A 144,179-nucleotide genomic window follows, 5' to 3' on the forward strand; every position below is an offset into this window, starting at 1 on the left:
CATAATTATTGCCTGTTTACATCTTCCACAGTACATGACGACCTGAAAAATGACCTGCTGAATTGGGAGCAGTCAGTGGTGCTTGTGAGATTTTGTAGAATATAGAGAGGAAACCGTGAGTCTATAAAGTTTTCAGAAATCTAGATTAAGAAATCTTATTTAAGAGTTAATTTTCCAAATGAGAATTTAGAAATAATGTCTTAAAAAGAAGCAACTAGTTAGTGGACATGATCATTTTGAAGTACTGACTAGTGGAAAGTGGTATATAATTCCACGCCCGTCTGGATTCGATCTGTATCTATCTCCAGGAACAGGCGTGTTCCCAATCATGCTGAGGAAATCGTAGCAGCTTACCAGATTTTCATCTAGTTTATTCTAGGTGTCCTCATTGGTGTTCATCTCCTCCTGTAGGAGAAATTAAGATAGGAGATAACAGTCAAAATTTGAGACTGTTAGTAAGAGTCAGATACATAAAGCAGGGCTGGTCCAAATCTGGTCTGTAGAGCAGAAGACCAAGAACTGAGACTTCTGGTGGTGGCAGCACGGTGTGCTGTCTTGGGGACCAAAACATTTTGTGAGGAGCTGCTTGACATTGTGACAAGCCTTTTCATTGATGAAAGGTAAAGCCGCATTCTGGGGTGGTGGTGGTAGGAAAAGGGATTTGGGGGAAAGTGGGGAGCAAGTGGTCTGGAAACACAGCCGGGACCCCATCAGACCCACACTCAATCCACTGAGCTACACCAGCCAGGGCCAAGAAACATTGATAGTTTTGATAAATTCAAGATCCTTTCCTTCTCAAAATAAAACTTTAAAAAAATAATATTTTAAATTTACCTGAGTAGGTGTTTGGTATCGAAGGCCTTCTTCATACATTGTGTTTCTAGCTGGTTCAGGAAAGACTGTGTTAGTTCAAGTACTGAAACAAAGCACTGCTATAATTAGTCCAACTATCAGATTAAACCAGGTTCAAATCTCTCACAGTCAGGGCCTATGATCTGAAATTAGTGGCATGCTTGGTTGGTGGGAAGAAGAGTCACTTTTTAAAAAAAGGATTAGAAGTCTTTATTACAAGGATTATGTAAATGTGCAGAAAATTTGGAAAATAGAGAAACAAAATCATCCACTGTTCCACCATCCCCAAATACTTTTATATTAATCTGTATCAAAAGCACCCAGTCCATTGATAAGCAATGGGGATGCACAAGAAAGCAAATGTTATGATCCATGTTTTTTTGTAGTTTATATTATAATAAAGCAGACAGACCATCAAACATACAAACGAAACAATACAATATGAAGAAATGGGACTCTATGCATAATGGGCTACAGGAGTCCACAGGAGAATGCAGTTTTGTGAATTTGGGACCTATCAGTGATGACTATTTCAGAAGAAGCTAAGATTTAAAAGATGAGAAGAGGTGAGCTCCAGGGAATGGAGAGGTGTGAGGAGAGGGATATTTAGAGGGTTTCTGGCAGAAGGAATGTGCTGAGGTTCAGGAATGAGAGATCACCAGCTCTCCCATATTAGAGGAACCATTTTCACTTTGTTGTGGCTCAATTTAGAATGAAGAGCTTTAGAGTGATGGCTTGACAAATAAGCAGATGGTGGAGGTCCTAATACCACGTCCTGTTCATGCTTAATCGGAAGGTCAGTGGGACTCAGGTGATAACGGTACTGTGTGCCCTCATGGATTCAGTTATATAATTGTAACCTAATAAAGATATAACTTATTTAAAGATATAACTTAAAAATATAACTTATTTCCCACAGTTACTATGTGGGAAATTAATTGTTGATTGATATGTTAATTTCATTAACCATTCATTTATCATTGGACGTTTTGAATACTTCTAATTTTTGTTTTATAAATGATGCTCAATTACCACTTTTACATGTTTTGCTTTATTTTTTAGAATAACTGTCTAGAAATTATACTATTATTATTAATTTACCTTTTCATTGAAGTATAGTGACATAAATAGAAATTATGTTACTTAAAAGATATAAACATTTTTATAGTTTTTGGAATCTTGTATTAAATTACATTTATTAATTTATACTGATACCAACAAAGTAAGAATTTATGTCTGGTTCTCTAAATTTTTTTTTTGGTTAACAGACATTATAATTCTTTTAAAAAATCTCACTAAATAAATACTTTTTATTTCTTTAAATATTAGCAGTGTTGAACATTTTTTCCACATTTTGTTTTCAATTAAAGCTTTCTTCTCTGATTATCTCTTTCTGATCTGTTGATTAGCAATATTTTATTGAGACTCAGAATCTTAAAGTGAATTTCTATATTTCTAAATTTAGAACATTATTTTCCCTTCAGTGAAATGATAAAATTGCATTACTATCACTTTTTTTCACAATTTAATTCTTTATTATTCAATTTCTTAATGTACCTGAAACTTATTTTCCAACTTTTGATCAATGGCCTAATATCAGTTATTAAATAATTATTCCTGTTATGACTTAATTTTTATTATGAGAAATTTATATGACAGTTACACAAATTATAAATAAACATCCATTCAGTTCCAATGATTTATATCTCTGTAGTTAAGAGAGTACAACCCTATTTTCATTATTATTGGTATATAATGTATTTTAATTATGGGGAAGAGCTACAAATTTCCTCATTAATCATTAATCATTTTTTCATATTACTTTTGATAATTACATGTTTATTCTTATAGATGAAATATAAAATAATTTCTAGCTTTAACTGAGATATTCCCAGTCTGATTTCACTCACTAAAAATGAAATATAGCAGTTAAAAGAATTCCTCAATACCCTAGTAAGGATGCATACAATTTCATATATATATATAGTATTTTATAAATAGAAAGCAACCTCTCAATTGCTCAAAGAAATCTAACTCACATAATGATGTTGCTGGATTAGACACTTGACGTGAAGACCCATACTTTCTACTGCTCCATCTGAATTTTTTTATATCAACTGGAGTCTGAACAATCATTACCTTTGTGAAATCTTCAGTGCCTTGTATCTAAAAGTTGACAGAATATGTTAATTTCTGAGTAAATGCCAAACAATTAAATATTTCCCTAGTAAGCTACTATTCCAGGCCCTTTCTAAATATCCGTGCCTGAACACTGAGAACATCATGAGATACTAGAAGGTATCGTAGAATACCCGGACGTGTTGTTTTTGTGAAAGTCAACATTCCATACGTGTTCACTGATTTCTAAATATTTTGTTCATCTCCCTTACAAGTGAGAAAAATGATCAAGAGTTAATTATCGGAGAGGCTTTTTCTTTAATGTTATCAGAAAGTTTAACAAACAGTGGATTGTTTGCTTTTTTTTTCTTAATGGGCAAAGGTCCCCTTCTCCAAAGAGGACATACAGATGGTCCATGGACATATGAAAAAATGCTCAATGTCAGTAATAGTCAGAGAAATGCAAATTAAAACCACAATGAGATATCACCTCACACCTGTCAGAATGTCTATCACCAATAAATCAACAAACAAGAAGTGCTGGCAAGGATGTGGAAAAAGAGGAACCCTTCTGCACTGTTGGTGGGAATGCAGACTCGTGCAGCCACTGTGGAAAGCAGTATGTAGTTACCTCAAAAAAATTAAAAATGGATCTGCCTTATGACCCAGTGATTCCACTTCTGGAAATTTATCCAAAGAAATCTGAAACACTAATTAGAAAGGATATATGCACCCGTAAATTCGTTGCAGTGTTATTTACAATCGATAAGATATGTAAGCAGCCCAAGTGCCCATCAATAGATGAGTGGATAAAACAAGTATAGGACATTTACACAATGGAATACTACTTGGCCATACAAAAGAAGAAAATTATACCCTTTGCAACAGCATGGATGGACCTGGAGAACATTATGCTAAGTGAAATATGCCAGTCAGAGAAAGACAAATGCTGTATGATTTCACTCATATGTGGAATCTAATGAACGAATTGAACTAACAAGCAAAAGAGGTACAGACTCATAGACAGAGAGCAGGCTGAAAGCTGTGGAGGTGTTGAGCGGGTGGAGGGATCAAGCAAAAAAGAAAAAACTCATGGACATTGACAATGGTGTAGTGATAGGGGGGGCAGGGGGATCACTGGAGGTGGAAGAGGGTGTAAGGGGGATAAATGGTAATGAAAAATACAATAAAAACGAACTATTAAAAAAGAAGAAAAAGAAATAATGGTGTTCTGAGGTTGTAAAATTTAGCATAGGAAATATAGTCAATAATATTGTACTCACTATGAATGGTGCCAGGTATTTGAACTATCAAGAGGATCACTTGAAAATTATATAATTGTCTAAACACTATGCTGTACACCTGAAACTAATATAAAATAACATTGAATGTTAACTGTAATAGAAAAATTATAGGAATTTAATCCTTCAACTTTGTTGGGTCTTCAGTATGCTCCAAACCACATTGGTGCTCAAATCCCCAGTGAGCAGGGGATTTGCAGTCTAGGGGAGTGGACAGAGTCAGGCAGGTTTGTGGCTGCATGGAGATTTTCTTAGTAGGCCACCTAATTCCAAACTAGCACTTGCACCAAAGCTCTGTTGTGTGTTCAAGAATAGAGGACAGAAGCACCGTGGTTAAGAACAGTGCTTTGCTTCCTTTCCCCAGGCATCACGTTGGTGCTGGTAATGTTCCATGTAGAAAATTTTGTTGTGACCATTTTGCGGTTCAGGATTTCTCTTATTCCCATCTCATATTTTTTGTGTGTCCCAAATATACTCAGAAAGTACTTGTATCACATCTGTAAATGTTTTACTTAATATATTTACGTATGTATCTTTCCACTTGGTTGAGAGTCTCTTGAGGGCAAGTTGCAAATCTCATTTGTCTTGATCACTTCAACATCTAGCATTGTTTTTGTCATATATTAGTTGATTTAAAAATATATGCTTAATTTAATTGGCTTGAATTCCCTCTTTCCATTTATTTTCTTTTTCTATTATATTTTTATTGATAATGCTATTAGAGTTGTCCCAATTTTCCCCTTTTGTGCCCTCCACCAAGCACCCCCCCCGCTCTCTCAGGCAATCCCCACACCATTGTTCATGTCCATAGGTCATGCATACACGTTCTTTGGCCACTCCATTTCCTACACTGTACTTTACATCCCCATGGCTATTCTGTAACTACCTATTTGTACTTAATCCCCTCACCTCTTCAACCATTCTCTCACACCCCCTCCCATCTGGCAACCATCACAACACATATCCATAATATGGATATCCATCTATATCCATAATTCTGTCTCTATTCTTCTTGTTTGTTTAGTTCATTTTTTAGATTCATTAGTTCACATATATACATGTCAACACCATCACATACATGACACATATATGTCATGTATGTACATATATACCTATATATTGTTGACATTTGTTGAAATACATATATGTATTTATTGACATTTTATTGTTCATAGTTTTGATCTTTTTCTTAAGTAAGTCCCTTTAATATTTCATGTTATCATGGTTTGGTGATGAACTTCTTTAGGTTTTTTCTTGTCTGGGAAGCTCTTTTTCTGTCCTTTGATTCTAAATGACATTTTTGCTGGGTAGAGCAATCTTATTTTAAGGTAAGTCTTGCTCTTGCTCAGCACAGCCGGGCAACAGCACAGCTCTTGCTCACATGTCAGACAGTTCAGTTCCTCCCTGTTTGCCGCTGGTGCCTTTCAGTACCATTACCCTAGCACTGGAGCTCCGAGGGAAGGAGTCTGAGTCAAGTCCAAGTGTGCGTTCTTTAAGGGGAACTGCTTGGGACTCTAGAGGTTTCTTTTAACAACTCATTCTCTGCTGGTATTTTGAAGTCAGGAGTTAGGGACACCTTATTTTCCTGACACTGGAACCCTGGGCTGGGAGTTCTGGTGTGAGGCTGGGACTCCTTGCTCCCAAGATATCCCTCCCAAATTTTTATTCACTACATGTGGATGTGGGACCAGCCCATTCCACATCTCCCCACCTTCTACCAGTCTGAATGGATGTGGTTTCTTTCATTCTGTGGTTGTCAGACTTCCATTCAACTTGATTTCTGATAGTTCTGAGGATGGTTGCTCTATAGCTTAGTTGTTGTAATTTTGATGTGGTTGTATGAGGAGGCAAGCCATTGCTACCTATGCCACCATCTTGACCTGAAGTCTGTCCATTTAATTTCTGTAGCTGCATTTTATGCCTGCTGATTCCTCATGACATGTACATTCTTTATTATACTCCAACACATATACACACAAACACAGAGTCTTTTTTTTCTCCTTCTTCACATGGTATACCTTCTCACTTTGATTGAAAGAAAACTTGACAGCTTAAATGTGAGATGATCTTTACTTTTACATTTATTTTCAGCATAGCTGAAAATTTACTGGCACTCTATTAAATATGGGACTTGCAGAACTCTTCTAGAGTACTGTTGATACAGTTCAGAGAGTGCGAACCTTTTGCAATGTGTAAATGAACTTAATAGGCCCCCTTTTGCTATTTACGACTGCAACAAAATTTAATTGTGGTCAAAATGTATTGCTTGACCTGCATCACTGACAATGAACAGGAATAGCTTGTTATTAGGCTACCCACTGCCAAAGCGATCAGTGAGCTTGGGATGCACGGGTGTATGAATACATGTGTGTGTGCTTGTGGAGTGGTATGGGAAAGGGAGAGCATGGGAAGGCGGAAAAATGACAACTTTTTAAACATTAATACTTGTTGGACATTTGGCATGCTGACCTGAAGATATGAATCAGTATTTCTTTACCTGATGACATGTTATAGGAATTAAGAAAGGTGCCTTATAAGCTTTTCGTAAATGACAGTCTTCTACAGCTCCATGTATGAGGATGACATAAATTACAGTTTCATCATAGATATCACTCTTGGTGCTCTTTGGTATGTCTCTTATATAAAGATTACAGAGCTTTAATTGCATCTTGTAGTTCCAATCCTGTAAAAGGAACACAATTTCACAGTCCTCTGTTTGCTTATAAAGTTTAAATCCCTAAATAGTTAGCTTCTAACAATAATTCAGTGCAATCCCACTTAGAGAGAAGGACATATTTACATAAACACCTCTTACCTCATAAGATAAATGTTCTCTGATTTTTTTGGCAGTAATAGAACGTCCAAGTTTTAGCCACATTTTATACTCAATGGCAGGACAGCATTTTTCAAAAGCTTCATACAAGTGATTTTTGGAAATAAAACATATCTGGGAAAAGGAGGATATAAGTTTAATATTTTATTCTGTGCACCTGTAGTTTAAGGAAGTAAGATTTACTCATTCATATGTAACACTGAAGCTAAGAATTTAAATTATGTAAGATTTATATAATTGCCTAGAAACCCAATAAAATGTTTAAATAAGTGAATATTTGTGTGATTTGGTTAAATACTAAATATTAAAAGACTATATGATCCAATGAGAGGTTCTTTATTATTCTTTTTTTTTAAGATTTTACTTATTTATTTTCAAAGAGAAGGGAGGGAGAAAGAGAGGTAGAGAAACACCAATGTGTGAGGGAAACAAGAGTTGGTTGCCTCTCACATGCTCCCAACCAGGGATCTGGCTCACAACCCAGGCACGTGTCTGGCTGGGACTTGAAACAGTGACCTTTCAGTTCACAGGCTGGCACTCAATCCACACCACACCAGCCAGGGCGGTTCTTTCTTACAGACTGACAAAAATAGAAAACAAAGTATCAAAAATGATTTAACTTTTTAAACTAAAGATGTAAATATTTCTATAAATACATTGAGGGGAACAAACATTTTAGGAAACAATAAAATGCTGATGAAACAATAAAAATTATTGTTGGCTATTAAGAATAAGATGTTATGAATGGCATTGTGCCTCCTCCCACAACCAAAAGGGCAACAACAAATTTAAAAACAAAAAACAACCAGAACTGACAGAAAATCTAAACGTATGGAAGCCCAACAACCAAGAAATTAAAGAAGAAACATTCATACAGGTCGGTAGGAGGGGTGGAGAAGGGCAGTCGGGAGGAGAGGATATGTGGTAAGGCGGCAGGGGCTGGAGGACCAGGGTGTGCAAGGCTACAGCTAGCAGACCGTTTGAGGCGATGGCTGGTGGAGTGGCTGGCCCCTCATTCACGTGAAGATAAACCAGAAGAAACAATTGGGGAATAAGACAGACTGCACAACCCAGAGTTCCAGCATGGGGAAATAAAGCCTCAAAATCTCTGACTGAAAAAAACCTGTGGGGGTTGAGGCAGCAGGAGAAACTCCCAGCCTCACAGGAGAGTTCACTGGAGAGGCCCGCATGGCCCCAGAACATACACAAACCTACTCACCTGGGAATCAGCATCAGAAGGGCCCAATTTGCTTGTGGGTAGCTGGGGAAGTGACTGAAAACCAGCAGAGAGCAAGCTGCACTGTTCCCTCTCAGACCACTTCCCCACTTACAGGATCACAACAGAGCGATGTGGGTTGCCCGGCCCTGGTGAACACCTAAGGCTCCACCCCTTACTACATAACAGGTGCACCAAGACAAAATAAATGGCACAAATGAAAGAATAGATCAAAGCTGCAGAAAAAATACAACTAAGTGATGAAGAAATAGCCAACCTATCAGATGCACAGTTCAAAACACTGGTTATCAGGATGTTCCAGGAACTCTCTGGGTACTTACTTCAACAACATAAAAAAGACCCAGGCAGTAATAAAGGTTGCATTATGTGATATAAAGAAAAATCTACAGGGAACCAACAGTGATGGAAAGGAAAGCAGGACTCAAGTCAAGCATTTGGAGCAGAAGAAAGAAACATTCAATCAGAACAGAATGAAGAAATAAGAATAAAAAAATTTAGGAGAGGCCTAGGAACCTCCAGGACATCTTTAAACATTCCAACATCTGAATCATAGGGGTACCAGAAGGAGAAAAGGAAGACCAAGAAATTGGAAACTTATTTGAACAAATAATGAAGGAAAACTTCCTTAATCTGGCAAAGAAAATAGACTTCCAGGAAGTCCAGGAAGCTCAGAAAGTCCCCAAAAATTTGGACCCAAGGAGGAACACACCAAGGCACATCATCATTACCTTATCCAAGATTAAAAATAAGGAGAGAATTTTATAAGCAGCAAGAGAAAAGGAGACAATTACCCACAAAGAAGTTCCTATTAGACTATCGGCTGATTTCTCAAAAAAAACCTTGCAGGCAAGAAGGGGCTAGAAAGAAGTATTCAAAGTCACAAAAGGCAAGGACCTACAACCAAGATTACTCTATCCAGCAATGCTATCATTTAGACTAGAAGGGCAGATAAAGTGCTTCCCAGATAAGGTCAAGTTAAAGGAGTTCATCATCACCAACCTCTTATTATATGAAATGTTAAAGGAATTTATCTAAGAAAAAGAAGATTAAAAATACGAGCAATAAAATGGCAACAAACTCACAGCTATTAACAACCCAACCTAAAAAACAAAAACAAAAACAAGCTAAGCAAACAACTAGAACAGGAACAGAATCACAGAAATGGAGATCACATGGAGGGTTATCAACAGGGAAGTGGGACAGGGAGAGAGGGGGGAAAAGGTACAGAGAATAAGTAGCATCAATGATAGGTAGAAAATAGACAGGGGGAGATTAAGAATAGTACAGGAAAGTGTAGAAGCCAAAGAACTTATACGTATGACCCATGGACATGAACTAAAGGCAGGGAATGCAGGTGGGAGGGGGTATGCAGGGCAGAAGGGAACAAAAGGGGAAAGATGGGACAACCGTAATAGCATAATCAATAAAATATATTTTTTAAAAAGATGCTATGAATGGACAAGACATGGGGTATGTTGGTTTTTATTTATCTTTTGTAAGTATATACGAAGGGGATTGCTGGGTAAGATGGTGTGTGTTTAGCTTTATAAGAAACTAAAAAAACTGTTTTCAGAAGGGGTTGTAACATTTTACAATCTTATCATCCCTGTATGAGACTTTCAGTGGCTTCACCTCCTCTCCAATACTTGGTAATCAGGCTTTTAATTTTAAGTCAGTGCTGTAGGTATGTGGTGATAACCTCATCATACCTACAATTTTCATTTCTCTGAGAGCTAATGACATTGAGCATCTACATGTGTTTATCAGCCATTTGTACATGCCTTTGTGAAGTGTCTTTCAAATCCTTTGTCCAATTTTTAACGTGGTAACTTTTTTTCTTATTTCTGAATTGTAAAAATCCTTTAAAGGTTCTTTTGTCAAGTCCTTTTTTAGATAAAGATATTGTAAAAAGTTATCCCTCCACCCCCAGTCAATGGCCTCCATTTTTTATATTCTTCATGGTGTCTTTTTGAAGAACAGAAGATTTTAATTTTTGTGACATTCAGTTTAGTGTATTATTTCTTGCACAGTGGCATTTAGTGTTCTTAGTCTCATTTGTTAGAAATACCATTATTGTCAAAAATCAATTGACTATATGTATGTGGACTTACTTTTGAATTCTCTCCTGTATTTCATTGATCTATAATGTCTCTACTGTAAGCCAATACCACACAGTCTTGATTATCATAGATTTATAATAAATCTTTGAATCAGGTAGTATAGGACACCTAATGTTTTTCTTTATCAAATTTGTTTTATCTATTCTCTATGCTTTGCATTTCCATACAAATTTTACAAACAGCTTGTACATTTCTATAAAATTTCACTGAGATGGTATTAAATCTATAGATTGATTTGGGAAGAATGAACACCTTAATAAAAGTAGGGGTTGTCAACTTCGTGAAGATGTTCTACCTCTTCATTTATTTAGAGCTTCTATATGTTCTCTAGAATATATTTCAGAGTTTTCACTTAGAGGGCTTGCACATCTTTTGTTAACCTTATTCCTATCCACTTACCTAGTATGTGGATACTAGGGCTAGAAAAATAAACTGACATAAAAATTATAGAGAAAACACTAAAATTGTCTCTATGTAATATCTACATTCAAAAAATCCTAAAGATTCTATCAAAACTATTTAGAATATATAGTAAAATTAATAATATAGCAGGATACAACCTACGTATTTCAAAAGTTAATTGTATTTTCTTATACTAGCAGCAAATGGAAAAAAACTTTCTTAATATTTTTTTCCCAGAAGAACTGAAAGGGATAAAATGGCCCAGCAAACATCCATTTCCCAAACATCTGCTTTGCCATCTCCAGGTAAACCTTCTTCCTCCTCTTTCAATCCTCAAACTACTATCCTCCTTCTCCTCAGCTCAAGATGGCACATAAATCTCCATTGCCTGACTTGTCCTAGGAATCTATATTCTTATGAAACATTGTATGTATGTATATAATTAAACCTGGCTATCTTCTCCTGTGAATCTATCTTCTGCCATTTTAAACATTCAACAAGCCAGAAGACCCAGAGGGTAAAGGGGACATTTTTTTTAACATCCACATTGACAAAATGGAACTCTAAACATCTCTAATCCCTGGTACTGCTTGACCACTAATATTTCTGTTCCACTCTAAACAATCTGGTAAATTTAGTTTGTCTTGGCCTGTGCCTGTGTGGCCCACTCCTCAACCAATGACTGTGGAAAACCATCACATAGACTCCTCAGGCTTGCTCAGTGCAACTCTTTCTAGGCTTAGCTCTGCAGATTCTTGCCCATTTAGCTGCCACAACTTTTGAGCTTTCTCTTCTCAGCTTGGCAAGATCATTGCCAACAACAATCTGGGTAATGATCTTGCCAACAACAATCTGGATTATTGTTGCTTGTGGTTGGAAACTGTATTAGGCAGAGGGTCAAGGAGAATGTGGAACTTAACCTGTGAGTTTCTCTTCTCTCAAGGTTAACAGACGTGTACTGCCTGTTTTCCAGTGACTGAGGACATTTGCTTCATATGTTCTGTGTTGTTTGTGGATGTGCTAGCATGCTACCACAAACTTTAGTATAGCCAGAAGTAGCAGGACAGTGTATTTTTATGCAATCCCAGATGTACAATTGTACTCGTAAATATTCTAATATTCACTGCTGGATGATGGAGACATTTTAAAGTCTTTCTTCCATTGCCTTCTTCCTCCTCCCTAGTCCCTTTTCCATTGATTTGTTGGAGAAAATATAGGTCATTTGGCCTGAAGGGTCTCCCACACTTTAGATTTACCTAATTATTTTCTCCTGGTATCAATTAACTTGTTTCTCTCCTTCCTGTCTTTTCCATAAACTGGTTAGATCTAGAACAAGGATATCAAACTCATTTTCACTGTGGATATCAAACTCATTTTCACTCATGGTTGCCTTCAAAGGGCCTTATGTAATTTTAGGACTGTATAAATGTAACTATCCCTTAACAGTTAAGTGAGAGCTCGTCGGTGTTGCCTCTGGGTAGAAACAAGGTGCTGGCCAGATAAAACAAGGTAGAGGGCCGAATTTGGTGTGTTTGCCACCTGTGATCTACAGGTTTGGTGTTTTCTCTTTTTTTTTTTGTATAAGAAAGCTTTGTAGATGGTATGAGTACCTCTGCAGTATTGCATCATGAAGTATATGATATTAATTTGTCCCACTTTTACTGATGCTAAGATTGTCTTTAGGTGGTGTCAGCCTGGTCCTTTCATTATAGATGTGTCCATTAATACTCCACATCAATGGACGGTTGTAGCTTAGATCCATTATTTTATTAGGGATGGCAAAATGAAGATATTCTAATTCTCTCATTCTATGCTTGTTAGCTGGAATTCTTTATGAAAAATTTCTCCTCATCATTTTTTTTACCTTGGAAGAATTCATAGAGGAAAGGCAGGGTAAATGTTTAATTCTCTTAAGACAATTTATTTTCAGGGTACAAAGATGGTATCCCAGCAACCTTACTAAAAAAATTTTAAACCGTAATAAAATGGACTTATGGATTTTTATATATTTATGGGATTCCATTGTTCACTGTCACTGTTCTTTGAGTTCATATTAGGCCAGTGGAAGCCTATGTTGCTTTGAGGATTTTGTCCTCAATCTCATCTAGGGAAACTTCCGTTCATTTTGCTCAACTTTACTATCAACAGATCCTATTTCTCTGACTTTCCCCCTTTTTTCCCTCCAAATTATTTACAGTTAATGAATGCATCCTGCCTAATTTCCCCATGAGAGACCTTGCACGACCATTTTTTCTGATGAAAACCTTCTTTCAGTATGGTAGATTGACTTTCGTAAGGCATTTTGTCAGGACACCATACTGGGTAAGTAGAATTCTGTTAACAAGTTCTGTTCCCTTACCACTTCTATTTTTTAAAAATAACTTCTACTATATTGTAAGCATGTACTAAGTACAAAAATAACCTTGAATTTGATACTAGATGTTTAACAAGATACAATAGTAAGACATAAGGGGATGTTTTCTGACCTCCACAACAGTTTTGCAGGTGGCAGAATATTTCATGGGTTGATTAGTTAAACAGTTTAGCTCTCCTATTATTTCTCCACTGATCACATAGTCCGTGGAAGTTATCTGATGACCTTTTTCCTCTGACTCAGAGAGTATTTGATCAGTTACCAAGCCTGGTTTTGATTTTTGAAGCTGTTCAGAAACAAAGGAGAAAGAGAGAGAGAGAGAAATGTGTATGCTAGTTAATTTAGCAAAACAGTGTAATTTGTGGCCTCCTTTTTTTTTTTGGTTTTAACACATATACATATCATTATGGGAATACTTATTATTCATATTTTAAGCATATTTATTAAATTAGTAATGACTTAGAAACAAAGCACTTCAATACTTTGATGTTTCTGATTCCTCCAACTCAGCCCACATATACCTGCCTTAAGTGACCAAATTCCTCACTCAGACAAACACAAGACGAATGACAATTCATATTACAACTTTACATCTGAAAGAGGATTCTTTTACATTTTTTTTGTTATCTATTGGGAAGTAGGGCTTAAAAGTGATGGGTGGTATTACCCCTAGTGTTTGAAAAAGGAAATTGCTGTTCAGATGGTGGTTGCTGACTTAAAACAGGAACAATGCAGTTCTTAACATAGAAAACTATCAATTCTCAAATTTATAAAGTTTTTAACTAAGCTCACAAGTACATTTATAAATATCTCTGCCTTACCTTTATCATGCCTGAAATAATTACATAAATTCCTGCAGGATCATCACCTTCTTCAAATATATCATTTCCACAATCAAATGTTACAAATTTGGCTCTTTCCTAAAAAATAATCACCAAATATATGCTATAAACATTACTTTAGCAGTGGTTTGGGATGTTGAAATTTACATTTTACTAAAAATATTTTCATATTTTTTAAGTAAATATCACTCAGTAAGATCTGTGACAATGCATTAATAATAACTTCGTAAGAAAAAAATAGTAGAAATTATAAATAGCAAAAAGAATAAATTTAATATATAATATCTAATATGATATTAAATATGTATCATATGCATATGATACATAAATATATGTAATTCAGATGGGGTATTTATACATGGGTTAAGAAAGAAATAATCTAGAAATAAGAATGTCATGGAAATATGAACATATTTTGCCTAGATGAGAAATAATCAGAACAGATGCAGGCTAATGGCATATACTTGTCCCAGTCATACTTATGCTCTTAAACATCTGATGAAGTAAATACAAATGTATAGATTCACAATATTTTGATCAGGTAGACAATTATAATTGTTTTTTGGCACCAGGTAGATATAGAAAAAGAATCTCATTAGAGCAAGATAGGCTACTTATTTGTTCACCCCACAAACATTTATTGAGCACCCACTATTCAATATGCAAAGTGCCAGGGTCTGAGTATTCAAAAGATGGATGAGCTAAAATATATAGTTTAAAAGGGAGATATAGAGTTTTGGCTAAGATGGAGGTGTAGTCAGAAACCCTTCACTTCCTTGCACAACCAAAAGGAAGATAACAACCAATATAAAATCAGTAAACAACCAAAATCCCCAGAAAATCAAACTGCATGGAACTCCAACAATCAAGGAATTAAAGAAAAAATCAACCAGAACAACCAGACCAGTAAGGCAGACTGCCTGGGCCAACTCAACAGTAGCGAGGTGGCTGAGGGGTGGAGCTGTGTGGGGCAGACTGACTTAAGGGGAAAACTGAGACTCAGAGCTGACTGTGGGCTAGGGCTGGGGTTGCCATGGTAAGAGATACTTCCAGTCTGACACCAGAATCCATTGGAAAGTGGGCTAGAGACAAGAAGGCAAGTGCATTGTTCCCTTTCTGACCCTTCCTCCACAGGCAGCCAGTGCAGCAAAGAGGGTTGCCCTGACCTGAGTGAATACCTAAGGCCCCAGTCCTTACACCCTATCAGCTGTGTCAAGACAAAGAAATATGGCCCAAATGAAAGAACACAGTGAAACCTCAGAACTAAGTGTTGAAGAGACTGCCTACCTACCTATCTGATGGAGAATTTAAAGCCCTGTTAATTAAAATGCTCACAGAAATGATTGAGCTTGGTTGAAAAATGAAAGAACAAATGAAAGACACCCAAAATGAAACAAAGCAAAATATTCAGGGAACCAATAGTGACAAGAAGGAAACCAGGATTCAAAGCAACGATTTGGAACTAAAGGGAGAAATAAACACCCAACTGGATCAGAATGAAGAAGTAAGAATCAAAAAAAGTTAAGAGAGGCTGAGGATTCTCTGGGAATCCTCAACATTCCAGGAATTGGCAACATTCCAATATCCAAATTATAGGGGTACCAGAAGGAGAAGAGGAAGATCAAGAAACTGAAGACTTATTTGAGCAGATAATGAAGAAGAATTCCCCCAAAGGACATAGACTTCCATGAAGTCCAGGAAGCTCAGAGACCCAAAGAAGTTGGACCCAAAAAGGAACACACCAAGGCACATCATCATTAATTACCCAAGATTAAAGACAAAGAGAAAATTCTAAAAACAGAAAGAGAAAAGGAGGCAGTTGCCTAGGAAGGAGTTCTTATAAGACTGTCAACTGATCTTTCAAAAGAACCCTTGCAGGCAAGAAGGGTCTGGAAAGAAGTATTTGAAGTCATGAAAGGCAAGGACCTACATCCAAGATTACTCTATCCAGCAATGCTATCCTTTAGAATAGAAGGGCAGATAAAGTGCTTCCCAGATAAGGTCAAGTTAAAGGAGTTCATCATCACCAAGCCCTTATTAAATGAAATGTTAAAGGGACTTATCTATGAAAAAGAAGATAAAAAATATGGACAATAAAATGACAACAAACTTACAACTCTTACCAAATGAACCTAAAAGAAAAGAAAAACAATGAAAACAAAAACTGAGCAAATAACTACAACAGGAACAGAATCAGAGAAATGGACATCACATAGAGGGAGTTCAATAGAGAGGGGGAAGTGAGGAATAGTGGGGGGAAAGGTACAGGGAAGAAGCATAATTAGTAGGCATAAAATAGATGGGGAAAGATAAAATGGTATAGGAAATAGACGACTCAAAGAACTTATATGTACAACCCATGGACGTGAACTAAGGGGCAGGGGGATGCTGGAGTGTTGAAGGTAAGGGTGGAAGGGGGATAAAGGAAAAATTGGGAAAATTGTAATAGCATAATCAACAAAAATACTTTTAAGAAAGAAGGGAGATATAAAATGATTGTAACATAATGTACTCAATGTTGTAATAAAGATATATAATGGATAAAATGGCGACACATAGGTCCTCCAAACTCAGGATGGACCACAGGATGATCTACTGATAGGGTGTTGGACCCCAAAGCCTACTTTTCTGAGTACCTTCAGTGGAGATGTATCCAGAGAAGCAATAATCAGGGAAAGTTTTAAAAAAGTGAGAAAAAGGACATTTCAAGAAAAGTAAGTAACACCCACAGAGAAATAGAATTAGAAAACAGCATAAACTGCTTGGGGAACCATGAGTGGTTCAGCATAGAGTATAAGGTTCATGATGAATGGGTAACAGAGATGAAGATAAAAAAGCAGGCTGTAGACTTTGCACATCATTCAGAGATTTTGATTTTATCCTACAGACAATAAGACATTTAAAGAATTTTAACCTCGGGAATATCATGTTTAAGATTATTTGTTGGTACATTGAGGATGATATTTCATTAAAGATGATATTATTAGGAAATAAAAATATTACCTGAATAAAAGATATATGGTCTTTGTTTTTATCTAGCCATGGAATATGGTAAAGAGCTTGAGCAATAGTAAGTGGCTTGATGACAGGTTGAAAATCAAGTAAGTCTCTTTTTTTGGCCGTTATTAACTAAAATCACAAAATTTAAGAAAGGAAATGAACAAAACCAATGCTCACAGAATATTTAAAACAATTATAGCTTTCTCATTTTCCCCCTCCATTTCTGAGACTTTGGCTTCTCCAACCATTCCCCTTTTATAGCATTTTTCTGCTATTGTATTTCAAAGTCATACTTTAAACTTTTAAAAATAAACATTTTTACTGACATAGAGCAGATAGGCAAAAAGTTGCACAAATCATAAAAGTTCACTGAAACAAATTTTTTATTGTTTTATTACTGTTGTCCCAATTTTCCCCCATTGCTGTACCCTCCCCAGCTTTGTACAATTTGTTTTTCTTTTCTGAGACTTTGTATTTCCAACCTCTCCCCTTTTATAACACTTCTCTGCTATCATATTCTAAAGTCATAGATCAAACTTTTAAAAGTAAACATTTTTACTGACATATAGCAGGTAGGCAAAAAGTACACAAATCATAAAACTTCACTGAAATAAATTTTTAAACATTTTTTATTGTTGTGCAATTACAGTTTTTCTCCTGTTGCTCTCCCCTGCCCAACCCACATAGCCTCTGCCTCATTCAATCCTCCCCCCACCCTGTTGTCCTTGTTTGTGGGTCCTTTATACATGTTCCTTGACTTGACCCTTCCCTTTCGGTCCCCTCTTATCCCCCTCGCCCCTCCTCTCTGGTCACTGTCCAAATGTTCTTTATTTCCATGTCTCTGGCTTTATTTTGATCGCTTGTTTGTTTTGTTTAGTTCTAATTATAGGTGAGATCATATGGCATTTGTCGTTCACCCCCTGGCTTATTTCACTTAGCACAATACTCCCCAGTTCCATCCATGTTGTTGTGAAGGGTAAGAGTTCCTTCTTTCTTTCTCCTGCATAGAATTCCATTGTGTAAATGTACCAGTTTTTTGATCCGCTCATCTACCGATGGGCATTTAGACTGTTTCCAGCTTTGGCTGTTGTAAATAACATTGGGATGCATGGGTTCTTTTGAATTGGTTTCAGGATTCTTAGGGTATAATCCCAGCAGTGGAATCGCTGGGTCAAAAAGCAGTTCCATTTTTAGTTTTTTAAGGAAATTCCAAACTGTTTTTCACAGTGGCTGCACCACTCTGCATTCCTACCAACAGTGCACTAAGGTTCCCTTTCCTCCACAACCTTCCCAGCACTTGTTTGTTGCTTTGTTTATGATGGCCATTCTGACCGGTATGAAGTGGTATATCATTGTGGTTTCAATTTGCATCTCTCTGATGGCTAGTGATATTGAACATCTTTTCGTGGGCTCTCTGTATGTCCTCCTCAGTGAAGTGTGTTCAGGTCCTTTGCCCATTTTTTAATTGCACTGTTTGTCTTCCCGGTGTGGAGTCATGTGAATTCTTTATATATTTTGGAGCTCAAACCCTTGTCTGAGGTAGCATTGACAAACATGTTTTCCCATATGGTTGGTTCCCTTTGGGTTTTGCTGATGTGTTCCTTAGCTATGCAGAAGATTTTTAATTTGATGTAGTCCCATTTGTTTATTCTTTTCATTATTCCCCTTGTCTTAGGGTGCATATCGGTGAAAATATTGCTATGTGGCATATCTGAGATTTTACTGCCTATGTTTTCCTCCATGTCTTTTATGGTATCTTGACTTACATTTAAGTCTTTTACCCATTTTGAGTTTATTATGGTGTATGGTGTAAGTTAGTAGTCTAGTTTCATTATTTTTTTTGCATGTACCATTCTAACTCTCCCAGCACCATTTGTTAAAGAGGCTAATTTTACTCTATTTTATCCTCCTGCCCCCTTTGTCAAATATTAATTGACCATCAAGGCATGGTTTTATTTCTGGACTCTCTATTCTGTTCCATTGGTCTATATGTCTGTTCTTATGCCACTACCAGATTTTTTTGTTACAGTGGCCTTGTAATATCTTTTGATATTAGGTATGGTGATCCCTCCTACTTTGTTCATCTTTCTCAAAATTGCTGACACTATTTGGTCATTCATGATTCCATATAAATTTTTATAATATTTGTTCTAAATCTGTGAAATATGTCATTGGTATTTTGATAGATATTGCACTTGAGTAACATGGACATTTTAATGATGTTAATTCTTCCAATTCATGAATATGGTATAATCTTCCATTAATTTGTATTTTTCTTAATTCCTTTCTTCAGTGTTCTGTAGTTTTCTGAATATAGGTCTTTTACCTTCTTGGTTAAGTTTATTCCTAGGTACTTTATTTTTCCTGTTGTTATAGTAAATGAAATTTTCCCCCTAGTTTCTGTTTCTGATATTTCATTGTTGGTATAGAAAAATGCCTTCAATCTCTGATAATTGACTTTGTATCTATTATTTTGCCAAATTCACTCATTAGGTCAAATAGCTTTTTACTGAAGCCTATGTGGTTTTCTACGTACACAATCATGTCCTCTGCAACTAATGACAGCTTTACTTCCTCCTTTCTAATTTGGATGCCTTTTATTTCTTTTTCTTGTCTGATCACTGTGGCTAGACTTTCCATTAGTATGCTGAATAAAAGTGGTGAAAGCAGACACCTTGTCTTGTTTCTGCTCTTAGGGGGAAAGATGTTAGTGTTCACCTGTTGAGTATACTGTTGGTTGTAGGTTTCTCATATATGGCCCTTATTATGTGGAGGTATGCTCCCTCTACTCCCATTTTGCTGAGTGTTTGTATCATAAATGAGTGCTGTACCTTATCAAATTGCTTTTTCCACATCTATTGATATGATCATGTGAATTTTCTCTTTTTGTTTATGTGGTTCATTATGTTTATTGATTTGTGAATATTATACCATCCTTGCATTCCTGGGATGAATACTGCTTGATAATGGTGTATGAGCTTTTTAATGTATTTTGCTTTGCTATATTTTGTTGAGGATTTTAGCATCTATGTTCATCAGAGACGCTGGCCTGTAGTTTTCTTTCTTTGTTATGTCTTTACCTGGTTCTGGAATTATGATAATACTGGCCTCATAAGAAGAGTTTGGGAATCTTCCCTGCTCTTGATTTTTTTGGGGGGAATAGTTAGAGAAGGCTAGTAGTTAGCTATTCCTTAAATGTTTGGTAAAATTTGCCTGTGAAGCCATCCAGTCCTGAGCTTTTGTGTGCCAAGAGTTTTTTTTTTTTATTTCTGCTTCAATTTCATTAATTGTACATCTAATCTGGCTTTTTGCTTCTTTCTTGATTCAGTTTGGGAAGATTATATGTTTCTAGAAATGTGTCCACTTCACCTGAGTTGTCAAATTTCTTGGCATATAACTGTTTGTAGTAATTTCTTACAACCCTTTGTATTTCTGTGGTATTGGTTACAATTTTGCCTTTTTCACTTCTGATTTTATTTATTTGGGTCCTCTTTCTTGTTTTCTTGATGAGTATAGCTAAGGGCGTGTCAATTTTGTTTATCTTTTCAAAGAACCAGCTTCTGGTTTTATTGATCCTTTGAGTTGTTCTTTTAGTCACTATGCCATTTAATTCTTCTCTGATCTTGATTATGGCCCTTTTTCTACTTGCTATGGGCTTTGCTTGTTGCTTTCCCACTAGTTATTGTAGATGTAAGGTTAGGTTGTTTATTTGAGATTTTTCTATCTTTTTTAGGTAGGCCTTTATCGCTATGAACTTCCCTCTCAGGACTGCTTTCACAGTGTTTCATAGGTTTTGGGCTGCTGTATGTTAATTTTCATTTGTCTTCAGAAACTTTTAATTTCTTCCCTGATCTCATTTTTAACTCATTAATTATTTAATAGTTATTTAGTCCCCCACAAATTTGAATGTTTTTGAGTTTTTTCTCTGAGGTTGGTTTCTTTTTCCCAGTCATCATAACCTGAGAAGATGCTTGATATGATTTCAATTTTCTTGAGTTTATGAGACTTTTTTTGTGACCTATCATGTGGTCTAGCTCTGAAAATGTTCCATGTGCATTTGAATGGAATATATATTTTGCTTCTTTGGGGTGAAAGGTTCTGTATATATCAATTGGACCCATTTGATCTAGAATGTTGTTCAATGCCACAATATTCTTGTTGATTCTTTGCTTGGAAGATCTATCCATTTTTGACAGTGGGGTGTTAAAATCCCTTTCTATGAGTGTGTTACTGTTGATGTCTTTCTTAAAGCCTTCCAAGACTTTCCTTATATATTTTGGTGCTCCTATTTTGTGTGCATATATACTTACTAAGTTTATAGCCCAAAATAGGATGCATATATACTTACTAGGTTTATAGCTTTTTTGTGGGTCATTGCCCTATATAGTGTCCTCCTCTACCTCTTTGTATGGCTTTTGTTTTGAATTTTATTTTGTTTGCTATAAGCATTGCTACCAGCGCTTTTTAAAAGTGTTTCTTTGTTTGGAATATCTTTTCCTATTCCTTCACTTTCAGTCTCTGTAGATCTTTTGTTTTGAGGTGTGTCTCTTGTACACAGTATATATATGGGTCATGTTTCCTTATCCATTCAGCTACCCTATATCTTTTGATTGGAGAATTTAATCCATTTACCTTTAAGGATATTAATGATATGTACTTACTTATTGACATTTTCCCTTTTTATCCCTGTTTCTCTCTTTCTTTCTCTTCATCTTTTTAAAGCAGTTTTTTTTTTTAGCATCTCTTGAATGTTGGTTTGGTGGAGATGTGTTCATTTTACCTTTTTTATTTTTGTCTGGGAACCTCCTTATTTTGCCTACCATTTTAAATGAGAGCCTTGCTGGGTAGAGTAGTCTTGGTTGCTGGCCTTTGCTTTTTGTTACTTGGAATATTTCTTGCCATTTCTTTCTGGTGTGTAGTGTTTATGTTGAGCTATCAGCTTATAGCCTTATTGCAGCTCTCTGGTATGTTACTAGCCATTTCTCTTTTGATGGCTTTAGCATTCTCTGTTTTTCTTTAAATTTTGCCATTTTAATTATGATGTGTTTTGGCATGGTCTTATTTGGGTTCATCTTGATTAGGACTCTCTGTGGTTCCTGGACTTGTGTGACTTTTTCTCTCATCAAGTTAGGGAAGTTTTCCATCATTGCTTCTTCAAACAGGTTTCTATCCCTTGGTCCTCTTCTTCTCCTTCCAGTATGTCTATGATACAGACATTATTATGTTTCATGTTGTCCTGTGTCTCCCTTAAACCCACTTCCTTCTTTTTAAATCTTTTTCTGTTTTGTTGCTTTGTCTGGGAATTTTTTTCCTACCTACTCTTCTGGCTCAATGATTTGATCCTCTGTTTCATCTAGCCTAGTTTTAATTCCTTCTACTATGTTCTTCATTTCGGATATTGTATTCTTCATTTCCTCCTGGCTCTGATTGATAGTTTCTCTGTCTCTTTTCATGCTGGTGTAGTTTGAAGTAAGTTCCTTATATCTGCCCTGGAATTCTCTGTAGTTCTCACTGAGCTCATTATAACCATTATTTTGAAATCAATGTCTGATAATTTGCCTGCCTCTATTTCATTTAGCACTCTTTCTGGGGATTCCTCCTTTCCTTTCTATTGGAGGTTGTTTGTCTCCCCATTTTAGGTGACTCTTCTTATTTGTTTATGCTTCTTAGAGTGATCTGTTTTGACACCCTGTCTTCATGGTGTTACCTTCTATGTTAGTACACTTGTGGGATTCAGTAGTGCAGTCCTTGTTCCCCTGAATCTGATGCTTTTATAATGCCTTTTATGCCATTTATGTGAGCTCTCTGGGTGTAGTTGAGTTTTGGTTGTTGTTGGGTCATTATTTGGTGGATCATTTTCTCTGGCTGGCTTGCTGAGATTCACTCCACCCACCATGTATTGTATGCTGTTGTGCAGGTGTACTCTCTGCTCTTTCTAGATCTTCCACTGGTGATTTCAGATGGTGTCCTAGTCTGGTCCTAGGCAGCCTGTTTAAGATTACCAGTGATCCATAGTCTGTAACTGTCTCCTTTAGTTGTTAATCTAGTCAATCTGTAATCAGTAGTCAAACTTAAGTACCACAAGGTGGGGCAGAGTTATTTTGTGGGTGTAGCTATTGCTTCCCCTCAGGCTGATGCCACTTGGAGGGGCTGCACGGCCTGAGCAAGATGGCTCCTGCAATATGGAGAATGACTCAGCATAGGGATCATCACAGCTGTGCCCTCAGTTCTCTTCCCAAAGCCACTATCACCAGTTTCTTCTCAAGCATCTCTACTACACTCTGTCTGCCCTTTGCTAGATTCCAGAGTAAATAACTGCAAATGAAATTGTGTGTGTTGGCCCCTTAAAAGGTCTCTGTGTTTCCACCCATCTTTCTCTGGCAAACAAAAACCCTGCTGCTTTTCACAATTGGCCATTATCTGAGCTCTTTTCTGGCTCTGATGCTGTAGGCTGGGGAGCCTGACTTGGAGTTTAGGCCCCAAACTTCTCATGGGGAAACCCCTTGAGACCACTGAAATTTCCCTCAGGCGCTGATGCTGCCACTCATGGGAGCCCAGCCAGCCCTCTTGGGTCTCCTCCACACCCGGTACCAGTCATGTAGTCATGATCAAAGAAAATTTACAATGTGAAAACATCTGTATAGGCAGCACTCAGATTAAGAAATAAAACATGTACTGTCTCTAGAATCCTCCCTTATGTTTTCTCTTAGTCATTACTCCTATCTAAAGATAATCATTTGTCTATCACCAGAGTCTAGCTTTGTCTGGGTTTGAGCTTTATCTGCATAAAATCGAAGAATATATACCTGTTCATGTTTGGTTTGATTTGCTCAAATTATGTTTCTGAGATTCATCTACAATGTTGCAGGTAGGAAAATTCATTCATGTCATTTTCATTGTTTTATAGAATGATGCTGTATTATTATACCAAAATATTATCTACTGTTGATTAGCGTTTTGATTGCTCTGGTTTGGGGCTTTGTAATGCTGCTGTGAGTAGTTGTTTGCTGTACATATTTTTATGTATATATTTCTGTTGAATATATGATTATATAATCTAATATTTGTATCATAAGATATATGGGAAAATTTGGTAGATTTTGCTAAGTAATTTTCTCAAGTGATTGTATCAGGTTACATTCCCACTCTAAGGTTCCAGTTGTTCCATCATTTGCTTATACTTGGTATTGCCAGTATAAAAAAAAAGTAAAGAATGGTAGTTGTGTATTGGTATTTCATTTTAGTTTTAATTTGTATTAAGCTTATGAAATAATATCTGGCACATTTTTAAATGTTTATCAGCTTTTGAATACCCTCTGTTGTGAAGGGCCTATTCAAATCTTTTGCCTGTTTAAATTTTTTTTGTATTATTCTTATTGATTTATTTATAAGAGGTTTTTATGTATGGTGTTTAGGAGAGGCTCCAAGCACTGAAAGGAATGATTCTTCATTGTGAAAAGATGGGAAAGAAAAGTTGACCACTGGAGCTGTGGAAGGAAACTTTATGGTGTGTGCTTCGTTCTAGATAATTATTTTTTTAGATATTCATGCCTCAGGGATGGCCTATATTGGAAAGAGCCAAAAGAAGGCTTGAAGATTGTAAATGACTACATATCGAATAAGTATAATTGGTTTGAAGATATTTTATCTCACCTTGTTAATTTCAGAAGCTTCAATTTTATGAAGAATTCCTTTTAACCTGAAAACCCTAACAATTTCTCTAGCCAAACTGAGCATGACGTTAATCTCTTCCTTTGTTTTCAGAGTGACAGCAATTTCTGGGTGATCATACTCTAAGTAGCCTGAAAAGGAATAAGATATTTTCAGATGATATAATGACATTGTCTAAATACTTTATTTAGCAAAAAACTAATATTTCTGCACTAAATCCATGGAATACAACCCTCAATACAGGAAAAGTCTCTCCCTAACGAGGCCTCTGCAATCAGTAGTTGTAGAGTTCTGCTCGTCACTTTCCTGTCTTCAGGTCATACTTGTGCCATGAAGGACAGACATCCTCAGTCTTATGATTAGTCATTCTACCAATCTGCCCGCACTAGACATTTAAGAGGCTATTCTGGGCTCTAGGTCTGAAGTTTATGACCTGCTTTTCTATTCTGTTTGAATCAGGATTTCTGATTATAGACTATTGGTTTAGATATGATTTTGATTGTCTTTTCAGCCTGGGTCATTTTCCACTCACTCTGTCTGTGCATCTGTGTACATCATCTATTTGTGCTTTCTGCCTGCCTGGTCTAGATTCCTAGATGCAAAATGTGAATTTCATCCTCTTAAATTCCACATTTGGGTTTACCTTGATCATGACTTCTTGTATGGCTTGACAACTGTCCACCAAGGCTTGCTGTGTCCCTTTGTTTCCTATCATTTAGTATCAAAATTTCTTCTCTGCACACTGTGCTATTAGGAGTGTTTCTGTCCTACTCCTGGGATTTGTCCTGCACTGGGAGCATGACCTGGCATGATTCAGAGAATAGATTCTTGCCATGTTTGGGCACTGAGCCTTGCAGAAGCCATAACAATTCTTTCTAAAGACTAAATCTTCAGATGGCAGCTCTGTGGCAAGTGACAGGAAAAAATAACTTCTTTCCTTTTGTTGCTCAGAAAGGTATGCACACTTCTGCTTGGAAGAAACAGTTTATAAGGTGGTAATAACATGTGTCATCATGCCATGCAAATGTGTTTTCTTTAAACAGAAATGAAAAGACCTGCATTGTGGCATAAGGCAGAGAGAACAAATTCAGAGAGGTAATATTATACTTTTCAGTCCAGCCAAAAGTGATTGGTTGATTGTTGAAGCGATCTACTTTATTATAGGTTCCCTTTTAGATCAGTTTAGTTCTCAAAACCATTGGCCCTCTGAAGTGGTAGTAATAAGAGATGATCATGAATCTTTTAGGGTGAGAGGTACCTACCTAACTCTTTCATGGCATGTACTGTATTTCTTGTTATCCTTCTTAATAACATCTACAAAACAAAAGAAATGTTATCCTCATTGGAAAACAAACTGTTATGTCTTAACATTGGCAACTGATGGATTTACTAACCCAAATTGTCATCTAAAGAAAAATATGAAGAGCTTTTCAGGGATTAGAATTGAATTTTGTACAATGAATTGTATTTTGCTTCAGCAAGAGGGGTGGAGAGGATAAGAAGTGGCATCATCTAGGTTGATTTTGAGAAGCCTGAAAATGAGTTATGTCTCCCCTTAAAGTAACTTGCTTTAGCATACTATTGATTCTCAAAAATGTGGGTGTGGAAAATATTTTGCCATTCAACTTTATGGCAGCCTCCATATTTGGAACACACAGGTGGCTTTCAACCTTAGATGAGTTAGAAAATGTGGCCAAGCTCTGTGGAAACAAAAATGAGGGCTAAAAGTGAACATCTTTGAGATTTAAGACAGTTTGTATTTTCTACTGTGTATCTTCAAATTACAGAGTTAAATATGAGTGGTTAACAAAAGTAACAAAATTCAGGAAAATAGTTTTAAAGTTATAGCATACTCACAACTGCAACCCAACTTTTGCCCCACCCTGTATTAAATGTTCAATTTTCTGAAGAACAAAGCTTGGGCATGTAACATACATCATTTAAATGTTCTAAATTGCCCTGAAAGGTAAATATTTAATTTCTGACGCAGCTGAAAAACTTGTGTATCTAGATCAGTGTTAATCTGCTGCAATCCAGGAAACAAAATATAAAAGCTAGAATTTAGGACCTAGAATTCTCTTTGTCATTTACCAGGTATGTGTTTTGGGGCATAATCACTTAACCTCTCTTGGCTTAATTTTTCTCCTCTGCACATTGAGCAAATTAAAGGTTTCCCTCTAGATGAAACCTTTATTGTTCTTTATTGTTCTTTTTTCCATTTGCCAGGTTCCCGTCCTTTCCTTCTTTCACTATTTACTGTGGGAAATTCAGGGATAGAGAGGAATAGAAGGAATCTTTGTGGATTTTGAGGAAGGTCTATTAGCTCAGTACTGTCAGCACTTCTCATTCTCCAATATTTATTACTTAATGTATCTGTAGCCTGATATATCCTGGAACTTGTGCTGAGAGGGAACTAACCACTGCACATGGCTCTCATGATTGCCTCTCGAAGGATGAAAAGGTGTGTTCCAAGAGCCTTGTGCTTTGCTAACATGGCACAGACATTTTAGCAAGGATGCATTTCAGTAATTTAAATGTAGACTAGTTTAAGTTTTTACAAAAATTGCCTAGTAAACCTAGGATCAAAGACAACCTCTACATATATAGATGAGAACATGATGGGAGTGTGCAAGTGAGGGTTGGGGAAAATCAACCATTTTCTCAGTATTTAGTTTATCTCACCTGTTTAACCTGTTTAGTACTTGCAATCTGATCAATTATAGTCATTACATCTGCTTCACCTTGGACATAGCCTTTTAGTATAGCATACCTATAGGACAGCTGATGACTCATCCTTTTATCTAATAATTGCAGCAACTTTGGTGTTATGAGCTGAAAAAAGAGGACTACTATTTAATATTAATTGTATAAATATTAATTGATTATACATTAACTAAAATAGATAATACTTAAAACAACATGCTTTTAGCAGTAACTATAGTAATCTATAAAGGTTCTCGTTATTGTATTCATGGTATTGTTATAACTTCATGGTTACAGCTATTTTCCTACAGCTAATAATATCAGACACATATGTGATTTTATGGCCTTGTTATTTTATTTTATTTAATAGTTAATTTAAATTATATATTTTTTTCCATTACCATTTCTCCTCCACCCACACACACCCATAATGGCTTTACTCTTTACTTATTTTCTTTATAGAGAATTGGATGACATTTTCAACTGGTTGAAATTATTCGAAAACAATGCAATCAATCTTTTCTGGACTTAGGTATAAAACTACTGTCCATAAAGTTCTGCCACTTTTTCCTGCTAAATCTCCTACTAAACTTTTTACTAGATGATTCATCTGGGTTAGAATCTACCACAGCTATACTCTCTCTTTGACCCTACAGTTAGTTTTTCATTGTTTCTATGCTGAGGGTTTAATTTCCAGGTTACCTTGTTACCATAGTGCAGCCCACTAACTTCAACAGAGTTGGCTGTTCCTTGCTTTCCTGTCTATGCTCCACAACTTTTACACTCTGCCACCCAATCATCTGCCATTAATCCTCAAGGAGCTTATACTCATCCTTCAAAATTCTCTTCAAGTATCAACTAGTGAAGGAAGTCTTCTATATCCCACTAGTGTTCTGTGAATACTACTGTTTTGCACTTTCTCTACCACATAACATGGGAATGTCTAGACAGATTACTTGTTTCCCTTCAGTAAACTGGTAGGAGCAGAAACTATGTAATTTTTTTCATATTTCAAGGCTAATCATTTGAAGTAAGGGTTCAGAGGTTCCTGAATATATAAACAAATTTTTCTTAGTTGGTTTACCAATTTATTCATTAAAATATTTGGTTTGCTCTATGTCTCCCTATCAGAAAGAATTAACTAGTCATTGGAATACACTAGGCTTGCCTTCCTCACATCAATATACACACTAGCATCACTTACAGTCTCATTAAATACTAAAAAAGAAAAGGCAATTAGCTGCATACTTTTAGACCTGGCTGGTTTATACTTCTCAACAGCCAAAGTATTTTTAAAGATATGTAAGAAGTCTCTAAATGTAAAGATTCTAATCTATTAAATTTATATCCAAATGAAGTATATCCTTTTTAGCTTTGCATCTCCCACAGTGCGTATATGTGTATGTGTCTTGTTTTTGCATGAATAGAAAAAGAAAAGAAGGAGGGAGAGAAGGGAGAATATCTGTATCCATATATAAATAAACATATATTTTACATGCTTTGTGATAGAGTTTTATGTTATTGAAATAATCATCTAGAAAATAACTACCTATCATATTTGTTGTAGAAAGATGTATTAGAAAATTAAAGGTAACTTTTGAAGCTGTGATTCTATAACACTATAATTTCATATTCTATAAATTGTGAGGGTTTTTTTGTTTCTTGAATTGTGTAAATGTATACCCCTTTGTTTTGTCACCATGAGTAATTTGCAAGGTTATTTTTATTGTTATTGTCATTGATTTCCATCTTTTATTCCAGGCATCTATATTAACAAACATTACTTTGGGGTTAATTTATAATTATATTAATACAGAATTTTTCATGTTCTCTCTATTCAAATAAAATGCTATGATTAGAGTATTTGTATACTTTCATGTACTAAGTGATTTTCTAATATAATTTGAATATTTATAATACAATATGTCATAAAACTTAATTTGTTGAAAGAATCTAAAATTTAAAATATAAACATCAGTCCAACAGAAGTGGAAGCCATAAAACTAGTTAACTTATTTTATTTTACACTTTTTAAAACTGTCAAAATAAGTAGGAGGGATCACAGTACCTGATACCAAACTGTATTACAAGGCCACTGTAATCAAAACAGCCTGGTACTAGCTAAAAACAGGCATATAGACCAATGGAACAGAACAGAGAGCCCAGAAATAAACCCAAATCTCTATGGCAAATTAATATTCGACAAAAGGGGCAGCAACATAAAATGGAATAATAATAGTCTCTTCAACAAATGATGTTGGGAGAACTGTACAGCTATGTGCAAAAAAATGAAACTTGAGCACCAACTTACACCATACACCAAAATAAAAGCAAGGTGGATAAAAGACTTAAATATAAGTTATGACACCTTTAAAGTCCTAGAGGAGAACATAGGCAAGAAAAATCTCAGATATTTCATACAGCAACTTTTTTACTGATATGTCCCCTAGAGCAAGACACATAAAGGAAAGAATAAACAAATGGGATCTCATCAAAGTAAAAAGCCTTTGCATGGCTAAAGAAAACAGCATTAAAATAAGAGGAGATCCAACTGTATGGGAAAACATATTTGCCAATGATACCACAGATAAGGGTTTAATCTCCAAAATATACAAAGAACTTATACGACTCCACTCTAAGAAGACAAGCAACCTAATTAAAAAGTGGGCAAAGGACTTGAACAGACATTTCTCCAAGGAGGACATACAGAATATCCAGAGACACATGAAGAGATGCTCAATATCGTTAGCTATCAGAGAGATGCAAATTAAAACCACAATGAAATACCACTTTACACCAGTCAGAATGGCCATCATAAACAAAGCAACAAACAACAAATGTTGGAGAGGTTGTGGGGAAAAGGGGACCCTAGTTCACTGTTGGTGGGACTGCAGACTGGTACAACCACTATGGAAAACAGTATGGAATTTTCTAAGAAAACTAAAAATGGACCTGCCTTTTGACCCAGATATATTCCACTGCTAGGATTATATCCTAAAAACCCTAAAACACCAATCCAAAAGAACCTATGCACCCCAATGTTCATTGCAGCACAATTTCCAATAGTCAAGTGCTGGAAGCAACCTAAGCACCCATCAGTAAATCAATGGATCAAAAAACAATGGTACATTTACACAATGGAATTTTATGCAGCAGAAAGAAAGAAGGAGCTCCTACCCTTTGCAACAGCATAGATGGAATGGGAGAGCATTATGCTAAGTGAAATAAGCCAGGCAGTGAAAGACAAATACCATATGATCTCACCTTTAACAGGAACCTAATCAACAAAGTGAACAAGCAAGCAAAGTGTAGCCAAAGACATTGAAATTGAGAACAGACTAACAGTGACCAGAGGGGAGATGGGAGGGCATAATGGGGGAAAAGGGTGAAGGGTTTATAGGAAAAATTATAAAGAACAAATGGACAATATCAAGGGAGGAGGGTGGAAACAGGGGAGGGACGTGGGAAAAGGCAGAAAACTGAACTTGAACAACAATAAAAAAAGTTAAAAATAAGTAAATAAATAAATAAAACTGTCAAAATAAATTTGAAATTACACAATTTAATAGTTCATTACCTTCAAAAGGCGTAGTATGCGAAGCATTTCAATACATTTAAAAACGGCCACTAATGGATCCAAATTAAAAGTATCGTTAATAGCCTGTGTCTCAAATAATATAACCTCTATGATTCCAACTACTGTAATTGCTAATTCAATTAGGTTCCAGGTCTGTAAATAATATTCCTTCTTCATTGCTGCTATCTGTTGATTTCAAAAAGAAATTATAGTATATTATTTGTTTGTGCTTTTACTATACCATTTTCCAAAATAACTGAAACATCACTAGTTAGGTTTTTCTCTGATTACCTTAAGACTCTATTTGTCTGAAATAGTAGTGAGTGATCATATTTTAAACTAAATATGATTAAAAATTAAAATTAAATGGTTAAAACACTGAAGTATCTATTCCAAAAGAGAAAATGTTCAAAATACCTACAATTTTATTAGTTTGTTAATTTATTCTTTATTTCAAAATGTTTATTAAAAACTTACTCTACCTAAGAAAGTGGGAGGCATCAAAAATAGTGTGGATGTGAGACTGGGAAATTGAGTTTCTGTGGAATTAAAAAAAAGAGTAGGTTTGGAGAAAATATATTTATTTTGAATATGCTGTTTGAGATGTCTGCACAGTATTTGGGTGGAGGCATCCAATCAGCTATTATCTACATAGACCAAGCCCCTAGATAAAATCTGAGCTGGAGACATGAGTATAGGTATCATTAGACTATGAATGGTTGCTGATGCCAGGGAGATGCAGAGATAGCATAGTGCTCTTGGCTGGTGTAGCTCAGTGGATTGAGTGTGGGCCTGTGAACCAAAGGATTGCAGTTCGATTCCCAGTCAGGGCACATGCCTGGGTTGCAGGCCAGTTCCCAGCAGGGGATGCACAAAAGGCAACCATACATTGATATTTCTCTCCCTATCTCCTTCCCTTCCTTTCAAAAGAAAAAATGAATAAAATCTTTTAAAAAAATAAAAAGAGATAGCATGGCCTATGAGGCCCTTTACTATATAATTCATGGCTCTGTCTCCTGTCTCATTTTCTTTATCTTCCGCACAAATTTAACATATCTCCAAGATCCACCTTGACCAACCCATCCCTCAGCTTGAGCCTTTGGAATTATGTTCCTTGTGTGTGTCACAATGTTGACTCTGTTGTCCCTTGTTTTTGTTGTCAATTATGCTAAGTACTCATGGTCCACATTCCATACTTTGACCCTTAGTCACTATTCAAAATTCAACTCAAGCATCTACTACCCTTGAAAGCTTTTTTTTCCTGACCCTATTATTCTGTGTAAGAAACTCCCATTTCTCTCCACACAGGACCTGTGTAGTCCCTTATTATACTACTTAAGATACTGATTTGTAATTTTGATTACTTTGTCTTCTTTTAACAGCCTGATTCCCCTACTCATCAGGATTCAAAGAAAGTGTAGGAGGCATACATATTCATGTCCCAGGGAAAGCATATGCTCTATTATAAATTAAGAAACTGCTGTGCATACTTATAAACAGACTCCTATGTGTTTAGTGGTAGAGTCATTTTCCATGAGTCTGCTCACATTTAGCCAGGCTGAGAAAATTCATTGTCTGAATCTAGAAAGCACAAGACCAGATCCTGGTCTTGTGATGTCCTGCTCACACCACCATTTAGCCTCTGTAGAGGTCTCATTTCTTTCTTATTGAAACAGGTATAGGTTGGGTAATTCTCTTAGGAACTTAAAAGGACTGGTGTAAAGAATAAGACTTATTCCAAACACTATGTATTCAGAAGTATGAAGGAGTTATCTTGAGGTTGTCACTAGAATGAATACAGCTGCAAGAGAGGAAGAGCTTGCTTTGAAAGGGTAGTGTGGGCTTCAAAGAAATAGAGGTTTGCTGAATCTAAGTTTTTCAAAGAATAGAAGTTTAGGTAATGCCATCTCTGGCCGTCAGATGAAGAACAGTGATTACCCTTCCTCTGAGAAAGTTTCAAAAGGCCCATTCATCCAATAGGTTGAAGAGTGTTTGGGGAAATGCTGAAAATACAGGGAGGAAATTTAAAGGCAACATTGTTTATTAGAAAGAATGATAACTTTGAGGGGTTGGATCCCAATTCTATTATTCATTAGCTAGGCAATTTTAGCCAAGTTACACAATTTATCAGAGACTCAGGTCTCTCATCTGTAAAACACAAGGCATTATATACAGCTATCTTAAAGCATTAATTTAAAGATTTGAAATGTTATAATCAAAATCACTGGCATTTTATAGGCAATTATTTTTTATTATTGTTATAAAATACAATGGATATTTTAAAAGGCACTGTACAAGGAACAGAATTGAACTAAACAGAAAAGATGGTGGATGAAATGGCAAATAAAGGCAAGATGGAAAACTGGGCATTGAAGATGAATCTTGAGGTAAGAGGGAGACAAAAACAGGGTTGCACAGTGGGGAGTATCCTCTCAGCTGCAAAGTACAACTGTGTCTGTACAGTACAGTGTTGCCATCATGAGTGGGCCTGATTGAAGGGAGCTATGGCTTTGTGGGGCTACGACAGTACCTTAAACATGGCAGAGTACAAAGATTAATAGAGCTAGAGGAATTTTTATTGATTAATTTGGCCAACTTTGACTTTTTACAGAAGAAAAAAACCGAAGTTGGGAGAAGTTCAGTTACCTTGTGAACAGTGTGTCAGAGAAAAGCAAAGCCAGAGCCAAATTTGCTGAATTACGGCTCTGCTCTTTCTACCGAGCATGATATAGTACAAAATATTACATATTTTAGGGAACTCTCCACTTCCATTCTCACCCTATAACTAACCCTCATTAATGAACTAATTGCTTTCTTTTCTCTTAAACATATGAAATATCCTACGGTCATTCTAACTGACTTGGAATTTATTTCATACAATATAACCAGTTGTGACTCCATTCTGCCCCAACATCATGGCTCTGCAATAGCATTTAAAGTCCCCACTAAAAATTGGAGACATTTATTTTGTTCAAATATCAGGTATAATTCTTCCATTAAAATTTGCTGGCTAAAATACTTTATATTGGCCATATGACACAATACTATTGTCAATTTGTGGCTGCATATTTCCACTATTTAATAACGACCTTATAGTGGATTTAAAATCAGATTGTGGTATCTTTTTAGTATAAATGAGTATCTATAAATCTACTTACCTATTTATTTATCTATGTGGTATAAAAATACATTACAAAACCAACATCCAAGTGCTCACTACCCTGTGGAATTTAAGAATACTGCCAATACCTGTAGTGGGTCCCTTTGGGTCCCTCTGACATGCACTATTTTTTAACCTTATTTTTACAAATACAAAATCAGTTCTTAAGTGTGAATATGTTCTATTGAATTACCCTATATATCACCTTTACAAACTAAAGTTTATTTGTTTGAGAAATAGAAGAAAATTTCATACACTCTTTTAGAAAACTGTAGCTGGTGTTAAAAAACAAAATTAAGAAATCTTCTTGGATCTCACACACACACACGCACATACACACACACACACACTTTAGATACCTTAAGTAGAGCCTCCAGGATGTACAATGCAAGAAAAAAGTAGTTACAATGTCCTATTTCATTTTCATAGGTATCTTGTAATGTGGGTATCCAAGGGATTACAAAAGTGTACACATTCATTAGTATCACAAGGTATCCAATATACTCAAATTCATCAGTAAATATTATTTTATGGCACAAACGAAGCAAATAATGTCTGTGAAGAAAAGGGAGAGTTTTATCTGATAAAAGAATTACATCGAATTATTTTTACTACATATTCAATTCCATTCCAATCATCAACAGCTACAGAGCCCTGCTTAGTTCTGGAAGGCAGCCGTCACCACCCGACACTTCCTGGCATCCTACTTCAGATATTGCCCTTTTAGTTTCCTCACCTGTGACATGACTTGATGCTGCCTCTCCCTCTTTATTTCTCATCCCTCCTCTCTTCTCCCTCATTTTTTATTGCACTTTTCACAGAAATACTTTTGCTTATAAGACAGGGATCATTTAAACTGGAAATATTACAAAATGAAGGAAATGTCTTCCACCTTCCAATAATTCCACTTTTCAGAGATAACTACTATTAATAGTTTGAATATTGCTTCAGTCCTTTTGTTTATATAGTCATTATTTATAAACACAAAAGGAATTATCGTACACGTTGCTGTAACCAGCTTGCCCCCCGCCCCTTTCAACAATGTATTATGAACACCTTTCCTTGTCAGGGCATAAAATCAAGAATAAATCCCGGGGTGTGTGTGATGAAACAGTATGGCTTCACATTTTATCAAAAAATTTAAAGTAATGTATATGCTATGGAAAATAGTTTCCATACCAAGTATGCTAGAAAATGGAATTGTGAACGTGGATTTGCTTTATGTATTTTTAATTTTATTGTAAATTATTCACATAGTACAATAATGTATTTTTATTATTAAAACAAATAAAATGATTAATTAATTACTAATTGAAGATTGGTTAAAGTACTAGATTACTTGCCCATTCTCAGAAGTCAATCTGTGTTACAAAGGACCTGAAACTTTTACAATTTGGAGTCTTATTTAAGAAAAGAACATAAAATTATGAACACATATATAATTCTGTCATTAAATTGGTGGGACCCCCCCCAAGGCCTCAGGCAGTGACACTACTTTTCTTGCTTTCTTCTAGCAATAAAATAATATTTGGTACTTCAAGCATTGCACTTGAAGTTACCTTTTGCCCAAGTTTATAATCAACTACAATCTGACTTGTTTATGCCATGTAGATGAGTTGAAAATGATATGATGGGAATAAGTCACAATTCCTTTAAATCTTTAATATTGATGTTAATTTCTCAATATTTGAATGCTATGCTGCATCTTATTACTATTTTATCCAGGGTTCCACTTGGCTACTTGGCCCTTCCTGCCATAATGAGTCTTGTTCTGTATGTCAGTTAGACAATGTGAGTGCATGGCTAGATACTAAGTATGTTCATCCCAGTTATACACCTCAGGGCTCAGAGAAATAACCCCATCGTGGACCTGCTGGGCTTCTATTAGACACACTGAGTCAGAAACTTTATATAGCATCTAGCCTCAAAGCTCCCATTTTTAACTGGAGGACCATGAGAGCATTTCAAGCTTTTGGTATCAATATGATTTTAAGTGCCACACCCTGAAAGTGCTAAGGTCTGGGTGTTCACTGTTTTTCCAAAGCAAAGTAACTCTGGTAAAGTGACTAAAAATCCATTAGAAAAAAATTGAGAAAATATTTATCCTTTATACTTGTGGAATTGTTGCTATCCTTTCTCAAGGGCTCTGGACCTGAGACCTGACTTAGATATAGAAAAAAAGTGAGGGATCATGATTTTTCTTTGCAGTAGGTGATACCATCCCTTCACCTGCCAGGTCTCTCTCTCTCTAGTTAGAAAAGTCAAGTAACACTGAGTTAACTATTTGTCTATATTGCCCTCTCACATAATACAATATTTGCTAACCATTCCTAGGTTTGCTTTTCACAAAATAAAGCATGCCCACCTTTCCTCTGACATTTAAGTACTATTTCTCTTCTGCCATTCCCTATGAGAGACTAATTGTGTTGCAGTTTCAATTAATTGTCACCCATGTCCTGCAAAAGATATCTATTGTCAAGTTTATTATCATTGCCTTGGAGGAGGGAAATGTCCCTCAAGTCTTCCCAAAGAATAAGGTTGTGTGGTTGGTTCTGCATTCTCACATAATTAATCCAGTTAAATATTTTATTTTTTAGTATTTGCACCTCATTGACAATAGGCTTTTGGCTTGGTCAAGCTTCACAAAACTATCCCAGGAGGGTAATATACCAACTTCAAGTGTCCTTGACAGAATATTGAGCCCTGAATCATCATGGATAAGAACATCATGCCAGTAAATTCTTCACAGTCAGGCCTTATGTTTCAATCTTCTCAAGATCCATTCCCTTCTATGTTCTACTAGTGTTCTCTGGTATTAGGTTCTGTAATTACTTTAGTTGGCAATTTGTAGCATCCTGAAATAGGCACTATATTTCACCCTCTAGCTGTGTTGAGATCTGACCTGGGTAATTACCTTGGAAGCAAAGAAAGATGGTAGAGACTAACTTTGAAACACTGACAAGGTTCTTTGCAACATCTTAAGGTGCTGGGAGGCAGCAGGGTAGAGGCACCTGCTTCTGCCAGGTCAGAGTGTTTATGAGAATGTGGGGTTCAAGATCATCAGGTACGTTCACCCAAGTGTTACCACTTTAGATCTCAGGGTCTTGATATATTTCTGTCAGAGGCATGACATTGATGCAGGAGCTCTGCCAATGATACGCACTTCTCTGATTTGCTTAGCTCTATCTGCATCTCTCAGAATGAGTTATACCACATTAATTCTATTTATTCAGTTCTGAATAATTTAAGTTGAATTCTTAATTTTAAGAATTATAGGTATTTTTCCACTTTTCTATTCAGTTTCTTTTGGTGATTGATTTGTTCATTTTTGTGAGTTAATCACCTATCAATTTCAACATTTCAGTAATACTTATGGCCACATAGAATAATTTTAATAACTGGAATTCAAGGGATATAAATCCACTCTTATTTCTTCTGTTGATTGTCTTTCATGGTTATTTGTTTCCTTGTGTGTTTGTTGATCTTTGATAGTGACAACTTTATCATTGGCTAGAGAACTCAATTTTGAACAGAATGTTTTCCAGCACTTAGTAATAAATGTTAACATTTATTACTTGCCCAGGGCTAGTCCCTAGACTAAAGGCTTCTACACATACTATGTAATCTTTATAACAATCCCATAAAGTAGATAAAGAAGAACCAAACTTGCGTATTTTAGTGTCTACTATTGTCAGTTACTTTCCCAGATGCTTTACATAAATCAGTTAGCCTCCAGAATATTAGATATTATTATATCCACTTTCAAGTGAGGAAACTGAGACCTGAAAACCTCATTCAGCTAATAAGTGACAGAGATAGGAATTCTAAGAAAAGCAAGAAACTCCAGAATCTGTATTCCTCACTTTGAGGTGAATGGAATTTTAGAGATAGACAAAGTATTTATACATGTTATAATATGGATGAAAACATAATGCTGAGTGGAATTTTAGAGATAGCTTAAAGGATACATTGACTATCAATTCTAGTTTTTCATATTTTCCTTTCTCTGAGTTACATCAACAGAAATAATTACTCAGAAAGTTGTATCTTAATTTAGTGTTAAAGTCTTTAAAATAACTATAGTATAAAATTGTCTGTTTGGTATTTATTGAATGTGGTAGATTAAAGACAGACAATCTTTGATACTCCTATTAGAAGAGGGCTCTATATTCTTCCCCTTGAAATGAAGATAAGAAATAAAAGCCATCCAAATTGGAAAGAAATAAGTAAAATTATCTCTATTCATGAATGATACGGTTTTATATACAGAAAATCCTAGAGAATTCCCCCAAAACTGAGTGCTAGTAAATGAATTCAGCAAAGCTTCAGGATACAGGATGGACATATAAAAATCAGTTGTATTTCTATACACCAGGAATGAACAATCCAAAAACTTAAACCAAGAAAAAATTAATTTCTGATAATGTGAAAAAGAAAAAAACACTTGGATTAAATTGTACACTAAAAATAAGAAATTCCTGAATGAAATTAAAGATCTTAATAAATGAAAAGACATTCTATGTTCACAAATTGGAAAGGTTAATATTGTTAAGATGGCAATACTACCCTTAGTCCATGCAATCCCTATGAAAATATCAATGGAATTTTTTTCCAGAAATAGACTAATTCAAAAATTGGTATACAATTGCAAGCAACCCCAAATAGCTGTGATGATCTTGAAAATGAAAAGGAAATGTTAATGGACTTATACTTCCTGGTTTCAAAATAGTCTACAAATTGTGAAAAACAAGTTGGTGGCTGCTCAAGAAATTAAACATAAAATCATCATATGATTCAGCAATTTTACTTCTAGCTGTATACCCCAAAGATGGAAAGCAGTTATTCAAACAAATACTTGTACACAAATATTCATAGCAGCACTGTCCACAACAGCCAACAGGTAGAAATATCCCAAATGTCTATCAATTGATGACTGGGTAAATGAATGGGTACATTCCTACAGTTATTCATGGTAAAGAGAAACCAAGTATTTATACACGTTATAATATGGATGAAAACAGTACGCTGAGTGGAAAAAATGCCAGAAACAAAAGGCTACACACTGTATAATTCTATTTATATGAAACACTCAGAATAGGTAAATTCATAGAGCCAGAGAGAAGACTAATGCTATCCAGGTGCTGGAGAAAAGGGGAAATGAAGTGACAGCTTAGTGGTTACTGGGGTGATGAAAATGTGAAATTTGTTAGGGGTAATGGTTATCTAACATAGTATATTTACTAAATAACACTAAGTGGTCCACAAAAACGGTTAATAGTTAATCTTGCTATATAAAATTTACTAAAAAATAAAGTTATTATATCATCTCTTTTTATTTTAAGTGACTTTTTACTTTTTACTATTTACTTATGTACACTATATAAGTAATATTTTGGAATGTATTCAGAATATAAAATTTTAACAGATAATAGAAAAAAATTCAAATGAATGTAATAGCATTTCTAGTAAGGTTCAGAAACACTTACCTTGATTGGACTCCTTTTTCCTTTTTAGTATTGTACACCCAATTGATCAATATTTTTCTAACAAAGGTAATCATTTTTTTGCTTTCAGAAAAAGTTTTTATTGTTTCAGGACTCATATATCTAAAAAAAGAAAGAAATCTTTAAACATGCTTTTAAAATTTTGGGATAAGTTTAATGTAGTACTGTCACAAAGCAAAAAGACTATTTTGCCCAGTGATGACTGGAAATGAAACATTTTTATGGGCATATGTTCAAGTCACAAAGTTGTAAATACAGTAGGTGTACAGTTATAAAGTTATATTGTGAAGTTCTCTCATTAAAGAGGGAGTATAAAAAACTGGACATAAGCCAATACTGGTATAGCTCAGTGGACTGAGCACAGGCCTGAGAACCAAAAAATCGCAGTTCGATTCCCAGTCAGGGCACATGCCTGGGTTGCAGGCCAGTTCCTAGCAGGGGCCAGTTCCCAGCAGGGGGCACACTAGAAGCAACCATACATTGACATTTCTCTTCCTCTCTCCTTCCCTTCCCTTCTAAAGATAAGTAAATAAAATTAAAAAAACTGGATATAGATGGCTTAAAATTATAGACAGGTCAAGGTTCAGCAATAGCAAGCATTCCATGATTTAAATATTTGTGATTCAAATACATATGGATTTTCATGATGAATCTCCACTGTCTGGTGTGACAATGAACAAACTATCTCACTAACTTGTTTGCTCTGTAACATGGAGGTAAAAATACCTAAGCCAGCCTGGAATAATTAAATGAGAAAGTATGTGTGAAACATCCAGCCCATCTTACATATGCTCCCATCTCTTTTCTTTTGCCATCTGGGCAAGAAGTCAGGAATTTACGGGGGAAATACAAGTGGTAGATCAAGAGTTAAAATAGTTTCTTGGAGCAGTCATTGGTAACAAAACCTCCAAAGACATTTTGGTGGCACTTGTCCCAAGTTGTATGTAGTTTTCTGCTGACTTTTCTATTGAGACAGCTTACATCTATGTGCTATGATTTGGCCTTGCTTAGGCAATGCCCTTGGATTTTATGAGGAACTTACCTGCTGCTGACCAGATAGTTTCATTGTCTTCATCAGAAGGAGGATAGAGTTCTGTCCTTAGGTCTTGGGTTCTGCCTTAAAAAGTGGCTTAATTGGAAGGTCATTGGTGACTTAAGTTCAAAGGTGGACCTGATCCTTTCTATTGATTATAATGTTTTCTGAAACTTGGGCAATTTCTCTGCTACAGGAAAACTAATGTAATTGAAAAAAATTATTCAATTCTCTGGTATTCAGTATAATAATGTGGTAATTACATGGAAAATCACTAATGTATATGTGACTTGATTCATTCCTAATTTTTGAAATATTTGTTGGTCATCTATTATGCTTGCTAAGTGCTTGGGACAAAGCATATACAAAAATACTGGTTCCTGCCATCAAAAATTTAGCACACTACTGCAGTAAAACATGCAAATAGCAATTGCAGTAAAGTGTAATAAATATTGCTGTGGAGATAATAAAGAGGACATACTAGACCCACAGAAGGGGACATAAATAATACAGTCTTCTTAAAATTTAATAGTTGTTGTATATTTCCATTACCATTTAGTTTCGTTATAACCCCCTGCCCCCAGCAATCACCATACTGTTGTCCATGCTCATGAGGCCTTTTTCATTTTTGCTCAGTCCTTCCACACCTGTCCTTCCACTCCTAACCTCCCTCCCCGACTAGCTGTCATCTTGCTCTTCATCTACGAGTCTGTCCCCATTTTTCTTTTCAGTTCATTTTGTTCATCAGATTTCACATGCATGAAGTCATACGGTATTTGGCTTTTCCTGTCTGGTTTATTTTGCTTAGCATAATGTTCTCTAGCTCCTAACACAAAAGGTAAAATTTTCATCTTTTTTGCAGCCAAGTAGTATTCCATCATTTAAATGCCCCAGAATTGTTTTATCTGCTCATCTATTAATGGGCACTGGGGCTGCTTCCAAATCTTAGCAATTGTCAATAACACTGCAATGAATAGAGGGGTTCTTAGATTCTTTCCAAAATTAGTGTTTTAGATTTCTTTAGATATATTCCCAGAAGTGGGATTGCCAAATCAAAAAGCAAATCCATTTTTAATTTTGTGATGTATCTTCATACTGCTTTCCACATTAGCTGCACCAATCTGTATCCCCACCAACAGTGCTAAAGGGTTCCCCTTTCTCCACATCCTCACCAGCACTCATTTGTTGATTTACTGAGGACAGCAATTCTGACAGGTGTGAGATGGTATCTCATTATGGTTTTAATTTGCATTTCTCTGATTATTAGTGATGTTGAGCATCTTTTCACATGTCTATTGGATATTTGTATGTCCTCTTTGGAGAAGTGACTATTTAGGTCTTTTGTTCATTTTTTAATTGGGTTGCTTTTTTGGGGGGTTGGTTTTTGTAAGTACTTTAAGCCTCTTATCACATGTATCAATGAATACATTCTCCCATTCTGTGGGTTGTTTTTTTATGTTGTTGATAACTTCTTTTGCTTTGCAAAAGCTTTCTAGTTTGATGTAGTCCCATTTGTTTATTTTTTCTTTTGTTTATCTTGCCTGGAGAGATACATCTAATAAAAAACTGCTATGACCAATATATGAAATTTTTCATGTTCTTGAATATCCTTATAATCATTATTCTAAACTGTCTGAGAAATTTCTTCTCTCCATTTCTTCTGTTTTTTTTTTTTTCTGGAGAATTCTCTTGTTCTTTCATTTGGGGTCTGTTTGTCTTCTCATTTTGGTTGCTTCTTATATTTTCCATTTTATTTGCTAAACTAATTGGTTGTTAAACTAATCTAGCTGTCATCAGCAGCCTGGTTTAAGGTCCACAGGGTGGGGCAGAATAATTCCAGGCTGATGCCATTCGGAAGGGAGTGCTCTGCCTGAGAAAGATGGCTCCTGCAGTGTGGGGGATGGCTCAACACAGGGATCCTGGTAGCTGTTCCCTCAGCTCTCTCCCCAGAGCCACCAACCCCAGACTCTTCTCAACCATCTGCAGTCCACTCTGTTCTCCCTTTGCTGGGGCCCAGGTTAAATGGCTGTAAATGAAATTTCGTGTCTTGACCCTTTAAGAGGCTCTCTGCACCTCCAGCCTTCTCTCCCTGACAAACAGAAATCCTTCTCCTTTTCACAACTGGATGTTACCTAGGTTCTTTTCTGGCTCTGGTACTGTAGGGGGAATCCCCCCAGTTGCTAAAGTACCCCCTGCAGAGCTTCAGCTACTGCCTGTGGAAGCCCAGCAAGTCCTCTTGTGCCTCCTCTGAACTCGCTACCAGTCTTGTTGAGTGAAGGAGTTTCTTCAGTCTGTCCTTGGTTATCAGCCTTCTTTCCAACTATTGTTCATTTGGTTATTCAGGATGATTTCTCTACAATTTATTTGGAATTCCAGATTGGCTCTGGGAAGAGATTAGTGTAGTTTTCACTTATTCCTCTAACATCTTGGATCTCTGAATGCCATCTTGGGCAATCAGGAAACCTCCCTGAAGGAATTACTTTCTAAGATATGATCATTTCACAAGTTCCTATGAATCCTAAAGTTCTGGGATATCAATAAGTATATGATATTTTACAGCTCAAGTTACTAAGTAATGCAGATTCTTAAATTTCTGTTTTGTATCAACATATTCACTGTTTAGAACTGTATTAAGAAAAGAGTATGGTCTTTTTAACTGGATAGTAAAGCAGCTTAGCTTCAAATCCAAGCTGTGTAATTTATTAGACAAATGACCTTGGAAAAATTATTTAATCTCTCTGTGCCTTACTTTCCTTATCTGCAAAAAGAAGATAATAGTAGCATTTATCTGATAGAATTTTTAGAAATAAAATTGGTAACTGTATCTGACACAAGACTAAATAAATAAAATATTTCTATTCTAAGTATTACTTCTTAGGTAATCACACAGGCACTTAACTGAGGTACTGGTACTCCTTTTTAAACCCGAAATTCTTTCCTTTGATGTTTTTTCTTGTCACCCCAATGCATGGGGATACTAAGAGAAATTATTAACGAATGGCAAAATTAATACCAAGGCAGCCCAGCAAAGAGGCAAGTACTCAATAGAAGTGTAATTAATAGCAAGTTCCCTGGGTACTGGAACACCATTTCACTTATCCTGACATTCTTCACAGTGCCTGGCATGTACCTTTGTGCATATTAGTATTCAATATTTATCTTTACATGTATGAATAAAATGTAATATATTCCAAAATTTGCCGTCACTGTCTTCTATGAGTCCTTTCCACCCTTTAACCATCTCACCCCACTGTCGACCTCCTTTTTGTGCCCCTTATTCATAGACTCATGTTGTTCCTGCCTTCTCAGAGATTTAAAGAAGAAAACTCAAGGCAGTGAGTTTAACTGCTTTGTGCTTTATTTTTTCTAACATTAACTGCTCCTTAATGCAATGGAAATGCTTTTCAGCAAGTCATTTACTCATTCTTTGAAAAGTATACATTACATTGTCACTCAGGTCCCCTAATCATTTGAAGAGCTTGAATCAAGAGGGGAAATGGAGACCTTCGTACTATATATGAAATATTTAAATATTATTTGCCAAGAGACCATAATGTCAAGTAAGATATTTTATCTTCCTATCTTGACAAATATAATGTCTTAATGATTTGCATGGCTAGGCTTAAAATGAAAACTCATAGACTCTGAAAATCTGTAAAGTTTAATGAGAACATGTTCCAGCGTCTGGCTGGTTCTTGTCCCACACATGGCTTTTATCTCTCACTACAGCACAAGCCAGCGCATGTGAGTGGACACCAGGTTGACACACCTCTCAGGTTTTGGAGTGTGTACATTAAAGGCCCAGTTTACTTGTGAGATGATGCTCCCTGGGAAAAGGTCCACGAAGAAAGCACAAGTGAAATTGGATTCATTTGAACAAGGAACCTTGGTATCCTTCATACCAGGAGTGTGGGCCTGAACAGTAAGGAATGTCCGGGCTTTTAGAGTCTTCATCTTTCCACAGGGGATAATCTGAGGGTAATCCGTAAAACTGTGACATTGAGGAATTCACTGATTACTGTGGAGACTTACATAGAAACAAGTCATTACAAGTGCATGCTGAATATTCAGATATGTTGCGGAAAGATGTGCCTGGAAGGATTAAGGAAGTCTTTGATTTAGTGAGAAATTTGAGTAGTCCCCCCAGACCTCCCTCCCTGAAAAAAAAGAGTGTTTACCACAATTTAGACTTGGAGGAAAAAGGGAGAAAGGGCAGACTGTTCATGTGCACAGAGGCCTGAATGAGGACAGCAAATTAGGAAAACTGAATGTAGGTGACTTGGCCTGACTGTGGCTTGTAGAACGGATGGTGGCTTGGGCACGTGATACTGGATGATTCCAAATTACCAGACAAAAGCAAGAAAAGTAACTTGCATGATATCCTAAATGCAGTTGTTTACAAAGATGGAAATTTTCTCTCAACAATGTACTTACCCTCCCTTCTCACCAAAGCTTCCTGCTGCACCGACCAGCATCTGGACTGCACTCTGGGACAGAGTCTCATTTCTGTATTGTCTCTGGTAGCTTGCCTAAAAGAATGTTATATCAAAGTATTATACAGCATGAATAACAATGGCAATTTGTTATTTCTTTTAATGGAGAAACAATCTGTGAGTAAGAAGTCAGAATCCCCAAATAATCAAGTATCTTTATAAAAAGAATCTCTCTATGGAGTCCAGACCATGATATCAGTGTAGAAGATAAGTCTGGGCTGTGGGTGGAACCCAACTGGTTCTGTAGGAAACTAGGATCCTTCTTTTATTTAACTTTATGTTTATTTTTATTTAATTGTTGCTCAAGTACAGTTTTCTGTCTTTTACTCCCATCCAGCTGACCCCCCAGTGCTCCCCACCTCCCTCCCATTTCCACACCCCTTAGTTCTTGTCCATGTGTCCTTTATACTAGTTCGTATAAATCCTTCCCCTTCTCCCCTGAAATTCCCTCTCCTCTCCCCTCTGATCACTGTCCCCCTGTTCTCTATTTCAGTGTCTTTGGTTATATTTTGCTTGCTTGTTTGTTTTGTTGTTTAGGTTCCTGTTAAAGGTGAGATCATATGGTATTTGTCTTTCAACATCTTGCTTATTTCACTCAGCATAATGCTTTCCAGTTCCATCCATGCTGTTGCAAAGGGTAGAAGCTCCTCCTTTCTTTCTGCTGGATAGAATTCCATTGTGTAAATGTACCATAGGTTTTTGATCCATTCATTTACTGATGGGCACCTATGTTGCTTCCAACTCTGGCTATTGTAAATTGTGCTGCTATGAAGGTTGAGGTGCATAGGTTCTTTTGGATTGGTGTTTCAGGGTTCTTAGGATATAATCCCAGCAGTGGAATTGCTGTGTCAAAAGGCAGATTCATTTTTAGTTTTCTTAGAAAATTCCATACTGTTTCCATAATGGTTGTACCAGTCTCCAATCCCACTGACAGGATCCTTCTTGATATTAATTACATTTTCCAAAGTAAGTGTAGTTCAATGGCCACATAAATATGGGGACTATGAAAAACTGTATTTCCATCTTTAAAAAGTTCATAATGGATATTAGATTATGAAAATATCTGAGAAATTCTATAGGAAATGGCATTAAATGAACTGGTACTATTGTGTAGAACACAGTCATCCATTCATTCAGTCCTTATATTGAGAGCCTACTCCACTTTAGGTTCATGCTGGGGAAACCACTCTCTGATACTGCCTCTGGCCTTCGTGTGCTGAACACTCTTGAAAATCATTTTAAGGACCAACTTTCAAAATTGGAATGTATGGTATAACTAAAAATGCCTGGGTTCCACAGAAGACATACTATGTGCACAATCACTTACAGATATTAAAATACAGTTTTGATCCTGGTAGATAGATACTATAAAGAGATAGAACTGAATTTAAAGATGAGGAATTCAATAGTGTAGAATTTTTCTTCTCAAACTTAATTAAAATACTTATAAAATTATGTGAGAATTAAATATGTTCCCTATTCTCAAAGATAATCAGTGTATCTTATGGAAAAATAAAAAGCTAAAAATAATATGGAACCCATGATAACAACACAAATGATAAAGCAGGTAGTTACTAGAAAAATGTTAATACTTAAGTCATCATTCACACCAAAATGTAAGAAGAATTTAGGGAATGGTTAATTCCCCTAAATAACTTTCATTTATTGAACTCTCTACTATATATTCTGTTAAATTAGATTCTTCACCCAAGGATACATTTATTAATTTTACACAGAGAGGAAGGGGGAGAGAGAGAAAGAAACATTGATAAGAGAGGGAAACATGGATCAGTTGCCTCCTGTATGTTTCCGAACTGAGTTTCAAACCCGCAACCTATGTATGTGCCCTAACCAGGAATCAGAACTGCAACCTTCTGGTATATGGGACTATGCCCCACCCAACTGAGCCACCCAGCCAGAGCTCTACTATATTATAGAATTAACTGATCTAGGCATGCTTTATATTCTTATTTCATTCTTGCAACAAGTTTGTGAGGAAGCTATTTTAAACTTTATTTTATAGATGAGAAAGCTGAGGTTCAGAGAATGAAGTAGTTTTCCCAACTACTTAATTAAGTTATTTTAAGTAGTCTTTCCACATTAGCATCTCAGTTCTTTCTGAATATAAACCTGTCTCCTGTTTCCCCATTTGGTATACTGCTTCTCCTATACCATATCTTGACGTGGCACAGAAGATATTGCCACAGTTAACAAGGGATGGCTGAGATTTAAATAGACATTGCCAAAGCTTTAAAACTGAAATAGACTAGAAAATATTATGGTTAAGAGTAGGGAACATTAGTATTGAAACTGCAGAAACCAAATCAACAGACCGAGATAAACATGAAAATATGTCTAGAAAGAGAAGGACCAAAAATATGTGAAATAAGATAAAAATCTAGACCAGAGAGATTTGATCTACTTTGGAAAAATAGTATTTTCTGATTAAGAACCCCAAATAGCACAAAATCAGCAAGGTACAGCAACAGAAAACAAATATTTAAGGCAAGAAATCGAAAAGGTACCTGCAGTGTATATTGCAAAAAAATGTAACACATCACAAGAGAAAAGAATTTAAGAGGTTATTCAGTTAGCACAAGTTTCCTCCTTTGCAGACAGGAAGAATAAAGGCTGAAAAAAATAAGTCCTGAGTCATACAGCATAATAACATAATAACAATAAGCAAGACTCAAAATGGAGTCTCCTGCATGGTTTTAAGGGTCTTCAACACTATAGTTTCCTGAATTTTAACTGGAAATCTTTTTTTTTTCCGGGGGGGGTATTGCAAGAAAATTATTTTTCTTTTTTAAAAATTTTATTTAGTTATTTTCAAGTACAGTTTTTTGTCTATTTCTCCCATCCCAGCCCCCCCCACCCCATGTTGCCCACCTCCCTCCCATTTCCACCTCCCCTTAGTTCTCATCCCTGTGTCCTTCATATTTGTTTTTCCAAATCCCTCCCCTTTTTCCCCCTTAAATTCCCTTCCCTCTCCCCTCTGGTCACTGTCCCCTTGTTCTCTATTTCAGTGTCTTTGTTTTTTTTTCTGCTTGCTTGTTTGTTTTGTTGTTTAGCTTCCTGTTAAAGGTGAGATCATATGGTATTTGTCTTTCAACCCCTGGCCTATTTCATTCAGCATAATGCTTTCCAGTTCCATCCATGCTGTTGCAAAGGGTAGAAGCTCCTCCTTTCTTTCTGCGGCATAGAATTCCATTGTGTATATGTACCATAATTTTTTGACCCATTCATTTACTGATGGGCACCTAGGTTGCTTCCAACTCTTGGCTATTGTAAATTGTGCTGCTATGAACATTGTGGTGCATAGGTTCTTTGAAATTGATGTTTTATGATTCTTAGGATATAATCCTAGCAGTGGAATTGTTGGGTCAAAAGGCAAGTCGATTTTTATTTTTCTGAGAAAATTCTATACTGTTTTCCATAATGGTTGTACCAGTCTGCAATCCCACCAACAGTGAACTAAGGACCCCTTTTCCCCACAACCTCTCCAACATTTGTTGTTTGTTGCTTTGTTTATGATGGCCATCCTGACTGGTGTAAAGTGGTATCTCACTGTGGTTTTAATTTGCATCTCTCTGATAGCTAACGATATTGAGCATCTCTTCATGTGTCTCTGGATCCTCTGTGCGTCCTCCGTGGAGAAGTATCTGTTCAAGTCCTTTGCCCACTTTTTCATTAGGTTGCATGTCTTCTTAGAGTGGAGTTGTGTAAGTTCTTTGTATATTTTGGAGATTAAACCTTTGTCTGAGATATCATTGGCAAATATGTTTTCTCATACAGTTGGTTTTCTTTTTAATTTAATGCTGTTTTCTTTAACTACGCAGAAGCTTTTTATTTTGATGAGATCCTATTTGTTTATCCTTTCCTCTATATTCCTTGCTCTAGGGGACATATCAGTAAAAATGTTGCTGCATGAAATATCTGAGATTTTCTTGCCAATGTTCTCCTCTTGGACTTTAATGGTGTCATGGCTTATATTTAAGTCTTTTATCCACCTGGAATTTATTTTGGTGTATGGTGTAAGTTTGTGCTCAAGTTTTACTTTTTTGCATGTAGCTGTCCAGTTCTCCCAACACCATTTGTTGAAGAGGCTATCTTTATGTTACTGCCCCCTTTGTCGAATATTAATTGACTGTAGAGAGTTGGGTTGATTTCTGGGCTCTCTGTTCTGTTCCATTGGTCTATGTGCCTGTTTTTGTGCCAGTACCAGGCTGTTTTGATTACAGTGGCCTTGTAATACAGTTTGATATCAGGTATTGTGATCCCTCCTACTTTGTTCTTCTTTCTCAAAATTGCAGCTGCTATTCGGGGTCATTTATGGTTCCATATAAATTTTTGAAGTGTTTGTTCTATGTCTGTGAAATATGCCATTGGTACTTTAATAGGTATTGCATTTAATATGTATGTTGCTTTGGGTAGTATGGACATTTTGATGATGTTAATTCTTCCAATCCATGAACAAGGTATACGTTTCCATTTGTTTGTGTCTTCCCTGATTTCTTTCTTCAGTGCTGTGTAGTTTTCTGCATATAGGTCTTTTACCTCCTTGGTTGGGTGTATTCTCAGATATTATCTTTTTCTTTTTGCTATATCGAATGGGATTTTTTTCTTGATTTCTGCTTCTGCTGATTCCAATGAATTAGTGTACAAAAATGCCTTTGATTTCTGGATATTGACTTTGTATCCTGCTGTTTTGCCAAATTCATTAATTAGTTTGAGCAGTTTTTTGGTAGAGTCTATAGGATTTTCCATGTACACTATCATGTCATCTGCAAACAGTGACAGTTTTGTTTCCTCCTTTCTGATTTGGATGCCTTTTATTTCCTTTTCTTGCTTAATCAGCATGGCCAAAACTTCCAAAACTATATTGAATAGAAGTGGTGAAAGTGGACATCCTTGTCTTGTTCCTGATCTTAGTGGAAAAGCTTTTAATTTTGGCCCATTGAGTATGATATTGGCTGTAGGTCTCTCATAAATGGCCTTTATTATATTGAGGAATGCTCCCTGTATTCCCACTTTGCTGAGTGTTTTTATCATAAATGGGTGCTGTACCTTATCAAAAGCTTTTTCTGCATCTATTGATATGATCATGTGGTTTTTGTCTTTGCCTTTGTTTATGTGATGTATTACATTTACTGTTTTGTGAATGTTGAACTATCCTTGCATCCCTGGGATGAATCCCACTTGGTCATGGTGTATGATCTTTTTAAAGTATTGTTGGACGTGATTTGCCAATATCTTGTTGAGGATTTTAGTGTCTATGTTCATCAGTGATATTGGCCTGAAGTTCTCCTTCTTTGTTGTGTCTCTATCTGGTTTTGGAATTAGGATGATGCTGGCTTCATAAAAGGAGTTTGGGAGTTTTCCATCCTTCTGGATTTTTTGGAATAGTCTGTGAAGAATATGGGATAGCTCTTCCTTAAATGCTTTGTAGAATTCTCCTGTGAAACCATCTGGTCCAGGGCTTTTGTGTGATGGGAGTTTTTTGATTACTGCTTCAATTTCTTTTGCTGTTATTGGTGTGTTCAGATTTTCTGTTTATTTTTCATTAAGTTTTGGCAGATTATATTTTTCTAGAAATGTGTCCATTTCCCCTAGGTTTTCAAATTGCTTGGTATACAGTTCTTCATAGTAATTTCTTACAATCTCTTCTATTTCTGTGGTATCAGTTGTAATCTCTCTTCTCTCATTTCTGATTGTGTTTATTTGAGTCCTCTCTCTTCTTTTCTTGATGAGCCTACTTAAAGACTTGTCTATTTTGTTTATCTTTTCAAAGAACCAACTCCTGGATTCATTGATCCTTAGAATTGTGCTTTTAGTCTCTATGTCATTTAGTTCTGCTCTGATCTTGGTTATTTCCTTCCTTCTACTTGCTCTGAGCTGTTTTTGTTGTTGTTCCTCAAGTTCTTGCAGGCGTAGGGTTAGGTTGTTTGTTTGAAATGTTTCTATCTTCTTTAGGTAGGCCTGTATTGCTATAAACTTCCCTCTGGACTGCCTTCGCTGTGTCCCATAAGTTTTGGGTTGTTGTGAGATCGTTTTCATTTATTTCCAGAAACTTTTTGATTTCTTTCCTAATTTCATTCTTGACCCATTCATTGTTTAATAGCATACCATTCAGTCTCCATGATTTTGGGTGTTTTGGGTTTTTTCCTTTGGGGTTGGTTTTCAATTTCAGTCCCTTATGGTCAGAGAAAATGCTTGGTATGATTTCAATTTTCTTGAATTTGTTGAGGCTCATTTTGTGTCCTATCATGTGGTCCACCTTTGAGAATGTTCCATGTGCATTTGAAAAGAATGTATATTTAGCTTCTGTGGGATGAAGGGCTCTGTGTATATCAGTTAAGTCCATTTCATCAAGGGTGTTGTTTAATGCTGCAATATCTTTGTTGATATTTTGTTTGGAAGATCTGTCCATTTTTGATAGTGGGGTGTTAAAATCCCCTACTATAATTGTGTTGCTGTCAATATCTTTCTTGAATTTCTCTAAGATTTTCTTTATATACTTGGGTGCTGCTATGTTGGGTGTGTATATATTTATGATGTTAATGTCTTCTTGGTGGATTCTTCCCTTGAGTATTATGAAGTGACCTTCTGGGTCTCTCTTTATGGCCCTTTTTTTGAAGTCTATTTTATCAGATATGAGAATTGCTACCCCAGCTTTTTTTTTCTTGTCTATTTGCTTGGAAAATTTGTTTCCAGCCTTTCACTTTTAGTCTGTGATGGTCTTTTGTCCTGAGGTAGGTCTCTTGTAGGCAGCATATGTGTGGGTCATGCTTTCTTATCCATTTGGCTATTCTGTGTCTTTTGATTGGAGCATTTAATCCATTTAAGTTTAAGGTTATTATTGATAGGTACTTATTCATTGCCATTTTTGTACCTGTGTTCCTCTCTGTCTGTCTCTTTTCCTTCCTTTCCTTAAAGCAGACCTTTTAGTATTTCTTGTAGAGCTGGCTTCGTGGCAGCAAATTCTTTTAGACTTCTTTTGTCTTGGATATTATTCTTTATTTGGCCTTCTATCTTGATTGAGAGCCTTGCTGGGTAGAGTAGTCTTGGTTGTAGGCCTCTGATTCTCATTGCTTGGAGTATTTCTTGCCATTCTCTTTTTGCTTGGAGTGTTTCCATTGAGTTAACCTTATTGGGACTCCCTTGTATGTTACTTCTTTTTTCTCCCTTGCTGCCTTTAAGATTCTCTCTTTGTCTTGGAATTTTGCCATTTTGATGATGATGTTTCTTGAAGTGGGCCTCCTTAGGTTCCTCTTGATTGGGACTCTCTGTGATTCCTGGATTTGTGTGACTTTTTCTCTCATCAAATGAGGGAAGTTTTCTCTTATTACTCTTTCAAATATGTTTTCTATCCCTTCTTCTTCTTCTTCTCCTTCTGGTATTCCTATTATTCGGATATTATTATGTTTCATATTGTCCTGCATTTCTCTTAATCCCTCTTCATTCTTTCTGAGCCTCTTTTCCATTTCCTGTTCTTTCTGAGAGATGCTTTGTACTTTGTCCTCCAACTCACTAATCCGATCTTCTGTCTCATTAACTCTATTTTTAATACTTTCGACTGTGTTCTTCAATTCAGAAATTGTATTTTTCATTTCCTCTTGTCCCTTGCTAATAATTTCCACTTCCTTTTTCATGTTGATATAGTTTGCAGTGAGATCATTGTAGCTCCCCTGTAGTTTCTGGTAGCTCATTGTGAGCTCTTTGAACTTCCCGATAACCAGTGCTTTGAATTCAACATCTGAGAGTTTACTTGCCTGTATTTCATCTAACATTCTTTCTGAGTGTTCCTCCTTTTCTATTGGAAATATTGAAGTGCCTCAAAGGCAGGATCTCCTAAAATCTGCTGGTGAAATAACACACCATATGGGTGTAAGTTCATCCTTCACGCATTACCTCCATTGCTTAAAAAAAATTATTTAAGTCCTTGGAAAAGCTGCCTTTGAAACTCAATTTGTCTACACCCTGTAGATCTTTTATTTCCTAAGTTAGACTAAGCAAGTAGAATGCTTGGAGTCCTGTATGGTTGCAATAGCTGAGGAATGCATGACAATTCCATACACACTGAGAAAGGCCCAACACAAACATTTTAAGAGGATGAGTCATGGCAACTAGTCAATATTCTGGCCTGTACAGAAGATGATAAATAGGCTCTTAGCAGTTCCCTACCAGGTCCTGTATGCTGCTGTGTTACAGAATTTCTCTAATTTCTTCCCAAGATATTATATAAAAACATACCATCCTATACTTGCAGTTAATTATGAACTTGGTGAAAAACTGGCCTGGGTCCAGAGAAGGCAGTGTCATGAAAGTGACTGCACAATGTATCTGAAGGATGAGCTCAGCTCTATTTCCTGCCACTGGGACATGTGAAATCCCTAGTTCCTCATAATAAAACATCTTTTATTTAAGCTAATTTAAGTGGATTCTTTATTTTATTTTGTCTTCTGCAGTCAAGCAGATTCCTAAAACAAGGGCAAACTTCCCTTTGCATTCGTAAACTATATATTAAGCTATGTGGGTTAACATAATCAAGATGCCTTCAGGCAATGAAGAGAGTTTTCAGTATAATTTTAGGTCAAAAATCATTTTAAAGTGGATAATAAAGTACTGACTATTTGTGCAGACAAAAGACGCCTGTTGGCCAGCTCCATTGCTTCAATGTTAAGGGTCTCATCTATTTCCTTGTTACAGTTTGGACAGGTCACCTTCTGATGTTCTATTCTTGATCCTTGGCTCAGCTAAATTAAAACCAAAAAAATAATACACGGATGTTAATATATTGTTTAGCATAAACCTCAAGCAATTTATATACCAGTTTGTTTTGCAAAATTATAGAAAATTTGCCAGATATGGAAAATCAGATGAGTTTCCTCACTACTTACTTGCACACCTATTTAGAACGTAAAATGATTGACAGTTTGAGAGGAAGGAGTTATAGTGTATCCTTATCTTTACTTGGCATTGTTAACAGTTTATAAAAAATCTTGCACATATAATCACACTTTAAACCAGTGGTTCTGAAAGTGTGTTAGCATCACCAATACCTGGGAATTGTTAGAAAGGCACATTCACACCTCCCTCCACAGAACCACTGAATCAGAAATTCTGGGGAACGGGCAGAACACTGCTTCTCCTTCTGAATTTGCAACATATGTTTTGTGTCTGCTCCAAGATGGTATCACTTCTACTTTGCCACTCAGTGATCACATAATTCCCTAAAATCCCCTTCTTCTCATTGTAGTAGATAAGAAGTTACCAATACAATATCTCTGTCAATTACACATATTAAAGATTATGAATTAATACTTACAACATTTATACTTATTTAAGGGCAATCATACCTACTTTGAAAGGATAAATTAAAGACATTACTTGCTTACTGCATATGGGTTTTCAAATGCAATTGCTTTCTCAACCATGCTCCAATCTGCATTTGCAAGATCTTTGTCAAATTTGAGTTCAGAGGCTGCAGATTTAGTTATCTCTTGAAAGTGTTGAAATGTATAATAAAGTGATTTATATTTTGTTGATGTGACATCATGAAGACCTTTGATACAAAGAACACATTTTATAAATAGTGGGAACATCACAATTTTTATCTGAATTATAAAGGTCCCTTTTGTTATTATATGTACTAAGTATTTCTTTAAGTTAAAGGTTCAATCAACATAAATTGTTTAATAATAGGAACACTAACAATTTCAAAATTTTCTACTTTCATACTCCTCACAATAGCTGAGGTACACAGTAATAACAGCTGATATTTACTGAGTGCTTGCCATGTGCTGAGAGGAACAACTCTGCATATATTGAAGTTTTTGATCATCTTGGCCACCTTTTGAGGTGAGTCCCTTTTCTCAGTTTGATCAATGAGGAGACAAAGGATTAAATTGGTAGACTGAGTAAAGCAGATTGCCTTCCTCAATGTGGATGGGCCTCATTCAATTTTTTGAAGGCCTGAATACAACAAAAGGCTTAGCAAAATAAACTTCACTCTCCCTGACTAATGGTCTTCTACGATGGGGTACTGACTCTCCCCTGCCTTCAGATTTGAGCTGGAACTTACACCATTGTCTTTCCTGGTTCTCAGGCCTTCAGACTGCATGCATGTGCATCTGCTATTCGTATACATGCCATACAAGTATAGGTGTAGATACAGATACATATATCCATATATATGTATAATGTATACACATACAAACACACAGAGTATATGTACATACATATCCTACTTACATGTAAGATCATATATATTATATATAAGTATGTAATACATACATCTATATACACACACATTTATATATGCTTAGATTTCATTAAGTTTTGAAAACTCTTACTATCAGTCACCAATTCCTTCTTTTTTTTTTTTTTTTGAGCCATAGAAGATTGTTTGGAAAGCAATAACATTTCAGGAGCAAATGTTCACTGCCCTCAGTGCGAGTAAACAGATGCTCCACACTAAGAATTTTATGTTTGCCCTAACCAGGTGACTCAGTTTGTTGGAGTGTTGTCCCATACACCAAAAGGTGGTGGGTTCAATCCCTAGTCAGGGCACCTGCCTGGGTCACACGTTCTATCTCTGGTTGGGGAATACATGGGAGGCAATTGGTCACTGTTTCTCTCTCACATTGATGTTTATCTCTCTCTCTTTTTCTATCTCTCTCCCTAAAATCAGTAAACATATTCTAGAGTGAGGGTTAAAAAATTTTAGATTTATTTAGCTACTAAGTAGAACATTTAATACTCTTTTCAAAATGTTCTCTGTTCTTCCCATTTTACTATGCTAAGGCTCACAGAATTTAGAAGAAAAAAAGAAAAGGAAAAAGATTTTGTTGGAAATATGAGGAAGGAATGAAGATTGAGCAGTATAATATTTCCATAAAGATGAAATTTCAGATTCACAGCATTAGAGTGAAAATTCTGCATGTAATTAAAAGGGTAGTAAAGCAGTTAAGAATGTAAAGGATTAAAAGCACCAAGGCAATATGTTTCTCCTTCTTAGCTACCATTACTTAGTTGTGTGACCTTGGGCAGGGACTGTTAACTCTCTACATCTGTTTCTCAATTGCTGAAAAGTGTGGGATTAAACAGGCGTGTTGCATTGTACAGGCATCCTCCTAAACTGCCATTCTGCTTTGACTCTCCTTGTTCCCTGACTCCTAGTCAGTTATCCACAGAACTAGAGTGGTCTTTTGAGACCTTCACCATATACTAATTACACATATGGCTTCCTCAGTAATCTACCAGCTGTTGTTTCTAATTTATTTATACATGGTTGTTTATATTGATGCACACGACTTTCTAATGTTCCCTTATTTGACTTCTTTCCTGACTGTTTACCTATCTTCACTGTAAGCTCTGCCAACTCAGAAATCTGCTCTGCCTTCATAGTACATCATCATCAGTTAAAACAGTGCCTGGCATAGAGGAGGTTTTTAATAAAAATTTGCCAAATAATTGAATACACTCACTGTACTATGTTTTTTAAACTGGAAATATAAGTAATCTCTTAAAATAAATAAGCTTATTGGGGGCAGAGGGGAGGAGGAAGAAGGTATGGGGGAAAGAAGGTATTTTTTCATGGGGGAAAACTAATAATGGAAAAATTCAATAAAAGTGAACAAACAAGCCCTGGCTGGTGTGGCTCAGTGGACTGAGCACTGGCCTGAGAACCAAAGGGTCACCAGTTTGATTCCCATTCAAGGCACATGCCTGGGTTGTAGGCCAGGTCCCCTGTAGCAGGTGCTCAAGAGGCAACCACACATTAATGCTTCTCTCCCTGTCTCTTTCTCCTTCCCTTCCCCTCTCAAATAATATATTTTTAAAAAATGAACAAACAAGAAGCTTACTATTGTAAACCTTTCATATAACTTTACATAGAGGTCCAATTTTCTCTCCAATTAGACATTTTTGATTTGCATTTATAAAACTTTTTTCTTCACATTTACCAATTTTTTTACATATTTACAATACTTCTCTCTTCACTCAGATTAGTAATTAGTAGGCTTACCTAGTTTACTAATTACAATTGGCAAGATAACTTTATTGACAACCAAGGTAATCATGCATACTGACACTCCATGAAATAATATCTGGAATTGAAAAAAATACAAAGTATTGGTGACAGTTTCATGTAATTATCTTTTATATTTACCAATATAAATTAAGCTAGTTTGTACTATGCCAATAGATGCTCATGAAGGGGAGAATTTGGATGCCAGACGTGATGAAAGCACTCTGGAGATTCTCTATCTTCCCGCACACATTTCATCCATGCTTTTGGAGCCAAACCAAACATCAAGACATAGTTTGACAAGTAAACATATACAGACTGGGGAAAAAATGCTAACACCTGTCTTTAAATCCCGTTGCTGGATTTCTTGGGCCCTGGGAATATGCCTGTACTTTATCAATTCTTATCTACTATAAACACTTCTGGGTGCATAGCCACACAGTTCTTTGCTCACCATTACCAGTACATCTGTATCAGACAATTCTTCTCACCCATGACAAGAGAACAACTCAGAGGTGCTCCACCCAATACTGTGTCTTTCTGGCATCCATTCAATGTCATCAAAGAGGAATGTTTTCGGTGTCCCTTGTTTTCTGTCTTTTTTATTCCAAGTTGGTCTTCATAGACAAGTGGTGCAACACTTTTCAATCTGAAACTATTCACTTCAGTTGATTTATGCAACCTGACTTCCAGAACTTAGGTTAAACCCCTAGCCAGTTCTCTGTTCTTTAGCCACAGATGGAGGTTAGGAACAGAGCATGAAACCATACCAGAGGCTCTCAAGGTTGCACATTATAATCACTTGAGAAAATTTAAAATATTGGTACCCAGGATGCTCTCACTGAATATTCAGACGTGATTCTTTAAGGGTGCAATGCAAGTGTTGGTAATTAGAAAAACAAAGGTATAACCTACCTACTTGAAAATGCACTTGTGTACCATTTGATAAGTTTTGACAGTGCATACACCCATATAAGCCTCAAGCCTGTTACAACAACGTAGACTGTTCTCATATGGCCCCAAATATCTCCAATGCCCCTTCCCAATCAATTCCCACCCCATGAGAGGCAACTACTGTTTTAATTTCTACATTTATAGATAAAAACTGTCCATTTAAAACCTTCACATAAATTGAATATTGGGTTTCTCATTGTAGTTTTCATTTGTATTTCCCTGTTGAACATTTTTAATATGCTCAGTAGTATACATTTTGGTTTTTGAAGTGTCTGTTCAATTCTTTTTCCTAGTTTAAAGATTAGCTTGTTTTCTTCTATTATAAAACTGTAGAAATTTTTAAAAAGATATTTTAGATAGACATGCATTGTTATGTATATGTATTATGGATACCTTCTCTACACACCCACCACCTTCCCTGAAGTGTGAAAGGCACTTGCCATGGGAGATCCAGGACTCACAAGCCCCTTGTTTCCATCAGAAGCACCCTCAGAAATGGTTGAATCCGTGACTAGTCTAAGATTGTCATCAGGCCAGCAGGCAGAGACAGGCAGGGGCAGATCCTGTGGTGACTTGGGACATTTGCTGACACACCCTTGTACCCAGTGCTGATAAAAGCCAGCTTTGCAGAGCAGCTTAGCCAACCCCTGGAGCAGCCAAGGCTAGAGGAACGAGCCACAAATGGTGAATTGCCTATACATTCAAAAAAGCTGCTGAAGGCCAGGTGTGGACAGCACCTGACATTAGCTTATACAAGACTCAGACATCAGAGTGATATCCAAAGGGAAAAACAGGCAGAACTAAACTCTGCTGAGACAAATCCACTTAGTTCATTTTTTCATTATGTTCTCTATTTTTCTTTTTCATAGTCCTTTTATTATTTTATGTATTTTTTTCTTTTTTGGTGCTCTAATTTTTTTCACATCTCCTAATTTACTTTTATCTTTGATTACTCCATTGTTCCCTTCTTCTCTCCTTTTACCATTTCTGTTACTTTTTCTATGTTTATTTTCCCCATTTTCTGCTTTCATTCATTACTAGTATTAGTTCCCTTTCAATTTTTCCTCTCATAATCAGTTTTCTTTCCTTTGGTCTTCTCATATTCTTTTTTCTTTCCCCCTTTTTGGCTATTTGATTTCTCTTTCTGCTTTTATTATTTTTTGTTCTCTTGCCATTTATATTGCTATTGTGTTTTGGGGGAGTTTCTTGTTTTGGTATTGTTTTTGTGTTGTTTTCCTTATTCTACCAGCACCTTTACAACAGCATACAAGTGTGGTACCTATTTACCCTATTAGTCAGCAAGCTGGAGGTGAGTTCCCAACTAGTGAATGGGACAATAACAGTCAGGACCCAAATACAACAGGAGAGTCAACATGATCCACAAAAGGACATTCCTAGAGCATCCATATCAGGAGATCAAGTGGCCTTCACACTTATTCCCACGGGACTCCTAACACATAACCCCACCCCACAAGACAGAGAGTCAAAGCAGATCAATCAAAGCAGACAGAAAATAATGCCCAGTCAGAGGAGCAAAATGAAAAATGACTATAGGAGAATGAAGATAGTTTAAGGGAGCTTTAGGACAATATGAATGTAACAATATTTATATCATATGAATACCAGGAAAAGGAAAGGAAGCAAGGGATAGAAAACCTATTTGAAAAAATCATAACAGAAAAATTTCCCAGCTTTGTGATGGAGAAATTCAAGCAGGTTCAGGAAGAGGAAGCACAGAAAGTCCAAATCAAGTGAACCTAAAGAGGCCCACACCAAGACACATGACCATTAAAATGGCAAAATTTAAAAACACAGTATCTGAAAGGCAGCAAGAGAGAAATAGCTATTTACCTACAAAGGATCCCCGATAAGGCTATCAGCTTATTTCTCAACGGAAACACTATAAGCCAGAAGGGATTGCCATGAAATATTCCAAGTAATGAAAAGCAAAGACCTTCAACCAAGATTACTCTACCCAGCAAGGCTCTGATTTAAAATTGAAGATGAAATAAAGAGTTTCCCAGACTTAAGAAAGGGCTAAAGAAATACATTTTCACCAAACCAGCATGGTAAGAGATGCTAAAGGAACTGCTTTAAGATGAAGAAGAAATAGAGAGGGAGAAGAACACAGATTCAAATGGGAAAAGTGGCAATGAATAAGAACCTATCAATAATAACTTTAAATGTTAATGGAATAAATGCTCCAATCAAAAGATATAGAGTAGCCGATTAGATAAAATATGACCCACACATGTGCTGTCTACAAGAGACCCACATCAGAACAAAAAGATTTGCACAGGCTGAAAATGAAGGGATGGGAAAAATATTCCATGAAAATGGACATGAAAAAGAAAGCTGGAATAACAATACCTAAATTAGATAAAATAGACTTGAAAACTAAGGCCTTAACAAGAGACAGAGAAGGTCTCTGCATAATATTAAAGGGAGTAGTCCAACAAGAGGATATAACCCTTATAAACATATGCATCCAATATAAGAGCACTGAAATATATAAAGAAAATCTTGGAGAACTTTAAGAAAGAGACCAACAGCCATATAGTAATAATAAAAAATTTTAATATGCTAGTCTAAACAATGGACAGATCTTCCAGACCAAAAAATCAACAAGGATATAGTGGCACCAAAAACACAGTAGATCAAATGGATTTAATTGCTATTTACAGGACATGTCACCTAAAGAAGCAAAATATACATTCTTCTCAAATGCACATGGATCATTTTCAAAGATACACCAAATGGTAGGACACAAAATAAGCTGTAACAAATTCAAGAAAATTAAAATTATATCCAGCATTTTTCCATTTCACAATGGCTTGAAACTAGAAATCAACCTCAAGACTAAAACTCAAAACATTTTTTTCCACAATGAGTTTGCTGCCAGAATACAGTTGTCAAGAAAACCACCACTAAATCAAAGCCAAAATGGAAAAGGAAAAGACTCACATCAACATTGTGGTTATTGGACACATAGACTCCAGCAAGTCTACTACTACTGGCCATCTGATCTACAAATGTGGTGGGATCGACAAAAGAACCATTGAAAAATTTGAGAGGGAGGCTGCTGGGTTGGGGAAGGGCTCCTTCAAGTATACTTGGGTCTTGGATAAACTGAAAGATGAACATTAGTGTGCCATCACCATTGCTATCTCCCTGTGGAAATTTGAAACCAGCAAGTGTTTTGTGACCATCATTGATGCCCCAAGACAGAGAGGCTTTATTTATCAACAACATGATTACAGGGTCATCTCAGGATGACTGTGCTATCCTGATTGTTTCTGCTGGTGATTTTGAAGCAGGTGTCTCCAAGAATGGGCAGACCTGTGAGCATGCCCTTCTGGCTTACACACTGGGTGTAAAACAGCTGATTGCTGGTGTTAAGAAAATGAATTCCACTGAGCTGCCCTACAACCAGAAGAGACACGAGGAAATGCTTAAAGAAGTCAGCACCTACATTAAGAAAATTGGCTACAACCCTGACACAGTAGCATTTGTGCCAACTTCTGGTTGGAATGGTGAAGATATGCTGGAGCCAAGTGCTAATATGCCTTGGTTCAAGGGATGGAGAGTCACACATGAAAATGGCAGTGCCAGTGGAACCACGCTGCTTGAAGCTCTGGATTGCATCCTGCCACCAACTCGTCCAACCGACAAGCCCCTGAGTCTGCTTCTCCAGCATGTCTACAAAATTGGTGGCATTGGTACTGTCCCTGTGGGCCAAGTGGAGATTGGTATTCTCAAACCTGGCTCCAGTCAGTGTTACAACTGAAGTAAAGTCTGTTGAAATGCACCATGAGGTTTTGAGTGAAGTTCTTCCTGGGAACAATGTAGGCTTTAATGTCAAGAATGTGTCTGTCAAAGATGTTCATCATGGCAATGTGGCTGGTGACAGCAAAAATGACCCACCGAAAGAAGCTCCTGGCTTCAGAACTCAGGTGATTATCCTCAACCATCCAGGCCAGATCAGTGTACCTGTGCTGGGTTGTCACTCAGCTCATATTGCTTGCAAATTCACTGAGCTGAAGGAGAAAGTTGATTGTCTCTCTAAGAAAAAGCTGGGAGATGGCCCAAAGTTTTTGAAATCTGGTGATGCTGCCATTGTTGATTTGGTTCCTGGCCACCCCATGCACATTGAGAGCTTTTCTGACTAGCCTCCTCTGGGCTGCTTTGTTGTTTGTGACATGAGACAGTTGCTGTTGGTGTCATCAAAGCAGTAGACAAGAAGGCAGCTGGAGCTGGCAAAGTCACTAAGTCTGCCCAGAAAGCTCAGAGGGCTAAATGAATATTATCCCCAACACCTGCCACCCCAGTCTTAATCAGTGGTGGAGGAATGGTCTCAGAACTGTTTGTCTCAATTGGCCACTTAGGTTTAATAGTAAAGGACTGGTTAATGATTGCAATGCATTGTAAAACCTTCAGAAGGAAAGGAAAATGTTTTGTGAACCATTTTTTTTTGCATGTGTGGCAGTTTTTAAGTCCTTAGTTTTTAAAATCAGTACTTTTTAATAGAAACGACTTGATCAAAATCTGTCACAGAATTCTGAGACCCATTAAAACAAAGTTTAATTTAAAAAACACTCAAAACACCTAATTACACAGAGGCTGAATAACATGATATTAAATAACAAATGGGTTAACAATGAGATCAAGGAAAAAATAAAAATGTACGAGGAAACAAGTGAAAATGAAACACAACGTCCCCAAACCTATGAGATACTGTGAAAGTAGAGGGAAGTTTGTAGCATTACAGGCCTACCTGAAGAAGAAAGAAAGATCTCAAATAAGCAACCTAATTCTTTCCCTAAGAGAATGAGAAAAACAACAATGAATGGGTCAAGAATGAAATTAGGGAAGTTCATAGCAATACAGGCCTCCCTAAAAAAGACAGAAACATTTCAAATCAACAACCTAACCCTACATCTACAAGAACGGGAGGAACAACAACAAACAAAGCCCAGAGTGAGTAGAAGGAAGGAAATAATCAAGATTAGAACAGAATTAGGCCCTGGCTGGTGTAGCTCAGTGGATTGAGCACGGGCCTGTGAACCAGACAATGCCGGTTCGATTCCCAGTCAGGGCACATGCCTGGGTTGCAGACCAGTTCCCTACAGGCCAGTTCTCAGCAGGGGACGCACAAAAGGCAACCGTACATTGATGTTTCTCTCCCTCTCTCCTTCCCTTCCCCTCTAAAGATAAATAAATAAATAATTAAAAAAAAAGATTAGAACAGAATTAAATGACATAGAGACTAAAAAGACAATTCAAAGGAGCAATGAATCCAGGAGCTGGTTCTTTGAAAGATAAACAAAATTGACAAACCCTTAACAAGACTCATGAAGAAAAAAAGAGAGTACCCAAATAAATAAAATAAAAAATAAAGTAGTACTTCTGGCTAAGACAGAGGCAAAGGTAGATACACTTTGCTCTCCTTACACAACCAAAAGAAGGGCAACAACAAATTTAAAAACAAAAAACCAGAACTGCCAGAGAATCAAACTGGATGGAAGTCTGACAACCAAGGAGTTAAAGAAGAAATATTCATCCAGACCGGTAGGAGGGGCAGAGTTGGGCAGCTGGGGTGGAAAGGACTCGCAGCAAGGCAGTGGTTGGAAGACCAGGTCAAGTGAGGCAGTGGCTGGCAGACTGAGCAGTCCCGCATTTGCATGCAGATAAACCAGGAGGAACAACTGGGGAGCAAGACAGACTGCACAACCCAGGGTTCCAGTGCAGGAAATAAAGCCTCAGAACCTCTGACTGAAAAAATCTGTGGGGTTTGAGAAAGTGGAAGGAACTCCCAGCCTCACAGGAGTGTTCATTGGAGAGACCCACAGGCTCTTAGAAAGCACACAAAACCACACGCCTGGGAATCAGCACCAGAAGGGCCCAATTTGTTTGTGGGTAGCAGAGGCAGTGACTGAAAGCTGGCAGAGACCTGAGCAGGCAGCATTGTTCCCTTTTGGACCCCTCCCCTACATACAGTGCCATATATACATAAGTCTCTGCCCCTAACTACATAACAGACATGCCAAGGCAATATATATATATATCTCCAAATGAAAGAACAGATTGAAGAAAAAAATATAACTAAGTGCTGAAGAGATAGTCAACCTATCAGATGCACAGTTCAAAACACTGGTAATCAGGATGCTCACAGAATTAGTTGAGCATGCTTGCAAATTAGATAAAAAATGAAGGCTAAGCTAAGTTAAATAAAGGAAAATGTATAGGGAACCAATAGTGATGGGAAGGAAACTGGGACTCAAATCAATGGTGTGGACCAGAAGGAAGAAAGGAATACCCAATCAAAACAGAATGAAGAAACAAGAATTCAGAAAAATGAGGAGAGGCTTAGGAACCTCCAGGACATCTTTAAACATTCCAACATCTGAATTATAGGGGTGCCAGAAGGAGAAGAGGAAGAGCAAGATATTGAAAACTTACTTGAACAAATAATGAAGATTCTTCACCATACTGGCAAAGGAAATAGACTTCCAGGAAGTCAGGAAGCTCAGAGAGTCCCAAAGAAGTTAAACCCAAGGAAGCACACACCAAGGCACATCATAATTACATTATCCAAGATTAAAGATAAGGAGAGCCTCTTAAAAGCAGCAAGAGAAAAGGGGACAGTTACCTGTTGGGAACTGCTTGGCCTGGCTTCAGGAATTGCAACCATTTAAGGATGAGTGTGCGACCTCCAGAATGCGAACCACTGAGGAGACAAGGCTTGTCTCTGGCAGCAGATGCTGCCCCTGCTTCATCCCCCTGCCCCCAAAACATGATCGGAAGTCAGTGACGATTATGACCCCCCTGGGGAGGGGCAAACTGAGCCAGACTGGATCACCTGGGAGGTCATCATGACAGGACTTGGTGGGGGGGAGGGCTGTGACAAGGAGGGAGTGTTAGGCCCTCACCACCCCCCTGGCTACTCTAACATAGCCCAGTCCCCATGTCCTCTAGAGAAGCGCTTCCTGGCTTTAATCCACTTCAGCCTGAAGACCTGCGATGGGGAAGATGGTACAACCTTTCACCAGCTAGCACAGGGCCCAGGTAATATGGCAAGATAAAGAATTCTTAACAAACTCATGAGATCTTGCTCTGCTAAGAATGCTTTTAGTTAAATGTTTTTATTTTCCCATAGTTTTATAGCCTTTTAGTTGATAGACCTTGATTTAAGGACAAGCCCTAATGGTTTTTTGTATACTATCTGCTGTTTACTGTCTATTCATGATTAATAAGCTTATACCTGAATGCCTGCATAAAAACAACAACAACAATAAAAGCCTATCTAGGCAAAAGGTACAGGGCACTCTCCCCTAGAAAGAGTATCCTGCCCTTTTTCTTCACAGGATTCAATAGTTCGTGTGAATTTGTCTTGATCATCCATAACTACACGGGCACTGCTGGTCAGTGCATGCATCAGTTGCCTACAAAGAAGTCCCAGAAGATCAAAAATACAAACAGTAAAATGACAACAAACTCATAACTATCATCAACCCAACCTAAAAAAAGAAAAACAAAAATGAACTAGGCAAACAACTAGAACAAGAACAGATTCGCAGAACTGTAGATCATATGGAGGGTTATCAGCAGGGAAAGGGAGTGAGGAGAATGGGGGAAAAGGTACAGGGAATAAGAAGCATAAATGGTAGGTACAATACAGACAGAGGGAGATTAAGAATAGTATGGGAAATGGAGAAGCCAAAGGACCTGTATATATGACCCATGGATATGAACTAAGGTAGGGGAATGCTGGTAGGAGGGGAGGTACAGAGTGTAGCGGAATAAAGGGGAGAAAAATGGGGCAACTGTAATAGCAAAATTAATAAAATATATTTAAAAAATACATAAGATAAAAATATTCCCCACCTTAAAAAAAGAATGAAAGTAGAGAAGTAAAAAATGATACCACAGAAATACTCAGGATTGTAAGAAATTACTATGAACTATTACTTACAACCTTGGTAAAATGGACAAGTTTCTAGAAACATGTAATCTTCCAAAGTTGAATCAGAAAGAAGCAGAAAACCTGAATAGACTGATAACAACTAGTGATATTGAAGCAATAATAAAAAAAACTCCTAGAGCACAAAAGCCCTGGACGAGATAGCTTCCTAAGCAAATTTTGGCAAACATTCAATAAAAACTAACCCCTATCCTTCTCAAACTATTCCAAAAAATCCAAGAAGAGGCTAGACTCCCAAACTCTTTTTCACAAGGCCAGTATTATCCAAATACCCAAACCAGATAAAGACATAGAAAGAAAGAAAATTACAAGCCAATATCTCTGATGAACACAGATGCTAAACTCCTTAATAAAATATTCACAATCCAGATCCAGCAATACATTAAAAAGGTTATACATGGTGATCAAGTCGGATTTATGCCAGAAATGCAAAAATGGTACAATATATGCAAATAAATAAGTGTAATACATTACATAAGTAAAAGAAAAAATCACATGATCGTATCAATAGATGCAGAAAAAAGCATTGATAAAATTCAGTACCCATTTATGTAATGAAACGCTCAGCAAAGTGGGAATAGAGGAAGCATACTTTAACATAATAAAGGATATATACATAAAACCAACTGCCAACTTCATACTCAATAAGCAAAAAAAATAAATAAATAAAAGCATTTCCCTTAAGATCAGGAACAAGAAAAGTGTGCCTGCTTTTCCACTCTCATTCAACATAGTACTGAAAGTTAGACACAGCAATTAGACAAGAAGAAGAAATAAAAGGCATACAAATTGGAAAGGAAGAAATAAAACTGTCATTATTCATAGATACTATGATAGTATACATAGAAAATCCTGTAGGCTCCACCAAAACACTACTAAACCTAATAAGTGAATTTGACAAAGTAGTGTGATAAAATATTAATATTCAGAAATTGATGGCATTTTTGTGCACCAACAATGAACTATTAGAAAGAGAAGCTAAGATCCCATTTACTATAGCAATGAACAAAAAACAAATAAAGTACCTAGAAATAAATTTAACCAATGAGGTAAAAGATCTGTACTTGGAAAACTACAGAATATTGAAGAGATAAATTGAGGAAGATAGAAATAAATGGAAGCACATTCCATGTTGATGGGTTGAAAAAATTAACATCCTTAAAATGTCCATGCTAGGGACTTCCGCCAAGATGAAGGCATAGGTGGAGATGCCGTGCTTTCTCACACAACCAAGTTTAGAGACAACTAAATATCAGCAACATAAAACACAGCCAGAAAACACAGAAAATTGAACTTTTCGGAAGTCTCATAACAACAAATTCTTCAGCCTGACTGGTAAGAGGGGCGAAACCAGCAGCTGACAGAGTGGGGTTGCACAGGAAAACTCGGTCAGACAGATTCGGGCGCGCGGAACCCAGGCGCAGGGTTGGACCTAGTGAGCAACCCAGCGAGCGACCACGGGAAACAGCCAGGGAGCAGGGCTGAGATTTGACTGTGGTCGCGCATTCCTGTGCAGATAGACAAGCGAGGGAGTGGGCGATTGGACAGGTCCCAGCAGGCCCCAGTGGCGAGCTGCAGCGGAGGCGCTGCCATTTCCCCCACTCTGACCCTGCCTCCACATACAGCGTCATAACCCAGCGACCTGAGTGGCCCAGCCCTGGGGAACCACCTAAGGTTCTGCTCCTCATCCAGCAGCAAGCAAACAGCAGAGGGGGTGGCCATTTCCCCGCTCTGACCACGCCCCCACATACAGCATCACAACCCAGCGACCTGGGAGTCCAAGGCTCCCCTCCTCATACTTAATGGGCGCGAACAGACCAAAAATGGCTCAAGAAGATCTCAAAGCCCCAGAGCCTATAAATCTAAGTGATGAAGAAATAGCAAAACTCTCAGACGCACAGTTTAAAACACTGGTGATCAGGATCCTCATAGATCTGGTTGATTATAGCCACAAATTAGAGAAACATATGAAGGCGAAACTAATTGAAATGAATGGAATTGCACAGGAAACCAATAGCGATGAAAAGGAAACTGGGACTCAAATCAATGGAGTGGACCAGAAGAAAGCAAATAATGGCCAAACAGAAAAGAGTGAAGAAGCAAGAATTCAAAAAAATGAGGAGAGTCTTAGGAACCTCCAGGACATCTTTAAACACTCCAACATCCGAATTATAGGGGTACCAGAAGGGGGAAAGGAACAGCCACCAGTGGAAAACTTATTTGAACAAATAATAAAGGAGAATTTTCCCAATCTGGCAAAGGAAATAGACTTCCAGGAAATCCAGGAAGCTCAGAGAGTCCCAAAGAAGTTGGACCCAAGAAGAAACACACCAAGGCACATCATAATTACATTGGCCAAGATTAAAATGAAGGAGAGAATCCTAGAAGCAGCAAGAGATAAGGGGACAGTCACCTACAAAGGAGTTCCCATCAGACTATCAGCTGATTTCTCAAAAGAGACCTTACAGTCAAGGAGGGGCTGGGAAGAGGTATTCCAAGTCATGAAATCCAAAGACCTACAACCAAGATTGCTCTATCCAGCAAAACTTTCATTTAGAATGGAAGGACAGATAAAATGCTTCTCAGATAAGATCAAATTCAAGGAGTTCATCATCACCAAGCCCTTATTATATGAAATGTTAAAGGGAGTTTTCTAAGAAAAAGAAGTTAAAAAAAGATGAACAGTGAAAGGACAGCAAACTCACAGTTATTAACAACCACACCTAAAACAAAAGCAAACTAAAAGGACAGCTAGATCAGGAGCGGAAACATAGAAATGAAGATCTCAAGGAGGGTTAGCAACAGGAGAGTGGGAGAAGGAGAAGGGGGGAGAAGGTACAGAAAATAAGTAGCATAGACGGTAGATAGAAAATAGATGGGGGGGCAAGAATAGTATGGGAAATATAGAATCTAAAGAACTTGAGACACATGGTCATAAACTAAAGGGGGGGTAATGGTGGGGACAGGGGGGTAGGGTGGAGGGCAATGAAGTGGGAAATAGAACAACTGTAATGGCATAATCAATAAAAAATAAATTAATTAAAAAATGTCCATGCTAAAAGCAGTTTATAGATTCAACACAATTTCAATTAAAATATCAATCACATATTTCACAGATCTAGAATAAATATTCCAAAAATTTATATAGAGCCAAAAGACCCCAATTTGCCTCAGTAATCTTGTGAAACAAAAAACTTGAAGGAATCATTCTTCCTTACATCAAAGTATACTACAATACCACTGTAGATAAAATAATCTGATACTGGCATAGGAACAGACACACAGATCAATGGAACAGAATAGAGAGCTCAGAAACAAATCCATGTTTTATGGTCAATTAATATTTCACAGAGGGAGATGTGCATACAATGGAATAAAGACAATATCTTCAATAAATGGTGTGGGAGAACTGGGCTGGTACGTACACAAAAAAAAGGAAACTAGAACACCAACTTACAGCATACACCAGAATAAACTCAAAATGGTTAAAAAACAAATATAAGTTGTGATAACATAAAAATCTTAGCAAAAAACACTGGCAGTAAAATTTCAGGTATCTCCCATAGCAATATTTTTGTCAATATTATCTCCTAGGGCAAGGGAAATAAAGAGAAAAATAAACAAATTGGGTTAGATTAAATTAAAAACCTTCTCCATGGCTAAAGTAACCATCATCAAAATGAAAGGGGAAACAACTGTATGGGAGAACATATTTGCAATCAATAGACTGGACAAGGGTTTAATCCCCCAAATATGGAAAGAACTCATACTACTCAACACCAGGAAGACAAACAATCCAATTTAAAAAATGGGTGAAGGACCTGAATAGACACTTCTCCAAGGAGAATATACAGAAGGCCCATAGACATATGAAAAGATGTTCAACATCATGAGCCATCAGGGGGATTCAAATCAAATGACAGTGAGATATCACTTCATACCTGTCAAAATGCCCATCATTAATACATCAACAAACAAGTGCTGGTGTGGATGTGGAGAAAATGGGACCCTAGTGCAGTGCACTGTTGGTGGGAATGCAGACTGGTACATCTACAGTGGAAAATAGTGTGGAGTTTCCTAAAAAAAATTAAAAATGGGGCTGCCTTTTGACCCAGTGATTCCCCTGCTGGGAATATACCCTAAGAATCACGAAACACCAATTCAAAAGAATGTATGCATCCTCATGTTCATGGCAGTGCTATTTACAATAGCCAAGTTGGAAACAGCCTAAGTGCCCATCAGTAGATTAGTGGATATAAAAACTGTGGTACATTTACATACTGGAATACTACACAGCAGAAAAAAAGAAGGCGTTTCTGTCTTTTGCAATAACATGGATGTAACTGAAGACTATTATGCTATGTGAAATAAGCTAGCCAGTGAAAGACAAATGCCGTATGATCTCATAAGAGGAATCTACTGAATGAAATAAACTAATGAACAAAATAAAAGGAGAGACATGGAATCACGGAATAGAGAGATAGCTGTAGCAGAGGATGGGAGAAGTGAGAACTGACTGAAAGAAAATGAAGTGCTTAGTGAAAGAACATACATGAAGGACCCATGGACATGAACAATGGTGTGGGGATTGACTATGGAAGTCAGGGGGCAGGCTGGGTGGAGCGGGGCAAAGAGGAGGAAATCAGACAAGTGTGATAGCATTAACAACAAAACATTAAAAATATAGTAACTGTAAAAACTTACATATGGTTTTGTGCAGACATGTTTTATTTCTCTAGAATAAATTCTCAGGAGAGCAATTGCTGGACTGTATGGTTGTCACATGTATAATTTTTGAAAAGTAACTGAGAAATTTTTTTCTAGAGTGACTGATTATTTTTAATAGTGATATATGATAGTATACCTTCTCTACAGTCTCAACAATAATTGGTGTTGTTACTCTATTTCTTCTGGTGTTACTTGGCCTGTCCTTAATAGCTAATGTTGTTGACCATCTTTTCATGCTTATTTATCACTTGTATATCCTCCTCTTTAGTGAGGTGTCTCTTAATGTATTTTACAGTTTAGACTGTTTTCTTTTATTGTGTAGATTTGAGAGTTTTTTTATACATTCTAAATATGAAACTTTGTTAGATGTAGGATTTGCAAATATTATTTTTCATATTAGAGTTTGTCTTCAATTTTCTTAACTGGGTTTTCTATAGCGTAAAAGTTCTTTTTTTATTTTTATAAAAACAATTTTTTTTTATGGATTTTGCTCTTGGTGTCAAATCTAAGGACTCTGCCCAATACTACATTCCCCAGATTTTACCCCAAGTAGTTTTTTAGTTTTATATTTTATATTTAATATCATGATCCATTTTGAATTAATTTTTGTGAGAGATTGGTCAAGGTTATTATTATTTTTTCTTGCCTATGAATGTCCAATTCTTCAGCACCATTTGTTAATAAGGCTATTCATCATCTACTGAACTGCCTTTGTATCTTTACCAGAAATCAGTTGGGGATTTTTGTGTAGATGTATTTCTATATTCTTTACTCTGTTCCATGTGTCTTTCTGCAAATACTATGCAGTCTCCATTTCTATAAATGTAATACTGTCTTAAAATCAAGTATACTGACACCTCCAACTTTATTCTTCTTTTCCAAAATTGTTTTTGTTATTGTAATTCTCTTCCTTTTTTATTTTCTTGAACAATTGTACAAGATATTGTATCTTTAATGTGTTCCCTTGCATTCATTGTGAGTATATAAAAATATATTTGATTTTTTAATGCTTTCTTATATCCTGAGATTTTGATGAATGCACTTACTGGTTCTAGGAAGTTATTATTTTTCTTCTTCTTTTTAAAAATTCTTGAGATTTTGTATATGGATAATAATACAATCTGCAAATAGAGATCATTTAATATCTTTTCAAGATTCATGCATTTTTTTTCTTTGTTTGTCTTATGGTATAGGCGAGGACTTCCATTGGGATAGTCAATAAGAAAAGTGAGACTGGACGCCGGGGGAGTCAGGTACGGAAGCCGGGACTCTCCAAACCCCTGTGACGCAGCTGAGCAGCCAGCTACGGGAGCCGGGAAGCTCTCGAATCCAGTGCCGCTGCCATAGCGCTGGGACTGGACGCCGGGGAGTCAGGTACGGAAGCCGGGACTCTCCAAACCCCTGTGACGCAGCTGAGGAGCCAGCTATGGGAGCCGGGAAGCTCTCAAATCCTGTGCCGCTGCCATAGCGACGGGACTGGACGCAGGGGAGTCGGGTACGGAAGCCGGGACACTCCAAACCCCTGAGACAGCCCGGGGTGGCAGAGGATCCCGCTACGGGAACTGGGAGGGTCTCAGCCCCTGTGCTGCTGCCATAGCGAGGGGATTAGACACTGGGGAATCAGGTACGGGAGTTGGGACTTTCTAAGGCTCTGTGCCACTGCCATAGAGACAGGACTAGACGCCGGGGAGTCAGGTACGGAAACCGGGACACTCCAAGCCCCTGTGACGGCCCTGGGCGGCAGAGAGAGCCAGATACGGGAGCCAGGACATTCCCAGCCTCTGTGCCACTGCCCTAGTAACGGGCCTGGGTGCTTGAGGAGGCGGCTACGAGAGCCAGGACATTCAGCAGTGGTAGGTGACCAACGCAGAGACCAGCGCGAGGACCAGCGTGAGTGTAGGTGGAGACGAAGAACATCAAGAAACTTCAAGGAGTCTGTACCACTGAACTTCACAAGGAACATACCACAGAAGTTTACACCATAAAACCAGTGTTTCAGAACAGATCAATTTTGGAAGCAGAGACTAACAAGAAGAGTCTCAAACAATGGGAAGACAAAGAAACAATCCCCAAATGAAAGAAAAAAGCAGAAACTTCAGAAAGAATGTTAGATGAAATAGACGCTGATCAACTATCAGACAGTGAATTCAAAGCACTGGTTATTACGAAGTTCAAAGAGCTCACAGTGAGCTACCAGAAACTACAGGGGAACTATAATGATCTCTCTGCAAACTACAGCAACATCAAAAAGGAAATGGAAACCATCAGCAAGAGACAAGAGGAAATGAAGAATACAATTTCCGAATTGAAGTACACAGTAGAAAGTTTCCAAAGTAGGATAGATGAAGCGGAGGATAGGATTAGTGAGTTGGAGGACAAGGTAGAAAGCATCTCACAGAAAGAGCAAGAAAATGAAAAGAGGCTCAGAAAGAATGAAGAGGGATTAAGAGAAATGCAAGACAATATGAAACGTAATAATATCCGAATAATAGGAATACCAGAAGGAGAAGAAGAAGAACAAGGGATAGAAAACGTATTTGAACGAGTAATGAGAGAAAATTTTCCTAATTTGATAAGAGAAAAAGTCTCACAAATCCAGGAATCACAGAGAGTCCCAACCAAGAGGAACCCAAGGAGGCCCACCTCAAGACACATCATCATCAAAATGGCAAAATTCCAGGACAAAGAGAGAATCTTAAAGGCAGCAAGGGAGAAAAAAGAAATAACATACAAGGGAGCCCCAATAAGGTTAGCTACCGACTTCTCAATGGAAACACTTCAAGCAAGAAGAGAATGGCAAGAAATATTTCAAGTAATGAGAATCAGAGGCCTACAACCAAGGCTACTTTACCCAGCAAGGCTCTCAATCAAGATAGATGGCCAAATAAAGAGCTTCCAAGACAAAAGAAGTCTAAAAGAATATGCCTCCACCAAACCAGCTCTACAAGAAATACTAAAAGGACTGCTTTGAGGGAAGGAAGGATAAGAAGGAGACAGAGAGGAACACAGGTACAAAAATGGCAATGAATAAGTACCTATCAATAATAACCTTAAACGTAAATGGATTAAATTCTCCAATCAAAAGACACAGAATAGCTCAATGGATAAGAAAGCATGACCCACACATATGCTGCCTACAAGAGACTCACCTCAGGACAAAACACCATCACAGACTAAAAGTAAAAGGCTGGAAACAAGTTTTCCAAGCAAACAGACAAGAAAAAAAAGCTGGGGTAGCAATTCTCATATCAGACAAAATAGACTTCAAAAAAAAGGCTATAAAGAGAGACCCAGAAGGTCATTTCATTATACTCAAGGGAAGAATCCACCAAGAAGACATTAACATTGTAAACATATATGCACCAAACATAGGGGCACCCAAATATATCAAGAAAATCTTAGAGGACGTCAAGAAAGATATTGACAGCAACACAATCATAGTAGGGGATTTGAACACCCCACTATCAAAAATGGACAGATCTTCCAAACAAATTATCAACAAAGATATTGTGGCATTAAACAACACCCTAGATGAAATGGACTTAACTGATATATATAGAGCCCTTCATCCCAAAGAAGCTAAATACACATTCTTTTCAAATGCACATGGAACATTTTCAAAGATAGACCACATGATAGGACACAAAAGGAGCCTCAACAAATTCAAGAAAATTGAAATCATACCAAGCATCTTCTCTGACCACAAGGGACTGAAATTAGAAACCAACCCCAAAGAAAAAAACCCAAAGCACCCCAAAACATGGAGACTGAATGGTATGCTATTAAACAACGAATGGGTCAAGAATGAAATTAGGGAAGAAATCAAAACATTTCTGGAAACAAATGAAAATGATCACACAACAACCCAAAACTTATGGGACATAGCGAAGGCAGTCCTGAGAGGGAAGTTTATAGCAATACAGGCCTACCTAAAGAAGATAGAAACATTTCAAACAAACAACCTAACCCTACGCCTGCAAGAACTTGAGGAACAACAACAAAGACAGCCCAGAGCAAGCAGAAGGAAGGAAATAACCAAGATTAGAGCAGAACTAAATGACATAGAGACTAAAAGCACAATTTTAAGGATCAATGAATCCAGGAGTTGGTTCTTTGAGAAGATAAACAAAATAGACAAGCCTTTAAGTAGGCTTATCAAGAAAAGAAGAGAGAGGACACAAATAAACACAATCAGAAATGAAAAAGGAGAGATTACAACTGATACCACAGAAATAGAAGAGATTGTAAGAAATTACTATGAAGAACTGTATGCCAAGCAATTTGAAAACCTAGGGGAAATGGACACATTTCTAGAAAAATACAATCTTCCAAAACTCAGTGAAAAAGAAGTAGAAAACCTGAATAGACCAATAACGGCAAAAGAAATTGAAGCAGTAATCAAAAAACTCCCATCACACAAAAGCCCAGGACCAGATGGTTTCACAGGAGAATTCTACAAAGCATTTAAGGAAGAGCTAACCCCTATTCTCCACAGACTATTTCAAAAAATTCAGAAGGACGGAAAACCCCCAAATTCTTTTTATGAAGCCAGCATCATCCTAATTCCAAAACCAGATAGAGACACAACAAAGAAAGAAAACTTCAGGCCAATATCTCTGATGAACATAGATGCTAAAATCCTCAACAAAATATTGGCAAATCGCATCCAACAATATATCAAAAAGATCATACACCATGATCAAGTAGGATTCATCCCAGGAATGCAAGGATGGTTCAATATTCGCAAATCAGTAAATATAATACATCACATAAACAAAAGCAAAGACAAAAATCACATGATCATATCAATAGATGCAGAAAAAGCTTTCGATAAGGTACAACACCCATTTATGATAAAAACACTCAGCAAAGTGGGAATACAGGGAGCATTTCTCAAAATAATAAAGGCCATATATGAGAGACCTACAGCCAATATCATACTCAATGGGAAAAAACTAAAAGCTTTTCCACTAAGATCAGGAACAAGACAAGGTTGTCCACTTTCACTACTTCTATTCAATATAGTATTGGAAGTTTTAGCCACAGCGATCAGGCAAGAAAAGGAAATAAAAGGCATCCAAATAGGAAAGGAGGAAGCAAAACTGTCACTGTTTGCAGATGACATGATAGTATACATGGAAAATCCTATAGACTCTACCCAAAAACTGCTCAAACTAATTAATGAGTTTGGCAAAACAGCAGGTTACAAAGTCAATATTCAGAAATCAAAGGCATTTTTGTATACCAACAGTGAATCAGCAGAAGCAGAAATAAAGAGAAAAATCCCATTTGATATAGCAAAAAGAAAAATAAAAGATCTGGGAATAAACCTAACCAAGGAGGTAAAAAACCTGTATGCAGAAAACTACACAGCCCTGAAGAACGAAATCAAGGAAGACACAAACAAATGGAAACATATACCTTGTTCATGGATTGGAAGAATTAACATCATCAAAATGTCCATACTACCCAAAGCAATATACAGATTCAATGCAATACCTATTAAAGTACCAATGGCATATTTCACAGACATAGAACAAACACTTCGAAAATTTATATGGAACCATAAACGAGCTCGAATAGCAGCTGCTCTTTTGAGAAAGAAGAACAAAGTAGGGGGGATCACAATACCTGATATCAAACTGTATTACAAGGCCACTGTAATCAAAACAGCCTGGTACTGGCATAAAAACAGTCACATAGACCAATGGAACAGAACAGAGAGCCCAGAAATCAACCCAACTCTCTACAGTCAATTAATATTCGACAAAGGGGGCAGTAACATAAAATGGAGTAAAGATAGCCTCTTCAACAAATGGTGTTGGGAGAACTGGACAGCTACATGCAAAAAAATGAAACTGGAGCACAGACTTACACCATACACCAAAATAAATTCAAGGTGGATAAAAGACTTAAATGTAAGTCATAACACCATTAAAGTCCTAGAGGAGAACATTGGCAAGAAAATCTCAGATATTTCACGCAGCAACTTCTTTACTGATATGTCCCCTAGAGTAAGGAATGTAAAGGAAAGAATAAACAAATGGGATCTCATCAAAATAAAAAGCTTCTGCATGGCTAAAGAAAACAGTATTAAATTAGCAAGACAACCAGCTATATGGGAAAACATATTTGCCAATGATACCTCAGACAAAGGTTTAATCTCTAAAATATACAAAGAACTTACACGACTCCACTCTAAGAAGACACCCAACCCAATTAGAAAATGGGAAAAGGACTTGAACAAACACTTCTCCAAGGAGGACATACAGAACATTCAGAGACACATGAAGAGATGCTCAATATCATTAGCTATCAGAGAGATGCAAATTAAAACCACAATGAGATACCACTTTACACCAGTTAGGATGGCTATCATAAACAAAGCAACAAACAACAAATGTTGGAGGGGTTGTGGGGAAAAGGGGTCCTTAGTTCACTGTTGGTGGGAGTGCAGACTGGTACAACCATTATGGAAAACAGTATGGATTTTTCTCAGAAAAATAAAAATCAACCTGCCTTTTGACCCAGCAATTCCACTGCTGGGATTATATCCTAAGAATCATAAAACATCAATATCAAAGAACCTATGCACCACAATGTTCATAGCAGCACAATTTACAATAGCCAAGAGTTGGAAGCAACCTAGGTGCCCATCAGTAAATGAATGGATCCAAAAATTGTGGTACATATACACAATGGAATTCTATGCTGCAGAGAGAAAGAAGGAGCTACTACCATTTGCGACAACATGGATGGAACTGGAAAGCATTATACTGAGTGAAATAGGCCAGGTGCTGAAAGACAAATACCATATGATCTCACCTTTAACAGGAAGCTAAACAACAAAACAAACAAGCAAGCAGAAAAAAAAAAACCCAAAAAACAAAGACACTGAAATAGAGAACAAGGGGATAGTGACCAGAGGGGAGAAGGAAGGGAAGTTAAGGGGAAAAAGGTGGGGGGGATTTGGAGGAACAAATAGGAAGGACACAGGGACGAGAACTAAGGGGGGTGGAAATGGGAGGGAGGTGGGGAGCAAGGGGCGGGGGAGGCTGGGATGGGAAAAATAGACAAAAAACTGTACTTGAAAAATAACTAAAAATTAAAAAAAAAAAAAGAAAAGTGAGAGTAGATGTTTTTGCATTGTTCCCAATCTTAGGGAGAAAACAGTCTTTTACTACTAGTTATAATATTATCTATAGTTTTTTTAGATGTTCTTTACTGAAAATAGGAGGTTCACTTCTATTTCTATTTTTGAAAATTTTTATCATGATGGATGTTGAAATTTTGTTGAATGTTTTTCTCACATCAATGTTATTTTGTAAATGAAAACTACATCCTATTGGTTGATGATGCTGTTTATTTCTTCCATATCCTTGATGAATGTTGTTCTATAATTTGTTGAACAAATTACAGGGAGTAGTGTTAAAGTCTCCAAATAAAATGTGTCTATTTCTCCTTTTAGTTTTTAGTTTTCACTTCACATAATTTCCCACTCTTGTTTGGAACATATTCATTTTTTAAATTTATTTAATTACTGCTCAAGTACAGTTTTCTGCCTTTTACTCCCATCACAGCCCACCCCTCCCAGTGCTCCCCACCTCCCTCCCATTTCCACACCCCTTAGTTTTTGTCCATGTGTCCTGTTTACTTGTTCCTGTAAATCCTTCTCCTTTTTCCCTGAAATTCCCTACCCTCTCCCCTCTGGTCACTGTCCCCCTGTTCTCTATTTCAGTGTCTTTAGTTATATTTTGCTTGCATGTTTATTTTGTTGTTTAGGTTCCTGTTAAAGGTGAGATCATATGGTATTTGTCTTTCACCACCTGGCTTATTTCACTCAGCATAAAACTTTCCAGTTCCATCCATGCTGTTGCAAAGGGTAGAAGCTCCTCCTTTCTTTCTGCTGCATTGAATTCCATTGTATAAATGTACCATAGATTTTGGATCCATTCATTTACTGATGGGCACCTAAGTTGCTTCCAACTCTTGGCTATTGTAAATTATGCTGCTGTGAAGATTGGGGTGCATAGGTTCTTTTGGATTGGTGTTTCAGGGTTCTTAGAATATAATCCTAGCAGTGGAATTGCTGTGTCAAAAGGCAGATTTATTTTTAGTTTTCTTAGAAAATTCCATACTGTTTTCCATAATGGCTGTACCAGTCTGCAATCCCACCAACAGTGAACTAGGGTCCCCTTTTCTCCACAACCTCTCCAACATTTGTTATTTGTTGCTTTCTTTATGATGGCCATTCTGACCGGTGTAAAATGGTGTCTCATTGTCATTTTAATTTCATCTCTCGGATAGCTAGCGATTTTGAGCATCTTTTCATGTGTCTCTGGACCTTCTGTATGTCCTCCTTGGAGAAGTGTCTGTTCAAGTCCTTTGCCCACTTTTTAATTAGGTTGCGTGTCTTCTTAGAGTGGAGTCGTATAAGTTCTTTGTATATTTTGGAGATTAAACCCTTGTCTGAGGTATCATTGGCAAATATGTTTTCCCATACAGTTTGTTCTCTTTTTATTTTAATACTGTTTTCTTTAGCCATGCAGAAGCTCTTTATTTTGATGAGATCCCATTTGTTTATTCTTTCTTTTATGTCTCTTGCTCTAGGGGACATATCAATAAAAATGTTGCTGGGTGAAATATCTGAGATTTTCCTGCCAATGTTCTCCTCTAGGACTTTAATGGTGTCATGGCTTATATTTAAGTCTTTTATCCTCCCTGAATTAATTTATTTTGGTGTATGGTATAAGTTGGTGCTCAAGTTTCATTTTTTTGCACGTAGCTGTCCAGTTCTTCCAACACCGTTTGTTGAAGAGGCTATTTTTACTCCATGTTATGTTACTGCTTCCTTTGTCAAGTATTGGTTGCCTGTAGAGACTTGGGTTTATTTCTGGGCTCTCCATTCCGTTCCATTGGTCTATGTGCCTGTTTTTATGCCAGTACCAGGCTGTTTTGATTACAGTGGCCTTGTAATACAGTTTGGTATCAGGTATTGTGATTCCTCCTAATTTGTTCCTTCTCAAAATTGCAGCTGTTATTCGGGTCGTTTATGGCTCCATATACATTTTTGAAGTGTTTGTTCTATGTCTGTGAAATATGTCATTGATATTTTAATACATATTGCATTGAATCTGTAAATTGCTTTGGGTAGTATGGACATTTTGATGATGTTAATTCTTCCAATTCATGAACACAGTATATGTTTCCATTTGTTTGTGTCTTCCCTGATTTCTTTCTTCAGTGTTGTGTAGTTCTCTGCATACAGGTCTTTTACGTCCTTGGTTAGGTTTATTCTCAGATATTTTCTTTTTCTTTTGCTATATCGAATGGGATTTTTTGCTTGATTTCCGCTTCTGCTGTTTCATTATTAGTATACAAAAATGCCTTTGATTTCTGGATATTGACTTTGTAACCCGCTGTCTTGCCAAATTCATTTATTTGGTTGAGCAGTTTTTGGGTAGAGTCTATAGGATTTTCCATGTACACTATCATGTCATCTGCAAACAGTGACAGTTTTGTTTCCTCCTTTCTGATTTGGATGCCTTTTATTTCCTTTTCTTGTCTGATTGCTGTGGCTAAAACTTCCAATACTATATTGAATAGAAGTAGTGAAAGTGGACAACCTTGTCTTGTTCCTAATCTTAGTGGAAAAGATTTTAGTTTTTGTCCATTGAGCATGATGTTTGCTGTAGGTCTCTCATAAATGGCCTTTATTATATTGAGGAATGCTCCCTCTGTTCCCACTTTGCTGAGTGTTTTTATCATAAATGGGTGCTGTACCTTATCAAAAGCCTTTTTCCGCATCTATTGATATGATCATGTGATTTCTGTCTTTGCTTTTGTTTATGTGATGTATTACATTTACCGATTTGCGAATGCTGAACCATCCTTGCATCCCTGGGATGAGTCCCACTTGGTCATGGTGTATGATCTTTTTAAAGTATTGTTGGACGTGATTTGCCAATATCTTGTTGAGGATTTTAGTGTCTATGTTCATCAGTGATATTGGCCTGAAGTTCTCCTTCTTTGTTGTGTCTCTATCTGGTTTTGGAATTAGGATGATGCTGGCTTCATAAAAAGAATTTGGGAGTTTTCCATCCTTCTGGATTTTTTGAAATAGTCTGTGAAGAACAGTGGTTAACTCTTCCTTAAATGCTTTGTAGAATCCTCCTATAAAACCATCTGGTCCAGGGCTTTTGTGTGATGGGAGTTTTTTGATTACTGCTTCAATTTCTTTTGCTGTTATTGGTCTGTTCAGGCTTTCTGCTTCTTCTTCATTGAGTTTTGGCAGATTATATTTTTCTAGAAATGTGTCCATTTCCCCTAGGTTTTCAAATTGCTTGGCATACAGTTCTTCATAGTAATTTCTTACAATCTTGTATTTCTGTGGTGTCAGTTGTAATCTCTCCTCTTTCATTTCTGACTGTGTTTATATGGGTTCTCTTTCTTCTTTTCTTGATGAGCCTGCTTAAATAAAGGCTTGTCTATTTTGTTTATCTTTTAAAAAAAAAGCAGCTCCTGGATTCATTGACCCTTAGAATTGTACTTTTAGTCTCTATGTCATTTAATTTTGCTCTGATCTTGGTTATTTCCTTCCTTCTACTTGCTCTGGGCTGTCTTTGTTGTTGTTCTTTGAGTTTTTGTAGGTGTAGGGTTAGGTTGTTTGTTTGAAATGTTTCTGTTTTTTTAGGTAGGCCTGTATTGCTACGAACTTCCCTCTCAGGACTGCCTTCTTCTCTGTGTCCCATAAGTTTTGGGCCATTGTGAGTTCATTTCATTTGTTTCCAGAAACTTTGTAATGTCTTCCCTAATTTCATTCTTGACCCATTCCTTGTTTAATAGCATGCTATTCAATTTCCATGATTTGGGGTATTTTGGGTTTTTTCCTTTGGGGTTGGTTTCCAGTTTTAGTCCCTTGTGGTCAGAGATAATGCTTGGTATGATTTCAATTTTCTTAAACTTGTCGGTCTTGTTTTGTGTTGGAACATCTTCATTTAAGATTGTTTATTTTTACCCTCCACAGTTCAATCTATTAGCACATAAACAAAATTCTTTATTTAAGATAATATATTTTTCAATTATATAATTTCTCTTTGGTTCTTTTTAGTTTCTTTTTCTTTCCACAAAAATATTTCATGTCCACATTTCTTATGTCCATCTTTTTTAAAGTTCTTGAATGTATGTGTGATACTGCTGCTAGTTTCAACATCTTTGTCATCTCTGGGTTTGTTTCTCACTTTTTTAAATTGTTGTTCAAGTACAGTTGTCTACATTTCTCCTCCTCTACTCCCCCCATACTCCCCCCTCCTCTGACCTCAGCCCCCCATGGTTTTGTCCATGTGTCCTTTATAATTGTTCCTCAAAAGCCTTCCCCTTTCCCCCCATTATCCTCTCCTACACTCCCTTCTGGTTACTGTCAGTTTCGGTTGGATAATTTTCTCTTAATTATAAGTAACATTTTCTTGTGTGCTCACATGTATAGTAATATTTTATTTTAGGTTAGACAGTATGGATTATACATTCTTGAGAGTCTCGATTGTTGTTTTCCCTTGAAGAGTTTGGACTTTCCTTGTGTCAGTCAGTTCATGGCCTGGAAGATCACATTATCCTGACAAGGCATGGCTTTAGTCTTTCTCAGACTGGGTGTAGACTAAACTCTACTGTAGGGCATAATTCTCATTTCTGAGACATGGTCCCTCTGGGGTCACAACTTAATGCAAGTGGTGTTTATGATGCTTGTATTATACCTCATCAGAACTGTAGTATCTGTCAGTTCTGTGTGGCCTGCAGAATGCCCAGAGCTTCCCACTGGCTCTCTTCTGCTGTACCTCCCCTAATTCTCTGCTTGCACAGATTACTATTAGGCTAACGACTCCAGGGAATCCTCATGCGGATTTCTTGTGCTTTTTCTCTTTACACGTCTTCCCTCCCTGGCTCTCTGCCTCACAAATTCAAGCTGCCTCAGTAGCTCTAACTCTATTTTTTACACTCAGTGAGACTACTTTTCTCCAGCTTCCATTTCTTTGTGCCACAATTTGGAAGAAAGCCAGAGTGAATGTGAATTCACCTAATATGTTTATCCTTCTCTCAAGGATCTAACCATGTGATGTTTTTGTCCAATACTTAAAATCAGTTGCTTTCTATATTTTAACCAATTCTATAGTTATTTGCTATGGGAAATAAGTCTGATATCCATTATTCATCATGGCCAGGGCCAGAATTCCACAGGTATTGGTATACTTTTAAAGTTCCTGAAGCATTCTAAAATGCATTCAAGGTTGAGGACACTGAGTTAGTTAATATAATTTAATAGAATTAAGGGCTAATGTTTATATAGTAAGCATATTATATAATATATCAGGCTTATTTAATTCTCAGTACAATCTCATGAAGTAAACACCAATATGGTCCAATTATACAGATGAGAAATTGAAGCACTATCACTTACCAAAGGTCATTTAACTTGTAGATAGCAAGTTATATTTTTTATTAAGTTAATATTTTTAACCTCTTATTGTACTGTAGTATCTCGTCAGGAGTATTAATAAGTTAGCTGTAGGGTTCAGCCAAAATAAAGTAAGGAGGGAGTGTTACTTTCTTGTCAACTAGTTACTACCAGTAAGGACATTTTATTAAATGATTTTACAGTGGTACCTTGGTACTTGTTGGCTTCCAAACTCATTAAACCTATTATTCACCACATTTTGATAAGAAAAAAATGTTTAGCATTTGGTGCTTGCTCTTTACTCATTGCACTTGCTAGAACTTGTATGAGTCACAGTGCCATCCCAAAAAAGAAAATGCTTCATCAATCATTGCTTGCCATTCATTGGAACAAATTAACAATGAGTACGATGTACCACTGTATCTACAAAGTTTTTATTTCAAAGAAAGTCTACATGGGATCATTATCATCATCATAATCATCATCACCATCATAGCTTATATTTATTGTGCATTTAATATATGTTAAACAATATATTGTGCATTTTATGTATATTTTAATGTACATTTATATATATTGTATAATAATTATGTATATTTTTATTATAATAATAATTATTATTATGATGTTTTTTTTAGATAGTGGTGTGCTAGAGCCCTTATAGTTTGTGAGACCTCATTATTAAATTTTCAGGAAATTTATGAGCTAATTGATGTACTGTTAGTGAGAGTAATCACACAATAGATACTGCTAAATTCTACACATTAGGGCTCCCCCCACCCCAAGAAAGTTAGTGTTAAACAATTACTAGCAAACCACTGCTACTATTAGTAAGTCTATTTTAGAATGAGGAAACTGACACATGGGATGGGGGTGAGAATTAAGTAACTTGCTTCTGGCCACACAGCAAATAACAGCTAACTAGAAATTTCAGAATCTAGGTTTGTGTGCAGTGTCCACCATTATACTGGTAAATGTGGTAATGACACTGATTTTGATTATTCTGGCTGGTTGAGATAGCTTTAAAAGAAGGGGGAGGCCATGTAATACTAGATAATTTTGGTTTTAAAAGAAGTGTTTAAATATTTAGCTTTTGAATGTTTAGATGATTATTTAATTAATCACAAAATAATTACCTTGCTGTTATTCCCGTTATTCTTGGAATCGATACCAAAAACCACAGTGGGAGTATTAGGTGCATTATGATGTCTGTATTTAAAAAAATTCCTTACACAGATCTTACCTTGAGATTAAGTAGAAGGAGAATTTTCTCTTAGGGAGAGTTTAGGGGTCCTATCTTGAATATAATTTCACCTGACAATCAAAATGTTTTGGTTACTAGCATTACTGAATGCAGACTCATAAAGTTACAAAAGGCAATAGAGCCAATCATAAGTAGGTTTCTGTTTTTTTCTTGAGTGGGTATTAAGAGTAAATAAAAATAAAAACATTTATGGAGTGCATACCCTATATCAAATACTATTTTAAATGATTTATAAGTTTTAGTTCCTTCAACCTAAAAATAATAAACTATTTTTAGGTGTGAGAGGAAGGGATTTAGGGACTCCAAAGCTAGAACAGGGCAGAGGAAAGTTGCCAGCCTTTCTTCCTCTGCCCAATCTTGCCATCATAACTAAGTCACTCCCATAGTCTAAGTGGAGTTGAGCTACTTCACTACAAAAGCACATTTCAATGCAGCAACAGTTTTGATTAAATATTCAAATTTAAAAAAAACTATGTGTCTTTACTTGCAATTTTTCCTTCTCGGTTCCAGAAATAAGGTCAGAGTAGGCGAACAGAAGGGCCATGTTTATATTAGGCATCCCTTTCACTTCACTCCAGACCATTATGAATGCCCAGCGCCAGCTGAATCCATCAGCAAGTTGAGACAAGAGAGGGCTCAAAACTAGAAAGACCAGAAGTCTAAAAGACAAAACAAATCTTAAAAAGTTATTTTTGTTATAGAAATCTCTTTCCATTTTATCCTACTCTATTCCTTCTAATCTATTCTTTGTGGAATTGCCAACTCGCAGAGAAATGAGCCTTCTTTCACCCACTGTTGGCATAGCACCAGAGGAAGGCAGTGGACATCCATCCCATAGAGAGACATGCCAAGAAAGCCATTAAATCTTCTTCACCTCTTCCTGTTGGGTGAGTAGTAGAAAAAGTCCACATCACCTTCAGGTGGTAGTTCTTTAGGCAAAAAAGAAAATGTTAGAGATGTTTTATAGATACACATCTTATTCTGGGATCCCAAAAAGAAATTTTAAAAAATCTAATGAATAAGAAGTAAGGAAAAAAGTTCCCCCTTTCTTTTTGTTTGTAGACTTAAATCGTACTAAGTCTATACAATATTGATCAACTCATTTCCATTTCTTCTTTCAATTACATATCATTTCTATATTTTATACTAACTATATCTGATAATTTGGGACTAATTTTCATGTACATGGCACTAGCTGACTTGATGTTGCCTCCCAATGGGAGTCAACTGATTTTCAAAATCAGCCAACTGATTTTCCTACAGGGAAGTGTAAAATGTTAACAGTTTGAGTGATGGGGATGAAAGAAATGTGAGACTCAGTTTGGGGTTTTTGTTTTCTCTCTGTGTTGTCTCCTTTTCATGTACATGGACAGGGTCTTTCCTGCCTCTTTACATGGGAAAAGGGACTACAAAAATTATTTGAGCAAAAAAGGCATGTACAAAGAGAACTTTTTTATGATTTTAAAAGGTATTTCCAACCATGATTAGTAGAAAATTATGTGTTACACAATATTAAGCAAACAAAGCAAGATTTTAAAAAAAATTGATGATAGGTATTTAACTTCATGAGCCTTCATAGATAAAGAAAAGCCACTGGATGAAATGCACCAAATGTTAATAGCAGTTGCCTCTAGGTAGTGGTATTGTACAAAAAGATTTTTTTTTTCTAATTTTCAAAAATTTTACGAAGGTCTTGCTTTGAGATGTTGTTAATAACTAAAAAGAAATAAAACAAACAAACACTTTAGCACTAATTTGCTGATGATTTCTTGGAAAGCTTAAGAGTCAAATTTTCATTCTAAGAATGAAACATTTTTATTATTTAAAAGAATATCTTCAAGTTTCTTCAGCATCTTATGAATAAAAAACTTTAAATGACATTCTTACCTGAAAACAATAAGTGTGAAGTAGATATTTAATGAATAGTATATATCTGAAAATGATATGTATAAATAAGTATGTGCAGGAATTAGAAGTCCAATAAAAGTAAACAACATAAGAAAAGCCACAAATGATAGACAATTCCAGAATCTGCATTTTCAGAAAAAATAATAAATATAGTTAATTATAGTTAATTAATATATTAATTGCAAGGCTCATGTATGAGTAAGACATTGTGTTAAGCACTATTAAGAAAATAAAGATGAATAAAGTGTTTATCGACACTCAAGGGGCTTAAATTTCAGTAGGGAGAAAGGGGCACTAAGGTAAGTAAACAAACAATTCCAAAGCAAATTTTGCACTAATTGTACATCGATGTCTTTCATTTTGTATTGCCTTTGAAAGACAGATTTAGGTTATAGTTACGCTATTTTGACAAGAGTCCTTCAGGCATCACAATTCACATAGCCCCAAAACACTGACTGCAAAATCTTTGTGTCCAACAGGAAGAAGTAAAATCTTTGATTTTGAAAAGGAATACTGAACTGCTAGTCTGATTTACGTAGTGAGAGAATGAAGCCTTTGCCTAAAATTTAGAAAGCACTTAGAAGGTATGAATGACTCTTTTATTCACATGAATGCCCTTTGTAGATTCTCCAGTTAGGATTTTTGAGCCTGTGTTTATTCAAGTGCTCCGAAGCCCAGGAAAACTCTGTCATTCCCAAAGCTAATGTTCTCATCAGCTGCATGCAGAACCACTGAAAAAGCACACTCAGAGAAGGCAGCTGGACCAGCGTTCAGTTATGAAGGAAGCCTTCAGAATCCCTTCTCACAGATACAGTTGAATATTAGTATAACGTTTTTAACTACTTGTACAACCATGGCCCAGTTAGTTCTGCGTAATTGCTAGTATAATGGGCTTCCATTGTCTTTGATGTAAAATTTAGTGAAGTGCTCCAGAATCTTATAAGATCTATCCTCTTAAGCTTCTGACTTCTGAATTTATTCTATCTTCTATAATGTTCTTCCAAACTCCAAAAATTATTGATTATGTTCAGGACCTCTGTTAACACATATGTTGCCATTGTGTTATTTCAGCCAAGTTAGAGCATTACAGAAAACACTCTTATTTTAGGATGACATAGATTTTGTACATCCCTTAGTTTGGGGTCCTTGAGTACATTGATACCTCTACTAAAGGTAAGTCTTGCTTTTAGTTTGGCAACGCTTTCTTTTATAACAAGACTTACAATTAGTTTGGCCATATTTTCTTTTATAACACTGCTAGTCCTCTTCAAACAACCTAGCTTGACCTTTTAATTGCTTTGCATGGTATCTCTTCATGGTCTTAGTATATTGGCCTTCCACTCTAGTATCAGTGCCATGCTTAACCTTATTGGAGCCTGAGGCAAAAGGAATATCAGTAATATTGATCTTATCTTAATTTTTTTTTACATTTTCAGCATGGATTTCTTGGCATTACTTTCCCCCAAAATATTGCATTAAAACATTATTTATCTTGATTATGCGGGGTTTTTTTTTGGCATTCTCTAAATTTCGTGCCTGAAATGAGTGCCTCACTTCCCTTAGCTTAATCCTTGCTTTGTGTAGTGGATTAAACTGGAAATTACTGAGTATTTGGCGAAGGGATTCAATGGGGAATAGAGCCAACATGAACCCAAGGTGAACTTACTATTTTGCCTAAAGTTAGAGGAGTAGAAGACACAAGCAAAAGAGTTTTTAGGCAGTGTTTTTAGTTTGGTAGTCCAATCAGTATCTTACTTCGACCATGTAGGTGTAGTTACTATTACAATATTATGGCTTCTAATGTATGAAATAAAGTGAAAGTATGCCAGCAACTCACTCGAGAAGTAGAGCTTCAACTTCTGGTTTAAAACTTGTAGAATTTAAAAAAAGTCCCATAATAGTCAGTGCAAAGATTCCAGACATTCCAATTTGTTTACCTATTTTTAAAAATAAATAAAGTTTTAATTTTACCAGGGATGAAAATATCTTGATAGTACAGACAGGCTAGCCAACTTAATTACAACTGGATAATATTGCAAATTACCACCACCCTCCGGCATCTTTCTTCCTCCTTAGACACACCCACTTGTGTAGTTAAGTCTATACAGGACATCCTTACATCGCTTTGGCTTCAGATCATTGACAACAATATGGAGCTCCCAGAACTCTTCATGGGCTTCAGTGAGGCTAGACCATCCTTTATAGGTCTAATTTTTTCAGAGGGGCTCTGGTTGAATGAAAAGGAAGTGAGCTGATAAGGTCTTTATAGACTATCCTACTTTATATATATACTTTCTCCTTGGGAGACAATAGGAGATACAAATAGTTTGACTCTGTGACAGGTCTAAGGGAGTAGCATCAGTAGAAACCCAATATGAATCTACTTCCCCAGTTTAATTTTGCTTTGGTGCATGTACAACAGGGGACTGAAAAACCTAAAGTACTGTGGCATATTCTTATATAGCCATACAGGTAGATAGAAAATCTCATAGAGTGGTGAACTACATAATATAATTTACCCTGGGACCTCTCCTTGCCCCCATCTTCAGTAGAATTTACTAAGAACCAGAAATTCTGGTATACTTAAGAGGAGGTTGAAGAGATCACAAAGGAGGGAACTCCAGAAATTTTTAGAAATCATAAGGAGATCTTTGGGGTTTTATAGGCTAGATTTGGGGATTTAATATAATTGGATCAAGATTTTTGAGATGAATGGAGTGCCCAGTGAACACTTACAGTGGCATACATCCAACATACATGTACTTAAATGAAGGAACATAAAAAATTACTATGGCATTATACAGTAACACAGTTCTGTAATGGGCTTCATCTTTCAGCTTAATATTTAGCAGCATTGTCTTAATGTTAATAAAAATATCAATTTTTGTTTTAATATTGAAGAATACTGTGGCTCCGCCACTTTTACCACACTGCCACATTTGTCAAATTGCCACATGTGTGCTTTCTGCTCCTTTGGTTTACTTTGTATTCCTTTGTTATAACAATTGATTTTAATTACTGTAGCTTATTAAATGTTTCATTCTTATGTAGTAGGGAAAGTTCTCCACTTCAAAACATTGTTTTGCCTATTCTTACAATTAATATTTCTAATTAAACTTTTAAAATTATTTTGTAAAATTTCAAACCCAGAACTATTTTTCATTGCTTAATTCAGATTCTGAAGCATTTTAGTTTGATTAGATCAGTATTGTTATTAATTTTAGAGATGGAAAATTATAAGCTTTACATTCTTTATGTTAGTCCTGATGAGAAATGGTACCTAACTCAGAAACTAACACAGTCATAAGATAAGCAGAAATTGTAGACATGGATACTAAGTCATTAACTCAATGACTAAATTAAGTTAACTAGTCACTGTAACTTGATAGGTAATGGTAAAATTTGGAATGTATTTATGGTACCTACCTTGAAGATCCTAGAAATATAAATATTAACCCAGGATAGAGTGAAAGTCCTTTTACATTAGAGTTAATTAATATTCACTCTGTATCTTGTTTTCGCAAATTTTTGTCCCATAAGTTTTCTTCCTAAAATGTTTTTTGAGATATTTTGACTTAAAGTGTATTGTTTCCTCGGGTATAAGTCCTAATATTAAGGTTATGTTTGCTTACTAAATGATGGAAATTACATTTGCTGGAATATATTTTTACAGGAATTATGTATACACAATCAGAGTAGTATATGATAAAGTACTTGTACTGACTGATCATTTTCTGTCTATTCAATTATAAACTTGATCTTGTAACCTCAGTAGATTACCATTGGCTTTAACTCGCTGATTAATTAGGAAACTTCAAGATCCTACATTCTGCATTTTTTTCCTCAGACTTGAAAGTAATGAATTCTGTTATGTTAGCACTCGTAAAAATAGATTTTTTTAGTCTGTCACAACTTATGCAAATTTTATACCTCTCAGTAAAATTTTTTCTAGTTAGGTACAAACTTCTTGACAAGTTTATTCCATGGTATTTTGTAACTTTTTGCCAATGTAAAGAGATCAAATATTTATTATATTTTCTAAATAATTACTGCTGACTTATAAGGATACCCCTGATTTTTTTATATTAACTCTATATCAAGCCATTAAAAAGCACTGCTGGCTGAGTTTATTAATTCTCTTGATATTTCTATGTAATCTAAAATGTTACTAATTTCACCATTTCTCTTTCAAAATATGTATAAACTTTGTTCTTCTTCTTTTTTCTTGTTGTATTAGTTAGAACTTCCAGAACTCCTTTAAATCTTGGAGATGAGAATAAGCAACATTGTCTCATTCATAAGTGTAATGAAAATATATAACATACATTGTTAATGAGGTTTTAACACATGTGCCAACTTCAAATCATTTGCAGAGCTGTCTGAAGAGCTAGGTTGAACGTGATTCTGCAGCTGTATCAGGAAACAGTGGCATGGCTACTTATTAATTATCTGCCACACTTCCATGAAGAGGAAGTGGTGCTAAATGGATGAGTAACAGATATTCTAGTATGTAGCCTTACTTGATCTGTGATCTATGATCTTGACCTTGACTCAAGATCTATGATCTTGATCTGTGACGTCCATTTTCTTTTCTTTTTGATCTTAGAGTTACCAAGAAAAGCATATTTAATTTCAGGCAGTTAGAATGACTATTTTTTAAGACCTTCCTTCTGTAGTCAGTATTTACTTGCATTGTGGTTGAGCAATGTTTAAAATTTTATTGAAATGTGTTTGAAGTATAGTTTATATCTGTAAAAGGTTTACAGGTATCTGTAAAAGATATGCATTATATTTTAGAAAGGAAAATTCTTTACATATCTTATAAACTACACATGTAAGTTTTTGTTTGAGTCTTTTCATAGCATAATAATTTTTGTACAATTAGTTATCAAATTATCTTGGAAAGTTATGCCAAACTATCTCACAGTTAGGATTTTATCAAATTCTTTTGTCTTTAATAATGGTATTTTGTTTATATATTTTGGCATATTGTTTTCTATTATATAGATACAAATATTTTATCTCTTTTGATAGTTTATTCTAACCAAAAGATTACTTTCAGACTGGTTATTTCTTTAAACTACTGTATTTGCCATGTATAATGAGCACTTTTTTACCCAAATTTTTTAGGGAAAAATAAGAGTGTGCATTATACGTGGGTAGTACCTGAACTATCTTGTATCTGTTCTTGTGCTTTGTAATTATTTGTAACCTAAAATTTCTTGTACCATAATATGTTCAAAAATAAATGTTAAAATTCCTTTATAGTACAAAAAACCCAAATTGCTAAATATGAATAAATAAAAATTGAATTAAAAATTAAAGTAGAAGTTTTTTTTTTGAAAGTTTGGGCCAAAAATATGGGGCACATTATATGTGGCAAAATACATACCTTTTGCTGGGGTGTTTTATTTTCGATTTTTATCTTTGATATCTTTATTTCGAATTTTTCTGTCATGTAATTTTAAGAATAAATCTCTCACTTACACACAAAAAAGATGAGGTACAGAAGTGAAAAGCTGAGACTTATATGATTGATATCATCACCAAAAACAGTAGACATCCACAACTGAATCAGTTTTGAACTTATAATTCCAACCAAGAAACTTGCTCCATAATTTGAGAAGATTAGATCTGTCACACTATGTACTGCAATAAAGGGGAGAAAACAAAAAAAATTATTAATAGAACTTAATTTTAAGTGATGTTCTGAGTCAACTTTTTGTGATTGTCTTTAAAAAAATATCTAATTCACATCCTTTGGGGTAGATATAGGGTATTTTCATATTCTTAAAATAAAATTTTCCTTTCAAATTCTGAAAGCCACACTTGAGTTTATAAAATTCAGTCTGTTTAATGTAAGAGCTTCTTACAGTACCTGTAAGGTGAATGTCTTCCCAAATCTAGAATGGACCTGCCAGGCCTTGACCAGCTGTAATGCAGTCCCCATTATGGAACATATATTGATTCAGTGCCAAAAAGTATAATCAATTTTGGAGATAAAGTAATGAACAATAAGGAGAAAGTCTCTAAATTCATGTCGCTTATATTCTAGATCTCACATAAGACAGAGAGGATATACCGAAAAAGGAGTGCATCTCCTGTATTTTCCTGGCCTGCCTACCAACTGGTTCCTTTTTGTTGAGCATTTCATATTTTCTAATTTTTCCCCTGATAAATAATGCTGCACTGTATATTTCTGTACACAATTTTTTGTACTTCTCTGATTACTTCCTTAGTTTCCAGAAGCGGAATTATGCACTAGGACAGTTGTTTCTTTGATATGGTTATATTTTGCCAAATTGCTTTCTATAGTCATTATGGTGCCCTTCCCTGGGTAACAGGAAGCCTGAGTCCTTGATAGACTTTCGCTGGAATCAGGTGTGCCAGTGGGTAAGAAAGTCCTCCCTACCTTTATGTCGTGAGGAACAGAGGGACAGAGTTTGAATCACAGATGAGAGTGTGTCCTGGGGTCAGGAAAGCCTGAACGGTCAACTCCAACAGAACAGGAGGAGAGCAAAACCGAAACGAGGAGCATTCAAAACGAAGAATGGCCAGCAGAAAACAACAGTGACCATGACCAAAAAAAAAGGCTAAAATTGGAGGTAAATCCTAGAACTGTTCTTGGACCTGACAAAATGAAGGAGAAAGTATCCTTTTATGAATCCTTATCCATAAACATCCACTACTGGAGAGGGCACTATTAAGAGTACAGAGGCTATTAAGAGTCCTTCTTGTCTAACGTCATTCCATGGCTGAAAAGGAGCCCTGGTTTCTACATTTGCCAAGCAGGAAGATTTAACATCTGTAAGGATAGTGTGACCATGGGAGGAGAGTTTCATGAATGGCCCTCTCAGTCACATCTATTCTAGGCAGGAATTTAGCCATGATGATAATTTGGGGAATCTGGCACCACCTATAACTGAAACATGGAAGTCTGACTCATTTCACAAGGATGTAGGGAACTGGAGTTAGCAGACCCAGTGTAAAAATTGTTTTCTCCTGCCCTGGCTGGTGTAGCTCAGTGGATTGAGCACGGGCCTGCGAACCAGACAATTGCGGTTCGATTCCCAGTCAGGGCACATGCCTGGGTTGTAGGCTGGTTCCCTGCAGGCCAGTTCCCAGCAGGGGACACACAAAAGGCAACCATACATTGATGTTTCTCTCCCTCTCTCCTTCCCTTCCCCTCTAAAGATAAATAAATAAAATATTTAAAAAATTGTTTTCTCCTTTAAGAAAGGAAAATAGCTTTTAATTAGTAAAATGTTTGCTGGGTAGATTTATTGTATTAGACCAGGAAAAGCCTCAAATAATATTTATTATTTTTTACAATATCCTTAAACTTTAACACTCAAGTTGCAAAAGGTAAGAATTTCAGGTGCAATAACTTTTAATTTTTCCCTTTTATGAAACGTGCTAACTTTAAAAATAAAGCAGCTATTCAAATAAGTTATAAAAATGATTATCATGAAAATCATTAGTTCACAATTGTATTAATAGATAATGAAATATAAATGCAATTTGAGTAAAGTTTAGCAAGTGTTTTTCTTTCTTAAGGGAAAAGTTTCTTTTGAAATTATTAAAAGTTCAGAGAAAGTCCTAAAGGCTTGAATAAAGGCTAAGAAAATAAGTTCACTAGTCATTATAGCAGAGTTTTAATTATTATAGTTGTTACTATTATATTTTAACAGGAAGATTGCTTACCAATTTTACTTCTCTGAAACTTAAACACAAAATCGTGTTTCACTAATTATTATGAAAATTATGAGGCAAGCTCTGTGAAAGTAAAAGCTATTATGTTCATGGCTGAATCACCAAGGTTTAGAATAGGAACTATCACACAGTCTGTATCAATAAGTAATTGTTAAATTCTGTGATCAATATTTACTATCTTAAATGAGGCCTGGTAGAATAATGAGGCAGGTTTACAGGCCAGGCATATATCCTTCTGACTATTATGCAAGACTTTACTTCTTTGCATTTTCCAAGACTGGTCAATGAGCTTTTAAGATGCCTCTGAATTTAGATATCCCTTTGTTGATCACTTTCATTATAGTCAGAAAGGCATTATCTGCAGGAAGTTTAATGGCAAAAACCCCTCCCAATTACTATATTTTGTTGCCTTCCTTTTCACTTGAATTTTGGAAGAGGTTTTATGTGTGTGGTGGTTTGGTTTTCTCACACACCACAGATAATATATATGGAGCATTTAAAGACTATGTACCTCCTTGTGCTAAATTGAAGTTCTAGGTTCACCACAGATGTTCCAAGTTGCTATGGCCTGGGTAAACTTACTGGACACAGAGCTAAGCTAAAGATGAATACTCCTTATGCTCCAGTGGGATAATTGTCCACCATCTGGACCAGCTCCTTTGAGAGAGCATTGATTATGAATATGTAAGGCATGATAAACCAAAATAGAGATAACTAGGGTCATTCGCTGCCCCAAAATAAAGCACTCTCCAGGAACAGGGTAAATAATGATGACTAAAACTTTTTCTTGAGTGTTTGGAAAAATAATTTGGCTTATCCTTGATTACTGGGATGGGAGTAGTAGAAAGATTTTACTTCAACATAATAGATTAGTTGATGCCATACAGACATCCCAGTGTACTAGAATGTGATCTGGAGGCACCAACTAAACACTCTTTTTTCAGGGGTTAGGAGGTAGAATGGCGTTAGGAGGTAGACTGAGATGATGCACAAGGCCTTAGAACACAGGAGACATCCAGTGAGTGGAATGGCTATACCTCAGCAATTTTCTCCAGAATATAATCATTGTTTTTCCAAAATCAGTGCAAAAGGCAACACAGTAAACAAAGTAACTTCTCAGTAGTGTTATGAAAATATCTGACTTTATGTACACCCTTAAAGGGTCCTATAGACTCCCTCCCCTCAACCCAGACACTACACTCTAAAATCACCGTTCTAGGAGAAGAGGATGGGGGTTTTGATCAGAGAGGCACATAAAATACTTTTGGAGGTGCTGGTAATGCTATATTTCTTACCCTGAGTGACAATTACACATGTATTATTTTTTTATACATATACATATACACAGGATAAAGGAGAAAAAATACTTATGGCTCAGGGCTATGTGAATGTGGTAAATGAGTTCATGGGCACCTTGCAGTTTCTCTGCTTACGAGTACTGCTTTTGGGCCTTGTAGATGGCCACATGACTCACACTTCCTCCTTGGACTGACAGCTTTTTAGGTTGCCTGCAGGGAGATAGTCCCAGAGGAAAAGGAGGGGAAGCTGCCTCCTCTCATGGTTGGTGAATGTATTCTCTGCCTGGATTACCTTCTGATTTCATCTTCAGCACATCAACATCTCTCCTTCTTGTTGTCAAATATAATGATTCAGCCTAGGCCTGTGGAGCAATGCTGCTTTTATAAGCATCCTCACGAAAGTCCTAACTCAGACTCATAACAATGTCACAACTGATGTTAAATAAGAGATGTGTTTTGTAAACACAGGTAGTGCTTTTTAAAAAGTAAATCACTCTATGAATACTCACAGTTGTGCTTATACGACTATAACTTGTGATAAGATATTACAAAATCAGTGTTGGGGGGAGAAGGAAGGGAAGTTAAGGGGAAAATGGGGGAGGGATTTGGAGGAACAAATAGGAAGGACACAGGGACTAGAACTAAGGGGGGTGGAAATGGGAGGGAGGTGGGGAGCAAGGGGCAGGGGAGGCTGGGATGGGAAAAATAGACAAAAAACTGTACTTGAAAAATAACTAAATAAAATTTTTAAAAAATTAAAAAAAAAACAAAATCAGTGTTGGTTTTTAGAAAATAGAATATTCTTTTAAGAAATTAAGAGATACAAATAAGTCCTTACCTAAGGATTGGTTCAAATATTTCTGCCTGAAGTTAATATCCACAATAATTTTAAACATAATAAAAGACATTATAGCAGTCATCAGACTTTCTCCCTTAATTAAATTAATTAGACCTCTAGAAAAACCTGTAGAAAGGAAAATATTTTAGGTGGAAAAAAATCTTCACTAATATTAAAGAATTAAATTTTATTACCAAGTAGAAGAATAATCTTAGCTACTGATGTATATCACATACTTTTCCTACATACTTAATAAAGTCATATTTGAAAATACACTTCAAGAAAAAAATTAATTATATATTAAATGTACATTAAGTCTAGAAAGTGTAATTAGGTACCAAATTAACTGTACTTGATTATGGTTTCCGTAATTGAGATAATAAACTAGAGATCTCATTCTTTGTTTCAAAGCAGATCAAAACATAAAATGCATTACTTTTTAAATTTAGTAATTTGGCTTACATAAATATATACATCATGTATTTATGGCAAGATCAAAAACAATGAAAGGATAAAATAAATTTATAAACCAAGACTTTATAACTCTGTACCTAAGTGAAGGATTAAGGCAATTGTCCAGATACTTACTATCTCTATAATAGAAATTGTCTTACTTTCCCATGTATTCTTTTAATGATTTTAGAGATCAAGCTTCCTGAATAAAGAGCACCCCGATATTACCTACTTTGATACTAATTTTCTTTCATTTATGACAATATTCTAAGTTTAGATAGCTACTATCATTTTTATTTGCTATTAAATGTGCCTGTGAAAGCAAAACTATAACTTGAAGCATCTTTGATGATTTTCCAAATTCCCATGGGAAGGAAATGTTAGTGCATGGTAAAAATCCTCTTGGGAACCTTCTACTCTATAGCTGTGATCACAACCTAGTACAGTAAGAATACTATTGGAAGAGAAGAAAAACAAGGCAGTCTACTCTTGTGGGAGCTTATCTGGCTTGATGGTGCACTTCTTCATCTATTCCTGCACCTATGCCCTTTGCTGTAGCACTTCCCAGTTTCTCTCACTGAAGAGATTAATGTATTTTATTATGAAACTTGATGCAGAGACTCCTGCCACCATCATGGCAACCATTCCTGACTACCTTACTAGAGAAATGAAGAAGCATGGATCCTCCCAGTTGAGGACACCCTAAGATCACCTAGTGTCCAGATGGCCCTCCAGCCAACTGTGGATTTATTAGTGAGCCTACCCAAAATCAGCAGAGCCCATTCTATATCATAAGAACTACCAGATTTATGAGAAATAATACATTATTTTTGTTCTAAGCCACTGTGTGTTGGCCCTGACTTGTGTGGCTCAGGGGGTTGGACGTCATCCTGTAAAGCAAAAAGTTGCTGCTTTGATTCCTGGTCAGGGTGAATCCCTGGGTTGCGGGCCAGGTCCCAGGTTGGGAACTTGCAAGAGGCGGCCTATTAATGTTTTTCTCACACATTGACCTTTCTCTCCCTCTCTTTTTCTCCCTTCCCCTCTTTCTAAAAACAAATAAAGTAAAATCTTTAAAAAAAAACCCCACTGTGTTTTGGAGTTCTTACTCAGAAAAACCTGATGCTATTTATAATTATTTCACTTTAGAAAATAAATGTATAATAAAATGTGAATATTTAGAAATACATAATAGGGTTGGGGGATAAGAGAATTCAATAAATCATAAAAAGCTCCAGACAATGTAAATGTACTCTACTCACAGGTGTAGGCAGATTTTCTTTCTTCTTTTTTGAGAACAAAGTTAAAAAATATAAAAGTCTTGCTTTGAAAATTCAGGCAAAAACATTTCCACAAGAAAAATACCTTCCTTTTTAGAGATACAAAGTGAGGAGAAAAGATCCAAAAGTAATGACAAGAGGGCCAAAATATATATAAATGACCTTGCAAATTAACGCAAACAAATTCTTTAAATTCAAGAAGTGCAGCCAGGAAACCAGTGGAATACCAACTAGATTACCAGATGATAAAGTTAAAGGCAGTATGGAGTGTTCACAGGTAGTGCAGGGCTCCTCCACATCTGAGCATAAAAGAGGCTGCACTGACAGAGTCCCATGGAGGCAAGGTTCTGTGATAGATGCTACTGCTTTCTCCTTCCAAGGCTACCTCACAATTCTAATCTTCTCATTCTGAAGACTTGGTTTCCCTTTATTCATAGAGATATACTTGATGTGTCTCTCCTACTCTAGTTCTACCCATGTGCATGCATGTGTATGTATGTCTGCACACACACATACATGTGTGTGCCATATGAAAATTCTATTTTAGGACCAGTGTTCTAGTTGTCATTATTAAAAAGTGACTGGGGGAAAACATTAGGTTATTGTTTTGCTCGAATGGGGCTTTCAGATTTTCAACTGGTTGTGTTGATTCGGCATTTTATTTTTAAATATGTATATTCTTTCTCTTAAAATTGTACACACTGAAAGACTCATGATTAGTGATTTTATTGTTTTGTACTTTTCAGACTTTTGGTTTGAATGGTGACCTGACTCCAAAGGCATTTTTTTTCTTTTTCTTTTTTTTTGCAAATGGCAATATCTTAATGACAGCGTTTTCAAAGGAAAAGAGGAATTGGGCAACAAAAATGTCACCACAATGTGTGTGCCATATTTTAAAGCCCCAGAACTATTCTGCTCATTCGAAGTAGAAGCATGTCGAAAGTCAAGGATTCCAAATAGTCCCCTGCTCTATTCCATAACAATATAAGACTTTAAAACATATATACTAAGTAAACCCATCACTGGCATTTTTTTCTGTTCAAATCATCGCCACCCAAATTTCTATGCTCAGTCCCAGTGTCCCAGGACCCCACTTCACACTGTGAAAAGCTACAGTAAACAAAAGATCTTAAAAATAGAAAAGTTAAATATAGAATATGATATTTTAAATTTAGGAAAAAAGAAAATATACCCACCAAGGTCTCTTACAGCAGCTACAGTCAGCATGGGATCTGAACTCACAAGGATAACAGAAAATATTAACCATGGGATGCTCTTCAGATTTAGTTTATCCACAGATGCCAGATGCCAAAGAATTAAGATATAATTGATTAAAAATCCAGGAATTGTAATTAAAAGTATCTGCAAAGGATTTTTATAGTATGAAAAATTAGTTTGACTTTGTTTTTCATTTTGAAAAGCAGGTAATCAGGAATACTGGAGATATACAATCACAATCAATCCATCAAGGGAAATTTTAAGTTATCTTATTTAGCAGCTATGTGTTTGCAACTCTGGAAATAAAGGGCATGTATTGCAATGAGATCCCTAGGACCTGGTAAGTTTCATATTATAATTAAAAAATAAGTTTTTAATTTTCTTGATAAGGCTATTAAATATAGATATGTATTGTCAGGTATATACATCTATACCATTTATATACATACAGATATATGTACATATATATACACATTTGACTATGCATAAAAACTGAGACATAGCTCATGACATAAAACAAAACACAAATATAAAAAGGAGTGACAAAAATGAAAAAGAAAGAAAAATATGGTAACAGAAAGAATCTAGGGAAATAACAGAGGCCTGTAGAAAAGATGGGCAGAAAAGTTTGATTATTTTAGGACTGAAACCCTTCCTACCTCTGCCTTCCTCACCCCTACCTTCTACATTCTCTGATTCTACCTGTGGTGGCTATTTAGCAATTTTATTCTAAAATGGACTTAGGAAAATGTGGTGATTATGCCTAAAATTACATATAAGAATTTAGAACTGCACTCACATGCTCACTGAAGTATCATTTACAATACCCAAGGCATGGAAGTATCCATCCATCAGTGGATGAATGGATAAAGAAAATGGGATACACACACACACACACAATGCAATATTAGTGTTAAAAAATACCTTGTCATTTGCAACAATATGGATAGACCTTTAGGTCATTATGCTAAATGGAATAAATCAGACAAAGGAAGACAAATACCACATGAAGTAACTAATATGTGGAATCTAAAAGGAAAAAACAAACCCCTGAACTCAAAGATACAGAGAACAGATTGATGATTGTCAGATGCTGAGGCTGGGGGTTGGGTGAAATGGGTGAAGTGGTCAAAAGGTACAAACTTCCAGTTTTAAAATAAACAAACCAGCGAGATGTAATATACAGCATGGTGGCTATAGTTAACACTGTATATTTGAATGTCAATTAGATTTATTTTGATGGCCTTTTTAAAAGGTATAGAAATATCAAATAATTATGTTGTATACCTAAAACTAATATGTCATATGTCAATTATCTCAATAAAAAATAATAAGAGAGTAATTGTAAGGATTTCATAATAATCTTGGAAAAAGCCCGTATTGTCTTCTCTTTAGCTGTTTCACTTGTACAGACACACTCATACAGAATGAATTGGGGAGTAAGCACTGGACTCTAATTCAGAAGGCCCCAGTGCAGGTGCTAGTGCTGAGTGATTCTGGTTAAGTCACTTGATTATACATCACTAACCCAGTCTTAGAAGTAGCAGAACAATAATAGAGTGCTTATGTGGTGCTACTAAGACGGGGTCTCCCGTGGATAAAGCTTGATGATAGCACCAGGATGGTGAAAGAAAATCAAGGCTCTATAGATCAGATACTTCTACTTCTGTAGATCAGGGTGGATGAGTTCTCATTTTGAAGGTTTTAGTGGTCAGGGCTATTTTATTACTAACTTCTATTTGAAGGAACAAATTAAAATGAGGCTCTGCAACAAGGAGATAGCAAGTCAGGAGGCCCAAATCCTTGTTCTTCCAGCACGTAGCTGTTGTTGATACCTCAGTAAATCACATGGTTTATTGGTTGCAAAAGCGGCTATAGTAATTCTGTTTCCTGAAGTCACACCATTGGGTTGTTATACCCCACTCTGACTTTGGGTCAGTCATGTAATTCACTTTGACTAAAAGCACTAAGAGCAAACATGATGCAAAGAGAAGATTAGAAAACACTGGCAGATTTGAGCTTTCCCTCTCCTGCCATTGTTTGAGACTCTGCATTACCAAGTGAAGAAGCCTGAAATAACCTTCTATCCAGGGTGTACAACCAGCAGGCCGCATGTAGCCCAGGATGGCTGTGAATGTGGCCCAACACAAAATCGTAAATGTACTTAAAACTTTATGAGATTTTTTGTGTGTGTGTTTCTGTTGTGCAGTGTATTTAATGTGTGGCCCAAGACAACTCTTCTTCCAGTGTGGTGGAGAGACACCAAAAGGTTGGACACCTTGGTGAGATGATGAGATATGTGTGTCTCAGTGACCCTGTTGCCTAAAGCTAACACTAACAGTGCCAACCAACAGACAGGGGAGCTGGGCCTCCTAGCCATCTAGCTCAGCCTGCTGCTTCAGCTGAGCTCCACAACTGAACAGACTCAGGATACAGCTTGGCAGAGATCACCAGAACCAGCTCATACTACTTTTATATCTCTGTTCTTTTCAATTACATTATTTGGTCATTTGTCTGACCTCCATTTTTCTGGACTCTGTTCAAGTGTATTGTACATTTTTTTCACAGTTTTGCTTCCAATGTTTTGCATACTTTGAAAGTAATTCACCTCTGCTTAAGACCTGAAGTATTTTTTCCTCAAGGTCTTTATTTGATGAGGTCAAAATCTCACATGATTAGAAAAAAATCATGCTAGTTTATAAGTGAGAGTTATAGTTGTTTCTGTAAATATTCTCCTCTGTATTTTTCTTCCACATGTCGATGTGGGAAGTTTTAAAAGGTGAGCATTCAAAATGAATTTTATAAATAATTTTTTGTACTGGACCCAATATATTTTATAACAGCTCACTTATGGCATGTCAGAGTTAAGATTACAATTGGAATTAAGTTTTACCACTCATATTTTCAGAATTACTTTTTTTCTGAAAAAATTTTCCCTGAGTCTTCAATATACTAGACATATGCCAAGATATGGTTTATTCACTAAAATATAAAGTTGAATTACTTCTCCCACACCTCATACTTATTCTCATCTTCTTTATTTTCTAATTTGAGCAAAATCTTAAAAAATGTCAACATGGATAAAATGCACTGGTTCATGAGTGAATGATATTATTGAAAAAGAATACTTTTTACCTGCCAAAGTAGCTTGTGGAGCATGTAAACATCCATATCAAATGCAACATTAAAGACAATTACTGGTGTAAATAAATCAAAATAAAGATTTTCATCCATCCATTGTATGGTATCTGAATATTTTTGGACCTAATGATATAAAAATATGTCATTTTCTCATTTATCCATACTTCTATTAGCATAGAACACATGCTAGACATTCTTACCTGTAGCAAAAGAGAAAAGTATCATCATAATGTAGTAAGTGCTAAAGTTTTAACTCTGAGTTTTATAATTTTCCATCAAATTATCACCAAATACAGTGGAAAGATAATGTACATATCTACGTTCATTTTATTTTTAACAAAAATTCAAAATAAATAGGAAGTATATCACACGGGCACTGGAGAATATCTAGGAGATTTTCAGGCACAGAAGAGCTGATTCTATGCATATGGGAGCTGATTCTCCATGGTCTCTTGTGCTCCCTGTCTTGTGAGTAGAGGCACTGACTACTTTTCCTCCACACTACCTTTCCAAGAATACTTGAATGACTAACAATTTTTTGTTTGTTTATTTTCTTAGAAAGAATATTTTACCTTTTGTGTATGGTATAAGTTGGTGATCAAGTTTCATTTTTTTTGCACATAGCTGTCCAGCTCTCTCAACACTATTTGTTGAAGAGGCTTTTTTTTACTCCATTTTATGCTTCTTCCCATTTTGTCAAATATTAATTGATGACAGAGACTTGTGTTTATTTCTGAGCTCTCTAATCTGTTCCATTGGTCTATATGTCTGTTCTTATGCCACTATCAGGCTATTTTGATTACAGTGGCCTTGTAATACAGTTTGATATCAGGTATTGTGATCCCTCCTACTTTGTTCCTTCTCCAAATTACTGCAGCTATTCAGGGTCATTTATGGTTCCATATAAATTTTTGAAATGTTTCTTCTATATCTGTGAAATATGTCATTGATACTTTAACAGGGATTTTGTTGAATCTATAAATTGTTTCAGTAGCCATCAGAGATATGCAAATGAAAATCACAATGAGATAACACTTCACACCAGTTAGGATGGCCATCATAAACAAAGCAAAAAGCCAACAAGTGTTGGAGAGGGCATGGAGAAAATGGAACCCTAGTGCACTGTTGGTGGAATTGCAGACTGGTGCAGCCACTGTGGAAAACACTATGGAATTTCCTCAGAAAACTAAAAATGGATCTACCTTTTGACCTGGCAATTCCTCTGCTGAGATTATATCCTAAAAACCCTGAAACACCAATCCAAAAGAACCTATGCACCCCAATGTTCATAGTAGCACAATTTACAATAGCCAAGTGCTGGAAGCAACCTGAGTGCCCATGAGTAAATGAATGGATCCAAAAGCTATGGTACATTTACACAATGGAATTCTATGCAGCAGAAAGAAAAACAGAGCTCCTACCCTTTGCAACAGCATGGATGGAATTGGAGAGCATTATACTAAGTGAAATAAGCCAGGCAGTGAGGGACAAATACCATATAATCTCCACCTTTAAGTGGTATCTGATCAAGAATAATAAACAACCAAGCAAAATAGAACCAGAGACATTGAAATTAAGAATAATCTAACAATAACCAGAGGGGATGTGTGAGGGGATAATGGGGGGGAAGGGGAGATGGGTTTTCAGGAACAACTATAAAGGACACATGAACAAAATCAAGGGGGGGTGGAAGCAGAGGAGGGAGGTGGCAATGCCTTAGGTATGGGGGAGAGAGTGGTGGGGGGTAAATGCAGACAACTGTACTTGAACAACAATAAAATAAGTTTTTTAAAGGAAAGAATATTTTATGTGATGTAGACATGTATATTTTGATTACAAAAGCTATATGTGTACACAGTGGGAAATTTGTAAGATATGGACAAATACAAAGTAGGAAATAAAAATGATCCCATCAGCAAAAATTACCACCATGTTTTTCATTTTCTTCTGTTTATATATATACATTTAGAAACTTGTCTATTATAAATGCAAAATTAGTATAATAATGTTCTTTATTTTTAAATTATATTTGTGATTTTTAATTTTTTATTATATTTTATTGTTTATGCTATTATGGTTGTCCCAATTATTTCCTCTTTGCCCCCATCCACCCAAACCCTCCCCGCACCCTCAGGCAATCCCCACACTGTTGTCTATGTCTATAGGTCATGCATTTATGTTCTATGGCTACTCTATTCTTTATGCTGCACTTTACATCCCCATGACTGTTTTGAAACTACCAATTTGTACTCCTTAATTCCTTTACTTTTTCACCCATCCTCCACTATCCCTCTTTCCTTCAACAATCATCAAAATGTTCTCTGTTTATTTTCCAGTTCTGCTTGTTTATTTTGTTTTTTAGATTCAACTATTGATAGGTATGTATTCATTGCCATTTTATTGTACGTAGTTTTGATCTTCTTTTTCTTCTTCTTAAAGAAGATCCTTTAACTTTTCATATAATATTGTTTTGCTGGTGATAAACTCCTTTTGCTTTTTCTTGTCTGGGGAGCTCTTTATCTGTCCTTTCATTCTAAATAATAGCTTTGCTGGGTAATCTTGGTTGTTGGGCCTTTCTTTTCATCACTTTGAATATTTCTTGACAATTCTTTCCAGCCTACAATGATTCTTTTGAGAAATTAGCTGATGGTCTCATGGGAGCTCCCTTGTAGGTAACTAACTGCTTTTCTCTTGCTGCTTTTAAGATTATCTCTTTGTATTAGCCTTTTAATTATGATATGTCTTGGAGTGGACCTCTTTGGGTTCATCTTGTTTGAAACTCTCTGTACTTCCTGGACTTGTATATCTATTTTCTTCACCAAGTCAGGGAATTTTTCTGTCATTCTTTTTCAAATAAATTTCCAATCTCTAACTCTTTCTCTTCTGCTTCTGGCATTCCCATGATGCAAATGTTGGTAAGCTTGAAGTTATCTCAAAGGCTGCTTACACTATGAAGATAGTTTTTTGCTTCCTTATGTTCCAAATCACTGATTTGATTCTCAGCTTCATCCACTCTACTGTTGACTCCATGCCAATTGTTCTTTATTTCAATTAGTGTATCCTTCATTTCTGACTGGATCTTTTTTAATGCTGTTGATGTCCTCACTGAGTTCCTTGAGCATCCTTATAACCAGTGTTTTAAACTCTGCATCTGATAGAGTGCTTATCTCTATTCTGTTTAGCTCTTTTTCTGGAGTTTTGATCAGTTTTTTCATTTAGGCCATGATTCATTGACTTGTTATTTTGGCAGACTCCCTGTGTTTGTTTCTATGTGTTAGGTAGAGCTACAACATCTCCCAGGCTTGATAGAGTGGCTTAATGTAGTAGGTGTCTTGTAGGGTTCAGTAGCATAGCTTCCCCTATTACCCAAGCTGGGTACTCCAGGTGCACCCACTGTGGACTGTGTATATCCTCTCATTGTAGTTGAGTCTTGATTGCTGTTGGCATATCCAACGTCAGCAACCACTTGTATTCTGTCCTGGGTCACACAACAAAAGATACAAAATGATCTGCAGATGACTGCAACTTGTGCTTGGCTTGGATGTGCCCAGGTGAGGTCAAACTGTGAACCAAGGCCAGCTGCTGCTAGTGCCAGGCCTCGTGCCACTTAGCAAGGTGTACAGGGTTCACTGAAGCCAGATGTTTCTTGTCTGAATTTAGGAAAATCTGAAGCATGCACCAAGATAAGCCATTTGTGTGTAAAAGCCACCAGAAATAGCTTGAGTGGGCCTGAAAGTTGGTTGCAGCAGGGCCTCAGGGAATCATCAGGGTGAGACTAACAGTGTGAGCCAGGTTGATGCAGTCTCAGATATGGTACCTTCCTGCCAGTTCTGTGGGGGAAGGGCTCAGAAAAGAAACAATGGCCTCTGCTAGCACTTATGTCTGGGAGAGAGCTGCCCCCCAGTTCTTACCCTGGTGCCAGACAACTCAGTTCTTCCTCATATGTCTCTGATGCCTTTTAACCTGCTTTCCTGGCATTGGAGCCCACAGCAATCAAGTCTGAGTAAGTCTGTTCATGGGCTCTTTAAAAGGAACTGCCTGGGATTCTAGCAGTTTCTGTCTTCTACAGTCTCAATCCCTGCTGGTTTTTATAGCCAGTGGTTATGAAGACTTCTCCTCCTGCTACTGGAAACATGGGCTGAGGGGCCTGGTATGTGGCTGGAATCCCTCACTCCCGAAATATCCTTTCCAATTTTTACCTACCACACATGGATATGGGACCAGCCCATTCCATGTGTCCATCCCTCCTTTCAGTCTTGATGTTGTTTCTTATTTAATTCTGTAGTTGTAGGACTTCCATTCAGCTCAATTTCTGACAGTTCTGAAAGATGGTTGTTCTATAATTTAGTTGTAATTTTGATGTGGTTGTTCAAGGAGGTGTGCCATGTTTATATAAGTTGCCATCTTGACTGGAAGTCAAATGACTAACAACTTTAGAAGATAGAACAAGTGTTTCTGTCTAGTACAAGGGGCATATTTACTATATAGTTCATTGTGGTAAAGATAACATCTCCCTCCCTCTCCCTGGACAAGTGGGCAGATGAGTTAACTGTGCATCATAAAATTTTCAAGTTCTCTAAGCTCATGTTTCATCTCCTGTAATCCAATCAATTGTGCATGCAGGTTTTGTCTGGCCCTCTTAGCTTCTCTCTGTGGGAACTGGGACTCACTGAACAAGCACAAGAAAATGCTGATATTCTGGCTTCTATTTTTGTGATGAATGATAAAGTCCTTTTTAACTGGCCCAGGAGTTGCATGGGTTTTGCCAAGACCATGAAACTGTGGCAGGCTAGAGTATTAGCTTGCACTTAAAGTAAAATCATAGACCCTTCACAATTTTTGACACATGGCTTCTTCCCTTAAAGAATTATTGACAAATAGTAAAGTTTGTAGAAGTATTTAAAATTGAGTTCAATCCATAGTGAAAGCAGAGAGCAGACCCCCAGAGAGTCCTGATCAGCCTCACTCTCAGCCTAGTGACCATTACACCTCAAGAAGAGCCGCAGCTGCCTGCAGCCAGCCACAGTCACCATCAGGGCAACCATGAGCAGTGAGATTGAAACACAGCAGCAGCACGATGCCCCCTCCACCCCCTCCTGCAACCTCAGCACTGCGACACCAAGCCCAGCACTACGGACAGCAGCAGCTCAGTCTGGGCAGTGGAAACAAGAAGGTCATCACATTGGAGGTTTTAGGAACAGTAAAGTGGTTCAATGTAAGAAACAGATAGTTCTTCATCAACAGAAATGGCACTAAGGAAGATGTATTTGTACACCAGACTGCCATAAAGAAGAATAACCCGGACTTCTGCCAAGATGGAAGTGTAGGTGGAAACATTGTGCCTTCTTCCACAACCAAGTTTAAAAACAACAAAGTTTTAGCAACAAAAATGCAGCTAAACCACAGAAAATTGAACTATACGGAAGTCTGACAACAACGAACCCTTCAGCCAGACCAGTAAGAGGGGCAGAGCCAGCAGCAGAGCAGGGTCAGGCAGGAAAGATCCACCAGACCGACCCAGGCATGCCGGCAGCCATAGACAGATCCCAGGTGTGGAGTAGCAGCAGGCAGACCCACCAAGGGTGCAAGGCGGTGGACTCACTGAGGGCTAACCGCGGTCACACATTTGCACGCAGATAAACTGGTGAAGGAACGAGCAGTGAGACAGACCGCGCAGACCCCAGCAGCAGGAAGTGGCAGAGGGGACCGCTATGGTCCCTCTGACCCCGCCTCCACATACAGTGTCACAAACCAGTGACCTGGGTGGCCTTGCCCTGGTGAACACCTAAGGCTCTGCCCCTCATACGTAACAGGCACAAACAGATAAAAACATGGCTCAAGAACAACTCAGAGCCCCAGAGCCGATAAATCTAAGCAATGAAGAAATAGCAAAACTTTCAGATGCACAGTTCAAAAACACTGGTGATCAAGATGCTCACAGAACTGATTGATTTTAGTCACTAATTAGAGGAACATATGAAGGCTAAACTAATTGAAATGAAGGGAAATGCACAGGAAACCAATAGTAATGGAAAGGAAACTGGGTCTCAAATCAAAGGAGTGGACCAGAAGGAAGAAAAAAATGACCAAACAGAAAAGGATAAAGAAACAAGAATTCAAAAAAATGAGGAGAGGCTTAGGAACCTTCAGGACATCTTTAAACATTCCAACATCCGAATTATAGGGGTACCAGAAGGGGAAGAGGAACAGCCACAAGTGGAAAACTTATTTGAACAAATAATAAAAGAGAACTTCCCCATTCTGGCAAAGGCAATAGACTTCCAGAAAATCCAGGAAGCTCAGAGAGTCCCAAAGAAGTTAGACCCAAGAAGGAACACACCAAGGCACATCATAATTACATTAGCCAAGATTAAAATGAAGGAGAGAATCCTAGAAGCAGCAAGAGCTAAGGGGACAGTCACCTACAAAGGAGTTCCCATCAGACTGTCAGCTGATTTCTCTCTCCAAAGAGACCTTACAGGCAAGAAGGGTCTGGAAAGAAGTATTCCAAGTCATGAAATCCAAACACCTACATGCAAGATTGCTCTATCCAGCAAAGCTTTCATTTAGAATGGAAGAGCAGATAAAGTGCTTCTCAGATAAGGTCAAATTCAAAGAGTTCATAATCACCAAGCCCTTATTACATGAAATGTTAAAGGGACTTATCTAAGAAAAAGAAGATAAAAAAGATGAACAGTAAAAGGACAGCAAACTCACAGTTATTAAGAACCACACCTAAAACAAAAGAAAACTAAGAGGACAGCTAGATCAGGAGCAGAACCATAGAAATTAAGATCACGTGGAGGGTTAGCAACAGGGGAGTGGGAGAAGGAGAAGGGGGGAGAAGTACAGAAAATAAGTAGCATAGACAGTAGATAGAAAGTAGACACGGGGAGGGCAAGAATAGTAGGGGAAATATAGAAGCTAAAGAACTTGAGACACATAGTCATAAACTAAAGGGGGGAATGGTGGGGGAGGGGGTGTGCAGGGTAGAAGGGAATAAAGGGAGGAAATAGAACAACTGTAATGGCATAATCAATAAAATATATTTTTTTAAAAAGAAGAACCCTAGGAAGTATCTTCACAGTGTAAGAGATGGAGAGACTGTGGAGTTTGATGTTGTTGAAGGAGAAAAGGGTGCAGAAGCAGAAAATGTCACAGCCCCCAGTGGAGTTCCAGTGTGAGGCAGTAAATATGCAACTGACTATAACCATTACAGACACTGTCCGTATTGCAGGGGTCCTCCACCCACTTACCAGCAGAATTACCAGAATGGTGAGAGTGGGGGAAAGAATGAGGGATCGGAGAGTGCTCCCAAAGGCCAGGCCCAACAGCACTGACCCTATTGCAGGTGATGGTTCCCACTTTACCACATGCAAAGACCCTATGGGTGTGGACCACAATATTCCTGTAATGGGGAATGAACACACTATACTTATATACAGCTACCCATATTAATGTAACTAAATATTAAACCCAGCTTGTTACTCTAACCTGATTTTTCTCTCAAAGCTAGCTTATATGTTAAAAGTTTCTAAGTATACTTTACTAGAAGCAACAGGTTCAGCTCCTGAGTGAACCTAAGAAACAGTCTGACCTCAGAGTCCCTCCAAGTCAAGGACACTGACCATAAAGATCCATATCTGGACCAACAAAGATACTGCTTGCGTGTCCACAACTCCACCCCCTGCTGCTTTCCCTCTCTTCCCTTCTCTTAAAAATCTCTGTCTGCACTAAGATGTTAAATTGTAAATCTCCCAGCTAGTAATTAAAGTTATATCAACCCAGATTTCAGTTCTCTTTCAAGCTTTAAGATATGCTGGCCAGGAACCACAAGTGCCCCTTGAAGGGAGGAATGCTAATGCACATAGAGAGAGAAAACCAGATGAAGGGAGTGGGCTTGGCAAGAAGCTACTTGAATCCCCTTTCAGTGCCCCCTCTCCTCACTCCCAAGAGAAACGGCATGCCCACATTCCCCCTGGGAAGTCTCCTGCTCTTGAATTCTCACCAACTCCCTATAAGAATCACTGGCTTGACCAGAGAGGTGATATGGGTTTTTGAGCACAAGAAAAGTCCCCCATCTCCCAAATTGTCAGCAATTTGAATAGACTTCTTTCCTTCTCTACAGCACCTGTCTCCCAAATTTGGCTTTCAGGGTGACAGGAAGTCCAGATCTGGGTACAGGTCAGTTTCCCAGTTACAATCTAACCCTCCTGTGCAAGGAGAAGTGATAGAGGATTTTGCCAGGACCATGAAACTGTGGCCATGAAATTTCTCCTGTACAACCAGAGTGAAAGAGAACAAGGCAGACCAGTGAGACAGAACATGTGTAGAGGCTATAGACCACAATTCCCCCAGAGCCTTCCCCACCAAAGATAGCCTAGGATGTTGTAGGCAACAGATGAGTCAATACACGCTCTCGGAGACGAAAATAGGTTTCAAAGAATTCTAGTTTTATTGATCACAAAATAATAGTCCAATTATAAATTTGGTGGCCAAGCTTTACCTGCGCAGGGGCGAACTTCCCCAACTGTGATCGGAGTCACGTAGCTACTCAGAGCTACAAAATGGAAGTCGCACATGGCTCACAGACTACGGGGGTTTTTATAGGGCAGAGCAAGCGAATGCGGGCTTACAGAAGCAGATGTGGCAGTTAGCTATTAGCCAGGTTGCTAAGTTAAAAACGGCGAAAGTCTCTAATTGGTGGGTGTAAGTCTCTTCTGGCGGGCCTTGGTTAGTTACCTTATTTGGCTAGGAATTTTAACCCAGCCGTTCCCTGACGTTTATTTATTACCCAGTCTCAGGAACTGCAGATGCCTAACGGCTGTTTGTATGTTTCTACTACTAATGGCTATTACAAGGACAGCAATGAAAAAATAAGGAAAATCAAGTAGATGAGACCCAAAGTTAGCAGCCACCTCAACAGTCCGTATTACTATAACTTCAGCTGGTACAGGTGCCCAGAAAACCCCAAACCACAGATGGCAAAGAAACAAAAACAGTCCGTCCACCAGCTGAGAATTTGTCCCTTTGGAGGCTGAACAGGGTGGGGCTGAGTAAACAAACAGCCGGCTTATCATCTCTACCATCATCTGCTTTAGTCATCCAATACAAAGGATAGGAAATTTCAGCAATAAGAAACCAACAAAGGATTAGAGATGAAATCCTTAAGTGCTGGCTTTTTGCCTGTTGACCAGATAATTAGAACTATCTGCATTATCTCTGCAGCATGGTGTTTTTTTTTTTACCTAAAACTGTTGCTTTTTGGTAATGACGAAGATGTTTTTTCACCACTTTTTGATTTTATTGTATTTTTCCCATTGCTATTTATGCCCCCATGCCCTCTTCCACCTCCACCCAACCCCCTGCCCCTGCAATCACCACTCCATTTGTCATCCTTGAGTTTTCTCTTTTATCCTTTTTTTTGATCCCTCCACTCCATCCCCCCCACCCCCTAAACCTTGATTTTCCTCAATACACTCTTACAGGTTTTTTAATTGTTTCTTATCAGATCTGGCCAAGCGGAGATTTTAAGAACCTCATCTTTAATTTGTAATCAAAGTTTACAACTTGATTTTTTCAAAAAAAAAGCCAACAAACTGTAAGCACCTGTTAAAAGTCTTAGATCTTTGTCAAAAAATAATTTTCATTGCTTTTGTACCAAAAATCATATAGTTATAAAACTTGTTCATGACAAATAAAGTAGTAATCTGCTTTTGTTCTTACATATCTATCTATCTATCTATCTATCTATCTATCTATCTATCTATCTATCTATCTATATATGTGTGTGTGTGTGTGTGTGTGCATGATACAGGGTGCAGCCAGGGGGGCCCCCCAAAAAAAAAGATTTGGAATAGTGTCCAGAATTCAAAGTGTATAGGAATATTGGAGAGACATATAAGATGTCCTCACAGCCCCCCCCCCCCCAGGGGAAAGAAAGGAATGGAGCCAGGGCCATTGAGAGCTGTTTTGCATAGCAACAGTTTTTCAGCTAACCTCTGGAATGATTATTTAACATATCTATAACCTTTAACTGGTTTCATAGATATGTTAAATAGCAGTGGCCAAGTTTGGAGCCAGGAAGAAGGGAGTAGCAGGGACTGAGGATGGAACTTGGGACTCAGGATGGAACTAGGGGCTGTGCCCCTGAGTGAGAGTACCTTTGTGGGAGCTTGGAAAAGACTGGCTCTAGGACATCAAGGGTCCCCGCTTGGCCAGATGAAGGGAGAGCCACGCGGTTTCAGCAGCGTGAGGACCCTCTCTTGGTGAGGTGAAAGAAAGAGCCACGCGGTTTCAGCAGAGTGAGGACCCCCTCTAGGTGAGGTGAAAGAGGGAGCCACGTGGTTTTGGCTGGGTGTGGACCCCCTCTTTCCCAGGTGAAAGGGAAGAACCATGCAGCTTTGCCAGAATGGAGATCCCTGCAGCCAGGTGAAGAAGAAAGCCACATGCTTTTGGTGGGGTGCGAACTCCTGCAGCTTTGGTAGAAGAGGCCCACGCGGCTTTGGGGTGCCCCCTTTGGCTGCGGGGCCTGAAAAAGCAAGAGAGACTTTGACTGGAACTGGGTACAAAGGACTCTTGCCAGTGGACCATGAGAGGGTACCACAGTACTTTGGATTAACTCGAGATCCTGCACAGTGACAAAGCTGACGGTGCCAGCAGCCTGCAATATAGACGTGTGCTCTTTTCCTGATTTACGGTACCCGGAGTTGGGACAGTGGGAGAAGGGAGCGCTGTGTGGGTGTAGGTGTATACCCTAAAGGACTTTGATATTTTAGTGGTGGCATTAGGCCTGAATAGCATTAAATAAACATTTTGTTTCCTTTTCACAAATCTCTGGCTTTAAGAGATGTCTTTCCAATTGGCGGCGGACAGAAGGGCCCAGTAGATTTTAGTATTTTGGTTTTGGGAGGGGCCCCTGTTGTATAGCAGTTTTGGGCATCCCTAGGTGGGCCAAATATTGTATTACCCCTCCCTCGGACCTCCTCTTGTTCGGTAACATGCACATATGTATATATGTGAACACATTTACATCACTGGTTAAGTTTGGAAGAGTCAGTTATTTTCACACACATTCTTATTCATATTCTGACTGACTGGAGCAGGTGTGGGCAAAATATGGCCCCCCTGAGCCAAATCTGGCTCAGCACCTGTTTTTGTACATAAAGTCCTGTTGGAACACAGTCATGCCAGTTCACTTATGTTGCCTATGGCTGCTTTTAAACCACCCTTGGGTTGAGTAGTTGTGACTGACATTGTGTGGCTTACATAATCTAAAATATTCACTATATTTATGTTTACAGAAAAAGGTTCCCACCAACCCTTGGGTTAGAGAACTATTGTATCAATACTGCATTCTCTATCCCTTATAGTAAATACATACTCTTCCCCTACCTGTCTCCAACTCTTCCCATCTATGTAGTAATCCCAGAACTGCCTTGATTATCACCATAGTTTGCCTTGCTCCTCACTTCCAATGCCAGATACAAGATTCAGTTTATATTTTTTGATATATTCTAAGTCAGACACACTTACAGACTACCCTCTATTCTAATGGGAATCCCACGAAACATTCCCAACTGCAGCAATAGATTGGTTCAATGTCGGAGTTCTCTTCCGGTATACCAGAGTCTTGTGCCAGCAGCTCTAAGCCTTTCTGGACTTCTGTCTTGTTAAGAAATTCTTGTCTCAGCTTTGAAATTCTGCTAAACTCACTCATTAGCCACTCATACTCTCAGTAGCTGCATGTGTACTCATTCTGAATTGCCTACCTAGATTCAGACCTAGGATCTATTTGACAGTGTTTAGCTGGATTTCAACTCTTTCACACATGATTCCTTTTTCTACACACATCTGATATTATCCAGATCCTAAACATCTATCAAATGGCAGAACAGTGAAGAGGCAAGTATTTTTACAAATTTTAAAGCCACATTTGTATTTATATGAATCTTAGCTATAGTACAAAATATTGATATTTACTATACACACCTTGTATGATGTAAAACTTAATATTTCAAAACTGCATCCCATTAAAAATAATATCACAGGGAGTGGAATTGGAAAGTCTTTCAAGTGTAGGTTCAAAATTGCTGCAAAAAATGTCTTTATTAAAAAGCACTGAAATAGTACATTTTAAGAACTTTAATTTGATATGATTTCTTAATACTGAGGAAATACCGTTCTACTACTCACTTCCTATAAATCCCGTATTCGAAACCCTCCTTCACAATTAAGCACATAGAATCAATGTAATTGTTAATGCACTAGATTTCTGCTTGACCTGTTTGTTCTATGAAGTATCTCATTTCTTTAGAACTGTTAATAAATTTGCTAGCAATCACTGGTTCTTGGGTTATTACTAAAATGTTTATAGCAGTTTTTGCACATGCTATAAGTTGAGTAGTTTCTTTAGCAATCCTGCAGGGAGAGGTGAATAAATAAACTTTAATAAAATCTCCTGGCTGATTCCCAAGGTAACAATAAGGAACTAGCTACAATAATTTTCCCAATGAGAAAAACCAGCTACTTATTACTAGTTAGCTAATACATATTAGAAAATCCGAACATTTAACTTTGTCCAGTGCAATAGACAATATCAATACATTTTCTTCAGCTTAATGTTTTCTGCTTCTTTTTAATACAATTACTAGCCAGGTAAAAAAAAATGAAAAAAAAAAAGTGCCTTCTTTTTGTTTCTACAGTGTACTTTTCTTCTCATAAGAGCTGGGAATAATTTATGTTTTGTACAAAACCAATGAGTTAACCTGTTAAATGGTTAAAAAATGACTGAACCATTCAGAAGACCTGTCACTTTGAAAATTCCTTGTCCAAGTGGAGAAAGTGGTGGGACAGCTAACTTTAAAATAAAATGAAACTATAGTTTATGGTAATGCCGATAACAAAAAAAAAGTCTCCCAACCCTTCCTGCTTATCTGTTTCAATTCTTCCCTTCATTTAAAATTTTCCATAACCTAGCAAGTTAGACGGTATGAATATTTTGAACCTAATAGAGGTAAAGAATATGAATTAGATTTTACATGTTTCTTCTCAGAGGTCAGATTATTGTTGGATTCATTTAATTGAAAATCTCGGAATACAAGTATGAATTTAGGAACAAAATTCTAATTTCTTATTATCGCTATTTAGAAAAAATCTGTAAGGTGACACTTCTAAAGTAAATCCATTGAGTAAGCTAAAATAAAGACCTACCTCCAATTGTGCAGATCAAAGGTATTATTAAAATGATTTCAGGGAGGTCGTCAGGATAATGAATATACTTATTCCTGACAAATTCCACCCATGTGCCAGCAAATCCTTTGTTAAGATAAGTGAAATTGTCAATACTGTGATCCAAATTCATTCTGTTGTTTCTTATAGACCATCTGAATCCAACTCTTAGGACGTTCTGCAAAATGCACCTAAGATCAAAGGAAAGTAATGATTTGCCTACTTGGTGATCTTCTAATACTTTTATTTTAAAAAGAAAAGAAAAGCCCTATTTCTCCTTAATTATTTCTAGTAATATCATAGGGTCTGTCAAAATCAAGGGTGCCTCCTCTTCCTATAATGCTTTCAACTTAAATAAGATGAAAAAAATACAACCCCAAGTGATAGAGACTAAGCTACAGGTTAGATGGGAAAGCTTTTCAGACAGTTGGATAGAGGCCAGGTGTACAATGCTGAGTGAACACAGGGTGGCACTGGAGCTTGACTATCTCAACAATCTTCTCTGTAGGGAGGACAGACTAGAACTAATTGTAATGGGTACAGATGCAGCCATCACCCATTTTAGCAGAGAGGGGATGTTTGATATTGTATGGGTTGCACAGTAACTTTGTTTTATCTCACTATCTTATGGTCTCAGAATGACTTCATTGGATGTGGATATTCTGTGGGATTATTTATGGCCAACAGGAGAGTAACACAGACTAGACTAGTTGTAAGCATTGAACTGACTCTTAGTAACAATGAATGAGACCTAGCTCTGAGTGTCAGACTGGTTCCCTCATGTCAGGAGCTGCTTTTTTTGTTTGTTTGATTTTTGTTTTATCTTAAAGAAATTTTAAGTTCCTAAACCTCACTTTAACATGTCAAGAGCTGGAGGTAAACCAAGGGACCTTGATAATAATATAAGTGACAGAGAAGAACAAGCTCAGTTATCCTTGTGAAAGAGAAATTCTTAATCTTAACTACACATTGGAACCACTTAGAGGGTTTTAAAGACATAGGTGCTTGGGTGCACCCTTAGAGGTTCATTTGATTGGTCTGAGGCCTGGGTACTAAGAACTTTAAAAGCTTCCTGGTGGTTCTAAGGAGGAGCCATATTTAGAAACAGTGCACTAGGAGAACTCCTTGCCATTGCAATAGACTGGTGATCATTGTTCTTGGTTAATAATAATTACTGAGGACACAGTAACTTATTCACTGTTACTCTAGGACTAAACTTCCTGGGCTTGACCAAAAAAAATTATTTTGTGAATTATGGTTATACATTACTACATGCTTTCAGAATTTAATACACTTAAGTAGTGTATTGTTTTTTCAAACTAAAAGTGATGATTCATATTCCCATAAGCACTTTTTTCATTTCTAAAACTGTTTATTTGAAAGCTTGAATGAGTTTACGCATTCAGTCCTAATAGATCCCTTGAAATCTAATATACTCAGTTGATACTCAGTTTGGCTTCTTCAATCTCTACTTCAAATTCTCCTAACAAACCTTTCACCCAAGAAATGACCTTGCCTTAAGTCAACATAAATGTTAATATTACTCTAGTTTAATAATTTAAAAGGTATGGGTGAAGAACAAGCAGTGAGAATAAACAGACTTTTGATTTAAAACTCTTCTTTAGCCTAAATTGACTTTTGACAATTTATGAGCCTATGTCTCATTAAGAAAAAAATCTGATTGGTCTTGCAATTACCACACAAGTTTCCTATATTAATTTACTAATAAATTAGATAATGGCTAGATTCTCTTTGTGTGTGGATTTTATTAATGACTACCTTCTCAAAAATGGCGTGTTGATTTATCCTCAACAGTCAGCCTTCCGAAATTCTCTTTCCCATGGAGAAGTCCTATTAATTCACCCTGTTCCTGAAAACAGTCTTTTTTCTTCTTAATCAGTATATTTTACAAGGTTCAGGTGACAAAAATTTCCTGAAGTGGGCACTGTGGGATTCCAGTAATCTTCACAGGCTGCCAAGCTCTTGATCGACGTTTTATGACAGACAAACAACTGGGATTGTCTGATCTACCAATCAACACAGCATAACACTACACAACACAACACAACAACCGGCTTACTCACGGACGCTGAAGGTGGGTGGTCTGTTGCCTTCCTAATCCACCTTCAGTGAGAATGAGCTTTTCCTCCCTCTGAGCTGTGGCTCAGCTCCAAGCACAGCATCAGTGTGATTTCCTTTCAGTACCTCATTAAAGCAAAGGGAACAGAATAGTATGGGAAATGTAAAAGCTGAAGAACTTAAGACACATGGACATGAACTAAAGAGAGGGAATGTGGGAGGGAGAGGGGGTGCAGGGTGGAGGGGAATGAAGGGGGAAGATGGGACAACTGTAATAACATAATCAATAAAATATGTTTTTTAGAGAATATTATAATTTTTTTAAAGCTAAGGGAACAAATACCAGCCAAGAGAATAGTTAGAAAAGTTGACATATGAAGTTACTGGAGAAGGGGCAGAGGGTAAGGGACAGACATTTCAACTGAGAGACTGATTGATCTTTGGGTAAATCCTTGATGAGCTAGCTGCCAGCTGCCGCAGGAAAGGTGGAAACTCCGAGAGACAAAGGGTTGGCCGAATCTGTGGCGGGAATACATTTGTTCCTCTCGGAGGAGAGGCCGAAGGAGAAAGTACCAGAATGGAAGGGTAACTTCGGGAAGAGGGAAACTAGAGAGGGCTCACCATCCAAAGCCTCAGGAGGAGTATCCTGTGGTATGTAAGAGAGAAGTGAAGGCTGGCTATTCGGTTCGCCCCAGAACAGTCAAAACTAACTGTAAAACCTCATGACAGTTACTTGCTCCAAGCCCCGCCCCTGGTCCACACTCATTGGCTTCCAGTTTATAACCCCTGATTTGACTGGCTGAGGAAGTACAGTCTTCCAAGGCGCTACACAGCATTGTTTTCCTTGTACATCTAAAGCAGCCTTCAAAGACTTAAGGTGTGTTCGTATTTTTTTAAATAAACAACAGTGAAAAAGAATCTTCAGAAATTTTATTGCTATGTTAATTTAGAGCTTCGGTACAGTGAATTTCTGACAAAGAGCACATGGACACTGATTTCACCAAATTCTAGTAGCAGTGAGTTTCCTGGATAAAAAGAGAGGATTATAGAGATTTTTGAAATGTGATGATGCAGGTTGCTAGGTTAAGGAGAAAAAAATGAATAGCTATTTTGAGCATATGGGAGAATAGAATCAGGACATACAGGCAAGGTGAAATTTTTAGGAAGAATGATAAAGATATATGCATTTCTGTTTTCTAGGCATAATATGTAAATTATATTTTAATTAAAATTTCTTACTGATATTATCATTGAGTCGGTTCTTTTTAAAGTATTTTAATTGTTGTTCAAGTACAGTTTTCTGTCTTTTACTCCCATCCCAGCCCCTCCCTCCCATTTCCACCCCCCTTAGTTTTTGTCCATGTGTCCTTTTTACTTGTTCCTGTAAACCCTTCCCTTTTTCCCCTTAAATTCCCTACCTTCTCCCCTCTGGTCACTGTCCCCCTGTTCTCTATTTCAGTGTCTTTGGCTATATTTTGCTTGCTTGTTTGTTTTGTTGTTTAGGTTCCTGTTAAAGGGGAGATCATATGGTATTTGTCTTTCACCGCCTGGCTTATTTCACTCAGCATAATGCTTTCCAGTTCCATCCATGCAGTTGCAAAGGGTAGGAGCCTCTCCTTCTTTTTTGGGGGGGGTCAGTTTTCATATTCCCACTCTCATCATAAAATATTTTGGGAGAAATTTTGCAATGATTTTGAAATGTTGATACTTCTTTGGCTTGTGCAATGCCTTTTTATAATTTTATTCACTCAAAGCCTTTGTGAAACTATTCTGAGCCCTAAGAAAAAAATGTGCAGAGGAAAGAGGTCAAAGGAGGAGAAAGGGAAAAGCAAACCCACCAAACACAGGAGTAAATGCAAAAAAATCTTTGATTAAATTATCCTCCTGGCTCACAAAGAAGTACTCACAGTTTTCGCACGTGGTTTCCTTGTGGCCAGCCACAACTCAAGAGATTTCGCTGAAGGAAATTCTCTTCACAAAGTTAAAAATGTAAATCCATTTTAGGAATGGTCAAAGCAACCAAGGTGCCCGTCAGTAAATGAATGGATCAAAAAATTGTGGTACATTTACACAATGGAATTCTATGCAGCAGAGAGAAAGAAGGAGCTACTACCATTTGCGACAACATGGATGGAACTGGAAAGCATTATGCTGAGTGAAATAGGCCAGGCATTGAAAGACAAATACCATATGATCTCACCTTTAACAGGAAGCTAAACAACAAAACAAACAAGCAAGCAGAATAAAAACAAAGACACTGAAATAGAGAACAAGGGGACAGTGACCAGAGGGGAGAGGGAAGGGAATTTAAGGGGGAAAAAGGGGAGGGATTTGGAGAAGCAAATACGAAGGACACAAAGATGAGAACTGGGGGGGGTGGAAATGAGAGGGAGGTAGGGAGCACGGGGTGGGGGGGCTGGGATGGGAGAAACAGGCAAAAAACTGTACTTGAAAAATAACTAAATAAAATTATTGAGAAAAAAAAGAAATGGTCAGTGAAGAAAATTAGGGGAGGCTTTTAAAACTGATAATATGCACATAATATTTTAATAAAATAAAAGTTGAGGTTGCTGATGAGTAATTTATTTAGATGGTAATATAAGGATCATTTACAAGATCTCTTCTATTAGATCTAGATTTAGATTAGCAATGAAACAATCACTGTATACACTTGTGAGAACAATATTGACATTTATTTTAAAGTTATTTTATTTCCTCTGTATTTCATTTATTTATCTACCCTACTTAATTCTACCCTGATAAATATATTTTTATGTAATTTATCTGGGTGAAATTTAGTGGGAAATACTCATGGTATATTTCTATAATATATACTATGATTTCCTCTCATCCATTATTTGCTTCTTAAAATTTTGATTGTGCTTTTAAAAATTTTACCACTATTAAATTTATTTTTGTAATTATATTTTATTGATTATGCTATTATAGTTGTCTCAATATTTTCCCATTTGCCCCCCTATACCCAGCACCCCTCTATTCCCTCAACTAATCCCCACAGCTTTGTTCATGTTCATAAGTTCTTTGGCTACTCCATTTCCTATACTGTACTTTACATCCTCATGGTTATTCTGAAACTACCTATTTGTACTTCTTCATTCCCTCACCTCTTTATCCATTCTTTCTCAAACCCCTTTCAGCTGGCAACCATCAAAATGATCTCCATATCCATGATTCTGTCTCTGTTCTTGCTGTTTGCTTAGTTTGTTTTTTAGATTCATTTGTTAATAGATGTGCATTTATTGCCATTTTATTGTTCATAGTTTTGACCTTCTTTTTCTTAAATAAGGCCCTTTAATATTTCATATAATAAGGGTTCAGTGTTGATGAACCCCTTCATTTTTTTCTTGCCTGGGGAGCTCTTTACCTTGCCCTTTTATTCTAAATGATATCTTTGCTGGGTAGAGCAATCTTGGCTATAGGTTCCTGCTTTTCATGACCTTGAATATTTCTTGCCAATCCTTTCTGGCCTGCAAAGTTTCTTTTGAGAAATCAGCTGACATTCTTATGGGAACTCCCTTGTAGGGATATAACTGCTTTTCTCTCGCTGCTTTTAAAATTCTTTCTTTTTTTTTATTTAACCTCTTGTGTTTTAGTTATGCTATTAATTAGACTGGGCCCCCTAGACTGGGCCTCTTTGCATTCATCTTCTCTGGGTCTCTCAGTACTTCCTGGACTTGCACATCTATCTCCTTCACCAATTTAGGGAAGTTTTCTGTCATTATTTTTTCAAACAGATTTCCAATTTTTTGCTCTTTCTCTTCTCCTGGCATACCTATGATGTGAATGTTGGAATGCTTGAAGTTGTCTCAGAAGCCTCTTGCACTTTCCTCATTTTTTTTGAATTATTTTTTCTTCTTATTTTAATTGGTTGTTTTTTGCTTTCTTATGTTCCAAATCACTGATTTAATTCTCAGCTTCATCCACTCTACTGTTGTTTCTTTATTTCAATTAGTGTATCTTTCACTTCTGACTGAATCTTTTTTATACTGTTGAGGTCCTCACTAAGTTCCTTGAACATCCTTATAACCAGTGTTTTGAACTCTGCATCTGATAGATTGTTTATTTTGATTTTGTTTAGTTCTTTTGCTGGAGCTTTGATCTGCTTTTTCATTTGGGCCTTGATTCATTGACTTCTCATTTTGGCAGGCTTCCTGAGATTGTTTCTATGCATTTAGGTAGAGGTTCTATGACTCCTGGTCTTGGTAGCGTGGTCTAATGTAGTAGGCGTCCTGCAAGTTCAAGTGGCACAGCCTCCCCTATCACCCAAGCTGGATACTCAAGATGCACCCTTCACGTGGGCTGAGTACACCTTCCTTTTGTAGTTGAGCTTTAATTGCTATTGCCAGATCAGTGGGAGAAATTTACCCAGGTTAGCCAGAAGCAAGGACTGGTTGTGACCACCAACCACCAACCACCAATCTCTGCCCTCTGTGGAGTATCAGCTGTGTAGGGTTAGGGTAGTGGTGTTCCAACATGGCCTTAGCTGTTTACTGGGTGTAAAAGCTCTGGGGTTTCCTGGGTCGTGCAATAGGTGGTTCCCCCAACTGTGTTCTGCCCAGGGCCACCCTGCATGAGCTATAATGTGCTACTTGTGCTGGGCTTGGAGATTCCCAGGCAAGGCCAAGCTGTGAATCTTGTCTGGCTGTCACAGATGAGCACAGGTAACCAGGTTCTTGCTGATTGGGACAAAGAATTGAACCGAACACCCAGAGTTCATAGCAGACAACATAGGAGCAGGCCAAGTCCAAGCAAAGATTGACCTCATGGGCTGGAGGGAGGGATTCTACTCTTATAGGGCGGATCCTTCCTGTCTAGTTTTGGCAGGCTTTTACTGTGACAAGTAGTTGTAAAGCTACTGCACATGTGGTCTCCCATGGTTTCCCCAGATTGGCCACCAGGGAAGAAGGTCCCTCAATGTTACCTAGTTGACCCCCCTTTCTCCTGGGGTCCCCCTGTACTAGGTTTGCCTTTCCCTTAGCCAGAGAATTATAGCTCTTCATGTTAGAGATTGGTGAAAAGGAATTATTTATTCAAGTTATACAGACTTAAGAGTAATGACTTAATGTCTTCATCAAAATCCCAACGTCCCTTAAAATACCCACAAACACACAGTCCTTCCTTCCCCCTTTTGCCTGGTCTGCGGTACCGTATCTCAGGAAAAGAAATGGAAAGCTGCGTGGTGATTCTCTGCTAAAGCCAAGTGATGATTCTCTCTCACATGGCTGCAGGAGTCCCCACTCTGGCCAAAGCCATGTGGTTCTCTCTTCAATGGCTGCCACGTCTGGATTTAAATCCCCACACCAATCTTCCTCTGCAGCCTCATTTCTGGCTCCTCCCACAATCGGCTACACTTTCCAGCACTCCCCTATCCTTCCAGTTGTACTGGGCTGCCATAGTAAGTCTGGGCAGGCATGGCCCCATGATGTGGAGCCAATCATCTCCAAGCTCTCACGCAAGCACCGTAACCAGGGGGAGTTGCCTCCCAGTTACATCTTGGATGGAAATCACTTCCTTCTCCCTGACTCAAAGCATGGCCATAGCTATTTAGAGTGTCTATGAAACCAGTTAAAGGTTATAGATATGTTAAATGACCATTCTAGAGGTTATCTGCAAAACTGTTGCTATGCAAAACAACTCAATGGCCCTGCTCCACGTATCCCATTTCCCAGCTCGAAGTAAAAACATTCCACATTTTTAATATTTCCTGGACATCCTGAGTTCTGGACCCCATTACAGTCCTTCTTTTGGGGGCCCCTTGGCTGCACCCTCCTACATGGCTGCTGCTAGTGCCAGGCCTAGGGACATAAGCAAGAGGTACAGGGGCTAGGTGCTCACTGAGGTGGGCTGTGGATAGTTTGAGAAGATATAGGAAATTTTGAAGCATGAGCCATGGCCAGCCATTTGTATGGAAAAGTCATCGTTAACAGGTTGGGTCTGTAAGTTGAATGTGACTGAGTCTCAAGGGATCTCCAGGCTGGGGTTGATGCGAACCCTGGCTTGTGGGGTCCACGACATTGTGGATGGGGGAGAGACATTCACACAGACTACCGAGTACTGTGGAGGAAAAGGGCGAGCATGGCTTTTTCTCTCAAGGGAGCAAAAGCCACAGCCCTTGCCGTGATGGGCCTTTATTGGGTTTCTCCACACATTACTGGATGGTCCTCATTTACTATGCACCAGTTCACTTTAGGTGGTTACTTTTTACAGAAAACAAAGGAGCCAATGCTGCTAATCACTACAGAGAAGAGGGATATTTGCAAGTGAAAAGGGAAAAGTAGTTGAACTGGTTATACTCCATACTGCGGAGTTTTAGCATGGATTGTAGGAAATCACTCTGCAGTAAATATTTGCTGCAAATCAGGGTGAGGAAGTTTTTAGTGAAAGCAAGACTCAAAGTGGCCTAGGCACATTACAAGTCTGATTCCCCACGGGAGAACCTATCCATGAGCGTGTGTCCTGTACATCTCCGAGTGGGAGCTGGGCCCACGCCACACAGACTGGTCTCCTACCTGGGATAAACAAGTTAGCCAGATTGATGGAATCTCAGATATGTCTGCTGCCTATGGACTTTGAAGCTCCCTGAGGGAGGGCTAGAAGGACAATGGCCTCTGCATGCTTTTCTATTTAATACAAAGCTGTCCCACAGCTCCCACCTTGATGTCAGATACTTCAGTTCCTCTTCATGTTACCGAACAACAAGAGGTCCGAGGGAGGGGCAATATAATATTTGGCCCACCTAGGGATGCCTAAAACTGCTATACAACAGGGGCCCCTCCCAAAAACAAAATACTAAAATCTACTGGGCCCTTCTGTCCGCCGCCAATTGGAAAGACATCTCTTAATGCCAGAGATTTGTGAAAAGGAAACAAAATGTTTATTTAATGCTATCCAGGCCTAATGCTACCACTAAAATATCAAAGTCCTTTATGTATACACCTACACCCACACAGCGCTCCCTTCTCCCACTGTCCCAACTCCGGGTACCGTAAATCAGGAAAAGAGCACACGTCTGTATTGCAGGCTGCTGGCACCGTCAGCTGTGTCACTGTGCAGGATCTCGAGTTAATCCAAAGTACTGTGGTACCCTCTCATGGTCCACTGGCAAGAGTCCTTTGTACCCAGTTCCAGTCAAAGTCTCTCTTGCTTTTTCAGGCCCCGCAGCCAAAGGGGGCACCCCAAAGCTGCGTGGGCCTCTTCTACCAAAGCTGCAGGAGTCCGCACTCCACCAAAAGCATGTGGCTGTCTTCTTCACCTGGCTGCAGGGATCTCCATTCTGGCAAAGCTGCGTGGTTTTTCCCTTTCACCTGGGAAAGAGGGGGTCCGCACCCAGCCAAAACCACGTGGCTCCCTCTTTCACCTCACCAAGAGGGGGTCCTCACTCTGCTGAAACCGCATGGCTTTCTCCCCCTCAATGGCTGCGGTGTCTGGCTTTTAAATCCTAGCACCCATCTTCCTCTCTACCCCTATTTCCGACTCCTCCCAAGATCAGTTACACTTGCCAGTATTTCTGTATTAATACAAGTTTACTGGGCTGCCATCGTTAGTCTGGGCAGTAATCATCCCATGTCCTCGAGCCAATCTCCTCCAAGCCCCTACGCAGGCGCTGTAACTTGGGGGACCTGCCCCCAGTTACATCTTGGGGGGAAGTGACTTCATCCCCCTAGCTCCAAGCCTGGCCACAGCCATTTAACACATCCAAGTGACCACCAAAGGCTATAGATATGTTGAAAGACAATGCCATGGATTAGCTGCAAGGCTGTGGCTGTACAAAACTGTCCCTTCCCCCTAACTCACACCTGTGGGGGGGGTGAGGACATCTTACATGTCTCTCCATTATTCCTATACACTTTGAATTCTGGACACCATTCCAAATCTTTTTTGGGGGCCCCCCCCCGGCTGCACTCTGTATCATTCATATACCACTAAGTGCCTTTCAAGCTGCTGCCTTGGTGCTGGAGGTCAGAAGGAATGAGTCTGAGTAAGTCTGTGTATGGGCTTTTTAAGGGGAATTGCTTGGGACTCCAGAAGGTTCTTCCAGTGACTCAACCTCTGCTGGTTTTTGCAGCCAGAAAACTTGGGAACTTATCTTCCTTGCACTGGAACCCTGTACTGCGGGGCCTGGTGTGGGGCTGGGACTCCTCACACCCGAGAGACCCCTCCTGAATTTTTGTCCACCACATGTGGATGTGGGACCAGCCCATTACACATCTCCTACCAGCCTGGATGGATGTAGTTTCTTTAATTTGGTTGTTGTCAAACTTCCAATTCAACGCAATTTCTAATGGTCATGAGTGATCGTTGCTCTGTATTTTAGTTATAATTTTGATGTGGTTATGTGAGGAGGTGAGCTGTGTGTACCTATGCTGCCATCTTGACTGGAAGGCCACCATTATTAAATTTAAATTTTTAATAGACAAAAACCTATTGATGCTTTTTCTCTGTGGTTTCTTCTTTAACTGAATTCTACTCTTTATTGTTAAGAAGTTTAATGTATATTAAAACCTATTTACTTTTAATTTTCAATATTTTTTAAAACTAAGTCATATTTCTTCAGAATTATTTTGGTACATAGTAAAAACTACAAGAGTGACTTAGCCCATGTAATATAATCATTCAGGAGACACAGAGTCATGATTGCTTTTTGCTGAGATAATTGATGAAGGTTCTTGAGAGGAACCAGGATTTGAGCCTTTTAAGACAGAAAGGAACTGGTTGACTAGATTAGGATAGTGAAGAAATAAGGGTATCTGGCAAAATAATAATCACCTTATCTCTATTATTTCTCTATATATAGGAATCCTGGGGGCATACAGAGATAAGTGATAAGTAACTTCTTCCCCAAAGCAGCTTACTTGTCTGTAAACAGGTACCAATAATGTATGTATAATAATAAAAGCAGTTATGTTTATTATTGTTGGAGAAGGTCATGAAGAGGATGTGAGTGCAGGTTGTCCTAACAACTGAATCCAGAGAATCAGAGGCTCCTCACTCCCTCCTCTGTCCTTGTAATATATGTTTGGCCCACCATTCCCACAATGAGAGCCATATTCAAAGGCAGAACCTTGAGAGAGCAATGTGTTGTTGAGGCCATCTGAATGGTATAAGAGGCTGAACATAGATAAGGTCAGTCTCTATATAAACTTTTAAGATTTTTGCAGGTGTGTGAGGAGATCTGCATGTCTTGCAGTCACCTAAAATAAGCCTTATTAAATACTGCAAGTTCCTTTGCTTATTAAATCTGCCACCTACCAATCTGGAATGGTCTGCCTCTTCAGGCTCTGCTTGTATGGTGGGGGGTAAGTTTCAGATTTCACCAAGAAGCTCCCATGTTTCTGGACCAAAGATTATTTATACAAAAAATAATAAATTTTTTTGAGAATTAATAACAAGTTGGCATAAACAAGGTAATGTCTTGGCATATTTTGAGAGATAAACTAAGCTTACATATACATAGGGTTTTGTGAAATAGTATGATGTATTTGGAATATTTTATATAGTTCACCATAGTGAGGCACTGAAACAATATTATCAGTCTTGACAGACAGGTAGAATACTAAGGAAACTGAAGAGTAAATATGTATAATGGGAATTAAGATAGAAACAGTGAGTAGTTGAGGAAGGTGTGATTGAATAATAGATCTCAAAAGTTAAGAAGTTAAACAGAAGAAAAAACTCAAAAAAGTTTTTGAACATACACACATACAAAATTAAGTTTCCAACTCAATTAATTTATCTATATATCAACCCATAAAAAGACACAGGGTATTTTAAGCAATCCAGAATATCTCCTACATCTTTTTCCAGTTAATATCCCTTCCCCAGAATTATCATTATTTGGCTATTCATTACTTTAAATATTTTGCCTATTCTTGCATTTTACACAAATGGGACCAAACGGTATGTACTTTTCGTGCCTGACTTCTCTCACTTTTTATTTTGTGACATTAATCCACAATACAATTTTCTTCTTTCTCTTTTTATTACTGTGTTGTATTTAATTTTATGAATATTACTACAATTTATTTATCTATTCTAGGGTCAATAGACATTAAAGTATTTTTAGTTTGGTTACCACAAATAAGGCTCCTGTAACATTTTTGTTATGTCTTTTGGTGGGGATATTTATTTCTCTTAGGTGTTTATCTAGGAATTAATTAATGGGTCATAGTGCATGTAAAATACAACTGTGGTAGATACTGCCAAAAATGATTGTACCAATTTTTTAAAAGATTTTATTCACTTATCTTTAGAGGGGAAGGGAATGAGAGAGGGAGAGAAATGTCAATGTATGGTTGCCTCTTGTGCATCCCCTGATGGGAACTGGCCTGCAACCCAGGCACATGCCCCGACTGGAAACTAAACCGCGTTCATCTGGTTTGCAGGCCCACACTCAATCCACCGAGCTACACCAGCTAGGGTATATGATTGTACCAATTTTAAACTCCCACCAATCTTGCCAATACCTGGTATTGACAATATTTTTTTAATTTTAGTTTTTCTTTTGGCTATTATTGTAAGGGCAGATTTAATTTTCATTTAACTGATGAATAATTGTGAGGAAAACTTTGCCTGCAAGTCCCCCGGTCCACCACGGATGAAAATGAAACTACCAAGACATGATCTGCTTGGGGAGGAAAGGTGGTCAATCTCTCACAGGAGAAGGACCAAGAACCTCTTCTTCAATGGCTTTTATTAGGTTTGGAACACATAGAAATACAGGTAAATCTCTTTAATCAATGTCAGGCAGCAAGGATCAAACAGTAGATAACATTTCAAAGAAATCTGAGGGCTTAGTCTGAGTCAGTGGCAGTTGCAAAAACTTTGGGAGACATACTCATTTTCTGCTCGGACCCTTATCATATGAATGAAAGCACTCTTATTAACAAAGCAGGCTTCACAGGATTTTAGGAACTCTCTCTTATGCCCGATCACCCCAGAACCCGCTCCAGCTGGCAAAGGGATGCATCGCCTTCCCCATCATAGGCTTTAGGTTTAAGTGGATTAAAGCCAGGAAGCACTCCTCCCAGATGGAAATGGGGACTCAGGCTACATCAGAATAGCCAGGGGCGAGGGTCCATCACTCCCTCCTTGTTGCAGGCCCCCAAGTCCTTCTTTGAAGGCCTCCCAAGTGATCATGTCTGGCTTAGGTTGCCCCCTCTCTGAGGGGTCTTACCCGTCTATGACTAACCAGCCAGGTGTTGGGGACAGGGGAGTAAGCTGAGGCAGTGTTTGCTACCAGAGACAAGCTTCATCCCCTTAGTAGCTCACATTCTGGAGGTCGCTCACTCAGCCTTAGCCATGGGGGGCAGTTACAACTCCTGAAACCAGGCAGAGTGGTTCCCAACAAATAATAATGTTGAGCACCTATCTTTTCATGTGCATATTGACCATTCTGCTTGTGAAGTGCCAAAGTCTGTTGCCTAATTTTTTAAATTGAATTATGTGGGATTTGCATTACTAGGAAGATGGAGTCTATGTACTTTCTCCTATTCCTCCCAATAAACATAACCAAAGCCCTGAACATTATATATAAAACAAACACAAAAAGACTTCGGAACATGAAGGGAAGGGAGACAAGATAGGGACCTGAGTAACTACACAGAGATGAGTTCCCTGGGTTGTCTTTTTGCTTCATATGTTTCAGACTGGGTACTGTAGAAGCTGGAGCCTGGAAATGCCAATAAGTTACAGATTTTTAAACAACCCAATAAAATCCTGTTTTCTAAAACCAAAAAAAAAAAAGGCAGCCTACCAAAACAGAAAATATTTACCATTAACTGCTTTACTTCGGTCAAACAACACAGGTAAACTTTCACTTACCCCTTCCTCATGCAAACAAATACATACACCAGCAAAGGCTGAGTGGGAAGACTAGACTTCGTCCATGTAAGACATGGTACCAGAACAATCCACTAGATGACATATACAAAAATGTTTTACAGGAGCCTTATTTGTGGTAACCAAACTAAAAAACCTTTAATGTCTATTGACTCTAGAAATCCACCATAACAAGGTACCAGAACCCTTCTTTTCCCACCCCCACCAACCAGGATTGCTATCAGAAAAGGCCTAGTGGAAGCTGAGACTTTTATACCCATTAGGCAGTGAAGAGACACCTCACCACCCTATAAGTGGAGACCATGTGGGAGCCTAGACTTACGCTCCAACCAATCATGTGATGTCCCCTTGCCTTCCTCATTGGGGCGGTGTCAGAGGAAGGTATGTGAAAAGTCAGAACATTCACCGCTACTCAGCCATAAGAAAAGGTTTCAGTGAAGACCGTGCAAGAGCGGTAAAAAGAATGGTACCTCATTTATACTGTATTTAGCATTTACTTATACAGTGACCTTTACCATGTTTTTAATTTCTTCATGTGGATATCAGTTACTGTCTCATAGTGTCTTAGTTTAGGCTGCTCTAACTAATTACCACAAACTTGATGGCTTATAAACAATAGAAATTTATTTCTCACAATTCTGGAGGCTGGAAGTCTGAGATCAGAGTGCCAGCTTTGTCGAGTTTTGGTGAATACCTCTTCCTGGTTTGCAGACAGTCACCTTCTCATTGTGTCCTCACATCATGGAAGCAGAATGTAAACTAGCTTCCTGTAATTTCCTCTTATAAGGACACTAATTGTACTAATGAGGGCTTCACCATCCTGGCTCATTATCCCCCAAAGGTCCCATTTCTAAATATCATTATACTGAGAATTAGATTTCAGCGTATGAATTTTGGAGGAACATGAACACGTAGTCCACAACCTGTATCATTTCATTTCAGCCTGAAGGTGCCCCTTTAGGATTTTTGTAAGGCAGAACTGCTATTAACAAATTCTCTCAGTTTTCAAAAATCTGGAAATCTTTCACTTTTCCTCTATTTTTGGTGAACAGTTTTACCAAATATGAAATTCTTTGTTGATTTTTTCCTTTTAGGACTTTTAATATGCCTCATCACCTCTGTGGTTTCTGGTGAGAAACCAGCTGTTACTGAAAATCTTTTGTGCATAATAGTCACTCTGTCACTGCTTTCAGGATTCTTTCTTTGTATTTTACAGTGGAACTATGATGTGTCTATGTGTAGATTTCTTTGTGTTTATTCTATGTAGTTTGCTGATCTTCTTGAATATATGTTTTCTTCATTAAATATGGAAAGTTTTCAGCCAGTTTTTCTTTAAATATTCTTTCTACCCTCTTGATCCCAGCAGATAGGTACTAAATTCTGCTGAGATGAATCCCACATTGTTCTTTTTCATCATTTTCTCTATTTTTTATATTTTTCATAGATCTTTTCTATTTTTTCTTTCATTTTGAATTTTTCTCTTTTGTTTTCATATTGCATTTTCTTCTCTTTTAATTTTCTTATTTTTCTTTTCTTTTTCTTCTTTCCCATTTTCTCTTTCTATTCTTTATGTTTTCTCTTTTTTTTACTTCTCATATTTTTTTCTTTTCTTTTTCTTCTCATATTCTTTCACTTTTATTATTCTTTTTTAGTTTCTCTTCTCTTGTTTTTTGTTTTGTTCTTACTGTTGGATTTTTGTTTGTTTTGTTTCATTTTCTTGTGTCAGCATGTGTATAACAGTTTAAATGATGCTGTTAGAGGTGAGCCTCTCAGTCAGCCAGCCTGTGGAGAAATTTCACCCATAAGTGGGCCAACAGCAATCAAGACCCGATTACAAAAGGAGAACCCACAAAACTTAACATACAAGGGACATTGCCAGAGCATCCAGCTCAGGAGACAAGGACACTGCAGCATAGTGTCCAACAGGACCCCTACTATATAAGTCCATCCCATGAACTCTGGAAGTCATAGCAGTTCTACTAATATGTAGAAACAAACACAGATAGCTACAAAGGCAATACAAATGCCCCCAAATAGAAGAAAAGAAGGAAATCTCCAGAAAAAGAGCTAAATAAAATGGAGGCAAACAATTTATCAGATACATAGTTTAAGGTAATAGTTATAAGGATGCTCAGGGACCTTAATGGGAGCTACAAGAAACTTGGTGAGAACTACATCAGCATGAAAAAGCACATAGAAACCATGAACAAAAACCAGTCAGAAATGAAGAATACAACATCTGAGTGAAAAATACACTAGAAGAAATGAAACGTAGGCTGGATGAAGCAAAGGACTGAATTGGTGATTTGGGTAGTACGGTTAAAAAGCACCCAACTGGAGGAACAAAAAGAAAAAAGACTTAAAAAGAATGAGGTAGTTTAAGGGTACTTTCGGATAATAAGAAACATAACAGTATCCATATAATAGTAGTAGTAGAAGGAGAAGAAAGTGAGCAAGGGTTAGAAAACCTGTTTGAAGAAATAATGGCAGAAATCTTCCCTAATTTGGTGAAGGACAAAGTCATACAGGTTTAGGAAACACAGAGAGTCCCAGTGAAGATGAACTCAAAAGAGCCCCACACAAGACACATCATAATTAAAATGGCAAATTTTAAAGACAAAGAGACAATCTTAAAGGCAGCAGGAGAGAAACTGATAGTTACCTATAAGGGAACTCCCATATAACTGTCAGCTGATATCTCAACAGAATCACTTTAGACTAGAAGGAAATGACATGAAGTATTCAAAATAATGAAAACCAAGAAACTGCATCCAAGACTACTCTATCCAGCAAGCCTATAATTTAAAATTGAAGGAAAAATAAAGAGCTTTCCAACAACAACAACAAAGGCTAAAGAAGTTCATTACTAACAGACCAGCATTGCAAGAAAAAAAAGACATAGGTCTAAATTTATTTTAGGTATGTTATTTTTTTGAAGCAATTGTGCATAGGATTGTTTTCTTAATTTACCTTTCTGATAGTTCATTTTTGGCATATAAAAATGCAGCTGATTTCTGGATATTAATTTTGTATCCTGTTACTTTACTGAATTCACTTATCAGTTCTAGTAGTTTCTTGGTGGAATCTTTAGGGTTCTCTAGGTACAATATCATGTCATCTGCAAATAAAGACAGTTTAATTTATTTCTACCTCATCAGAATAAATTTAACCAAGAATTTGAAAGACCTGTACTCAGAAAATTGTAAGACACTGAAGAAAGAAATTGAAAAAGAAACAAATAAATGGAAGCATATGTCATGTTCACGGATAGGAAGAATTAACATTATTAAAATGTCCATATTACTGAAAACAATCTGTAGATTCAATGAAATTCTTCTCAAAACACAAAGTATTTCACTCATTTCACAGAACTAGAACAAATATTTCAAAAATTTATATGGACTCACAAAAGGGGCCTCATTGCAACAGCAATCCTAAGAAAAAAGAACAAAGTTTGAGGAATAACGTTACCTAATATCAAACTATAATATAATACCATAGTAATCCAAACAGCATGGTACTGGCATAAAAACAGACACATAGGTCAATGGAGCAGAATGGGGAGCCCAGAAATAAACACATGCATTTATGGTTAATTACTATGTGATAGATGAAGCAAGCACATAGGATGAGCTAAAGATAGTTTATTCAATAAATGGTGTTGGGGAAATTGGACAGATACGTGCAGAAAAATGAAACTAGACCACCTTACACCACACACAGGAATGAATTCAAAATGGATCAAAGACTTATACGTTAGGCCCAAAACCATAAAAATCCTAAAAGAAAACATAGGCAGTAAAATCTTGGACGTTGCTTGTAGCAGTATTTTATTTGATATATCTCTTCAATCAAGGGAAACAAAAGAAACAACAAACAAATGGGACTATATCAAGCTAAAAAGTTTTTTTTCACAACAAAGGAAACCATGAACAAATAAAGAGGAAACTCAGAGAATGGGTGAATGTATTCATTTGATAAGGGGTTAATATTCAAAATTTATAAAGAACTTATAAAATTCAATACCAAAATAACAAACAAAGCAATTTAAAAATGGTCAAAGGATCTGAAGAGGCATCCCTCCAAAGAAGACATAAAAATGACCAATAGACATATGACAATATCCTCAGCATCACTAATCATCAGAAGAAGGCAAATTAAAACCACAATGAGATAATACCTCATACTGGTCAAAATGGTTATCATCAATAAGTCAATAAACAAGTGTTGGCAAGGTTGTGGAGAAGAGGGAACCCTTTTCCACTGTTGGTAGGAATGCAGATTGGTGCAACTACTGTGGAAAGAAGTATGGAGATACTTCAAAAAGTTAAAAATACATATGCCTTTTGACCCAGCGATTCTACTTCTAGGAATACATCTGAAGAAACCTAAAACACTATTTTGAAAGAACATAGGCACTGCCATATTCATTGCAACATTATTTACAATTGCCAATATTTGGAAGTAGCCTACATCTCCATGAATAGAAGAGTGGATCTGACAACTATGGGTCATTTACACAATGGAATACTACTCAGCTGAATAAAAGAAGAAAATTTTATTCTTTGCAACAGCATGGATGGACATGGAGAACACTATACTAGGTTTAAATAAGCCAGTCAGAGAAAAGCAAATACACTATGATCTCACTCATATGTGGAATCCAGTGAACAAGCTGAACTAACATGCAAAATAGAGACAGACTCGTAGAGAGCAGGCTAATAGCTCTGGGATAGGTATTAGGGGATGGAAGGATTGAGCAAAAAGGGAAAAGCACTCATGGACATGGACAATAGTTTGGTGATTGCAGTATGGAGGGGTGTAAGGGGAATAAATGGTAATGGTAGAAATATAATTTTTTAAAAAGAGCAAAAGAAAATTATACAACATGACCAAGAGGTCATCTTGGGGATGCAAAGTTGGTACAATATTCACAAATTAATAAATATGATGCATCATGTAAACAAAAGGAAAGATAAAAATCACAAAAAGAGTTTGATGAAATGTTTTGCCCATTTATAAGAAAAACTTTCAGCAAGGTGGGTATACAGAGATCATACCTTAACACAATAAAGGCCATATATAAAAAACCTATAATCAACATCATATTCAATGGGAAAAAACTAAAATTGTTTCCCTTAAGATCAGGAACAAGACAGGGATTTCTATTTTCACCACTCTCATTTAACATAGTATTGGAAGTTCTAGCCATAGAGATTAGACAAGAATAAGAAATAAAAGGCATCCAAATTGGAAAGAAAGAAGTAAAACTGTCATTTGCAGATGACATGATATTATGCATGGAAAACACTACAGACTCCACCAAAAACTACTAGACCTAATAAATAAATTTGGCAAAAGAGAATGATGCAAAATCAATACTAAGAAATCAATGGCACTTTTACACATCAATAATGAACTATCAGAAAGAGAACTAAGAAAACAATCTCATTTACTATTGCAACAGAAAAAAAATAAGGTACTCAGGAATAAATTTAACCAAGAAGGTACAAGATCTGTACTAGAAAAGCTATAGGACTCTGAAGGAAAAAATTGAGGAAGATAGAAATAAGTGGGAACATATACCATGTTTATGGATTAGAATTAACATCATTAAAATCTCCATACTATCCAATGCAATCTATAGATTCCATGTATTTCTTATTAAAATGCCAAAGGCATATGTCACAGATCTAGGACAGGTATTGAAAAAATGTATATGGAACCAAGAAAGACCCAAAGTAGCTTCAGCTACCTTGTAAAAGAATGGGAAGATATATTTGGAAATGATACTTTGTACAAGGGTTTGAGCTCCAAAATATATAAAGAACTCACACTACTCCATTCCAGGAAGTAAACAACACAATTAAAAAATGGGCAAAAGACCTAATCAACAAAACAAACAAGCAACAAAAATATAACGAGAGACATGGAAATTAAGAACAAACTGACAGTAACCAGAGGAGAGGTGGGAGGGGATAATGGTGGTGAGGGGAGAGAAAAGGGTTATCAGGAACATGTATAAAGGACACATGGAAAAAACCAAAGGGGCGTAGGATTGAGGGTGGGAGGTCAGGGGGAGTAGAGGGGAGAAATGGAGACAACTGTACTTGAACAACAATAAATAAAAGAGAGATAAAAAAGATCCAAGATCTTTTGCCACAAAATATTGCCACATATAGCAGTAAATATAGAGAAAAGATTCTTCTACCATACATAGGTCAACTGCACTGCAAGGTCATTGAACCCAATATCTCATTCATAACTATCTGGGAAGTGACACTTGAAAATGAAGCCTGCTACAAATATCTGTTTAACATGTTCCCACTTGGCAGTTGTGAAGGACAAGTCTGCCTTAACATTATAAGCATAAAAATTTTTTGAGATTTTTAATTGAATTTATTGGGGTGACACTGGTTAACAAAATTATACAGGTTTCAGGTATATAATTCTACAACACATCTTCCATACACTGTATTGTGTGTTCATCACCCAAGTCAAGTCTCCTTCCATCACCATTTAACCCCCTTCTACCATCCTCCAGCTCTCCCTAGCCCCCTACCTCAGCAATCAACACACTGTTGTCTGTGCCCATGAATTTCCTTGTTTTGCTCAATCCCTCCACCTCAACCTCCCTGCTGAACCAGGCTGTCAGCCTGCTCTCTACCTATGAGCCTGCCTATACTTTCCTCGTTCAGTTTGTTCATTAGATTCTCCATATGAGTGAAACTACATGGTATTTGTCTCTCTGACTGGCTCATTTCACTTAGCATGATGCTCTCTAGGGCTACCCATGCTGTTGCAAAGGGTAAGATTTCCTTTTCTTTATTTGCATATCAGAAATGCATTTTTATTTTTATTTGAAAACAATGTACATTTTTAGACAAATGATTTTAGTATATAAATTTGATTTTGTTTTTACACATAATATAAAGATCTCCCTCACTGATCTTCCATGTGAAAGCCTGCAGGGAGATACTTTCTGCATACAAGTGTGTCTCTTAACGTGTAGGATGCTTACAACCAATGGTGCAGTGTTCCCACACATAAATTAGGTCAAGTGACATCACATATTAAAAAGGGGGTGAGAGAAATATTCTAGTTTATCAGATTCAAGAAGCAAACATGACACAAAAACTGCAGATAAGACCCAGTCAGTAGCTTTAGTTAGGACATGAGGTTACACTGGAATAACAATTTTGTGAGGCTATAATGTATAGCACATTAAAACAGCAAGGAAAAGTCATTATGTGGAAAGGCTGGAGGAAGGGATTTTCACTAAAGCAAATTAATTTCATGTCAACTGCCCACACAAAACAAAGCAGAGCATGGGGTGTCAGTATACTAAAGGCATGATATTCTAGTTTCTGTGCAGCATGCTAGAAGTTAGAACCTCTTCACTGGTGCATCTGAATCATTAATAGTCGCAAAACGGTTCCTTTTCTCTTTGTTTTTGCCCCCTCTCACTTAATTTCAGGCCTGTCTTATTTTCATGGAGTGTAGCTTTTATCTATTATTTCATCCTGCAAAAACGTGAGAAGACAATATTCATTCTGTGCCAGAGGATGACCAGCGGTCTTGTTTATAAACTGCTCCAGCCCTTGCTTCCTTCCTTCAATAAAGTTGTCATCAACTATTCCATCATCTCCTCTAAAAGGAAGCTGACGCAAAAATGCTTTTCCAGGGAGGGGGGGAGTAGAACCTTGGTCTCTCTTTCTAATTCACTTTGCGGCCATTCAAAGTCTATTTTTTCTAACAGCAGATCCCTACAGCTTGAAAACAGGCCGATTTGTCTGGACTCTGATTTCACAGGTGGTGAAGCGGCGCCTCCCCCCACCCCATCACCTGAGGGTTGCTCACATCCATCTCAAGGAAGTTGCTGGGCAGCCCCTAGGCGTCTTTCAGGTTCTGCGGTTTGGTGATGAGCTACCTAGTGTCCCCCACCATCTCTGCCATTTCACAGTTGCAGCCGCTGTCCCCCCCACCGTGGGTTCCCCCCTGCCTCCCCTGCCTCCCCCGCTTTCCACAGAAGCTCCCCCAGACTCCATAGGTTAATGTTCTTCATCACTTTTGGAATATTCTTGGCAATTATCTTTTCCAGTACTGCTTCTATCCCATTCCTTCTCCTCTTTTTCTGAGACTCTAATTACAAATATATTGGATGTATAAAATAAATAAATTAGATGTATTTTAAATTATATATCTGAGAATTCCAATACTTGGATCTTTTCTGTGTCTCTATCTGTTAGCTGTTTTTCTATCATAGTTTCCAGCCAATGATGACTTTTTATTTATAGTTATTTTTGACTGCATTCTAGGTTTTATATTTGAAATATTGCAGAGATAATTGAAGCTTTGAATGTTTTTGTAGCTTTATTGAGATACAATTCACATAATGTACAATTCGCACATTTAAAATGTGTAATTCAGTGGGTTTTTTTGTAAATTCACATCGTTTATGAAGCCATCAGCAAATCAGAAGTGTTACCAAATGTCATGCTTACTTCTCTTGGTTTCTTTTACTGGATCTTAGTCCTACAAATTCTAATTACTTGGTAGCTTTTTAATGTCTTTGAAACTTTTTAACAACAACTTGCTCATTTTTTTTTACTTTCTCAGAAACTACCTTGATCATTGCTGGAATTGAACCCTTCTCTTATTATCCAATTTTATACTATCACCTTTTCACTTTTTACAGCTATATTTCCATAGCTTTTCTGTCAATAAGAGTCTTGTCACCAACATCCTGAAATTAATGTGCTTTGACCCCGGTTTCCAGAAGTACAGGAAAGCACAGTTCCCACCCTCACCACACAGCCACAGAATATTGATTATAAAAATAGGGAAGTGATCCTGGCTTATCCACTAACTAGAGTTTCTATTTCTTCTTCCAGAAGACATAATCCTCCTGATGAAAGGTAGAATTTTTGTTCCAATTCTAGTGTTTTTCCGCATGTTCTTGATCCCTTGATATTTCCATAATTACTACAGAATAAGTTTGCATGTTGGTGGTGGCAGGGCAATGCTGCTTATCTCTTAACTTTTGAAAATACATTATCTATAATTATATAATACAGTCTCTAATTGCATCACAGATAATGGTATAAGTTGTCCAATGGCATTAGTTATGTATCAATAATCTGTTGTTTTAGTCTGTTATTTATTTCACAAGCTTATCACCTTTTACTCAGTTTAATTAGTCTCAAGGCTCAGCACTTTGTTACATTAGTTTGTCTGTTTTGAAACTAACAAAAATACTAGTCACCGAATGTGGTACTGTCACCATTTAATTCAGAGGGTAACCACTGAAGCCTAGCATTAGGAGTTTTTTCAATAGCCGTGCCTATAATAATATTAGGTTAAACCATATGATGCTGATAACATTCAATCACTTTTATCTATAAAATAAGTAATTTTATAAGGTTTACCCTAACATCAATATACTAGGTTAAACCTAATATAAGTAAGGAAATGTCATTTGAACATTATCAAAGCCAGACTAACAAAGCTTCCAATCACGAATTTTCAATTCACAAGAGGTTTTTTCTTGCTAGACTTTGTAACAAATTTTTGTGGCATAAATCCCTTTTTTTGCTGAAATCTTGAATAGAGCTTTATTTGAATACGATTTGTGGTGGTTGACTTTAGGACTGTTTTCACATTTTAGTGCCAAAGTCTTCCCATTCAGCCTCCTTCACACATTTTTGAATGAGCTCTCTAGTATCAAGTTAGGGAAAAAAACCAGTTGAAACTAAAAACTGAGATAAAGTGATGGCTGAACAGTCAAACATAAATGGCAAAGATTCTTCAACTAAAATACATGGACTTTCTAAGAGTATCTCAGGGAAGAAGCAATTGCTAACAAGAATTTGTCTTTTCCTTCAATGATAATTAAAAATTCAAACCAGCAAATTAAAAGGGGATGAGAGGTTGCAATGAACAGAGAAATGTCATCCTTCTGACAGTCAGAAAGAGGACCAAAAAAACTATCATGAGCAGAGCTAAGGATGCAAAATAGTTCATGCCATTAATGGAAGCACAAATTTCCTTAAGGTTAATCCATAGTGAATAGGTTAGTTTTTATATCAAAGAACAATGATTGGTATTCATAATGATGGCTTCCTGCTAAACTTAAATTGCAGTGAAACATGTAAATTATATTCATAAGGCTATACAGAAAGAAGTAGAGTTTGTATGGTAATTCCTCTTTTTTATGGGGTATACATTCTCAGAACCCCAGGGGATGCCTGAAACCATGAATGGTATTGAACCCTGTGTATATAATGTTTTTTTATACATACATATCTATAATAAAGTTTACTTTATAAATTAGGCATAGACCTGGCTAGTGTAGCTCAGTGGATTTAGCGTGGGCCTGCGAACCAGAGGATCGTGGTTCGATTCCCAGTCAGGGCACATTCCTGGGTTGCAGGCCAGTTTCTGGCAGGGGACACACCGAGAGACAAACATACACTGATATTTCTCTCCCTCTCTCCTTCCCTTTCCCTCTAAAGATAAATAAGAAAATTTTTTAATTAGGCATAGAAAAAGATGAACAACAAAAACATTAAAATAAAACAATGAAACAGGTACTGTAATTAAAGTTATATGAATGTGATTACGTCTCAAAATTCCTGAGTTCTTAGCACACACTATGGCTGTAACTGTTGCCGTTTGAGGTGCGACAACAAAACTGGCACAAATTTCTTTTTTCTTCTTCACAATTTTACAAATAGAAGATTTATTCTTACCGTGGATCTTTGCCAACCTCAGCGTATGATATTTTTCTTTCCTTATTAAGTTGGGAAGCTACATTTTTACTTAAAGGAAGCACCCTGTAGTTTTTCTTTGGCATATTCAAATTGCCAACTTCACTACTCTCGTGCTTTGGGGCCATTATTAAGTAAAATAAGGGCAACCTGAACACAAACGCTGAGATACCTCGACGGTGGATCTGATAACTGAGATGGCTGGTAAGTGACTAGTGGGTGGGTAGGTAGCGTATGCAGCGTGGATATACTGGGCACGGGCATGATTTACATCCCTGGCAGGACAAAGTGTGATGAAGCAAAATGGTGCGAAACTTTTTTTTCCTAAGAGTGCGTGCTCTGGAGTCAGACAGAACTGAATTTATTTTCAGATCTGCCACTTAACATTTTGCACCTTAGGGCAAGTTTTTAAAACTCCCTAGAGCTTCCATTTTCCCATTTGTATCTGATAACCAAACTCTCCCAGTTGATGCAAATAATCCTTATAAAATGCTTATTACATTGGCTAGAACGTTATTCTTAAATACTAATAATTATTATTATAAATGTATTTTCAGAGGATATTAAAGCATCTTTGGAAATTTCATTTTAGTAATTGGGTAGTATTTCATCAAGTGACCATATTATATTTTGCTTAATCATTTTTAGTTATATCTAGGTGACTATTCAGGAGGTTATATCTTTTTTTATTCTTGAGACTGATAGGAAAATATTAAATATTATCTGTCTTCAATTTGAATATGTATCAGTATATTCTTTTATAAAATGGAATATGGCAAATAATCTCAACACATTTATTTGGATGTCAGCAAAGTAAACACGTATCAAAATAGCATTGGAGGGCAACGGTGCTGAAACGGCAGCACATTGTATAGGAAAGAATTATGGTCAAAAGAACATGTTTCTGGTTTGTGTTTTTCAGGTGCATCTGTTTCTTCTTATATTTGGCTGTATACAGTTGTTGTATTTATAAGTATTCTACTTATTCTTGGTGTTATTCTGAGAGAGAAAAAGTAAGTTGTATCACTGCTTGGCTGTAATAAAGAACTAAAAGAAGATGCTGCTGAATTTGAAGCTGAAACCTATAGAGCTTGTCCTGTAGCATCAACTGATCAGGCAAATTCATGTCAAGATCTCCTTCTGAACGCATCACAAGAATATGCACAGATTTTGCAGAAAAAATATATGATCTGAAATATAAATAGTACTTTAGGTATTGGACTGCTTACATAATATTTTACTTATTTTCCACTAAACCCCTTGATATGTGAAATCTTTACTAAAGAAAAATATTTTGGGATCATAAAAAAAACCATAATAGAGAGGTAGGTAAAATATGGCTACTTTTAAAGCTAAAAAAAGTAAAGCATTCCAAGGGTTCTAGCAAAATTTGTCATGGAAAGAATCATCACTGAACACTTTTTTCCATGTGCTTCGTAATTCTTGCAGTCAAAGATTTATCCTTGTTTGATGATATCCTAACTGGGATTGTTGTAAGGGTCAGCTGTTAGCAATCATTTATGCTTATGGCAAATTGAGTTTAAGATTCTTTCTTGAGGGCAGATTTTTGACAGGAGAGAGCATATGGCCTTTGGACAATTGGTGGGGTACTGGGTTGTGAAAAAGGCTTGAGATAAAGCTGCCCAAAAAAGGCCACATAAAAATGAAAGTGGTGTTACCTTACAGGACTAATACAATAAATTATCATTTACTCAACAAATACTTCTGGAGTGCCTACAGATTGTTATACATTGTTCTCAGTGTGGGAGCCAGTGACAGTTAAAACAGACAGGTTCTTCACCTTCTGAAATGTACATCTCAGTGGGGAGAGATAGTCAATGACAAGATACAAACAAATAAACCCCAAGAAAGTATTGAGTAAGTGATAAGGACTATTTAGAAAATACGGTAAAATGGTATTATTGAAAAACAAACAAACAAAAAAGAAGGTTTGATTGAAGTTTCTTGATGAAAAGTGTTCCAGACAAAAAGGGAAGTATTAGTGTAGAGCCCAAGGTGGGAATGAATGCAGTATGTTTCTCCCCCGGCAAAAAAAAGGACAATGTCAATGTGGCTAAAACAATGACAGAAAAATAGAGATCAGGGCCAGAGCAGGTAAGGCCCAATGACTTGGAAATACTATCTGCAATATCAACCCCCTGAAGTATTTAAGATAAAGGAGTACAATGATCAAACTTATACATTAATAAGATCTCTCTAGCAGGAATGTGGACAAAGTTTCTTGGATGTCAAGAATGAAAAGGAGCAGGTTTTTAAAGAGGTGATTGCTGTGGTCAAGATGGGAATCAATAGTGGTCTGGAGCAGAATGGTAGCAGTGGCAACTGAGGGATCAGGGATATGTTTGTGATGACAAGATTTGCTGATGAATAAGATGTGCAAAGAGAGCAAAAGAGAAAAATTATCCTGATGATTCTAAACTTTTTGCCATGGATAGAGGAACCTTTTACAAATATGAAAAAAGTTGAAGGAAGAACAAACTTTGGTGAGAGGATCAAGAGTTCTGTTTTGAACTTGTTAATATTTAAATGACTATTTGACATTCAAGGAAATAAATCAATTTTCTATATATATGAATCTGAAAGTTGCAGAGCGGATAAGGACAAGGATCAATTTGGGAGTTAGAGAGGGTATCTTCTCTATAGGAAAAATCATAAGTTAGGACTTCCACTATTATAGAGTAGAAATAACATGCAAGTTCTCTATTCGTGTATCTATATGCTGAACTAAGTATTGAAAAGATATTTTGATCAATCTCAATAGAATTTGAATCTGAATCTCCGACTTCTTTATTCATAGCAGTAATAATGTGCTACAATGTACTGCACTGGTCAGAAGGGGGAGTGTTTGGGTTGTATTCATCAATGTCATTGTGTCTCTAGGTGGGAGAGTGCACAACCCGCCGAGACATCCTGACATGAAGACCCTTTATCAGCTTCACAGGTCATTGGCATGTGTGTTGATTGTTGTCATTGTGTATAATTCACATTTAAGAATTAACCTTCCACATTAAATCATCCATTTGGCAGGAGCAATTACCATTTTAAAAATAAATGGAAACAAATATTTGTTTACATAATCCAGTTTCATGAACTTGTCATTTTAAATGAAGTGATACTAATGTTAATGTCTTTGAATGTTTCTATTAATTCTCTGAATCGGGAACCCTCCCACCATCACCAAATCAATGGCTGCTTTGGTTTGTAGGGTTTTTTTCCTAATTATTAGTATGAGTATGTCTTCATATATTCGTTAGCCTTTGGGTTTTTCCTTCTATGAAGTTCTTCTGTATATCTCCATGTGATATTTGGTTGGTCTATATTTTCAGAAATTTTTTATACCCTAGTTTCTTTACATGATATTAATAGATCTTGATTATTTCTCCCTATATAGCATTGCTCTATGAAATTTCTCAATTACATAAGTAAAAATAACAGAAGTCTTTAGTGCTTTAGTGTTGTTAAATCCATCAGTTTTTCACCTAATAGTATGAGGTCTTATTTAAGAAGTCCTCATCTACCTTTGTTCCCAAAAGTATAATCATATTTGTTAACTTAATATTTTTCTGTTTCATATGTAGGTCGTTAGACCTTTGTACATAATGAAGAATTGATATGTAGTGTTAAATATCATATAATGTGCCAGATTTCCTAACACCAACTACTATGAAGTTTGTTCTTTACTTAATGATGGGCTCTATTTTCAGCTCTTGAAGGTGCAACTTTTATTTCATTATTTACTTTTTTTGTTT

At 37.1% G+C, this 144,179-nt stretch overlaps 1 protein-coding gene and 3 pseudogenes across 1 annotated transcript; 2 read left to right on the forward strand and 2 right to left on the reverse strand.

Annotated features, from left to right (window-relative positions):
• Positions 1-375: 375 nt before the first annotated feature.
• On the reverse strand, positions 376-115,835 carry SLC9C1 (solute carrier family 9 member C1). Its single transcript, XM_053663027.1, has 28 exons — positions 115,685-115,835; positions 114,464-114,564; positions 102,467-102,595; positions 99,310-99,475; positions 96,384-96,509; positions 92,022-92,183; positions 88,372-88,471; positions 86,514-86,657; positions 85,111-85,285; positions 57,249-57,330; positions 54,619-54,785; positions 53,851-53,976; positions 45,162-45,256; positions 43,208-43,210; positions 39,677-39,796; positions 34,550-34,745; positions 31,031-31,216; positions 27,433-27,582; positions 26,013-26,064; positions 24,733-24,881; positions 17,083-17,208; positions 14,059-14,157; positions 13,350-13,523; positions 7,087-7,218; positions 6,769-6,954; positions 2,892-3,018; positions 835-899; positions 376-405 (listed from the first exon to the last, which is right to left on the reverse strand). Exons 1-28 carry the CDS (start codon positions 115,833-115,835, stop codon positions 376-378), a joined length of 3,519 nt encoding a protein of 1,172 aa, XP_053519002.1.
• LOC119048649 (elongation factor 1-alpha 1-like) lies at positions 61,149-62,658 on the forward strand (annotated as a pseudogene).
• Positions 107,516-110,851, forward strand: LOC119048647 (Y-box-binding protein 1-like; annotated as a pseudogene).
• A 21,295-nt stretch (positions 115,836-137,130) lies between the features above and the next one.
• LOC119048643 (sorting nexin-3-like) lies at positions 137,131-137,596 on the reverse strand (annotated as a pseudogene).
• Positions 137,597-144,179: the final 6,583 nt, after the last annotated feature.

This window comes from Artibeus jamaicensis, unplaced genomic scaffold (genome assembly GCF_021234435.1).
Source record: "Artibeus jamaicensis isolate MK-2021 breed Jamaican fruit bat unplaced genomic scaffold, CSHL_Jam_final contig_3126, whole genome shotgun sequence".
NCBI lineage: Eukaryota > Metazoa > Chordata > Mammalia > Chiroptera > Phyllostomidae > Artibeus > Artibeus jamaicensis.

What these genes read in the sequence shown, in the direction of transcription:
- SLC9C1 (XM_053663027.1), bottom strand. Translation starts at nt 115,835, where the DNA reads ATGAATTTGGATCACAGTATTGACAATTTCACTTATCTTAACAAAGGA. An exon ending in GTCTTTTGTCTGCACAAATA is followed by an intron (nt 45,257 to 53,850) that starts GTCAGTACTTTA and finishes ACATTCTTTTAG; the next exon opens with GCAAGCTACCAGAGACAATA. An exon ending in TTATTTCAGGCATGATAAAG is followed by an intron (nt 13,524 to 14,058) that starts GTAAGGCAGAGA and finishes GTTTCTGAACAG; the next exon opens with CTTCAAAAATCAAAACCAGG.